The sequence below is a fragment of the Accipiter gentilis genome, chromosome 5, assembly GCF_929443795.1.
Source record: "Accipiter gentilis chromosome 5, bAccGen1.1, whole genome shotgun sequence".
NCBI classification, from domain to species: Eukaryota; Metazoa; Chordata; class Aves; order Accipitriformes; family Accipitridae; genus Astur; species Astur gentilis.
This window is the reverse complement of record NC_064884.1, coordinates 27,126,618-27,231,071: the sequence shown is the minus strand read 5'-3', so window position 1 is coordinate 27,231,071 and position 104,454 is coordinate 27,126,618. Positions and strand designations below refer to the sequence as shown.

Here is a 104,454-nt window from a genome sequence, read left to right as displayed (position 1 = left end):
AACATAACCCCTTTTTTTTAAAAAGGGAAAAAAGGAAGACCAGGGGAACTACAGGCCAGTCAGTCTCACCTCTGTGCCTGGCAAGGTCATAGAGCAGATCCTCCTGGAAATGATACTAAGGCATATGGAAAATAAGGAGGTGACTGGTGACAGCCAACCTGGCTTCACTAAGGACAAATCGTGCCTGACAAACTTGGTGGCCTTCTGTGACGGGGTTACAGCATTGGTGGATAAGGGAAGAGCAATGGACATCATCTACCTGGACTTGCACAAAGCATTTGATGCTGTCCAGCATGACATCCTTGTCTCTAAATTGGAGAGACATGGATTTGATGGATGGACCACTGGGTGGATAAGGAAGTGGCTGAATGGTCACACTCAAAGAGTTGCTGTAAACAGCTCGATGACCAAGTAGAGACCAGTGACGAGTGGCATTCCTCAGGGGTTGGTATTGGGACTGGTGCTGTTTAACATCTTTGTCGGTGACATGGACAGTTGGACTGACCGCACCCTCAGCAAGTTTGCCGATGACACCAAGCTGTGTGGTGCGGTCAACACACTGGAGGGATGGCATGACATCCAGAGGGACCTTGACAGGCTTGGGAGGTGGGCCCATGCAAACCTCATTAAGTTCAACAAGGCCAAGTGCAAGGTCCTGCACATGGGATGGGACACTCCCAAGCACAAATACAGGCTGGGCGATGAGTGGATTGAGAGCAGCCCTGAGGAGAAGGACTTGGGGGTGTTGGTTGATGAGAAGCTCACCATGACCCCACAATGTGCACTCACAGCCCGGAAAGCCAACCGTATCCTGGGCCACATCAAAAGTGTGACCAGCAGGTTGAGGGAGGTGATTCTGCCCCTCTACTCCGCTCTCGTGAGACCCCACCTGGAGCACTGCGTTCAGCTCCGGAGCCCCCAACATAAGAAGGACATGGACCTGTTGGATGGATTCCAGAGGAGGGCCACAAAGATGATCAGAGGGCTGGAGCACCTCTCCTATGAACACAGGCTGAGAGAGTTGGGGTCGTTCAGCCTGGAGAAGAGAAGGCTCCAGGGAGACCTTACAGCAGCCTTCCAGTACCTAAAGGGGCCTGACAAGAAAGCTGGAGAGGGACTTTTTACAAGGGCATGTAGTGATAGGACAAAGGGTGATGGCTTTATACTGAAAGAGGGTAGATTTACATCAGATGCAAGGAAGAAGTTCTTTACGGTGAGGGTGGTGAGGCACTGGCACAGGTTGCCCACAGAGGTTGTAGATGTCCCATCCCTGGCAGTGTTCAAGGCCAGGTTGGATGGGGCTTTGAGCAACCTGGTCTAGTGGAAGCTGGCCCTGCCCATGGCAGGGGGCTTGGAACTAGATGATCTTTAAGGCCCCTTCCAAGTGAATCCATTCTATGATTCTATAATAAGCAGAAAAAGATAGAAAGATGAAGAACACCCACAAAATTGTAGCAGTTACATAAAATGGAAGTAGAAAAGGAATGGAAGTGCAGCAGCTTCATTGCTACAAGCAACATCAGCCAGAGAGTAGGAAAACATTATCGTCTCTACCATCTTGCCCTCTAACCTTGGTCACAGGCAGTCTTGAGGACTGGAGGGAAAACAGGCCTTGAATTGGTTTATGTATTATTTATACAGGACCTGCACTGTCTGAGACCTAGTACTGTTTAGCATAGGAAATGTTAAGAAAGGAAAGCTCTAAAAAAGATTTAGGAACAAACAGCTGCCAATTGGTGATGCTCAGTAAGATGTAATTAGTGGCACTGGATCAGATGGGATGTGTTTAAATATTACACTTGCTTCTAAAAGCTATTGTGTATCCACAGAGAAAAGAATAAAACACATTTCCAAGTTTACCCAATTTCTAAGCATACCAAAATCGTTCTTCTGAAGAAGTTTCCCTGCCTTTTGCCGTGACTTAGTTCAGCAGTAAGGATGACATGAGAGAGCAAACTGGACTTGTATGTGCAGGTTGTGAGGAGTTACATATTTAGCTTGATGAATATTTGCTATTGCAAAAGATACCTGACCTTTTTTGGAGGAGCTCAGTTGCTACCTCTGTCTCGTAGCAAGCCTTTGCAAGTCTGGAGGGGAGTGGTGACAAGTGCGGCCCCTGCCTTCCATGGAGCTCCATTCAAGCTTGGACGACAAACAGCGTTTTTCAGGTTGCTGCAGTCCTTCTGCCATCTGCATTTGCACCACCAAGAACCTGCCAAAATAGAGCACGAGCCCTTCCGAAGCGGGAGGACAGAGTGTGCTACCAGGAACAACTCATACCTGGATCCAGAGTGAGACCCTGCTTACCCATCTTCCTCACAGAGGACTTGTATGTATAAATTCTTATTGATGTGGAGATAATGCTTATCAATATGTATATATGATTGTAAATACAGCACTTCAATAATATGCTCTAGACTGAGGTTAAACACTCCAGAATTATAAATTACACCTTCCACGGAGCCTTAATTTGGTTCCTTGTGTATATGCAATAGAAGATAACCTTTAATTAAATGTTGTTCTTTTTTTTTTTTTTTTTTTCACAGGGATCTTGTCATATGGTGAGAACAGCGATAAGATTGGGAATTAATGAGGCCCTTGCTTCATTTGCTCCACCATGCAGGAAATGGAACTTCTGCAAAGAGCAAAGGCAGGAGACTGCAGGAGAGAGCATGTCTTTTGGAATAAAGCAAGTGAATATTACAAAATAAAACTCAGTCATGTCCCTGCCACTGCTACAGACTTCCTCCCTGGCCATAACCACAGTTGTCTCTTCTGCTTCACGGACAGCGAATCGACAATTTCGACACAACAGGGTGGAAAAGAAGTGTGTGGGTCGATATAATGTGGGCCGACGTTAGAGTGCCTGGCAGCTTTGAAAATCAGAAAACGCCGAGTCTTTGTAAGAATAGGAAGGCACAGAAACAGGACATGACACCCAGTAGGATTAGATACCTATTAATATCCTAACTCTATGTGATGTGATATGATACAGTTCTTACATAACAGAAAATTTGCATTTGGCAAAATTCCCCTTGGGATAGTTTCTAAGCTCCATTCCAACATGTGAATCACCCGAGTTTCCTGAAAGACCAGTTACTCTACTTGAAAACAACAACAGAAAGTACTTCCCAATTTTTCTTCCTGTTACCACCAGTACGTTAAATGACTTCATTTCGGAGGTGAGCCAAGGAGTAGCTTAGCAGCTTGTTAGAAGGAATAAACTGAAGATTTGAAAGCATCCACATAGTGATCCTGACCAGGAAACCGCTGCGCATCAAGGAGTCCATCATCCACATCACAGCGAACCTGAGCAGTCCCAGGCCTGTGCTGTGCCGTGCCGCGCCGCACGTCCAGCATGGCCTTCAGCCTGTGTTGTGCTGCCCACATCCCTTGGCCATGGGACAAACTTGGCCACCTCGTTATAAGAGAGGAGCCCATGGGCAGCTCCTGCTTGGTACCAGGGATTATGTCACCCACCTGGCCTTGCCTTTACCTGCAAGCGCAGCAAGAAGTTTTCTTGCAAACATCCTCTATGAATAGAGTTGTTTTCTTGTAAGGAAATTATTTAACGGCTCTAAGGACCAAAAAGGAGGAACGTCTCCTCGGAGGGATCTCCCATGGGAAAATCCATCTGGACCCTCTCTGACGATATGCAAATGCAGGGTGCCCAGCATCTGAAGGGACATGAGAATTACTCGCTATCTGTGTTCCTCTCTTTATTCTATCCTATTAAAAGAGCTATTTTACTAATCTATTTGGTTCGGGGCTTTTCTTACTGAGATCCAGAAAGAGCCCTGTACCATCTTTCTCTCGCTCCATCTCTCTCTCACCTCACCACCATCCCTGGTGCAAAACAATGTCTTATATGGATGTTTTAAAAACTTTTTGCTGTATTTGTGGGAAACAAACTCTGACAAGAAAAAATTATTTGGAGAGCTACTAAATGTAAATTTAGATTATACTATCATTTGCACCATTACATCAGTAAAGCAGATGTTCCAGTCAAGACTAGGTCAGTGGTGCATAACATGCGTGGACAAATTCAAAGAAACAATACTTACTCTGGAGAGTTTCCACCAAAACCCCCTGGTGCTCTGGGAGAAGCCACAGGGATGGGCTCTGTGATCAGATACCTTTACAAGAGTTTCTCCTAGGATTTTTTTTCTAGGATGGGCTAAGACATCCCAAAAGGCTATTTTGTCTACCCGTTATGCAAAGACGGAGATATTTTGCAGTGTAACAGGAAGGGTTATGCTGCTTGGGCTTTAGGGGATAGAAAAGAGCAAGGAGGGATATAATTCTGTTTAATTTACATGTTTAACCTATATATATAAACTAAAACAAAAAAAGAGAGACCTGTGAAATGGACTGCTGTTGTTAGAGACACAAACTCACATTTTCTCCCACGAGGGCAGAGATACTCAGCCGTCTTGGATAGTCACCCAAAGAGCCACGTCTCAGAGGGGCGGGAGGTGGAGGCAGCATGCCCACCCCTCATAGCACGGACCACCGAGTGAGGAGGACCTGTGTGGGTGTTTCCCAGGCAGAGACAGCAGTGCCCCCGGCGTGGAGCCCCATCTCACAGGCAAGGGCAGGACTGGGCTGAGCACCCAGCGGGACCTCAGGCTCACTCAGGCGTTTCAGCCTGGGCTGCTTCCCCAGGATTGCTGCCTTCCCACAGCCGGGGGACCAGGTTCGCCCAGCAGCCTTCACAGCTGTACTACTCCAGTGAACCTTTAAACCGGAAACACATCTCATGCCAGGTATATTTTTTTAAACAGTAACGCTAATGGGTTAAAATGATAACATAAACCTCTCTCGTGAGACAAATGTATCTAGAATATGGTTGTATGTCCAAGCTGTGGCCTTGGTACCATCTAGTCAATGGGATGGTATCACTAACTACTGCAGTCATGAAGCCACAAGATCATGACGTTATGTCTGAATAGCTCACAAACTACCTGTGCTGGGGACGGGAACGTGCGTAGATAGTGAGTGCAGTGATGAGACGTGTGATTTTCACACCGATTGCCCCCTTGCTCCTATAGCCACAGCCGTATACATGGCTTGACCGTGTGTGAACTGCCCCACTGACTCCTAAGCATTTGCAAAAATAAAAGTCCTATGAAATGCAGAAACATTCTTAGAAATTTGATGAAAAAAAATGTATTTGTCTTGTGGCCTCACCTTAAGCATAGAATACCCTCAGATTTTAAATTTAATAAAAACCTTGCCCTTGTACTGGAGACAGTGGCTTGGAAATATGACCCATTCACAGCCAGAAAAAAAGGAAGGCAAAGAAAAAGCACCTCAAGCATTTTTTACAAAAGAACTTTCCAAAACCTCATCTTTACATCAGCCTCTCGATATTTTTGCAGCCTGACTCATAAAACGCTGAGTGTGTGTGGGAGAGGTAGAGTGGGAGTGAAGGGATGGCGCTGCCATTTTAAAAAAGATTATAAATAGATAAAATGCCAACCGTCTGCATTTTACCCTCAAGACGTCATTAACTGGCCAAGATTATTGCCATCATCTATAACTAATAATGCAAAGATGATTAGTTTGTTTCTTAAATTTGAAGAAGAGTGTCATAAGACTTGACAGCAACACATGCAGCTTACAAGGTACAGCTCAAGTCAGGATTTTTCTACACAGTTTCAGTCAGTCAAGTTTATTTTTTTGTTTAAAATGGAGATTATCAACATAGCAATTTAAAAGATGTGCTTGCATGATCACTAGCAGTCTGGATTGCAAGAAAACAAAAATTTGCAGTATCATTTACTTTGCACTATTTATACCACTTACTTCCTCTTGCTTCTGCCGAAGTGAATTGGTTTCGTTTTCCTTTCTGCAGAAGCCCAGGGCGCATTTCAGCCCTGGCTGTCACCCACCGCCACGTCCTGCCAGCGTTCGGGCTGGGGAAGGTTTGACTTCTACATCCAAATGCAAAGCTTGCTGTCTTTAAAGATGTAAGGGAAGCATGTTGGGCACAGGCCTAAACTTTGTGATGACAGTGGGACCGTGGTATTGCGGGGTTTTTTAACCGTTCATTTCCTGGGCCGTACGTTGTTACACTTTTAAGATGAGATGTGTTCAGTAATGTCAACAAAGCTGACAAGACCCTTACTAGGGTGCAGGTCTATGAATGGGGTCCCAAGCATGATTGGGAGCTCTTTTTCTCACTGTGCAAGGCATTTGAGAGGGAAAGAAGCTAACGTGCGCTACAAACTTATGGGTCCCTTCCAACCTGAGATATTCTATGATTCTACAAACTGCCAGATGTGTTTATACAGAAGAAAACAATTCTGAGAAGTCCCTCCATGGCAGTTCCCCGCCATCGGGCCAGCTGGCTGGGCTTGCTTGAATGTAATACAACACAAACGTAAGCAGGCAGAGGGGCATTGTTTCCCACAACACAGAGTAAGACACAGGTTAGGGACTCCCACTCTCGGCTCTGAGCAAACCATTCAGCCTCGGCGTTGCTAACGCAGAAGCGCAGACCAGCTTCCCAAGGAGCCCGAGGCACAGTGTTTTACACAGCGGTTTCTCTCCACCGGCTGACATGTTTTTCAGCACACCACGTGCCGTGCAGGGGGTAAGCACGCAGCGGCCAGCAGCACCCTGTGCCCACCCGCCACCGGTGCTCCCAACCCTTTCGAGCCAGAACCGTTCGCCGAGATAATGAAAGATCTCTTACTGGACCCTTAAGAAGAACATTACAAGACATTTCTGTACAGGGCTGAGGACTACTCAGTGTCCCTGCTTCTCAGCACAGGTCCTGGGGGAGTTTAGGCATGAGTGTGTGCTGATCCCCTGTGGACATAAGTCTGAGACACGCAATTTGGCGTTCAGTGCTGGCAATGACAAGCTGGCAATGCCTCTGGGTATACGAAGGCTTGCGTGATTTTAGGTTCCCAGCAAAGTTTTCCAGTCAAACCTTAGGTGCCTGGACTTGGAGCTATCGGAGTACCTTGCAAATATCACATACTCGAATTTAAGTAAGTACTCCAATGCCCCTGAAGGTATCTATAATGCAATTACTTCTGTGTTTGGATCTTGACTTCTGTGTCAGCTGCTACATAGTGCTGAACTGCTGAATGGTGGCCAGTGTCTTCAACTGCTGTTGCCTTTATGCCTTTTATTTCTTTCTAAGAAAACTGAAAGCAGATTTCCAAGAAAATCATACTGTGCTCCAAAATACAACTTTATAAAGGAAGCTTTTTAGAACATTAGCTGCAGAGACAGACCAAGGCTTCTTGACTAATAAAAACCTGGCAACAAATATGTCTTCTATCACCAAAGCTTCACAAAAGACCTAATTCTGCAAGATACAAACTCTCAATTATTCTAATGTGATCTTCTGTGGCGTTTAGCAGACTTAGCAAAGACCAGAAAACGCAGCTCACTATATTCCCATTCAAACATAATTGTCATTTACTGAGCGTTTCCCCACTGGGAAAAAATAGTCAGGTTTTGAGTACATGTTCTACCAATACATATGCATAACATGCATATACAAAGACATGGTACCTACTATTGTCCTCTCTGGAGAACAGCTTTAAGCATGGCACAGTGGCCACAAGAGTCTTAGTGTCACTCAGCTTGTAGTGGTTGTACAGGAATAAGCTCCAAAAAGGAGCAAGGTAATGGACATAATGCTGCTATATTTGTGAAAATGCTGTACTGGAAAATGCTTGGGTCTGACTCTAAGCATTTCTCTGAAAAGAGGTTTGATCGGGATCTGATCTGACAAGAGTCTAGAGCGTGTTTCTATATCACACTACTCCCTCCCCAGGTTACCAGCCTGGTATTTAACCTCCCCAAGTCGCTCAGGAGCTCTGGTGGAGATAAGCATAATCTGCAATGACATCTAGGCTACACCACAAGATAATGCATCTTCTATTCAAAATACCTGTCAGGAGACTCACTTCGGCTGCTTAAATATGCATCTACAGTGCATTTGTAGCTAAAGCTGTACTCAGAGTAGCAGAACTAAACTGAACTGCCACCCTCAGGAAAACTTTATTAGAACAACTTCACATTAAGCAGTTTACGTAACTAGATCTTAAATACACTGGCTTTCTAGAAACACTGTCAAGCACTTACACTTAACTAACCCGTTCAGTCTTTTTTTAAAAAAAAGGAGTACCTGGAAATATTGACCATAAAGATTCCTTGAAATCATTGGACTGGAGCAACTCTTCAACCTGCTATTGATTTTCTTTGAGAATGCCATTTCAGATCAAAACACTGAAGATACCTTACCACGAAAATCAAATCCTTCAGAGACTGAAGTTGGTATGGGTGCTGGACCTTTGAGCATAGGCAGACCATTGTTTTTTAGCCTCACCTGTAACATTAACAGTCTTGACTTGGATCCTGTCTGCATGTATTGGGGGGCACTAAGCAGTTCTTTTGTCCGTGTCATTTTCTCTGGAACATAATAAATGCACCAAAGGGGACATTTTGGGTCTTTTTCATAAGTTTAATGGACTGTTTCCAAAGTGAAAATTGACAGGTCTGTAGGGAAGCAGAAAGAAACCCAGAGTATTTTGGCATAAATCATCATCTTTTGGGTTGCAAAACAAAGTATGTCACACAGACTTTTGTCCTGAAAGGTATTCAGGCTTAAATATGTCACTGGGTCACCAAACTCATATTCTTCAACCTAGCCAGATCACCTGTTCCAAATCGCTGTCAGAGCACTGAAACATATTACTTGGTCCAAGGGTTCGTTTCCCTTCAAATTGCTTCGTTCATATTTAGTTCTACCCTTCATGGCTGGCTTTGGAATGAATTGCTTACAAATCAGAAAAAAAGATCCATTACAGACCAAACATCCCGTATTTGCTTGAGAAGGACATGAACAAGAACATGAATTGTGCAAAATTATTGACTTTGCCAGCTTCCAAAAGAAATGTACATTGGGCTTTTTTTCCTTTTCTAAGTCCTTGAAACCACAATTCCCATCATACAATTACCAGACAGAGGATTTTCAGGCAGTACCGAATACATGAGTTGTGCTGCAGGGTGTAGACCAAACCTTTAGGACTGTACTTTTGTACTAAGTGGAGGTGATACAAAGATATTAATGGTGAGTGTTTTGATACGGAACCATAAGGCCAGTCCTGCGGCATTCATTGGTTCACGCTGCGTCATCTTAGCAAAGGCTCTGCAACTACTTAAATACGCTTAATAGTCACTTTGTGCTGCTGGAGTAGAAGAGAATCTCAGCCTATTTATGAAACATCCAACTATTTTTAAATAAAACTGCTAAGTATCAGTGGCAATATAATCAGTTTTCAGCATGTAAGAACTTCCTGCTCTTACTCTTGTTCTTTCCTTCAAGTGTTTTTTGTGACAAAGAAACTAAGTAAAGAAAACCAACTTTATGAAGATATGAATGGCGAAAGCAACATTGCTGTCACTGACAGAAATCCCTTGAAGTGGAAAGAACACCTCCAGCAAAGCTTTGGAAGGGAGATGAGAAGCGAGAAAAACACAACATGCAGTTTCAAAATTCATTCCAACATAAGAGAGCCATGTAAAAGATAATATTGCATACATTTCAACCCTTCCTTTGCTCAAGTTTCCAGCAAAAACCTATGCTCACAAGAGAAACAGCTGTGAAGTTTAAGATGTTACCACCCCTCACCAGAGGTTACGCAAACCTGCACCTCAGCACCTCCACTGCTTAGTCAAAATCACTTTGAAAAGCACATTTATCTCCAGTCACTGGATTTTGCAAGGTAACAGCTGAAGTGAGGTGAGGTGAGTGTGTACACTCCACTCCATCAAGTTACTCTAACAATCCCTGCTGAAGACATAGTGGTAACATCTTAAATTGTACCAGCTAGATTTGCCCTGGAGCTCACCTAACTCTCTTCAAGGTTCTACCATGCTCTCGGATTTTATGCAGATGGAGACTGAATTTGCTAAGCTACTCTTTCACTAATTTCCCAGCATTATCACAGGCAGGTAACAACCCTGCTGACAATTCTTTTCTGCTGTTGTCAAAGATCTCTGTACCTTCCTACTTCCCAGCAGTCAGGAGAATGACTTGATATTTTGGAATCACTGGTGCTCCTGGCTGACCTGCAAACTTCCTTCAGACCCATCGCTGGCAAGGTCATGAACCCATCACAGGAGACTGCTGACTGTCCTACTGTTTACAAGAATAGGTAATGCCTTCCCCATAGTTAGCTCTTCTATTATTGTGTCTAGTGCTCCAGGAACTACATCTTGTGTCCAGGCCATGTGCTGCTGTAATTATTTCCTTAACAGAGGTGTGGTCCCACATATGTGAAGCAATGTTAGTATTTGATTTTCTCTGAAAAAAGTATTTAGAAATAAAGTCAACAGTGCTTGTATATAACCTGAAGTGAAGAAAGTCTACATGATTCTGGGCCAGTAGACACATTAAGCATTTCACTGAGGGCAAGCTCTTGGATATACATCCTTGTTCCTATTGTTCCTGTTCTGCTTTCAGAAACAGAGGGAAAACGAATCTCAACTCCCCTGGGCAGTCACATTCTCCTCTGGTTGTTACAAATTTGTTTTAGTGCCAAGTTTCTCTGTCTCTCTCTACACTGTGTTCCCAGAAGCCCTGAATACATTTGTTAGCATTGTTAAGAGAGTAAGTCCAAAACAAGACAGACATAAAGGTCTCTTCACAGTCCCATCTCAGCTCTAACTCAGCACTGAGCCTTAAATTTACCGGGTTTTTTTCTTTTTTTTTTTTTACTAAATTTTCAAGACTGAGGCCCCTTCAGTGCTTAAAACTGTCGTAACATGCACAGAGAACTACATCCTGGCTGGGGAAGGCTGGTGCTCTCCCATACCAAAACCGGCATCTCAGACCATCACAAAGCACTTGGTATCTGTCAGTGTACTCAGGCTATCCTGAGAACCCAGACAACGCCTCAGGCTTTTGACAAAATAGAGAGAGGGAAAAAACCCTGTGGTTATTGGTTAATGCAGACCTGTCTAGTCTCACCCTTAATGCAGAAGGCTTGGCCTTGGTCCTTCTTTCCACCTATGGGGTGCAGGGGGTGCAGGCACTTGTCAGCTCAGGTCTAGGATCAGAATAGCTGCAATGGAGTAAGAGGGCACTGGAGCCAGTAAGCTGTGCTGAGTTCCTGCTCTGCTTCTCTGCTCCAGCTGGCTTGGACCCAGACAGCTCAAGTTTCTTTGCATATCACTTCCCTGCTCTCCAGATTCTGGGGCCAGCACAGGCAGAGGCAGCCCAGATCTGTTTGCATACAGGATTTAAGTTGTTTTCCTGTTGTGCGAAGCAGAGCAAACAAAGATGAAAGGGGCAGCAGCTGGAATTACACAGCTTTGTAGAGATTCCATAACCATGTGTGCATTTCCTGTATCTGGAAATAAGGAGACACTTTTCAAGCTTTCTGCACTTGTAAAAAGCTGCTAAGTAAAGGGAAATTCACCCGTCCTGCAACTTTAAGAGCTGCAGCTGCAGAGTGGAAGCACATAGCAGTAAGCAGTTCGCTTACCCACTGCTGCTTTCCTCATGCAGCAACTCTTTCTCCCTACTGGAAGGAGCATTTTTACCTGCTAAGAAGAACTAGAGTAAGCTAGAACACAATCAAAAGGGCTTTTTTTTCCTCCCCTCCCACTTTCTGCCTGGAGTAATATAGAGAAAGTATGATTTCTGTAAGGAAAATAATCACAACCTGAAGCTGCTGTACTATCTTCTGGTTAACACTGCCTGAAAGCATTCAGGGATGTCCTCACCCACTTCCTTCAAAAGTCTAGATGACAAAAACAATGAAAGCATATTACGCTACCAGAGATGAATGAGGTACATCCATCATTCATGGTTTTTTGTGCACAATCTGGTCACTCCGAAGTACGGTCATTCTTCAATTGAATCATGCTGCAAAATTATTTCTGTCTCACTGTCATGCTTTCTGTACAGTTACTTAACTATGTTCCTTACAGGAATTCAGTTTGCTTTTATTTCAGACTGCAAATAAAAACAGAAACAGCAGCACTAAGAATTACATAAATTTAAGTATGTGCTTTTATTTTATACTTTCATGGCACATTTTGATTTGTAAACATTAAATTACCAGTCCCCTTCTTCATATGTTGAAAATAACCACCAGACATTCAAGGGCATTACCTGAGATTTAAAAAAAAAAAAAAAAAAAAGAAAGAAAAAAAAAAAGAGAGAGATCTGGCATCTTTTACCTTACTCACATACAGTACCATTTTAGGAAGAATTACAAAAGGGAATGTTTTCCAAAAAGGACAGTTTCATTTTGACTATAAAGATATAGAAAATACATCAAAACACCTTAGAATGATCAGCCTTATTCAGAGGATGTTGCAAGTCACTGTCTCAAATAATTCCATTAATGCATAGCTGAAATACTGCATCAGTCCTGCAGCAGCATGATATCAACATTGTCATGAACACCTTGTAGAAGTAGCTCCCCTTGATAAGTGACAATCTTCCGTCGTTTTGCAGCCTTAAGAGTTCCCACTAGGGCTTCAAAGAGGTTGGCACACTTCTCATCAGCAAAGAGCACACCAAATTTCACGCTCACTTGTCCATCAGCATCTAAATCAAAGATACAACATGAAAACACATGTAGATTTTCTTTCAGTTAGGAGATTACTGGGGAAACAAAGTGACACGCAGTCAGAACGTTGAAAGTAAACCCCATGGTGATTCCCAATTTATTGGGGGACATATAATGAATGCTGACAATAAATAGTAGGCAGAACTCCTGCCTGGTACGGATTTCCCTTTTTTCCAGAGACTCATATCAAGGACCACGTATCTGATATGTTTATTTTTACTGATGACCAGCACAGGCTATTGAACCTCTTCAAAGCACAAGGAGGAAATTAGTTTTAAATAATTAAAATGTTAAATTTTTTTTTTTCAAATAATTTCTTTTCACTTATTAAGGTTCACATTGAAAAAGCTGCAACATAAATTCATTTCTCACACAAAGCAAGAATTTTAAAATATATGTTAAGGTTAGCTAGCTTATTCCTAAAAGGCAGATGCAGTCATACAAAACTCAAGAAACACATATCCGTTTAGGTTTTGAAAAACAAATGGAACTGAATGGAATTGCATCAGAACTGAAGTATATGAGCAGGGAGCACATCCACAGATTGCACAAATATTTGTAACGAAAGAGGAGTTTTAACAATTAAAAACAATCTTAAGAGAAAAGGCTACCTTCTAAGTAAGTTTGGGACTACACCTACAACTCCTGGATTAGTTGTAGGCATACAGAACAATTCCTTCCAAATAATACTATGATGAATAGAATTGAAGTGTATGAATTCTGAAGTTCAGAAGTTACCTAGGAAGGAGGTGGAAGGAAAAAGTGCAACTTTCTTCTTTGATGGCTGTAGCAAGTATTGGAAGTCTAAAGAAAAGGGTTATTTTGCAGTTGATTTTAGTGGGAGCAGGATTTCAGGCCTACATTCTCTGTGCTGCACAGGCTTAAAGCTTTAACCTCATAACTACTTGAAAGGATGGGACACAGGGAGTACTATACAGTCCAACATTAAGTATATATGCAAATTTCAGGTTACCTGAGCTTGCTTAATTATATGTGCCAAGTTCATAGGTTGATATAACATGACTACATCTGTATGACTACATGTATGTATAACATGACTACATTTGTATGGTCAGAGGTATTACAATACTTACTTTTGGTTCCCAGCCGCCGAATCTCCTCAACTAAGAGGCTAATTTCATGTTCCACATTCATTGTGATCTAAAAAGTAAAATAAATTTTGACAAAGTTATTGGGAGACCTGTAAATCCTTTGCACGATCTTGGCCTGTTCTCAGTTCATCTCAGGAATGTCACAGCACTTTGTAAATCCCAGTAGCCTGGAGACACACGGCTCCAGGATAACCTGCAATTTCAGTCTTGAATGGATAAAGAGCCTCCACACCTCCACTTTTGAGAGGAAGTGAACAGAAACTACAACCTCAGTGCATTCTAAACACAAATATAAGGAGCTAATTTCAACATATGAAAAATGTGGGAACGTCAGGGCCAGGGGGTGGGGGCCAGGGGAGTTCTTTGTTTCAAAGAATGAGCCTAGGCTGCCACAGAATCGGAACATCCTGGTAACATGACAGGTCTTCAGGGGCTTTGCACTTTATATCAATGTCCTCAATAAAAATGGAACATCTTCCTTCAAATTCCTCTCTGGAATATGCAGTAGATTTGTTTTTTTAAACCACACCACAGCTTTCCACTTGTCCTGGCAAGATACCGCAGACATCCAGCTGGTTACAGGAGGTCTACGCACACAGAGCCTGACAGGACAGCAGCTACTGCATGCCTGCTACTGACCATGGAATTGAACCAGAGACAAACTATGCAAGTGTCCTAAGAAGGCCAACATTTATTTCCATTCATAGTGATCCCAAGGAACTACTACACTGCCAAACATATCCCTTGCGCCTCTTTGCTGTGAAATATGGCAATTTTCACCAATGCACACCAATGTCTTGCAACGGTTTAGCCATACGCAACTGAGTAGATGGCAACACTACAGTCACACAAAACACAATTTGGCTACAAAGTGTCTATGGTTAATAACTGCAGGCACTTCTGAAAGGTGTTTTGGGATCTATGCTCTGCAAAGCAGCATCAACACAATTAAACCTTTAGACATGGAAATCCTTAAGCAAAAACTGGCATCAAGGGAAGCACAAGAAACTGGGCCCCACAGACAAAGCGAAGCGTCAAATGCAGCTCCCATAGGTGCTAACAATGCAGTCTGGAACAAAAGCTACAGACAGAGCTTCTGGAGCTGAGCACTGTCCAAAAAGGGGCTCAGGGAGCTCTGAGACCCTCCCTGTTGTTCAAGAAACCAGGATTTCTGCACAGACAAATCGACATCTGGATGCATCACAAACTCTTCCTAGGAGAAAAGTTTCCCCTCCTTTCTTTTTTTTTATTGAATTAAAATGGGTGAGAGTTACATAGTTCCACCTCCTGACCCCTCATGATTTATCCAAGAGGCAAAAAAACTTTGTAACAGAGTCTGATTTTCAGATCCCAAATTCACTTGCAAAAATCTGTCTTTTCAACATGCAAAATCGAGCAAGCTTAGTATCAGCACAGTTTTCAGGCAAAGCCCCATCCAAACCACAGTTTCATCCCTAACGCGTGGTAACAACAAACACTCAAGTGGATATTAACAGACTAAGGCACAACATTGCAAAAGGATGCGCTGCGGTGGTAGCACCACTGCAAAGCTGCCTTAGAAGGGCATGGCAGCAGGGCTGCAGAATTTTAATTGCCTTAGGTGAACTCTGCAAACTTTCAGATTTTGTTCAACTGAGCACTAAATATATTGTTACCAGTCACCGAGGAAAATATGACCCATCTACCAAAAAGCTTACACTATCACCATCAATTCGTCAAACTGCCAGTTTTAATATTGGTCATTACAATGGCATAATTAGCTTCTTTGAACTTTAAAGACTTTTTTACTTCAACTCTTTAAATTCACGTTAATTTAAAATTCTTTTCCCTCACGCACGTACACTGCCAGTTTAAATAGCGACATTTAGAATTTTTTTAAAAAGTACATTTTTACGCAACACTTTTGAGACCAGAGAACCGCGGCTGTGTAAGGAGTGAGGAAGAAAGGATTCCAGGTGTTTTAAGCAGACTTAAATATTGACTTTATATTGTGAAATACTCGACACACCAGCTGTCAAAAGTGCACGCCAACTGTTAAACTCTTAGTATTTCCGAAGCCGATACACCGCGGAACGCCAGGATGATTTTTCAGTACGTAGTACGAAAACTAAACTTCTCTTTCTTTGCCGGAAATTCCCCCGACCGTCATTTAGCTCAAATACGCCTTTGTAACCAACCGCACCGAGCTCTCCCGCTGCAGATGCTGCAAATACCTGAGAAGATGGCTCCTCGGCGGGCCCGCGTTTGGAGGCAGCGCGCCGTCCCCTCCCCACCGAGGACACCCCCCGACCCGCGGCTCCCCGGCCTCTCCCGGCACGGCACGGCACGGCACGGCACGGCCGGGGCTCCCGCCGCCGCCGCCGCCGCCTGCGCAGGGCGCACCGGGAAACGGGCCCCGCCCGGGCCAGGGGCAGCCGTAGCCGCCCGCCGCGCCCGGCGGCTGCCCGGGCAGCGCCTCTCTGCCCCCGGCGCGGAGGGAGGGAAGGACGGCTCCTGCTCCCCGCCGCCGCCACTTACCCGCTGCCGTCGCCGGTCGCGCCGCGAGAAGCGGCGGGGGCGGCGGGCCAGGCGGCGGAAGGCGGGGACAGGGCGAGGGGCGGGCGGCGGTTACCCGGTGACTCCGCCGGGACCGCGCCTCGCCCCGCCCGGCCCGGCCGCGGCGGGGGGCCCGGGCCCCGCCCGGCGCCGCGATCCCCGCCGCCCCAGCGCGACGGCCTCGGCCATTTTGGGTTGAGGCGTTGCTCGCCGCAGCGGGGGGCCGCGCTGCCCTGCCGGGGTCCCTCTCCCCGCGGCCCGCGAGGGCTGCCGGGCGGCAGCGTCCCGCCGGCACCGCGCCTCAGGCGCCGGGCCCGGCTCTCCCTCGGCGCCTCGCAGGAGACGAGCGCGCAGGCCAAGCGCTGGCCCTGCCTTGGCAGCAGGAGGGCTGTGTCGTTCTCCCCGCCCTGAGGAGCTCGCTCCCTTCCACCTCAGTGACTCCCGGCTTTGTGCCGTCTACAGATGTCAGCAGCACACCTCGTTCTTCTCCCGACAAAGGTCTTGGTGCGTGTGTTCAGTAAAAGGCCTTCCAAGGCCAGCCCTTCAGTAACTCCCAGTAGGTCTGCTCTCAGCGTAATGCGTGGTGTTGCTTTGGTCACTTTCTGTCACCCTACCGTGCCTCGTACTCTCCATCTCCATTGGCCTCCCCAGCTGACATTATGCCACATTTCTTATGCCCCCCCCCACATTTGTTTTCTCCTGGAAAAAACGGGTCTCTTTCCAGTGAAAGGGAATGAGCTAGGTTAACACGGTTTACCTTCAGTAAAGTCATGTTGCGGTTTATCTAATTTCTCATTCAGCACCACGTCCTTGCACTGTACACCGTGGAGAGAATGCAATTTAATTTCTTCCATCTCGTACCTTGGTATTCGCTACTGCTCTTGTCTCTCTTGCTTCCTCTTCACCTCACAGAAATGCTTACATCTTCTCTCAAGGACACAGGCACTAAACCCGAGAGCTGCATTTAACTCCTACAAAGCAATGAGGCTGCCGCCAACCCACTAGTCAGAGGCAAGGCTCACACCAAATGTCTCCGGAAAATTCTCACCGGCACAGCTCAAGGCGTTGCTGTTCCTGGCTGTCTCTCCCACCTCCTTCTCGTGCGTGACTGCCCCTAAAGCAGTTGGTATGCAAAGCTATTTCCATCCCTTGCAATTCATGTTTTTATCCATTAGCTTCTGAGGGTGAGGCTAAGATACTTTCTCAGCCAGTGAGCTGTGCCAGTTAGGTCTGGTCCCTTACTATATTTTCCCGTCCCTGGTGCAAGGATGAATAAATAGCTTACGGCACCTTAAACACTACAGCAAGCTCTGCAAGGGCTCATTTGGCAGAACCTGCAGCTAGATAAATTGATTTGCGCAGTGGAAATGATGCCAAGAAGATCACATTTTTATCACTCCAGGGACGAAGAACTGGAGTCCAAGCCATTTCCTTTTCTGAGACGCTTTTTTGATGTTAGTGTTTTTATTAAAAGGTTAACTCTTCCTTAGAATAATCACTATTTATCAGTAACAGAATCTTTGGTTAGTCATAAAAAACCCATGCTGCTTTCTGCTCAAGGAGCTATCTCTTCAGCAGGTGATAGCACATAAAAACATTTTCCCAAACACATTAGCTGTATTTAACATTAGTAAGGGGCACTCTTTTCAAAAACCAAACCCTGATAGGTAGGAAAACAAGTTAAAATTTAAAGGGCTACCTTCCTAAGTTGACAAGGAAATTAATGACATTGAAATCTGTCTGAATTCAATCGAAAGACAGTGGAGAATTCTCAGAAAAGCGCAGTATCTGAAGAGCATTGATGCTCTGTGCATGTGTTGGCATATGTGCTTATATTAAGGCATACTGCTTTCCTAAGATCTTTGTTTTGTTGGCCAACAATGCTAAATACTACAGCAAAAAGGATAGACTTTTAAGGAAAATCTGAGATAAACCTTTTAAAAGATAATCTAATTAGTATGATAGCAAATATTCCAATTATTTAGCAGTATAGAATGAATGTGTTTACTTTCTGGTTTTATTGTTAAGAAGATGCTTGCAGTTGTATCATACATGTACTCTAGATTTCTTAATCATCGGAACACCATTACTTTTGCACAAATAATGTAGGCCTTTGCTCTGCATAATGTGATTGTTATTATGGATAATTTATGTTTGATCGAGTAATAGTTTGGGACTTTTCAGACCAAAGGTAGTATTATTATGATGAAATCTATGTTAGAAATTATTTTCTAAGTCTGTTTTGAATCATAATCCCTAATTTATAGGAAGCAGATCAACTATACATCTGAGAAAGATGAACAAAAATCTGTAATTCCTTATCTTATTTTCTTTTAACCCTTTTTCTGAGGAAGTACAATTTTTTTTATTATTTCTGTCTTTTGAAAAGAAAGTGTCATGCACCCAAGTATTGGTCCCCAGGAACACATCAGAAGGTTATCAAAATACAGTACGCTTTCATTTCTCTTTCTTTCATGGCACGTCCTTGTCACACAATGTTAAAATAATTCTAGGTAAATCAGTACTCAAACCCATCTGTTACCATGACAATTAAGGGAAGTGATGCTGTCAAAGTATGCAAATGAGCTGGGCAGCATCAGGACTAAGTGACTGAATATGTCCTTACAGGGGCAGCAGCAGAGAGCAGGGAATGTGAAAATTATGGAGATGGTGATATTTGGTCATTCTGCTTCCACAAAATGATACTAAAAAAAAAAAAAAAAAAAAAAAAAAGTGCAAATAGTCCTTTACAAGCACAGAGGATAGACATGGAAATATTGCTTATGCATATTTCCTATCACTGGTTAAGGTCATCATCGGACTCACAATTCATATTCTCCTTTCTGCATTTACTAAGAGTGCTCCCCAAAAGTCATGAGATTCTGCCTTAAAACAGACTATTCTAATTTGACCTTCCTTGCCATCTCCCTGTACTGTTACTGTCCCCACAGATGCACAGTTTTACATCAAGGCAGCCAAAGAGGAATTATGCAACACAAGAATTAAAAAACATAGCTTGAGAACACCACAGTAGATGTACTGGATCTGATCAAGCAATCAGTTTAACCCAACATTTTGCCTTCAGCAGTGACCAAAAGCAGGCATTTGGAAAACAGTATAATCAACGAAAACTATGGGTTGATCCCCTGGTTTCTCTCCTGGCTTCTGGCACTTATTGGAGCAAGTAATTATTCCATCTTCTCTTTCTCCATCACGTGCATGCCTGTAGCTCTCCCATTGCTCATCTTATTTTCAAGCTGAAGAGCCCTAGTTTTATTTAATTTCATGTAGAATGAATGCCTTTTCATGTGGCTGATCCTTCTTGTCATTCTTTACAATTTTTCAAATAATTCCACATTCTTTTTGGGGTGATTGAATTAGTAGAACTGTCAGCATTATTCAACACATGGGTATAGTATATACAATGACATAATAATGTTTTCTGTTTTGTTCTCACTCCTAATAATTCCCAACATTTTACTTCCCTTTCTGAAAAGTGCTGAGCACTATCCACACTGCTTTCAAAAACTATTTCCAAAGTGATAGTAATTAATTGTTCTGTTACAGATAATTAGGATTATATCCCCCCCAGTATATTACTTGGTATTTTTCAGTACTATTGGCTGTCTTACTGTGTGATTTGAAATAGGATCACACAAACTTTGTCCCCTCTTTTCCTGTGTCATCAATGACAGCTTTGAACAACACAGGTCCAAACAGAGATGGTACTAAGAGCACTCTAGTAACCTCTCTCCCTCATGGAAGTTGACCATCAGCTCTACCTCTTCGTGTCCTCCCACCTTTCAGCTCTTTATTGATCCTGAATGGAGCTTGTCTTCCTACCCCATGAGAAATTAGTTTTGTAAAAGTATTTAATGTTTACAGTAAACATGTTGTAAACATATCTGTTGTAACAGGTTTCTCCAGAGACAGGTGTGTAGCAGCACAGGCCAAGCCTGAAAAATGTAGGAGAAAGTTACAAGGTCATTTGCTAGGTAATGGCCATTTTTCTCTGTTTTCCAGCTTATATTAACTAAATATTCTCACTTTACTAGTATTTCTTGACAACCCATACCGTTCTTGTTTTGTACAATACCGTTCTCTTGAATTTTTGTTGCATTATATGTGCTTGTGAATAGGCAGACATATGCACCACATGTGCATACACACAGTTTTCTGTTGCGATACTCCCCAGCTAAAGACCATTAGAACTGCTAGAAGAGATCATCTTGTCCATCTTACACAGTCCGGGTCGTACTTTGTTCTTTCAAGACACTTTTGTTTGATTTGTTGATTTAGTAGAGACATGAGTTCCTGCCGCATGTGCCTGCGTCCCATCCCTTTGCTTTAACACCAGCAACTTCTAACTGTGCAAAGGGCCAGAGATTCTCCTTACTGTCTTCAAACTTGGACAGAAACTACAGTGCTGTGATTCAACCAGGAGTGTGTATATGTCTTGTCTTAGCCCAGCCCCATCATGTATCTGTGCTGTTGGCCTGCCGTGAGTCACTTCTCAACACGGGTGTGCCATATTATGCAACTCACTGTAGGGTTATGACTCAACACAAAGTTGTAAAGCTACTTCGGCCCAGGCTAAAACAGATCTTTAAAAATATGTCTTCGCATGATTTAAAGATTTCAAGTGGTAGAGGATCTACTACATTCCTTATTCCTGTGGACTTTGTGACACCACAGAAAAAGTAAGATATCTTTTCCTAGAACAAGACAGTGTCCTTGGCTGCAATGAGAAACTAAAAACCACAGCAAGTCAATGCTGTTATAGAAATCTGAAGGGAGTAAGCAATATGCAGAGAGTATGGTTGTTAGAGATAATCAGAAGAACAACTATATTGTTTGAGACAAGCCAATCGACCAGGAAAATAGCACTCTATTCTTTTATGAACTCCATAATCAAAGCATCTCCATCATTTTTGGTCCAATCATTAGTCTTACTTGGCCGCTCTCTCTGTGTGAAGTCAGCAGTTGTTTCAAGGGAGAAAATTATTTTACCAAAATGAAAAGCATAGTGATGTGCTGGAAAACTTTCCAAGAATTTTCCTGTAAAGCCTTGTTTTAAAACATTGATTGTATGGTTTCTTAGCTTTACTTTTCCTATAATGACCAAAAAAGTCCAAACAAAAACCAAAACAGAACAACAAAACCCCCTACTTTCTCTTTTTCCACTTTCAGTGAGTTGAAAAAGTAACCTAGCAAAACTTAAGCAGTTCTTTTAATGTAAAAGCAAGCATGACGGACCAGCCTCAGAACAAGAGAGACTATAAATAAAAACACAGTGATTGCTGACAGTCTTAGCACTGGAACAAGCACTTCCATTGAGGTAAATGGAATGATTCACTTGATGCTGTTATTCATTTGTGTCTGTCCAGGAGAGGGGACTTATTTCAGAAATGGCCTCAGGGCATTATACCCTTCTTGTTATCTACTAGGTGCCTCAAACAATGTAATGCTCCTTCTTCCTAAATCAAGCAGGTAAATCTTTACTACAGTTGAACAGAGGAGTACTTAAAATCTTGATGTAAATCACTGAAATTACTTGCTCTACTCCTAACCTAAGAGTAAACCTCTGTAGGGAATGACAGAAAGATGCTGTATCAGTACAGGCTAAAATACTGGGCCCGTAATGTCAGTTATATAGCACACGCTGTAAAAACAACTATGAGATGACCCTAATCATATGTCTGAGAGTTGTCACTTGAAAACTGTAAGATTGAATTCAAAACCTTCCTAAATATGCACAGTCAGAATTAGTAGGGGGTTTATTTTGAGCTTCAGTGATGCTTTTCTGCACAATAGGATGTGAAGTAAAGAGGATGTGCAGTAATGTCTTGAGGGAGCAGAGTATCAAAAAGTGTTTGGAGACAGTTTACAAAGAGAAAAATAAATATATAAATAGCTGATTGTATTTAATGTGTTTTATGGTGTTCTTTGCTATAACAGCTGAATATTTGAGAGAGAGGAACATGAAGACTAATTTATTTCTCAGATTGCTGGTATCAAAACATCTCTTGTAGCAAGGAAACAGCAGTACATCTCTGGATCTCCAGACAGCATGGTAACAGCTGAATCATCCAGTCCCTCTGTCCTCTTGTTTGGTATGCATCACGAAAATTAATACCTCCCCCTCTCCCTTTCCCTCTACACATACACATACACATACTGACATTCTGGGGACTCTTCCAGAAAACCAAAACTACTGGCTTTGCATAAAGATGTCAAATAATGGTAGCAGAAATGACAGTTACATTAATATAGAATTACTATTCACATCCACATCAAATACAGCTCTAGGTGTAATATCTTTATTTATTAGTTTCATATAAATTTCATTCCTAAAGCTCAGGCATTTATAGTGACTCACGACAGAAGTACATCAAATCTTTTCCTGAAGGAAATCTTATTGAAATGGAACTGTGGATTGACATTTGTCAGAATGCATTTACTTAACATATGAAATCTTGTCATGGCAAAAGTCATTACATGAATTATTTTTTTTTTGTGAAATGCCAAGACCTCCTGCTGGCCATGCAAGCGTGGTTCACAGAAGTTTATAGTTGGCTAAAGACGTGTAAGAAAACTTTATCACTGAGTTAATGACAGTTAATAAACACTTAATGCAAAAATCCTGTTTATAAGCATTTTTAGGGGTAGGTAAATCTGTAATTTTGCTATTCTACATTCCAGGTTCTTAGCTCAAAACCTGTACTTAAGGTGTACGTTGGATCATTTGAATCTGATAATCTTTGCAATTATACTGAATTTATACTATATTTTGAAGTCAAGTACAGGAGCACTTTATTAGTTCCTGCATATGGGGAAGTGTATTTTTAGGGTCAAATTTATATATAAACTGCCTTTTAAGAATTCTTTTCTCGTTTCAAGATACAGTGCCAGCTCTGAAATCCAAATGAGGATCAAATTCATAGCTGATCAAACTTTATTAATTTCACTGGCACTGCAGCCACAAGTCTTTTGATCCTAAATAATTTGATTTCATGCTGTTTGAAACTCCAAAACAGAACAACAATCAGACTCCCAATGCAGCTTCCCATAGAGCACTGCTAATGGTCTCACCTATTGACCTAATAGCCTAGGAGGAATTTCTGTCCCAGTGTAGAAGGTCAAACTGTATGCTGATTTCAAATAGTAGGCAAACATTTACCAGGGAAGTACTACAAGAATATCAAATTAATTTATGCTTTTAAACATACCACATGGCTTGATTACAAATGATGTGCCAGTTCTCTCCTTTATCTAACACTGAAGTTTTGTGAATTTTCACAAATTTTACATCTGCAAAGTTAATTGTAATTGTGAATCCCAAACTTCTGAGATAAGTCTTACCCTTTTTTGTTTTTCCTCAAGGAAATTTTTTCCAAGCATCTCTGATGTGTTGGAGAAACTTAGATTTAAAAACATAGTTAAGCAAATTAAGTGTAACCATCTTCTTGTTCGGTTCTAGTTATCCTATGTAATTGTGTTACATGTAAATAAACAATATTTGCTTCTCAAGGCATTGTGACATAATATTTTGAAGCAAATATTATTTGTTCTCTGTCACACGAATAGCACAAATGAATCTCACTTCCATTATGTTTACTGAAGGAAACAAAAGCTGTCTTGCACACAGACAAGCGTTCTCTTTGTGAACTGTTACAGAAACTTCCCAATGCACTTCTTCTGAATCTAAGTCTTCCTTATGTAAATTTAGACAAGCTTCAAGTTCCTTCCACTACTAGGAACCAGCACATTACTCCATTTTAAAAAGTTCATCTCCATTTTGAATTTAATGGAAGCTTATAAAACAATATTACATGACATGAAAGTATGCTTCTGATGGTCTGCAAATTTGGCAGAAACAATGGGTGGGGTGGGGCTTATGATTCCAGAATTTATATATGTATTTCTGCTCTAAAAACCATAAATAATTGTAATTACAGTGCTAACAGGAAACAGAAATGGGAGGGGTAGTTTTATTTTTTCTTTAGACAATCAGTTGCATCATAGACTAAGCAAAGTAAGTCAGTGTAGGATGAGGAACTTCCCAGCTACATAAACAAGGTATGCATGTCCATCAGAGGGAAAGGGTACATGTGGGCACAGGTACAGTATTAGGGATAAGTACATTCAGGAGAGATGGTATCTTAAAACGGAAATAAAAAACAGAACAGGGACTTATTCTCAGTTATTTTACAGAGCTACGTAGCTGGAGCTGTAAGAGGGCAGTTGACGAAAGTCCTCTGGGTGGAGAAAAACTGGAGAGACAGTCTCTAAAACAGAGGCAACTGATCATTAGGTCAATCAATGCATCAGTTCTGTCTAGTACTAAGGAGGCATGCAAAGCCAAAGACTCTAGCCAGCCAACTTTCCCCCTTTCCTCCTATTGAATTACTTCACTTGCGAGTGGAAGCAAAGGGGAAAAGAGATCTGATGGGAAAATGTAGTGAGAGACTAACCTCTTGGTTTTTCTTAAATGGGTGGGTTCTGGCCTTTCATGCTCTAATCCGTTAGAAGACTTCCCTTGACCTCAGCTGGCATTTTCTCAGTGCGCCTTTCAGAAAAAAGACTGACCATGATGCACACTGTTTAAAATGGCTGGTGTTGCACTAGGATGTACGTCAGCCATGGAAAACTGTTTATCTGCAGATGCTAGCAATGTAGGACTGCTGTGAACTGCATAGAGAACAATTAACAATCTCCCTGAAAAGTCAGCAGGCATTTAAGAAATCATTAGGTAAATGCAGTGGCTAAGATTTTGGTTAGGAGTTGAAAGATCCCTAATTTTCAGTCAGGCTTTTAAATTGTATTACCTATGCATATACCTTACATCAGTATTCATCTCACCAGACTTTCACCTACCTGAAAGTTAGGTGTCTGTTTTAAGTTACTTCACTAACTCTCTCCATGTTTATATAGTTATGTCTCTGTAGTAAAGAAGAGAGATAAATACCTTGCCTTCAAAAAAGCACCACTGTAGAGACAGCTTCAGTAAGTAGGTCAGAGATCAAACTTTTAGATGGCTAAAAACACATGGAACAAATAATAGTTCTTTGGTCACAGCTGTAGGCTAAGAGACATATAAAGTACCAAGGCTGTACTGTTGACCCCATTCTATCAATTAACCAAAGATTCTCTAAGCAAACACACAAATTATCCTTGGTATTAAAAGCTTCTCACAGTAGCAAATAGTCACCAATAAAGACTTGGTACATCGGTTAAGTGCTTACTACAGATCAGAATGTTTCCATCACAGAGGCAGACAGAAGATGGAAAGACTAGAATCTCACACCAGAAGAAATGCAGGCATTTTTTCATTCACTTACTTTCTAAGGAATACACATCCTTTATTTCATTACTGGGAAATAGAGTTTGTATGTGTTCCCAAGCTAAAAACTGACTGCAAGACTATTTTTCTCACAGGTCAGATGTGAGGAAACAGAGCCATTTCACTTCCTTCAAAATCTCTATATAAAGAGAAGAGGAAAATGGGACCAGACCTATTGTTCTTACAGTTTCCTGCCTCCTTTTTCACTATGCCTTATTCAAAAAAGCAAGGGTCTGCCACTTCAAGTGCATCATCTCTATTTAGTGTATTTGGATATCTAACAATATATAAATGGTTCTTGTAGCACACCGACAATATCAGAAAAGCCTTCATTGATAAAAAGGTTGTACATCAAAGGTAGCTGCTGCCTCTGTTTTTCCTTCACATAAAATATAGTAGCTCTTAATTCAAAGTGTTCTCTCTCTTCCAAGATAGTAAGATCAAATTATACAAATAAATAACCTGCCCACAAAATCTCACTAAACTATTTTTGGGTTTCTTTTTCTCAGCTGTTTTTCCTAAGTCTTCAGTCATTTGAATGGCTGGAGTATGATGATCAAATATAAACAGGAGAAAGGTTTGAGTTACGAAGTACATTTGGCCCAATCTTGGCTACCCTAGTCCCAGGCTTTTTGCCGGGGTTGCAACAGTTCTCATTGGAATGAAGTGGGAAGTGGTACAAGAAGTTTCTGCTCTCACTCGGTGATGAGCTGTAACTGGAGACCTGGGGACGCAAGCATGAGCCCACTGTAGGCTCCCAGCAAGCCCTGTGTTGCTGTCCGGTGCGATTTCTTCTCTCCGTGTGAGATCCTTCGCAAAGGAATTGCAGGGATCGTGCCTGAGGCTTGTCCTCTCTGCCTCTCAGCCATTTGTAAATACCTATAAAAACAAGCGCTACCCAGGCATCTCCCAAAGCTGGCCATGAAGAAACCTACTAGTACATCTCTTCCTGGGCCGAAAGAGGAAGATGAGATAGCCTGCTACTTCCCAGCACCTGTTCAGGCGAGGAGATCTAAGCTGCCACTTTAGCCAGGTAACAGCAGTGCTTGGATTCCTGCAAAGAATCAGCATTGCCTTTTATCATAACTGTAGTTTGATCTGTTGGGGAGTACAGAAGAGATACCAATTCGGGACACAACCTTTCAATCAGAGGGGTGACCATACATTCTAATCCCCTTGTAATGAAATTATCTTCTCTATAAAAGAGCCAAACTATTCTTAGCCTGAAAGAAAAGGCGCATGGGAAGAGTAATGATGCAAAGAGCTGCTTTTCTTCACCTTTTATTTCACCCTCCAGTAAAAGAGAGATATGCGCCTCACACCCTCAGAGTATTCTCTCTCCTGTCACAGACACAAATCCTGGCAAAGGACTTTGGTGGGAAGAACACACAGGGGCACACACAAGTTAACAGTTAACATGAAAAAATGTGTGGATAGCAGAAGATGCAACTGTCTCTCTGTATTTATGCACTTATATTCATTCCATCCTGACAGTTTCTAATATGCTCATTTTATGATTAATTTAAAGAACTGTAAGATCTGCACCTTTTTCTAGAAGGAACAGGGAGAAATAAAGCACTTGGCAATGATTCCACTTAAATTCAGAGAGCTGTAGCAGTATGTGGGCTTAGCCCCAATTCTACCAAATATAGTGCCTCTGAAATGACTGGAACAGAACATGATGTTTCAAAAATAAAGAAATGTGATTTCTTTAGAACATTTGAATGTGCGTTAATTAAGTATATTTCCACTCTGCTCGAATAATAGGTTTAGTTCAAATAACATTTATTGATTTTACATTACAGGACTGTCATTAGCATTTGCTAACTGAGTCAAGTTTAGCAGGAAGTTATGATGGTAAGAGCTTTGCTTCAGGAATTATTTATACACTAACAGGAAAACTACATCTTTCTTCTCTGACATCTTGAGTCTCTTAATGCGAATAGAAGATGTTTCAGTTCTGTGTATGTTGTATCTATCTTTCTGTCAAACTCAGAAAATGGGGTTTCTGTGAATAGGAATGGTAGTGCAATGAAAATGCTACTGTATTTCAAAATCAAATTCTGCTCCCAAGTACACTAGTGTAAATGCAAAGTTATACCCCTCAATGTGATGGAATTATTCTGGCTTTTACAACAATACAAGTAAGCTGGGGACATGGAGGTGAGGTCAATGGCCCCAAAGTAAGTGGGGGTTTGGCTGTGGGGGTCAGGGCCAGCTGCAAGCCAGCTGCCGGAGGGGCAGCCACAGCCAGGGCCGACCTCGTCCCATGGGAGCTGCCTTCATCTGCGGCTCTGCCACGGGGCCTGGCCAGAGCTGCGGCCCCACGGCATCGCAGCCCTGTCCCTGGCCACGGGCCGCTGGTCCAGACTTCCCGGCCCTGCCTGGTACCCTGGCTGGGGGTGGCGGGATGGGACTTCTGTCGGCAAAGATAGCCACTGCCTGTCTTGTCATTACGCTCAGCTCCTGGCTTCCCTTGCTAATCCCTGACAGTCAATGTGGATAAAGAGATGTATTTAGAAATAGATCTTCAAAATTAGTCAAGATGTTTGATAGACAAAAAAAAAAAAAAAATATAAGAAAGGGGACAGAAAAAAAATAACATAAAAATTAGAAAGTGTGAAGAAATGAGAGTCTGTGAAACATTAAAGCAAAGCTAGAGAGAGAGAGAGAGAGACCTTTAATTATTAGACTCCTTCCTACAGCCACCACAGATGGAGCATACAGCATTCTTAATATCCCTCCTATACCTGACTCAAACATCAGAGAAATTTCACAACAGTGTTGTTTTTAACAAAAGAAGCAGATTTGAAAGCACGCTGGGGTGTTTTTGATCTAGAGGACTTTAAGAAAAAGAAATAAACTAGATTATTGCTATCTTAAGCAAGTATAAGACACAGAGGGAGTTTTACATTTTACTTATCTTAACACATCAAGAGCAGCCCACATCACCATGGAGAAAAAGGAAGGGATTAAAATCCTTGGGAAACCGATCTTAATGGAACACAGCTAAAAGAACAGGCTGAGTCAAATTCTGACCAACAGGGGCAATCATACCATGAAATAACAAACTGGTGAATGCAGAATATAGAAGGTACCAAAGCACAAGGAAAAGGTGAGTTGGAGTACGAATCCCAAGACTATCAATATTGTGGAAGATTGTATTGCTAGTGTGAGGAAGAAATATGTAGAAAGAAAGGTTAAAGGGGGGAATTAAAATCCTTGAGTAACTGATTATAACTGAAAATTGTTAAGGAAAAAATAGTAAGATGGAAACTAAAATACAAGTGAATGGAAAAGGAAAGATACAATTACACATACAGCTAAAAGCAGAGAGTAGGAAAAGGAAGGAGGGGTGAGTATGTGTGTAATATGGGAAACAGAGAAGTGAAATTTTGCTTTCAGGACTTCTTCCCACCTCACAAGCAATTTCTGACAAATTCAGTAATGTGCCAGAGGTTTCCTGAAGTAGCCATTAACCCTCCCAGATGGAAATCATTATTCAGTGGAATAATGATCCATTAGGAAGGGATAACATCCTCTTCCATCAGCAAGTTACAGTGCACTTCCACATTCAGGGAGCAAGAGGAAAGGGTAAAGAGTACAAGAACAATGAGAACTGCTCAAGAATCCAGGGAGACAGGAGCTAAGTAAATAAAGGTAGTGAAGGAGGTATAAGACTGTTTTCAGACTAGCTGGGGCTTCAGTAATGTAAATGTTAGGGCTTCAAAACAGAAAGATATTGAGGGACTACAAAGATAACCCAAATCATTAAGAAAAAGTAATTTGAATATAACCTTATCATACTTCAGGGCAGTTGTTATCAATCTGTAAATAATTTTATGAAGAATTATGTATTTTAGTGCCCAAAAGTACATGGAAAATTTAAACTATTTTACCCCTCCTGACTCTACAAAATTATAGAGAATATATTTTTAAAAGAGGATGTAGACACTGTCATGAATAATCTGTAAATAAATAATGGCAGTAAGACCAGATGGATTTGCAGTTAAATGTTGAAAGGCTCCAAAAGGAGTTTTAATTTCTATAAGAAGAGGCTTATTTGATAGTATCATGGAAGCAGGAGACATCCTCTCCTTTTGGAAGAAACAAGGATAGTTTTAAAGAGTGGTAGGATTTGACCAACTGCTCAGGCTTTTGAGGTGCTGAGGTAAATATGAAAAGTCACTCTTCCTTCAATTCATTCTATAAAAGTATTCCTCTCTGGAACCTACCAAACACAGAGCTATGCTGGAGTGAGGGTAGGTGCCTCCCACTTTTTGAGATGCGGAGGTGAAATCTCCTGTAGAAATCTGCCAAAATCATAAAGGAGTAAAGGTTTGTCTTTTCCAGTATCTTCCACTTTGATTTTTTAATCAAAACTTTTCCTTTAGAGGCTTTCATTTGACTGCTTACTCCTTTCAATCAATTGTCGTATTTGGATGAAAGAGAAAAGGGGGCAGTTTTTGAAATATGTGCAACTTTTACAAGGCCCATGATAGATACATACAAATTAAAGGAAGAGACTGGGGAAAACTGAGCAGGCACAATGGTGAATGATACAGAAAAGGTATTATTCATTCTCCACTGAAGAAATTTACACAGAGAAATATTATTAAGTACTCCACAGATAGTAGATGTCTCCAGCTAGGTTCCCATACATATTTCAGTGGTGACACAACACGCTAGGGAGGCTGCTGAGAAAGAAATTATTCTTTTCCCTTACAGGATGTGCCTGCACAGAGGTGCAGGAGGGACCAGAATGACCACATTGTGGTGAGTAACGACATTGTTTTAGATCCACCGTTTGCTTGCTGAATGCTCCTTGCAAAGGCGCTCTCCTTGTACAGAAACAAAAAAAAATACCCCCCCCCCCCCCCCCCCCCCCCCCCCCCGTTGTTAATGCTTGCTACACATCTCTGTTTGGAAAGGATTTTTTCATCCACCGTGGAAAATCTCATAGCCTTAAATGTGGGACGCCCTTCTGATGGAGAAACAATCCCAGCAGGACTGGTAGAACAGAGGGTAGGTTCTTTGAAATATGGATGCCATTTTGTAGAAGGTAAAATCAGCAGCAGGTGAAACCTGACCATATTGACAAAACTGGTGTTTTTTGAAATTGGAAGAATGTAAACATCAAGGTTGGAAAGAGGTTGTAAACTGTAACACACGGAACATACATGCAGAAATTTACAAAAGTATGGGTACAAACATCTGTAAAGTGGCTATATTTGCATTAAAAGGTTGCTTCTATTACAAAGGAGATAAGGATGCTTTTAGAAAAAAGCAGAACAGCGATTTCTTTCATTTGGAAGCGTTAACACCATTCTAAAAATTTTCTTCTCTTGGGGAATAAAGTACCCTACCTCCAAAAGTATCTTCTTTTTTGAAAAGATCAGGCAGTAACAATAAAACAGCTCTGAAGTCTGAGACAGAAGGTTTTTTTAAACATCTCCCATTCGTTTCTAGCCTTACTCTACTTGTCTTTCCACTAAAGAATCAGGATAGAACCAGTTCCTCTAACTCCTCATGAGCTGCAAGTAAAGGAGTATACTGACAGAGATTGTAAAACCTGCTCCACAGCATTATGTATGCAGAAGAATTTAGAAAGGCAATGACAAATAACCTCAGGGCCATTTTTCTAAACTTGGGGAACAAGGCGCAAGATGGAAAGTGGACCCAAATACACACTTAATAAGGTTGAAAATTATTTGAAGGTGGTTTAATTAAAAAAAAAAATAATCCAAGCATATAGCTTACTTTAGTACAAATAAGGTAGTACGTAAGACCCACTAACTGTAATAAGAACTCAAAGATCCAGAGGCCCATCAAAAGCAGGTAGACCCTAGACATGGCACTCCCACTACACTTGATGAAGAATAGACCCTGCATATGTGTATAAGTTATGTTTATTTTTGGAAATGAGTCTCAGCATGTGTAAAAACTAGTTTTTAGAAACCAATAGTAATTTCACAGCTGATAAAAGATACTGAAACCTGAGCAGTGTTTTAACTGTCATGTCCCTTAAATGAATAAAACATTATTTTTCTTTTTTTTTTTTTTTTTTTTTTTTTTTTAGTAGCAATAGACATACATATTTCTGGTCACATATCAAATTGTAAAAGTGTTTTCTAAAAAAGTAATTTTTTATTGATGTATAATTTGGCTCTGATTCTAAGAGTTGTTATGGGCAGCAAAACAACCTTGCACTTCCTTCCATCTGGGTCGTTAGACTTGGCCTTACTATGACAATGATGATTTTCTCTGACTTTGATCTCGTAATAGGATCACTGCCTTGATATCAATATGTCATCTAAGAGTTCCTTCACAGAAAATAAAATACAGTAAAATTAGGCACCATGTGGAGAATAGCTTAACTCTTAGCTATTCAGAGCTCTGAATTCTAAGAAGATACGTTAAGAAGAGAGAATAAAATGTACAATACCTAAAAAGCCAAGAAAAGTTCCTCTTCTTGCTCTGTTTAAATCACAATTCAAGGCAGATAAATCAAGTTTTTCATGTACCAAAGGCCAAATCTACTATATAAAAAATGTATCACTAATGATACATTTTGGTGGGTATTTTGCCATAAACCACCTTCTTTGCGTATCTAATATGAGCTCTGGGAAATGCCATGATACAGATCTTTCCAAACCAAAAGAAATAAAAATAGAAATATGGTTTCATTGTTTGGGTCAGTTGCACTGAAAAGTGCAAATACGGAGAAGTTAATTTATCTTACAAACATGCAGGAATACTGTTTTCCTCAGTTCATCCTGTACCAAACAGCATATTCTCCAGCCAAACAAAATAAGTCCTCATTGAGAGTCCACTGAAAATGTTTGGGTTTTGGGTTTTTTTTTTCTTTATCTCAGTGAATGCTAAGTTTGGCCTGATGGGAACAGGTAATATTCTGAATAGCAGATCCCTCCTTGGCCCAGAGGTTTGCAAGGGGCCTGTTGGAGGGGAAGGGAGATCCTGTAGCCAAACGCAGAAACATTGTACTGGAACTCTCTGAGGCAAAGGTGCTTCTCCCACATGTAGATCTCGGGAATTAGAAATGCATTTGCTACACATCATGTCATTCCTATTCTTTCTGCTCAGTCTTTCAACTAGCACAAAGCAAGAAGGTAAGTTTATGGTACAGGAGTTGGAAATGAGACTCAATGACCTGTTTTCCAAAATAGATAACCTAAACCACTTCAGAGTGGTGCTATACACAGTGAAAAGCCCAGCATACTCCCCCAAAGCATACAACTCTTCAGTAAGCAATGACGTGAGATTTCCATATGACACATCACAGTTTTAGTGAAATATACAGTTATTAAACTTACTTCAGAATTGTTTGGCATTTGGACATGTGGGAATAGTCCCTTCTAGGGAACCTCTTCCCTGTATTATTCTTCGTGTTTTGCACAAACTGTTGCAGCCAAGTGATCCCCATTAATTTCAAAAGAGTGCACCCACTGCAAAAATGCAAAAAATAAAATAGCAACTCAAATAAAATAATAAGATGTTCAGATTACTTGTAGACGTAAAACCATTTTGACAATAAAAGTATTTGGGGGTCCTTACACTAATTTATGAAGAACATTATAGTTACAGGTATATACGTATATTAATCTTTCAAACTCCAGTGCCCGAACTAGCATACCATCACTGAACCTGGAAGAAGCAAAGGCACTTGAACCCAATCATCTGCTAGTAAGTGATTTAAAATCCTCTTCTACAAATGGCTTTGTATAACTAATAGAATTGTAGTATGCAATTTAGCTGTGGAGGAAAGGTTACATTTGTTTTACTTGAAGAGATACTGGTGTGACAATAGCTCCAATTAAGTGACCTATGATGCTAAGTTGGCCTTATCTAAGTCTGTAAAATCATAATAACTAGACATAATATTAAAAAGTTAATTATTTCTTCAGTATAGCCCATTTTGAGGAATTTTAACTAACTGAGTAATGCGATCAATCTGTGTGGTTTCATCATTACTATCATTTGGGGTTGAAAAACTTGATAATGGTACATTTCTGGGAAGCTCCTTTTGTCTATTATTTTAACTTTAAGCTAACGTATCAGTGGTTTCCAGAAACTTTAGTTAGCAGCAAAAGGATATACTGTATATTTCAGATGGCAAGGAAAATGAATCTCTGCTTTGAGTTCAGAACATGTGAAGAGGCAGAAAGGATGAGGTGCTTAAAGGAAGTAGAGCAGTTGGCAACAGCAATCTGGAAAAATTGGAAAGACTTGTGAAGGAAGGTGAAGTGGAAGAAGGGGAGAAGGATAGTTAAAAATGAGAGGATGCCTCTAAGTATGAGGTACTGGACTGCCACCTTAGCGGGATTTAACTCGGATCAGGTAGTCAAAAGGGTCTAGGGGGAGGAGACCGTGGCATTCTGCATAGGCCCTTTACTCTGTCAGGGATGACAGACTCCCTCCAGAAACCAAAGTAGCCTGGAGAGAACCTACTTTGTTGGCGTGCTGCAGCGAGAGCACGGAGTCACCCAGAGAAATGCACAAAATCCAAGAAAACACAGCCAAGGCATGTGCAGAGCGAGAGCTCTGGCTGCAGAGGTTAAGTGAGCTCTCGTCTGTTCTTCCTCGGCAGAACTCGGCCACTTCTCCTCGTGTGGTACGCGGTGTTGGTGCACGAGGTGCCGATGGTGGAGACAGACAGCGTACTGAGGAAAGTAATCGTTTACAGCACGATGGGTAACTCCTCACCAGTCACCGGGAGGATCGCCTGTACTCGGGATGGTCCTGGGTGCCCGAGCCCCTCGGGAGGCAGGCTCGGGAAGCCGCCCAACCCCGCCTCAGCGCCTCAGCCTGCTGCTGCTGAGGCCGGTGGCTTGCTCTCGCCTGCTTCCCAGGCTGCTCCGCAAGAGGCGAGCGCTGCGGAGCTTGCCAGCAAGGCCGGTGACCCGCAGAGCCCCGCGGGACCGGAGGGCTGGGCGGGCAGCGCTGCCGCGCAGCCCCGCCGCGCTCACCGGGCGGCTGCCCCGCGGGCCGCCCCGCACCGCCACACCCACAGGGGGCGCTGCCGCGCACGGCCGGGCCGCACCGCACCGCGCCGCGCCGCACATCCGGGCCCCGGGGGGGGCCCCCCCCCGCTCCCTCTCTCCCGGGGGGCGCTGCCGATGGCGCCGGCACCGCGACGCGGGGGAGGGGGCGGGCCCGCAGGCGGCGGAGGAAGGCCGTTGGCCCTCGTCGCTGCTGCCCCCGCCCCCCCCGGGCCTGGCGCTTCCGCCGCCGCTCGCGCGGTGGGGCCGGCGGCGCTGCGGCCGCTGGGCGCTCTGCCCCCGCCTCCCTTTCCGGGGCGCGCGCTGGCCGGGCGGTCGGCGCAGGCGCGGGGGAAGGCGCGCAGGCGCGCCGCCGTGTGGGCGGGCGGTGGGGGGAAGGTGTGAGCTCAGCCGCTCGCGCGCGGCGGTTGGCTGAGGCGCGCGGCGGCCGGCGGCGTCCCGCACACCCCCCACCCTAATCCCCCCCTTCCCCCTCCCTTCCTCCCCCCCCCCCCCCCCCGCGCCGGGCCGGGCGGCGACGGGCAGCCCCGCGCGCGCTCCGCCGACCCCCCCCTCCCGCCCTCTCCGCCGGCCGGGCCGCCGCCGTTGGATGCGGGGCGGCGGCGGCGGTGGCAGGAGCAGCGCCGCGCGGAGCCGGGGTGTAAGATGGAGGGCCTGACGCTGAGCGAGGCGGAGCAGCGCTACTACTGCGACCTCTTCTCCTACTGCGACACCGAGAGCACCAAGAAGGTGGCGTCCAACGGGCGGGTCCTGGAGCTCTTCCGCGCCGCGCAGCTGCCCAACGACGTGGTCATGCAGGTAGCCGTGGCGGGCCCCCCCCGGGGGGGCGACGGGGCGACGGGCTCGGGAGCCGCCCCGCCGTGACCATCCGCGGGCAGAGCAGCCCCGTCCGGCGCGGCCGCCCCTCCCCGCCGCCGCGCTCAGCTCGGCCCTCGCCCCCCCGTCGTGCCCTCCCGGCCGCCCTTTGGCGGGGGTCGTCCCGCCGGCGGTGGCGGCGGCGGCGGCGGCGGCGGGCCGGGGCGGGGAGGCCGTGGCGGCAGCCGCCGGGAGACTCGGGAGCTGTCGTCCGGGTCAGCAGCCGGCCACCTGAGCCCCGGCAGGAGGGAAAGGCTGAGCCTCTCCGGAGGAAAGGGAGGGGCGGGGGGCGCAGCGAGTTGCTGCGCCGAGCGTGCCTGCAGCAGGCCCCCGCTTGGGTACTCGTGGGGCCTCCGACTACGAGGCGGGGAAGGGGCTGCTGATCGTCTCTGCTGGCGACGTCCAGCAACTGGTAGGAGAGTGCCTGGTTTGCTTTGTGTCGGCAGAGGCCGTCCAAAGCGTGAGAACCCCAGAGCGTTTGGGGGATGCGGGGGAAGATTCATCCCACAGTCAGCTGACGAAGAGCGACACAGAAGGAAACCTGGGTTTGTATCGTCGGGCGCTGCTGACGCTGATCCACTTCGCCTAAGCCATGCAGTCTTTTTTGGACATCGGTTCCCGGCAGGTGTTACCTTACCGGTAGTCATCAAGACATTTCTAACAAAGAAAAACGCAGCGCTAGGAATGACACGGGCCCCTACGTGCAACATGTACGTGCCCGGTTTTAGCACTTGCTTCCTTGGCCAGGTTACGTCTCAAAAGGTGTAGCAGCATTGCAGAGCTACCGACAGGAAAAAAGGGAAGGTCTGCTCTGATGTGCCCTGTGTAATTATTTGAGGAAAGTATTCCCAGCGAACCATTCTTATGAACAGCTGTTTGTAATAATTTGCTGCTTCTGCAGTTCCCTCTGTCATTGTTCAGTGCTTTAAAGTTTATGTAGTTTTTGGAGCTGCTGTGGGTAGAACTGCATCTAAAAAGCCATGCTGCTTTTTCTGCAGTTTCATCCTCAGCCTAGTGAGATAAGCAGACCTTTTAACAAAGCATTAAAGCTGCTGCAGCTGGAAATACGGTACGCAATTTTCAGTGTTCTGCAATTTAGTACCAGATTTCAGGAGAATACTTAGGCTTAACTAGGGTTACTGTTGATGTGTTCTGGGCTCCTAAGAGCAATGTGGTTAGTTAAAATGAGTTTAAGATGCAAAAATGTGGAAGAGGGCTAAATAAGAAATGCTTCTTACTGCTAAAACTAGTAATCCCTTATTTGATGACTTGTTAGACTGGACTTAATGGTAAGAGAGTCTGCATGCTCAGTATTGTGAGTGAGGTGTCTCAAGGGCCACCTGCTGCTGCTTTTTGTGTCTGGCCAACCAATTTCAGAAAAATCATCCCAGGAAAGTGAATGTTTACATGTTTATTGTATTTAAAATCTATTTTCTGTAAAACTTGTCTGGACCACTGTATAGATAAAGTAGGCTTGTGCTAGAGATTTTGGTTCATGCAGGGATTTAGTGCAAGAACCTGGAAAGGCTTGGAAGTACTTGCAATTTGGAATACATGTGGTCACAGGTTATATCCTTGTCTGTTGCAGAGGAGGTTGGATGTTTTTTTGCAAAGTAGGTTGCGTCTGAAGAAGAGAAACTACTTGGGCATCATGCCATGGGCTCTGCGTAAATTAACTCAAGAAGTAGACCTGTCTTATCACTGTAATGATCTCAAGGAAAACCTTGTAGTTAAAATGGCAAACAAGTATTAGATTGCCTGAGGAATGAGACTGTAAATAATAGAAAGTCAAAATGCCCTTAGCAGTTTGACCTGTTACGAATGTCTTGTGCAATCACTGTTGGTCACCTGTAAAGTACCTTGTACTTGTGAGGGACAGAATCTAGTTGTCTAGTTATTTTGTGTTTTTCTTGAAGTATGGCTGTAGCTCAAATTATTTAACACAGGCATGAATACATGGGGTGGGGGTTCTTTGAAGGGAAATTGCATTTGATGCTTTGGAAGCTGTGACTATGTTACTAAAACCTCAAGGTGATATAGGTTAAGGAATAGGGAAACCCTGTGAAAGAGGTGGAATTTTCTTTTGACCACATGGTACTGTGTTCTTACCTGCTCATCTGAAGCACCTGATGCTTGTGGGGAAAGGAACTTGATTCAGTTACCCAATTCTTACGCAATCCTGCAATGCAAGTGTAGTACTAGTCACGTGAATGCTAAGTACCTTCATAGGTGTGCAAAACAGTACAAAATCACCGCTCTTCAAACTCACGGGGACCAAGTAGTCCTGAGGAATTACCTCAAAGTTTTTCCTCTTAAGTAGTGGAGGTCTGGAGATACTTTTGAATAATTCAGAATTGATTCGTTGGAAACGAAAATGTGTGTCAGTTACGTTTTTAGACCCATAACTTGTTTTGCTTGCAAATCTGTTGTTTAAAGTCTGGATATACATGCGAGCTTTCCTGCAAAGAGTTATGTTTGAGATACATCTTGCAGCAGGAAAAGTTAATGCATGTGGCCAATTGTTCCTAATCATTCTCATTTCTGCCTCTAAGGTACACTGTCAGCTGCCTATTAAATGGGAGTAAATGAACATATAGAAGACTGAAACAGTTATGGTTGTTGTATACAAATCACATGCTCACAAAGCAACAAACCCTGGAAAAGAAAAGCTGTATGTCCACTTAGTACATGTATGCAAAAGGACAGCCTTATTACCAGAACGAAAATACCACACCTAAGGTGTTACAACCTTAACTGCACATGTGAGAACACCAGCCTTTATTAACCCATATTTCTGCCTTTTTGTGCACATCCTTGAAATCAGCATTAAGGTAGAAGATTTGCATAAAACTGAATAAAAGTGTGTGTGTGTTGGGATAACAAGTCCAGCTACTTCCCAACAGTTACATGAGTCTTTAAATTGCTCTCAGGGTGTGGTTTCACATTGCAGCTAAAGCAATCTAAGGGTGAGTTGCCACTGAAAGAGGTGGTTCAGTCTTCCCCCTTCCCCCAGCCATGTGCTCCTGCCGCTGCTGCTTGCAAAGACGCTAGTGCCTGTTGGATGCTGTTATATGCTGGCATCAGGGGCTATGCAGGCAGAAAGTTAATTACAATTTTTTGTTGATTTTAACTCTGTATCAGCCAATTGGGTTGAATGAATGTCAGTGCTGGCACAAGGAAGGACGCAGGAAAACCATTTGCTGATGGAGGGGAAGAGGAGAACTTTCCTTTTTCTAGAGCAGTTGGGTTTTTCAGTTGTGACCTAGCATGGGTTTCATGGTATCTTAAACCACTAGGAGCTGGAGCTACCTGATGCTGGCACTGACATTCATTTGAACAGACAGTGAGCTGGTTCAGGGAGCTTATTCAGCCAAAAGTTAGGGGTTTTTTGTCAAGTTATTTTTCACTTGACTCAGCTGCCTGAGCTCGTGGCTCAGTTGCATTTGTATCGGTGATTGTATTAGCAAGTAGTATGACACAACACAAGTGCTGCTGAGGAGCTGCCATCCACCCTGTATACGTATTTCAGAAGCTTTCCTTTGATAAAGTGCTGGCCTGGTCCCGTAGACTGAGTGTTAGCTGGGATTCATTAGGTCAACTCCTAGAGTGTATCTCCTAGGTTAGCTTCATCCAAAAGAAATCTAGTTGTCTGTTCTGGAGCAGCTGCACAGTATGAACCAGAGCAGTGAGGGTGACCAGGAAGTTGGCTTCAAAACTACATTTCGCATCTGACCTAAAATGCTAATGTAGGTATGCTATTAAAGTCAGTTCTTGGTGCCTCTGGTGTTGGAGTTGCTTGTAAAAGCTGCAGTCATGCAAAAAATGTATTGTGAAGTTCATTACTTGTGCATGGGAATTCATATAATAGCTGTCCCATTTGTTCAATTTGTAGAGTTCTTATTTAGGGGATTTAATCACAATGTTTTATGAACTTACGCTCTTCTCTTTGATTATGAATTGTAGAAACTTCACAAGACAAGAAGGAAATCAACTGTGCATATGATAGTCATCTGAAATTAATGAGTCAAGGGATCTTGCTTTAAAATACAACATTACTATGAAACAACAAATATGCCAGTATTTACATGTACTTTCTCTAAAACGAGTAAATTGTCATCTTCAGTGTTGGCGTTGTATGGCAATGTTACCTGACTGCTAATTTGGTGTTAGAAAGTCTTTGAAATGACAGATGAATCATACAATTACACCCAGTTTCTTCAATTACAATATGATTGCATTAGCCTGTTAAAAACCTAGTGTAAAGCGTATTTTTGGCTCTTGTTAGCCAATTTCAAGCTTTTTGTTTTTTTCATTTCTAAGGAGTCTTTACAGACAGATTAGTTTTGATTGTTCTTGTCATTGATGGAAAAAATTACTGTCTCTGGTTGTCTACCTCAACTCTCTGTCAGAGTTTGCTGCCTTCACATCAGAAGTTGTAAGAAAGTGCATACCTGTGATGCAGCTGCTTCATTGCAAAGTCCAGAGTCTTAGCGTAAAGCCTCATTCATCAGCTACAATTTCGGCACTGTGCAGAAAAATAGGTAAGGTGCAGGCATATGCTGCCTTCTGTTGTTCTTGGGGTGATAGCTTTTGGCAAACACAGGGAACAGAGAACACGGAATGGTGGCCTCCTTAGATGCGAGAGCTCATCTGCTAGCATGTGGTGCCATTATAACTGGAATTATAAGCCATAGGCAAAACATGGGAAAACAAAATCGCAGATTCTTAGTTTAAAATGTTGGTCACTTTGTTGGAGAATGGATGTAGAGAGAAAGTGATCTAAGAAGAATAAAAACTTGTTCACAGTGATTTTATTGTTGCAGTTGGTGTTTCAGTGAATTTTCCTGCACGAAGACTACCTGTTTATCAAATCAGTAGAGTTTACTAAATGCTAACTGCAAATGGAAGCTGAGCCAGGGCATGCTTAGGGTTACCTGTGTGGTCGAGACATGCAGAAGACTCAACCTTGTTCTGGTTAATTTGCTGGATTTATTATCTCTTCAGAGCTGGTGGGGTAAGAAGTTAGAATTCCTTATATGCAGCAAATCCCATGCCTTCCTTTCAGCAATTTGGTTTTGGAGTAGACTTAAAAATACACAGAACTTTCAGATCTTTTTTTAAAAAAAAAAAAAGTATGCTGTGTAAAAAGCTTTGCTTTCCTAATACTGACCTTTACCGAATCTGCAAACAAGCCCAAATTTTAAAAAGAAATCACTTAATTGAATCCAACCCCTACATTTTGGGTTAATATTTTTTTATTTTAAAGCTTACAGCTTTTCTATGTGACATTTTAAAATAAAATTAGTTGAGATTTCTTCTGAGGCAATATTCACAACCGGTCATTATTAAGGCATTTTTTCCAGTGCAGAAGTGTATAACTGCAGCATTTTTATTTTCTAATATTTTGTTAGTCTGAGCACCATAAAGTTGATGAGTCTGTAGTCTTTTATGATTATAATCATACGCAATTTATATATAAAATTTATATATAATATTTAAAGGATGTTTGTACCTACATTATGCTGTATCTCAGTTCTCATTTAGGGAAGGAGTTGTTAGAATTTTGTTGTAAATACAAACAGTGCCTGGATCCGCAGCTTAGAGTATCCAGTTTGTGAATTATGGACGGTTTTTTCCCCTCAGATGTTAATGTAATAGAGTATTTTTCTTTCCTCTGAGCTGAGCAGTAGGTTAGTTTTGTTCCTCTGTAATGATGAGATGTATAAGCAGTCTACTTTCTGTTAGTGCCAGAAATGGTTCTTAGTCTGCTCTAACCTGTGAATTGTGCTTTGAGTTTTCTGGAGTATTCTGGTAAAAATGTTTACTTTAATGATGTTACCTTCACAGAGGCTATAGTGAGCTGCAAATTGTTTACAGTTTTTTAGTTTGAGTAGTCTCATGTCTCGGCAGAATTTAGTCAGAGAATAATCATTGGTTTTGAAGTGAAAGGAAGTTAATAGCAAAACTTTAGGAGTGTAGATTAAGTCTATTAGACTTACATTTGTTTTCAGCTGATTTCTCAGTGTAATTGTTTTTGAGCCTTTGAAATTGACTGGCATTCATACTGTATAGTCACTTATGTAGTAAATAATTCCTTCATAATTCTGAATGCCAGCACAGCACTCAGCTAATTTCAAGTATCACAGCTTAGCTTTGTTTGAAAACAGTATATTTTTTTTTCTTTTTAAATATGCTGTCAGATGACAGCAGGGATGATTAATAACCATTCTGGCATGGCTGGATAGAATTCTAAAATCTATTCAGAAATATCAGGGCCTTTGGCAAACACAGCTGTCTTAGAATCAAGTTAGCTGTACAAAATTATGGATTGTAAACTTGATCTCTTTCCTGTAAAGGTGATTCTTTTGTATTAGAAGTTTTGAGCACTTCACCCACTGTCTGTGAAAAATGGCAAGCGTGTCTTCATCTGAGTCTGATCTTCGATAAATATTACTGCAGATACTGTGAAATGATAGGACTTTGCTGGCAGTCTCTATGACTTTTCAATTATATTTGCTAGCTTTCAAAATATTAGTCCTTACAGACAACTTTCACGCCTTTTGGGTCATAAATATTTGCCATTTAGATCAGCCCTTCTCATAGAATTCCTAGACTTAAAATTGGAGTTCTGCTCTGTGCTTAAATGAGTTTGAAGTCAGAAGTGAGTGCAGGAGCAATATGTTGACTATCAAATTTTTCTCACTGGAGTTCCAGTAATGATTAGTGTAAGAATGTATTTCCCACTTATTCTTTTTCCTTTAGCATTTCTTTAGACCATAGGGCTATTATTAAGCCAGTGGTGTCATTCTTTCTGAACTAACTTACTGAGTTGGTGATGTTTGTGACTTGCTTGTTTTTCCAGTTGGGTTTGGTATCTAAAGAGTTAAATTATCCCCTGCACTTCTTATGCAAAAAAATACATTATGACTTAGGCGTGCCTGTCTGTGTATAGGAACTGTATTTTGATAGGTTAAAGGACTTGGAAAAGATGACAGTCTGACCTGAATTTCTGAAATGATTGACTTCTGACATCTAAAATGCTCTTGAAATATGGTAACAGCGATGAGTAGGCTCAGTTTCAAATATATTTTTCAACTTCAGTAATCCCAGAAAAGGGTGACCAGGACTGAGCTGTGTAAAATTTAGCATTAGGTGCTGACTTACTCTAGCTTCAGACTATTAGTTGTGAATTTTGTAGAAAAGTCTGTTCTTACCGCAATAGTGCGTACTACTTTGTTTTTTCTGAATTAAAATGTCTTAAATCATTTAAGACCTAGTGTTAGCAGCTCTATTCTGAGTCTCAAAAGTAGCTCCGTGAAGCTGCAGTTTTTAGAACTTTAAACTGAGGTGTGTTTAAACTTTGATAGACACATTGTTAAGACTTGTTAAAACAGATGGAGATGGGAAAGCAGCATAAAGTAATGGGCACAGTAGCTTCAGGTAAACTTGTACAGAAGTGCTCCGGAATAACAAGACCAGATCTGAGCAGTCCTATTTGGCCAGGCCACAGCACAACCACTAAATCTCAGATCAGAGAATGCCTTAATCTTCATTTTACATTAGCAAAAAGGCAGAAGCTTGTGTTCATTCTTTGAGGCTTTTCGGTCTTAGGTTTGTTCTGCTGTAGTGATGAAAGGTGATGTGTGGAGAAAATATTGAAATCAAAAAAGAAAATGAGTATTAACAAGGAACATCAATCACTGGAATGCTTCCATTAAAAAGGAGGTCTGAAAGGAATCAAAATGTCTATATAAATGCTGCTCTCTTCAGCATTTAGCACTTAAGTAGAAATTTTGCAGGAAAAATACTCAACTTAGTGCTGCATGGCAGGAGCATCCACAATTAGAATGTCCATGTGACCTCCCTCCCACTATTTGTTATTGGAGTAATAATTTGAAATACTAAATATATCCTTGCTGTAAGATACCTCTCCAATGCCTGCTGAAGCTAGATGCTGTCTTGGTGCTTATGTGTATACTTTGGCTGCTACTGGTTGTTCCAGAAGAGAAAATCACTTGAAAGTTATAGAATCATCCTGGAGTCTCAAATTGTCGCAGACTGACTCAGGCATTGAGAGTTCCTGCTAAAGTGTGTTTTTTCATCTCCTATTGCTTGAACTCTTCATGGCACTATTAGGAAAAAGGAGACACCCTTGTTTTTAGGGCAGTTCTTGGCAGCCTGGTATGTGAATATGTCTTTCCCTTCTAAGGAGGGTTTCTTTGGGCAAGGCAAAGAAGTTGGAGTTGCAAGTGCTCTTAATGCAACATTCTGTTCAGTTGCTCCATCTCTACCTTTTCTGCCTCTCTTAAATGCAAAGCATGCAACTTTCTTGAGGCTGCAGCCTTACAAGAACTTTAGAGTCAAATGAACAAACTATTGATATCAGCGACATATTCCCACATGCCTTGTAGCTGCTGAGGTGTTTGTTGGTTGTACAGTAGACAGATAAGAGTAGCACAGTAACTTTTTGCTGGCTTACTGAGTGGAGTAATCATACTGTGTGATCAGATAGATGAGCAACAAACAGTGCTCAGGAATGGGGAACTGTGCAGCTGAGAGCAGAGGAGGGAGGAGCTATTTAGGTTAAGTAGTAATGTGAAATTGCATAGGAAGAAGAGACAGGTATGTGGAATATCTCTTTCTTTTAAAAGAACCTCTCTTTGTGCATCAAGAATTAGAAATGGTTCTTGTAGGTCCCCAGGCTGTCTTTTGCTGCTTCAGATTTTTTTTTTTTATTTCCAGTTCTTCTTGCTGCTTTATTACCATTACTGCTTGTAAGGTACCTTTCTCATGAGCACCTTCTCTGCCAGAACAGCAGTAGAGAGACTCTTAATGCAAGCAAAGAGCAACTCTGCCTTGAGGTCTTCCAGCTATGACTTTTTAGTTGAGAGGATAGTAGTTGCTTTCTAAGTGAGTCTTCATCTGGCTGTTTGGATTTTCCTTTGTTGGTGCTATTGAACGTGTCAGAAAGGAATGTGCTTCTTATGCTGTCCTCTTTTTGAGAGTATTTGGCAATGACTTGTTTATGAGTTATAGTTAAGTAGGGCGGTCTGTGGCTCTAGATCTTTGGAGAAGTGGCTGCTTTAAATCAGTATCTTGAACTTTTTGTAGTTGCTGTGCAGCTGCCTCATCTTTGTGGATTGACTCATGGTGGTTACTATGTACTACCAAATCAAGAAGGGAACCACTGAGCTCTAGAGAGCTGTGGAGCTCTGCATAAGAGTCTCTGCAGGTAAGATTCATGTGTACGGCTTGTAACAGCTTTTGCAGGAGCTGTTAGCAAGACCACAGACTTTGATTGAAAATGGAAAAATCAAAGCTACTGCATTAGGAAGTGTCTTTGATAAGTGAGGCTAATCCACCATAAACATACATGCTAGCAGGAACAACAGGAGATGCTGCAGACTGCTTTTGGAATAGGTTGAAGTCAGGAATGACCTAAAATACAACTGGTTCAAAAAGTACTACAGTAGGTGAAAGTTCTACGTGTGGGGGTTTTTTGTGTGTGTGTGGTGTTCAACATATTCGCTTGTTAAGATACATATTTATTATGTGCATCTGTCATAAATAGGAGTTTGAAATTTTCAGTGCTTTTTGTTTGTTGCTTTTCTATTAACTGTGAAAGCATGACTCCAAATCTGCCAATCCCTGCAACTCAGGGAATGGACACTTGTAAAACATCCCCAAGTACAGGGGTAGAATGATTCCTCTGAGGCTTAAAATACTGGGTCATTTTTTTGAACAGCTAATTCTTTATTTCTGATGTGATTAATTCTGAAATTTCATTTGATTGAAACGTATGTTTGGACCTGAAATGATCTGTGGAATGGGAAAGTTTTGTTCTAAGTATCTATAGAGAATTAATTGTCAGAGCTGATGAGTAGCTTTTTCTTCCTGTTGGTGTTCTAGCAGTCTGCTTCCACTGTGGATACATGTGGTGTGAAAATCAAGGGCGGGGAAGTATTAGGAGAGGCTCAGACAGTAGGAGACTAAGTAGTTCATTGCCAGAGAGCGTGTGTCATCTTGGAAGTCCTCCAATACTATTGGTTTTATTTCTTTAAAGGCCTGTGTTCTCAAGCCAGATTTGTGGCATTGACTGAGATCCATCTTCATGGAACAGTCAGTAAGACTTAAAAGGAAGACCTTACTAGTTTTTATGCAACAAAGTACAACAATGTCCCAAATATACCCTGTGCCTGGGAATTCTTAGTATCAACTAATTAACTCTTATTTACTACTATGCTTCTTAACTACCTAGTAAGATAAATGTATGTATTAGAGGTAAGGTTATACTTGCTGTTCAGCACATACACATTTCCTACTTCACGCTTATTGAATTAAATATAGCAGTTCTTGATATCCTTCATAAATGCGTTTTGCAAATGATCTTCAGATAGGTGTAAGACTGTTTAAATATTTATCATGTACTGCTATTAATGCTGAAACAGAATTCAGAGCAATACTTGGACTGTTTCTTTTAGTGGTGTTCTTTTGTCCTGTCTCCAATTTTTTTTTTCTTATGTGCCACCATGTGCCAAGGTTGTGGAGCCTAGCAGAGAACTGGGTCAGTGACTTTACTTGGTTAAAAATAACTCATCAAAAGAAGTATCTTTGTCAGTTCTCCTGTCTTGTTCCTGCTACGCAGTGCTGTCAACAACTGTTGCATCTGAGAAGCTACATGTCAAGTGAGATTTTTCTGAAGAAAAGTTAAAAATTCTAGATGAATAACTAATCAGTATTGCTTTGTCCAATTGATGATGGGTGAAAGACTGTAGTTAGAAAACTGTGTCGGGCTGTGGTCTGCAATTAGTGAGACAGATTGAGATAAATGAAGTGACAGGAATTGATGCATTGAACAGTGGTTGCAGAATAACAAGATTACAGTCTAATGAATTGTGAGGAAAGAAAGTTATTCAACCTGGGAAAAAAGCACGAAGGAGTTTTTCATAGGTTTTTGGTATGTAGTGACGGTCAAGTTTTTCTTCTGCTACAATAGCAATGATTAGGAAATATTTTTTCTCAGCTTCCCTTATGCATCCTCAGGTTACACTGCATTGTAGAGATATGGTTAATTTTTGTTGTAGCTGAGGTGAGTGGATTACATGACTTCAGAAGAGTACCTTTGTAGGACAGCATATTCTAGTACACAATTTGAGGCTGTATTGCAATAAACTTTTAATTTGGAAAACATCCTGTTGTATCTGTTTAATGCTTAAGTTTGCAAAGGGCTTTAGAACTCTTATCAATGAATTGCTGCATATGAGATAGAGAAATAACATTTTTGACATGATAACGTTTTTCATTTTAAACTGTGAAACAAAATCAGTCTGTATTCAGTTACATTTTCATTAAATAACCTAAAACTGAATACAGGTTATTCTTTTTAAAATTTTAGCTTTTTTAAAATCTGAGGTAAAACATTAGTGGTTTTTTTAATGCATTGCTTGCTTTTCATTAAAAGGTTATTGTCAATATGCACAGTAAAACTCAAAATTCGTGTACTAAATACTAAAGCACAACTATATTCATATGTTCTGGTTTAACTCAAGCTTGTATCATATATTGTAAAATGAATGTGAAAACTAGTTTTGCACCTCTGGTGCATGGTTTATATTGTTCATGGGGATTGTTTCATTTAAACATAAGAGAAGGCTTTTGTACTGTAAGGGTGATCAAACACTGAAAGAGGTTGCTCAGAGAGGTTGTAGTCTCCTTCCTTGGATATACTCAAAATCCAACTGGACATGGTCCTAAGTAACCTGCTGTAGCTGAACCTGCTTTGAGCAGTGTCAGTGGAGTGGCTGATCTCCAGAGGACCTTTCCTAGCTCAATTATACTGTGATTCTACATAGGGTTTCTTTGTGTTTATTAATAAAAAAAAAAGTCTTACACCAACAATGCAAACGTAAAAATTCCTGCCAAGTCACAGTAGGACTACTAGAATACCTCAAATTAAGAATGTGTTAATAAAATCAGGACCAAAATGTATATTCTGAATCCCAGTTCTTCTTTCTTGCTTTGTATCAATATGTGTTTGGTTTTTGGCGTTTTTTTTGTGGGTAGGTCTGTGTTTATGTCCTAGTTTGGATGAGGTGATACAAAAGGTCCTCCTTTGAGCTTGTTCATTCCTCCCTCCTATCAGCATATACCATGTGTGTTGTAGCTTCCAGCCTTTGAAAGGTGCCTTGAAGTCTTGCCTCTTACCACCCTCTGGTATGGAACAGTAGGTACTTCAGTAAGTCTCTCCAAGTAGATGAAAATATTTTTATCTTTACTATGTAGGTGACACGCATGTTGCTTCATTTATTGTTTTACCATTGAAGTCATCCCTGTTTAAACACTGTTGTACTTTTGCATGAATAATGTTTACAGATAATGGGCTTGATTTGCCTTGTAGAAGAACCTGGGGGCAGGTGGACTGTGATATTCTGGAAGACTCTCTCAGAGAGGTTTTCTGAGTTCTGGAAAGTGTGTTTCATTTGAAACAGATGTGATTTGTTCCACTTCACCTGGAATTTTTAAAGGTTCTCAAGTCTTAGTTTGTTTTGTTCACAAATGTTTCCAAGTTCAAGGACCTCTTATTTGAGACCTGTAAGGGTTCTAGAAGGTATGTGCTTGAAACGGTGCCCTTTGTCAACATACTGCTTCCTGTGCATGTCCAATCTGCGCCAATTCCTGATATTGTTGATGCTGCTGTTACTTCTTTGCAGTATGATGACTGAGTGTGCAATTTCATAATTTACAGCTACCGCGCTGAGGTGGTTTTTTGTATCAACAGGTTCCAGCAGTTCTGGAGCTTCAAAAAGTTGTTGGCCTTAATCTGGTTAATTGCAGTAGTGTGACCTCAGGATCTTCATATTTAAGGAGATGAAAACAGTCATGGAGCATTTTGTCTTGAAGATGGCTCTGCATTCCTTGAAGAGTTTAAGGAATTCCTTATCCTTTCTTTTCCTAAGATGATGAAAGCCCTAACCATAAATCTTGGAAGCTATCCCTTGATTATTTTGTTATTATCCTCCCCCCCCCCCCCCCCCCCCCCGTCAGTATAGCTTATTACCTGTTGAATATTTAAATCCTCTTTCAAGGAGATTATAGCTAGGCTGTTTTGAGTGTGTTCAAGCATGCTGTCAGTCCACAGAGGAATTTCCACTAGAAGTTTGCATTTAATTATTTTACTCCACCTTCAGTCATGTTTCTGATTGGGTTATATTCTGTGTTTGAAATAAGAGGACTCTTTTAGCTATCTATGGGTGGATTTGACAGCTACTTGTTCAGCAGCATAAGGGCATTCTTTTCTGTTGGTTGTTTTGTGGTTGGTTTTTTTTGTATCCTTTTTCCTTTTTGTGATACACTAGATGTAAGTATTTTCTACATTTATATCTATTTACTTTGAATCCATGCTTGTCTTTCCTTTCTTATACTTACCTGCCGTGGTAGCTTAATTATTAATTCAGTTTTTAACTGAAACTTTTTTCAATCTGGCAGTACTGACTAGCTCCAAACAAGATAATTTCTAGTCCAGCACTGGCTTTGAAATTGCCCAAAGCCATTACTGCCTAATGATTCCATAGCTTCCAAATACCTGCATCATTGCTTCCTTTCATAAGAAGCTTTTCCAGAGTCTGCTCAGTTATTCATCTGTCAGTGCTAGGCCATTGGATCCACAAGCTTTTTCTGTGTTGGGTGTAGTCAAGTACATGGATGTTCATCAGTCTTCCAGGATACAGTGCTTTAAAAAAGGAATTGTTCTTGCTGTTGCACTGGTTTTGATTGCTACCTGTCTCTTGAATCTCCACTGCTTTAGTTCTGCCAGTTATTTAAACTTAGTGTAATTATTTTAGGCTGGCTACAGGCAATTTATTTTAGATGTTGATGCCTCAAAGTTTTTATTGTTTGAGTTGTCACCTGTCAATTTACACTGTCGCTTCTTTCCTCGTGGCACTTTCTGTAGTCCAACCAACCTATTGAAACTAATTTATTGTAGTCAACTGAACTGAATTATTTCCTTTTAGTTACTGAACTTTAGAAAATGCCCTGTTATCCCCTGACTTCTGTCCATACATCATGCTGCAGAAATACGATAATGGGAAAATACAAATGACACAGGTGCTGTAGGACAATGTGAGAAGTATAATGCAGACATAGTCAAGTGATTTAATGCAGCTAGCTTCTGTCCAGCAGGATCTGAGCTGCATGCACAAGACCTGCTGATCCTCTTGGGTCTTGCTGATCCTCTTGGGTCTTCTTTGGGACTAAGTGTTTGTCAACTTCCCACACCTTCCTGTGACAGGTTTTACAACAGCTTCTTTTCAAGAGGTCCTAGAATCCTGGTGCATGGTAAGGAAATACCCAAGCAGCTTTTTGGTGAGCCGTATCTAGCTCAGCTGTAGTTAATAAACCCATCCGTTTGATTGTACAGAGTTACCGAAGTCTGTTTCCTGTTTCAGCAGTGCTGAAGCACACAGACTAACTCTTTGTGGATCATGTAGTTCAGTTGCTGCTGTGTGAAAATGTAGCTGGCTTGGAACTTGCCTGCAAGCAGGGCTCCTCTGCCCTTCAGAACTGTGTCCTCTGAAAACTGGGAAATCTTTCAGGATGGCTTTCTCTAAGCCCAGTAACAGTCCATCCCAGTAATTAGAAAAATGAGCAGATGTGTCAAGAGCCTAGATTTGCCAAACAGGGAATTTATGACTGAGCTCTGGTGGGAATGGTGAGGAGAGAAATTAGTGCCCATGAATGTAGATGGAGTTGAGATTCTCAGTGCCTTCTCTGCATTGATCTTCACAGACAAGGTCTTACGGGCCTTTGTGCCTGGAGACGGGATTAAAGGAGGAGAGAAACTAGTCGTACTACAAGAAGATTGATGGATCTCTTGAGAAATCTCAAGTTCATGGGATTAGATGGGGTGCTTCTGAGGGTGCTGAGAGAGCTAGCTAATGTCATTGCAAGCTGGCTTTCTCTCTGAATAGTTGTGGAGATCAGGGGTGGGCCTCAATGACTGGAGAAAGACACGTTGCAGCCGTCTTCAGGAAGGGCAGGAAGGTTGATTTGGGGAACTGCCGGCTGGTCAGCTGCCCTTTGGTCCCTGAGAAATGGTGGAGCAGGTCTGCTTGGAAGCCGTTTCTGGGCATATGAAGGTGAAAACAGTAATTAGGATTAGCAAGCATGGATTTACCAAGAGTACTTGTCAACCACATCGTTTGCTGTGATGGAAAGACTAGAACTGTGGTTGAGGAGGGGAAAGCAGTGATGTCATCTACCTTGACTTCAACAAGGCTTTCACTATGGTGTCCAAGAGCATCCTTGTGTCTCATTTGGAACATTACAGTCTAGATGAGACTGCTAGATAGATAAAAAGTCTGGATCATGGAGCTCAGGGAGTCTGATTTAGGATGTCATGCTTCATATCTTACCAGTGACCTGGCACAAGCAGGAATGCACCCTCAAGTTTGCAGGTCTTCAGTGTGAAGGGGTGTGCAGTCAGTATGTTTGTATACATGGCTGCTGTCTGGAGGGACCAGAATTCATAACAAAAGACAAAACCACCTTTCTGTTATATAGAATACCAGGGGAAGAAAAGGAAATAAGATAACACCACTTCTTTGTTGTATTTCTTAAATGAAATGGCATCTGTTTGGCATTGTTTGAAGAACCTGAAGTTCTGCATTCTCCTTCAATGCTGAAATCCATGCATATGTGCGGATACTTCTTTGTGCTCTGAATGAATGCTTTATAGGTTTGTTTTATAAGTTAAAAGTTGAGCTATAGCAAGCCTGTATCAGAAAAGGCTGGAAGGTATTATTTGCTATTGTCTAGCTTTTTCCCTTTTTATAAATTCTAACCTCGTTACTGAAATTCTTCAGGGAGAAATCTGGGTGCAGACCATTCCTCTAACTTGATCAGTAACACACTATTCAATTTTGTCTGAGAATTATTTGAAAGTCTTCATTTTGTGTTTCTGGATTACATCTGAATATAGTACTAAAAATGTTGAATGCTATTCCTTTTCTGTTGGAGTTACTGAGGATGGACAATATAGCTGTTAATGGAATAGCTAATAATGACATAGGATGTTTCTTATGTTCTTTCTTGTTATTTGGGGGGGTGTTTGGTTGTTTTTTTTAAACAGGAACATGACCCCAATTACTCTCTCTTACTCTGTCTCACATCAACTCTGTAGAACCTCTAAAACCTGGGTGAAAGAAAAGGTCGATAATTGGGAAAAACTTAAGGTTTAGACTTGTTGCTTTTGCTGGTTGTGAGGAATCGCATACTCTGACTGATGTCACGTAATATTTAGAGATTGCACATGAAGTTGTTACTGAGAAGTTGTACATAGGAAGTTGTTACAAGCATTTAATGCAAGGCGTGCTGCTCTTAAATGTATGAAATTGCCTCTGTAGAGCAGTTTGCATTTTAAGTTTCTTTGTACAAGTAACTATGTGTTTTGTTTCAGATTATGGAGCTCTGTGGTGCAACAAGACTTGGCTATTTTGGAAGAAGTCAATTTTACATTGCTTTGAAACTTGTTGCTGTGGCCCAATCTGGTCTCCCTCTAAGAGTGGAAAGCTTAAATACAGGTAAATCGCAGGACTGAGGGGGTGGAATTGAGTTGTTAAGCGGAATTATTGTCCTTGGTTCACAGATTCTTGTAGAGTGACCTTGTAAATTAGTGTGGTATGTCTTTATACATGTTGCTAACTTAAAAAAAATGTGGAGAAACTGAGGGGGTGTATTCTTACTATGCAATAAATAGGAGGTGAAATACCTTACTCTTATTCAATAAGTATTGTGTTCATCACAGGGTAAATGAACAACTGCTGACTTGTGTAGGTTCAAGTTCATTCTATAGATTACTAATGTGAGAACTTGTGTGCTGTATCCTCTGAATAAAGTACTAATAGGACTAATGTGAATTGAAACAAAAAGAAGAATGCAACATTTGCGGTTTTTGTAATTGCTGAGTTTATGAAGCCTTGATTGCAACAAATGAAAGGTCATCTTTTCTAAAGTTATATTCCTTTGCATTTGGCTTGGCAGTTTTCTCCCTTAGCGCAAATATGAAGATTAGTGGTTTTAGGTTTTTCTAGTGAAAAACCTGACCTGTAAAAGATCTTTCAAGTCTGTTATCAGCCAAAACACCTGTTTATCCTACTTTTCAAAGGTCAGCTGTGGTGTGGGTAGTGAAATAGGAACAGGAGAAAGACTCTTTCTGGGAAGATGGTTCAGAACAGCAAACAGCAGAAAGAGTTTTGATATGAAGCTTTACTGTAGCCTTCTGAGTGACATAAGTGGATCCATGTCAGTGTTGCTCTGTAAGATGAAAAGAGACTAGGAAGATGAAGTAGTGAGTTTTAAGCCACTGTAGTCCTTTGCAGTGTAGTACACGACTTGCAACTTAAAAATATCTGGAGACAGCTTTGCATTAAGGTGACTTCCCTAGTAGATTTGATGTCTAAAATACATGTTATGATATAATATATATGCACTAGTAGTTAAAAGAAAGCTCTAGGAGTTTTTTGTGTCTAAATTATACAGATTAAACACAGTAGTTAAGAAGACTATATTAAAAACAATCTGATAGGTCTGAAGTATTTGACAAAGCTATAAAAAAGGAAGGAATCATCTTGTATACTTTTACAGTTATGTTTATTCTAGCCTCGTACAAACAGTATATACTGTTTTCATGGGGTTTTGTAGCTTTTTGGAAAAGTACATCGTTTCAGTTAACTTTTTGCTACTATACAAGGTCCTTTCTGCTCACAAGCCACCCTATGTTCATAAACCATTTCCCTAGTTTTCCTGATGAGTGTTCCCAAATCTAAAGCTTCAGCAAGAATGCCCTAGAATCAGAAAGTTGGAAAAGGGACCTTTGACTCTTAATATCTGATAGAACTGGAACTTGATGTAACAATTGTGGGATTTCTCATCATATGCCCGTTGAAGAAGGCAGAGACTAAAATCTGTGTATGTAGCTTTTTCCAGGGGTTTCATATGCTAGTTTTATTTTAATGCAAGATACCTTAACTGGAAGGAGCTTTTCTAATTAAAAAAAAAGTCAGAAGAAATTTGAAGGAAGGAACTGAAATGAAGGTACAGGATTCATTCCAAAATATCAAATGTTGCTGTAAAATTAGCAGCCATTGGAACTTCTATAATGGAGTACATCTCCTTGATTCATGACAATACTAGAGATACTTGTAATGGTTTCTGGACTTCTAGGAATAATTTTCTGTAACTGGCTCCAAACCTACTAAATACAACAAGTACAATTGACAGAACATTTATTTTTACCCTAACTGTTTTTAGCTTTGGTTGTCTGTTGCCTTGGTTGCAGTGGTTCCAGTCCTGTCTGTGAAGTTCCTGCTCCTAGGATGATTCAAGTGTTGTTGTAGCAGCTAACTAAACAGCTAAAATATAGCAGGCTGAAGACTTAAAAAATGATTCTGAGCTTGGGTTACCTTCCTTTGAAAACTGGGGTTTAGCAGCCTGGCCAGCTGTGTTCTGCCCACAGTCCATCTCCAAGAGGTCTTGAAAAGGAACTGTTAGAGCCATCCCTAACTAAGCAATATACTTTTTCTCTCTTCAAAGTAAAACATCTAAAATTAGTTAAAGCTTATATTTTCGGATGTCTACTTTTTAGTTCTGCATTCTATGCATGTTTTAATCAGTGACTTTTCTTAATGTTATTCACTCTTTTATAATGGTATTTTTCTCCCCCGCTGCTTGTTTCTTTTGTTCTTTTGTTCACTGTGTGTCTCTTCAGTAGACAGGAAGCTTGCTTTATGTGAGTTGTTGAGTGGAGACTACAGTCAAATTTTGAGTACTAAGTCCGTCCAACACGAGTGCAATCCAATTCATTCTTAGTTAACAACGTGCTTTTTTGATTACTCAGATGTCCAGTGTAGTAAAAATACTGGCTTTAGTTATTACACTACAAACCTCTAAATCTGTTCCTTTGCTTGTCCCAGAAAATTTTCCTTCCTGGAAGAAAAAAGTTGAGAAATTAATGAGCAGCATCTCTTTCAAAGTAATGTTTATTTTCTAAGTATGGAATACAGTTTTTGGTGAAGAAAATGCTAACAAGGATGTGGGCCTAAAAAGTACAGAGAACTTTCTGATTTATTCAGTATCAAGATTCAATTCCATTCAGAACAGCTATCACATTTATAATTGAGGGATTTCTGAATGGTAACAAATGTTGTAGTGTAGACAGACAGGACGGAGGTAAAAATGACAGATTTCAATTTTCCATGTAATAAATTAGTACAGCAAAACAAACCTATATTTATCTAGTCTTATTTTTAAAGAAGACAATAGAATATTTTGTGTTCCTTCTGAGCCCTCTATACTATTTTGTGAAATAGTGCTAGATATCTCATGCCAAAGCCTCGTGTTGGAACAACCGATTGCATAGACTTCCCCTCTATCAGTTGGCTGTTCTAGTGTCTGTGTTATCCCGTTTTGCAAGCATACAAATTTTCACTTGTATGCAGTGACTTTCTCACTTTTTGGCTGGCTGTAGTTCACTGTTTAGCTATGTGAAAACTTGCTAGTGCAACATGGGATACAATGCTAATGTGAAAATTGGCATCTAGGAGCAAGGAAGGCATCAGGAATTGCTTTAACAGTGTTTCCACATGATGGGTAACCACAAATTTAGCAAAGAGGCTGTGTTGCATGCTCTTTCCCTGTGATGAAAGCTGTTTGGCATGTTGAATTGTGCTCAGTGACAGAGGCTTAAATCAAGAATTTATGTTCTTAGTGGAGTGTTGTTGTTTAGTACTGGATACATAAAGATGTCTATGGATACATAGGTGTTGAATACTATGGATTCAAATGACACTCTTCAGATACAAATCAGTTTAATGTTTAATTTTTTATGTAATAAACTGTATGCAATTTCATCTCGTATTTTAATACAGTTGGTACTACCACTGACTCATTTTCAGTACCAAAAGGAATCGAAGTAAGCAGTCAGCAAGAGAAATTAGATTTGAGCCATACTTGTAAATTTGTTTTGTGTTGGAAAAATAATTTCCAAGTAAGCTGTACAGCAAATTTGCAATTTATTTTTATTCACAGTGGACCAGTAAGCAAGTTGTGGTTGGGATTCAGAAAAAATGTTAGAAATCTTTCAGTGAAAAACTGAAGACTTGCATAGCCTCATTTTTGTATCAGACTACTCTGAACCATGGTACATAAAGCTCAGGACTTCCTAGCATTTTGTAGAAACTTTGCTTTATAGGTGTTCGTAACAAAGGGAGGTGATATTTTCCCAGTTGTATCCCAGTAAAACAGCTAACTTACCTTCTATTTTAGAAAGATGTACACAACTGTGTTTAAGCAATAGTTGCAATTTTTGCAAGATGACTAGATTATATTATCTGTTGTAAATATAAACCTGACATCAGCTCACTAAAAGATGTTAAATATACTGCTGTATTGCAGTATTTGTTTTGCCGATGAACCATTCTGTATGAAGAATTTAACTTTATATATTTGCTAGAAATGGTAGATAAATTTTGAAAATGACACTTCAGTAATTAAATGTTGGCAAAATTAAAATTAAAAAGAGCTAAATCCAGATCATCTGATTGCTACTGCATTTAATGCAGAGTTGTAGTGCAAAACTGTTATGAAGCTCTGTGAAGTCCTCTTTGTATACCAAAAGCAGAACTTGGGTAGCAGAATTGTGAAGTATAATGCAGAAAGGGTATTTGCTTTTTTTTCCCAGCTGGCAGATGTTAGCTTGACTGTAGCAGCAATCTCAGTGTTTCAGTAATTGAGGAACGTGACATTTTAACTACAAAATAGAACTGCATTTTTATTTTTAAGCATCGTACTTCTGTATAGTAAATGGCCTGCTCAATTATTTTTTTTTAACAGTAAAGGACCTCCCTCTTCCCAGATTTGTTGTGTCAAAGAATGAACAAGAATCAAGACACACAGCCTTGTATTCTTCAGATGCTGATAACCCAGCTTCATATTCAGGTGTAATTCCTCCTCCACCTGGCAGGATACAAGTCAAAAAAGGCTCTGTGAGCCATGATGCAGTTCAGCAACGTACATCAACTGATCAACAGGTGAGTTAACTTAAAAGATTAAATGGAACTCTTAACAACTACTTTGCTGCATAAGTGTCAGTTTGATAGGACTTCTAAGCTTTGTTGCTTTCAATATAGTGTCTTTAAAAAAAAATAAATATTCTACATGAAGACCACATGCTTCTGAAATACTTGCATGTAGGATACTTTTTTTATGAAGTTTTATAATCTGTGTTTAAAATATTGATGGTAATGGACAATGAATTGAGACAGAAAAGAAATTCAATGTGTAAGACATGATAGCAAATACCAAGTTGTAATCATTATGATATTAATACCTTGTTTATTAGATAGTTCACATTGGCTTCCTGGTCATTGGAACAGTGGTACTGAATGCCATGGAAGACTGGATTTCTAGTCCTTCAACATGCTCCCATACCTTTAAATCTGAAATACTTTATTTAGAAAGCTTTTTCTTTAAATCTCACATTTACTTTTCTCTGCTTTACATTTTATTGTTCAGCTATTTAATTGTTAAGTAGAGACAAGAAGAACCAGAAATAATAGAAGTTTTCACATAGATTTTTATTGTGTTCTAACAATGAGAAAACCGATTTCTTTTTGCTCACTGGTTCTTTCATCTTCAGCTACAGGATATCTGAATAAATGAAAACTGTAAAGGCTTACAACTCTGTGCCTCCATAATTCCTTGTTTTTCATAGTCTTTACATTCTCTTTCCATGGGGAAGTCTTTTCTGATTATTTTTCTATAAGCAAGAACAGCGAGTAGAAATACTAAATTTTGCTGGGTGTATGCATGTCGGTGCATAACTGTTGAATGACCTGTTTTATTCCCCGTGGTATGCTCTTTTTTGGACATGTTTTGTAAGGAATCGAGGAACTTGCAGACATTCCTTAATCTCTCTGGGAATCAAGGAATCGCTCATAAACATTTATTAATCTCTCTGGGAATAGCCCAGCCTGATCCAATGTAAAGAAAAAGCAAATTAGCAGAGGCCATCCATAATCAATGTTTGGCTGCCACTTCCTTTCTCCCAAACTGAAGATGAGGACTGTAATGAAAGGAGGGCTGGCAGCAGATATGAAGATAGCCTGTCGTTGTCTAGTTTTGCGTAGGTGTGTTTGAGAGAGTCCTAAGTGCTTCATGACAAAATCAACAATTGCAGATCTCCTTAATCTGATGATGGGGTTTTAGTTTGGTTGAAATAGTGTTTTGTAGGCTTCCATCATGGTGTTGAGTTTATTTAGTGAACAGCTACAATCTGATACAGGAATCTGTACTGGTGTAACTTTAACAAAAAAAACCCTGGTGGTTGAGGTCTTCAAGTTCTGGATAAAGAAGCCACGTATTCACAAAGATGTATAAGCGTCCAAATTTCATTTCTTCATCTTGGCTGATAGAAGCAGCTTGGTATTCTCTCTTTTGCACAAGTCTGTGTGGGATCATCAGAATAAACTCTGTGCATAAGTCCTTTGAGAGATCTGGCCCAGAAAACAGACTTGGAGCAAATGCAACAGACAACACAGCAGTGAGTCCAGCAGTTTTAAGCTGTATTCATGGTCTAGGACATCAGGGAAGTACTGCCTGATTTTGCACCCTATTGTAAAATTGCATTTTCTGTGGCTGATTCTACATTTCTGACTCTACAGTGAATCCATTCAAGCAGCCTTCTTGTCGCAGTCTAATATTTATTGGTATGGACACCATGTTAAAAACAATTTGAGAAAGGGGCTTGAGCCCAGGTTTCTCACTTAACCACATAAATACTCTAATTAGGTTATTTTCCAAAAGGCAGATACAGCTTTTATCCATGTTTTTGTAGAAATTGCTGATCCAGTTGTCTTTACCTGGAGATATCACTCAGATTTATAAAACGTAGAAGGAGGTTCAGATTGTGAGTTCTCATTATGTGCCACCTCTTTTAGTGATGAGGATAAGAAGAGCTGAAGTCTGAGAAGTAAATTACAGCATGTCATTTTCCTAGGGATCATTGTTCTTTCTGGAGGAATTTAGGTGTCAAAGTTAAGCTTGGATATTTCACTCTTGGAGCCTGTCATGTAGCTGTTACCAAACTCACTAATGGAGTATCTGTTGGGTTTTTTGGGGGGGTTGGGGTTTTTTTGTTTTGTTTTGTTTTTTCTTAAACTGTTGACTGGCTTTGATAATATGCCTGGCACTTCAAAATACATTGATTTCATAAAATACTCTGGCTGAAATATCTTATGATTTCATACAATTAATATCTTAATTGTCATCTTTAAAAACTGGGTTCATTCCTGTGCAGCTTTCCTTATTGGTGAGATTTGTCATGCATAGGTTAATATCTTATAATTACAAATAATTTATGTGAAAGAATTTCACTTAGAGTATTGTCTACTGAAATGTCCTAGCTAAAACTATTTCTTTATCAACGCATTATTGTGGCACTTCCCCTCAATGAGCTTCACTTGGAGGCAGGGCATCAGGAAATGGCAATCAGGTTGTGTTTCCAAAGAGTAGCTGTAAATGAGGTCATCTTTTAAAGTAAGCTTGAGCTAAGTTCAGCAATACCCTTTTTCTATATCTAGCCATTTTTGTGGTTGCATTTTTAGTTTATAATGGCTAAGTGTTATGTAAATGCAGCATTGGCCAGAAATTTATATCTTTTTAATATTGTTAGTGTTAATAGAAGGTGACTGAAGTCACACCTAGCTGTCATGGAAGCTGCAGAACTGATTCTAGGAGTCAAGCCAAATAATAAAAGATGCCTTTACTCACTAGATGGCATGTTGACTGCACATCCTAGTAGAGATAAAACATTGGGGGGAAAATACTTTTTTTCTGCTGGCATAATTTCTTCTTCCTGAATAATAGAGGCCAAGCAGATTTGAACACTTCTGCTGATAATGTGACATATACAAGCACTTTTGTTGACATAGGTATGTTAACCACGGTGTATATACATACCTCGATATCTTGGTAGTAGCAGCTATGCTACCAAAAAATATTAATTTAGGCCAATCTTGAGAATCTAGCTTCTATTGTGTTCTTGTGCTTTTTTAAAAGAAATCCACCTAGTAGAATTAGGAGCTGTCATTATAGATGGAAGGTTTTTTAGCTTTACTTTTTTTTAAAGGAGTAAGACATGTACTGAAAACAACTTCTTAGAAGCAGCAGCAGTGTTGAGGTGAGGAAGTATTTTCTATCTTTGAAAGTAGCTTACAAGTAACTAAATGTTCTCAGTATCAGTCTGTTATATATTGCCTTTGGATGTTTTGTGTATTGTTGTTAAAGCCAAAAAGCAAATACTTTTTCCAGTGTCTTTAAGTGTGATCCAGGTATTGATCAGGTATTGCTTTATGATACTTCCACCTGGCTTGCCACCTTTTTCAGGAAGGAGGGGTAGCTAGATTCAGTAGATGTTGAGGATCTAACAGCTGAAAAACATGCATCTGGCAAATGCTCATAGGCTGAACCTTGCTATATCCAGGTGAAAATAAAGGATAAAACTGAAGGTACTTATCTACTTAGGTCTGCATTAAGCATAATACTGGCACTCTACATTATATTGATTTATTGCCATATCAGTGCAGCTTTAGGAGGGGACAGTTCAAATTTGGCACCTGTAGCAGTCAAAATTTGATCATTTCAACTTTTTTAACTATGTGAAAAGTTGTGTGACTTTCTCTTAAGATTTTGCCAGCAGTCCGTTTCTGTTTGCTTCTGTTTTGTAGATTGAACAGGTAATTCCAGGTAAAATATATCTGGTATTAAATTGTTTAGGAGCACAGAAAAGACCTCTTGTGTCATTGAGTCTAACCCTCTATTACCATGAGAAATTGTATTAGATAATGAGTTTTTAAAAAATAACCAGTGTTGTGTCTTGAAATCACAACCCTTTATCCACACTGGCCATGTTGGGGAAAACTATTCCAGAGCCTTCATAGGAATATAATGGAATATTTGTGGAAATATGGTGGGAATTCCCACTTAACTTTACTCAGATCAGGTAATACCTGTTCTTTTAACAGCTTTGTCCTTAGTATTTGCTGCAGAGCGCTGCAAGTATTTACTAGAAAACCATTGTATGCTCCCCTTAGCTTTGTTTTGCTTGACAAAACAATCAGTAGTCTCAGTTTCATCTCATGAAGTAGTTATCAGTAATCCTCATAAACCTTCTCTGCCTTTGATCCAGTTTGAATTTGTTTTTATTGAAAATATTTTTCTAGATTTGTATTTCTTCTTCCAACTGAGATCTCACCAATATTAATACTCTTTTGTAGTAGGGTACTCCCCTACTTCTGCTTGATATATCTCATCTCATATACTTTAGAAGCTGTGAATAAAGCAAATCTGTCATTTTATGTATTGTAGTGGTCTGATAGTTGACCTGTTCATCCAGTCTTCTGTTTTCAGCTGATTGGTTCTCATTATGCACTTCGGTATTAATTTCCACTATGCAAAAAACTGTATTTTATATTTTAAAACTTGATAGTGTACTGTTACCTATGTCCTGAAAGGAATCCATCCATCTGCCTCTTTACATTTGTTGTCAGAAATCATCACCATGCTATTTAGTTATCAAATTAGGTCATTGCCAAATCAGTCATTCCAGGAGCATTATTAGAAACTTCCCTTCAATCCCATAGTTCCCATTCTAATACAGTCCAGGTTTGCTCCTTCTGTAGCCCATTCTTTTGTACCTTAGATTCTGTTATTTTCCACATTGTTGGAAATATCTTGTATGGCACCCCAGTGAAGTATGCTGAGGTTCAGACTAAATGTAGTGTGGTTCCTTTGTTCAGAAAAATCACAGAAATAGTAACAGCCAACTTAAGTAAAATTTCCCATGCTGATTGACCCCTTTTCCATTTGTCTCTGGTTTTAATTATTATTTTCTTCGAAACCTAGTCTAAAACCTTTCAAACTGTTGAGGTTGGACTAACAAGTTTGTAATTGGCTAAACCACACACCCCCTCTCTAAAGTCTAGTGCTGCATGTGGAGAAGTTCCCCTTGAACCTTGAACTATTTTATTTTTCAGTATGAATGCTAGTTGATTACAAAAACATGGGTTCTGCAATGCAATTACCATCTCTAGTATAATCTTTCTTCATGATGGATCTGTTCCCTGACTCTTATGCAGGCTGTGTGGTATCAGGACCTGGATCACAACACCCTTAGAGCTACCCTTCGGATACCATGTCTGGCTTCATTGTCTCTGGAATTCTTCTTAGGAGGCTTTCTTCTGGCCTGAGGTGTGAGATCCAGGAAAAGGTTTATAATCTCATTTGACTCGTGTATGCTTGCAATGCCCTTTTGAGGTTGAGATCCCTCCAGGGTTGCTTTAGCACAGTATTGTGTTGCCTAACGCCAGTTTGTTTGACTTATCTTCACTAAGGTACTTCTTTTAGAGCCGTATATTATATCACCTCTTTTTTAATTAACATGCTATTTTTAGTAACTGCTTGCCAGTCCTGAAAACGTCCAAGTTCCGAGTCCTTCATAGTGTCTTGGTTTTGTAATTACAGTTTGACAAACATCATGCTTTTTTACAGCTTTTTTAATGTGATTTTTTTAAAAAAAAATTAAGGTAGATTACTTAATTTTTGCCTGTTAGCTATAACCTTTTTTATTAGTTATTGAGAATAATGTTCTCAACAGTTTGATTTAACATGAAAATGTTAGTTATTAACTATTTATGTCAATATGCTTTTATTTAGATCTGTTTTCTGGAATAATGTTAAGAAGAAAAATAAATGTCTTAAGATAGTAAAAACCAGAACACTGTAATTGCTATGATTTTTATTGAGGTTTGTTTGGAGAGAAGTTAAAAGCTAGCGTGTTAAATGTTTAAATATAATTACATTGAAAGTGCTAAAACAAAATAAGTTTGTAATAGTAGCTGATCTAATCAATGGTACATCAACTACAATATGCAGATGATGAGTAAAATTGTCAAAGCTCCCAAAGAGATTAGGTGGCTAAAGTCTGTTAAAATTGGTGAAATTCAAAATCGCTGTTTGGCTAATTGCCAGATTAGGCTAACTGTTGTAGTTGTTGCATGTTAAGATTTTGAAGAGCAGTTAAGTTAGGTTCTGTACCCTAATACTCTCAGAAAAATCTGAACCTGGATATTTCAGGCTTTCAAAATCAGTTTCTTTTATTAATAGATTGGACAGATGAAAGTGAACAACCCTACTTCCTCAGCTGCAACATACGCTCTCATAAACTCTTGAAACACTCTCAGTTTATGAGAGTATATGTTGTTGTTGAGAAACAGATGTGGTTCTAATGAATATACTGCCTCTGTTTACTAAAGGGTGAAGCTTAATGCAAAATTGAAGTGGAAATTTTGGACAACAAACCATGTTTTCTAGGCATGAGTACATGAAAATGACAACTTCTAACTCACTGCTAAGGCAGATACATGGTTGATGTTAACTTATCTATAAGGAGTAAATGAGCCTGTATGTAATTGCAGTTTCAGTAAATCCCTACTCACTGTGTTTTCCCATGACTACTTTTGTATGAGGGTCAATGTTTCTACAGTCCTGCCTCCTCCCTAGTCTTTCTGGCTTACATCTTCCTTCTTTACACTTGCAAAAAAAAAATCAGGGAGTTTAGCTCTCATAAGCTTCTAGTAAGCTAGATCAATGAATGCCACGAATGGTATATGGGAGTGACAGGGATTGCACAAGGGAAAGATGGTGCCACAGTAAAGCCATCTAAATTTGGTTTAAACTGTTTTGGGAATATGATTCTTGTAATGATAGTAAAGCTAAAGATGTGGCTTGTCCCTCTTTCAGAAGCTTTTTGACATCAGAGTTGGTGATGTGCTTTTGCTGTTTAATAATTTCAGAGTCTGTAAGCTGAAGCTCCAAATCAATTGTCGGAAGTCTGTAAATGTTCAGCATTCTGATATAACGCTGACTGAAACATTAAGAACAAAATTAGTTATTGTGCTTGTACTTCTGATGATCTGATTCCCATTATTACATGCTTTACAGAATCACATGAACCACATGCAAAGTAAACATTTGGAAGAATTGAAGTTGAGGATCATAATGACAATCTTTTCCTATACCTTGAGCATAAGGCCAAATGTTAGATGGAGGCTTACTGAATAGTTACAGTTGTCAGCTTCATTAGGGCAAGGCTGCTTCATGAGGACTATGTGTCAAGAGTTTTAATGTTCATATGCGGTTACTAGAAGTAGTGAGTGGTTTCCCTTAGGTAGTCTACTATACATTTGTCTGCCTCAGGTTTTCTTCTGTGTCTTTCTGGACCATCTGACTTACTAGAGTAAGAGTACTGGAGTAAATGAATAGTGTCTGTGACCAAGCATAGCTTTCCGTAGGTTTACTCATGGTATTTTGAACATCCTTCAAATCTTTTTTGATAAAAGATGACTTGCATAAAAGCCAATGGAAGAGGAAGCTTTTCATTGATTTCAGTGATGCATCATCATGGTTCTCCTGTTGCATTATGCTAAGCAGACTTAACCATTCAACCTCAGTTCTAGCTTCCAGCCTGCAAGTGGCACTCTGGATTCCCTGACTCTTTCCCCTCTTGCCCCCATGTACTTGTAAGGGTAAGAACGTATTGTTATCTAAAATAAATTTCTTGTCAAGTAAGATGCTAAGACAAGGAATCTTCAGGCAAATTTCAGAAAGGTCTGTAACTGCAACAAAAAAATCTTGAACTAGTGGAGGTACTGTGGAAAAACAGTGACTTTGACTGTGCAGTCAGCTGGTCCCTGAATTAAAACTTGAAGTGAATTGGTACTGCTCCCAGCCACTTTGTAATACTCTTTGCCAGTACATATGGGCATCGTTTAAATGCTTTGAATGGAAAGTTCAAAATCTTGTGGCCTAGGAACTTACTTAAGGAAATCTGACTCAATGGTCAGAACTTTCAGAAAACATCTCAGTTGCAGAATCAACCAGGCTGGCCCTCTATACTGGGAAGTAGGAAGTTCAGATTGGAAAAAAAGGTGGAAGTTTACATCAATACATTAAAAAGTAACCAGTCATGGTCATAAAACTTTCTTGTTGGGATGCATGTAGTTTTAGTATGTACCTTGCTTGGAGAAAAGCTTGTTTATGGCACTTCCTTACTGACTTTTAGAATTTTGCAGATATAATATTGATTAAAAGGCATAATGACCTTTGATATTTGGCAAAGTAAACCAGTTCAGTTTTGGGAATCACGTGGAAGCCTACAGTCAGTCTGGTAGTTGGTACTTGATAGTATGTTAAGTTGTTAACATAGAGTACCAAACTTCTGGGTTTTTTTGTCTATTGCTGAAACAGATTTTGAGATTTTTAGCTTTGTTTTTACTTTTCAGGAAACTCGGAGTTCAAGCTTTGCTTTCTTGTACTTGTTTTCACTAATACAATTTAGTTCAAATTGGGAGATCTGGCAAACAGGAATTTCAAAAGATATAGGGAGGAAATTACTTTCTACTGTATAAATACTTCACTTTGTACAGTATAAATTATTTTTCCTTTGTATTTTATTTGAAATGGAATGATTCTGGACATCTGAATGTCTCATGAGAACTGGTTCCAGGTGGAAATTGCATGTGTGATCCTCTGTTTTCCTACCTGTTCAGGGAGAACATAGTACAATATAGGATTAGAGAGAAGCTTGATCCTATACATCAGGGCAAAACTACCTTGTAATTTGTACAGCACAGAAGTATATTCTAGATGGCATCATTCTTTGAAAAAAAATTACATCTATGTTTTTGCATATTAAAAAAAAAGTGACCTGTCTAGTGATTTTTTTTCCCAATGTTGAATTCCGGTTTGTTTTTTTAAATGAAAGTAACTGATTGTGAATCACGTGATGAAAATTAGGTATGATAATAAGTTGTACAGTAAGTAATCTTTTCTTTTGAGACCTGGGTTCAAATGTAACTTTTATCACAAGTGAAAGTGAGTCTCATAATCTAGTTTCCTTTGTAGCTAAGTCGTTTAACTTGGCATTGTTGTTGTCCTAAGAATGCTGAGTTAAAAATATATTAGATGACGTTGTTTGAAGTGAATGTGTCCAGTCGCAGTCATACTGTATCTGAGTTCTCCTGTTCCCTCATTTTAATAAGTACTAAAATTTTCACTCTCTAAAATGAGACTTTAACTGCAGTGATGGTTGTTCCTAGAAATAATGGTTTTAGATAGGCTTTTGTGTATTTAGTCATTTAGTAAAAAACTTAAAAGGTTCCTTTGTTTTATTAGGAGTCCACATCTCCAGTTGTTTCACCACAGCAATCCCCACCAACCTCTCCACATACATGGAGGAAGCACAACCGCCATCCCAGCGGAGGGAATAATGAACGACCTCTTGCTGGACCTGGGCCTTTTTGGGCTCCATTTAGTGAAGCACAACCAGGTATAAATATCTTATGTTATGCTTCAGCTGTAATTCAAAGTTGTGGGATTCTTAAATATATTAAATGAGTTTAGGGTAGTTTATCTTTGTATTTTCCAGTCCTGGAAACTTTCTTGCGGATTCAAATGTTCATGTTGATGGCAGCACTGTGGAATCTGTGGTCTTGCATATGGCGGATCCATTTCTTAGTGTGGTATGGGAAATGCTTAGAGTTTGGAGGGAGGGAAAGAGTATGAAAGTTTCCCAGTGGAAGGTTTTCTAATAAAAAACTGACATCCTGTTGAAATTATGCAGGAACTGTCAGTATACCCAAAAATGTGGGGAGCTCAAGGGAAAGCAGCAGACAATATATTGTTTGTTTGAATTATGTTTCTGATAGATTAGATGAATTGTCAGAACAACTAATTCTCTTAACATCTTTTTTTGCTTTCTTTAAATTTTATATAAACATAACTGAAGCTACTGTATCTCCAGTCTGTCAAGGTAGAACCACCTGTTCCAGTAAAGCTTTTCATCCTTTATTGTTCTTCATTTAAAATGAAGACTCTCCCTGTTGTCGTATCGCTGTGCTCAGATTTAGAAAGCCAATGCCCTTAATATCTCGTATTTCAAAAAGTTCTGTTTTCTGATGTCTGATATACTTAAATTTGGGAACCGCAGAGCAATTCTAATTCAGGTTCTCTTTTTGATGATACTGCTAAACAATATGTTGCATTTTGTAGGCTGTAGTTTCAGATTGAACTGTGGTTGGTTTATTTCAGTTGTAATATTCCAAAATTGATCTGTTACCTTTCAATTTATTGTCATTCTGTAGTTGTAAGCATCCATGGTGGACCAGGGATTCTGTTGATAGAATTGGTTGGATAAGGAAATAAGGTTTATTTTAGAAGTGAAACGGGTTGTATGCAGAGGACTGTGCCAGTGTCCTGAATGTTGTTTGCTAGTAAGTCCCAGTCAGTTCAGAATAAAAAAATAAAGATTATTATTCTGCTCATTGTATATATAATCACTTCTAAGGGTTCAGTCCAGGCATTGTGATTTTTCACCAGTCAATTTCTTGACTTTTTCTTGCATAGTTTAGTTGATTTGCTTTTCTTGGAAGCTGAACTACAAGTTTGTCTGGTAGCTGATTTCTAACTTGTAAAGTTTTTCTAACTTAGGAAGTCAAGGACTGCAGGAAAGTATGCAAGCTGTTCCTACTGTCGAAGAGTTCAATATTGTCCTCTTAAAGTTGTAATACCATAATAATATTGTTAATATTTCAGTTTGGCAATGCTTTCCCAGTGATGTCCATGGATAAATTTTTCAGTAGTAGTCTGAAAATATTTCTGAACTAGCTCAATATTCACCAATTTTATGTTCCATACTGAAACGGATTCATAGTGTGTTTAAAGTAATTCGGAGATGCTGTTATAGAAGGATTGTCTGCTCTGCCAATGCTAAGAATAGAATGTTTTTTCGTATGTTAGTTTTACAAAAATTGTCATTCTGATTCACTGGGTGATTCTTTTGCACTGCAGATGATTAATTATTCCTTTGAATTTCAGCTGTTGTAGACAGTTTGTCATTCTTTTTCCCTCTCTTGATCCTACTTTTTAAGGACAGTATTTTGTAGAGGAATGATGTTCTACTGACGTTTAGGTAGAACCGGATAGACTGTTGGTTACCTTTCTTAAACTAAGCTCTGCAAGCTCATCTTGATTCCAATGCAAGATGTTTTTGAGAAATTTGCAAGTAATTTGCAAGTATGTGATACTATCTCAGTAGGATTTAAGGCAGGACTATGCCATTTCACTTGTGATCCAAGAAAAATAAGAACCCAGGTCTCTCTGCTTGTATTTCACATAATGTGAAACATTGTTTGAGGGTAATGGGGCTGTCAACTGAAAGCATGGAACCTCAACTGTAAAAATATTTCTGATGGGTCTAATAATAAACAGCATGTTGCCTTAAACCAGAAGGACAAAAATCAAACCATAATTTTTTTGTTTGGAGAAAGATGTGTTTAAACAAGAAGATTCTGACTTTATGCATAGTAAAGACACTCCATTGCATCATCATACTCCCACCATGAACAAAATTAAATAGTGCTTTCTGCATTGAACTGGGCTACAGGATGATTATTAGATGATGACTCAATTGTTTTTTGTAAAAAATCTTACACCTTTATCAGAAGTCTTAAGCATAATGTATAGCTGTAGTTCTCAATTTCTTGAGGAAGAAAACCTGTTGTCATCTCAACAAACCGAAAGAATTTGGATTTTACAAATTTTTTGTCACTGTGTTGTCCAGTAATTCAGTTAGAATAGTGTTAGTGATGCTTTGTAAGTGGCTGGACTCTGAGGGACTGTCATGACTAGCTTAATGTGCTTACACATATGAAATCAGAAGCCAAGTCTTCTTATCATCTTTCTTCAAGCCTTTTTGTAAAGGGAGACCCAAAGATTGCATGTATTTTACTTTAATATCAGGAACTAAAAGTTCAGTGACAGACATTGATCACCTGTGTAGAATGAAGTTTGTAGTTAGTTCAGGTCTCATCCTTAAATGTTGGAGTCAATTCTATTAAAATCTGAGTCTCTCAAGTCTTCCAGGTGTCCTTGATTTAGCAGCTTAAGATAAAGCTGTTCAAAAATCATGTTGTTATGTCCCAGTTCTGGTTTGCATCTCTGATCTGGATCAGTCTTCACAGAATAATACAGTGGATGACAGAACCCCTTGTAGGAAACAGAATTGTATATGAGATGAGAGCCTCCTGTTCTTACAGTTACAAGGGGGGGAGGGGGATCCTTCATACTTTTACCTTTTCAGCTGGTTTTGCACTATAGCTTCAGCTGCTAGAAGGATGCTGATGGTGACAAACTTGGGAGAAAGAACCCCTTCCCCACTTCAAATGATAGTTGAGTGGCATGTCAGAATAGGGTCTAGAAATTATTTTTTATTACCTTGTAGTCTATTTGGACTGGAAGCAAAGCAGTGCATTTATGTTGGTAGTATCCAAATAATGATTTCAAACTAGTAAAAAAAACCCTGAGGTCTTCTGTTCAGTCGTAGGACCTCTGTTAGCTTACTTTGGCATTACATCAAAGTTCTGTTTTGATGTCTGAATATGTATAAGAACTTGCAGCCCTAAGCCACACTTCTTTCTTTTCCTTGGGAGAGATTTTGCTGCAGTTCGTGAAATCAAGAACAGGAAAATTCATGGACAGAAGTGGAACGTGTCTACTGTGCTAACAGTTCGCTTGCATTTTTAGAGTCCTAAGATATTTACTGTGCTTGTAGGGGACTGAATAGTCCTTTATCTCCTACTTACTGCTTCAATAACTGTTGATGATTGGCCTTGTTACAAGTTAAGGATTATTCTTACCTGGACATGGTTATTCAGGGAGGAAAGAGCTCTACAGCATTTTATCTTATTGCCAAAATTCTACTCAACCTTCTGGTTTTGTTTCATTGCAAATTGGTGGTAAGGAAAGCTTTTGCTAGTTTACAAAGTTAGTTGAAAATTTAGTTCTCTGTGAGTAAACCCACATTTGTATAGTTATTGAAAAGTACAAGCTACTTGGATGTTATCTAGGTAAACCATGTCTTATATTTGTACCTTCAAGTGAGGGGGTAACTTTTCTCCCACAGGAAACGAGATCATTTTCCACAAGTTATCAATGTGTTGGTAAGATATTCAAGCTTGAGCAGAAGGATATAAACAGCCACAGGAATTCAAGTTAGGTCTTCATATTAAACATAGTGCATTAGACTTCACCAGCTAGTTCAAATTTGCTAATTGGTCTTAGGCCTACTCTCTATTCAGAGTGCTGTTAATGGTGTCTCCCTGATGAAAATGCACAGAGACCACTGAAGGTTGTTTCTTCATTGGGTTACAAATCATAAAATAAAAATACAATCATTGTTTCAAGTCTTCTCTGTGATCCAGTTTTGGGATCAGAAGAAAGTGAGGGGTGACTATTTCTAATTCAAATGTCAAATAGATGTAGTTATATTGATTGAGTTACTGGTTGGTGGCAGTCCGTGAGTTTGTGCGTAGATCCAGGTGTCCACAATAATCTTTCTCCAGTGTTCTTCAGCTTTCCCATCCTGTGTCCTAAAACATTGCATCGCAGAGTGACTAACGGGAACAGTAAAGCAAGGGTATTCTTGTTGGGATTATTTGAACAGGCGAGAAAGGAAACGGTTCTTGTAATACTTGTAAAGAACTTGGAAGGTATGACAATTTGGTGCTGCTGGCATCTCCATCACTGTCAAGCTACTTCTTTGGAAGAGGTGGTGTGCTAAGTGGGGTACAAATTGAACTGTACTAAGTTGTTGGGAGAAGTAAAGGTGGAGTAAACATGTGTAAGGTTAGTGATAATAATGTCAGTGTCTGAGGGGCAGAGCCATTGTATCAAAAGTAAAATTTGAGTGTCATATCCATAGGACAGATGGGAAGGACTTGTCTGAATCTGTACTGTACGTAAGAGTACAGCAAACAAACCAGTTGTAAGCATTTCTCTCATTACTTTCTCCTAGGAAAAAGGTCATTTATGGAATTAAAGAGTAATTGCATACAGCCAGATAGTAAACAGCAAATGCTAACAATGTTACTGTAACTTTAGATGTTAGCCCTCAGTGTGCCTCACTGATTCTCAGACTTCCTTCACTCCGTTTACTGCAGATTGTGTATTAGTAGTGTCACCAGTCTCCAAGAACCCCAAAATGTTGATATTTGTCTGTTTCATCAATGGATTACCTATATATGAATGGGCTTCTCATAGCAATATTTTTTAGTCAGCATCTTGACAATAAATTCTTGGGGTTTAGTGCTTCAATTTAGATCTTGGTGGCAGAATTAAAATTATGACAGTGATGTTGTATTTCTTGTTTGTGGGTTGTGTGGAGGGCTAACAGAAACTCACAAGTTGACCTGCCTTTTGAAAGGAAATCTGTTTCTACATATGGGGCAGAAATTCCTACCTAAGTATGACTTTAACGTATTTCAAGAGAAAGCATTTAGTTGTGCAAGAAGAATAGATTAATCATTTTCACAACTGCTGTTTAGATTTAAGGAGTTCAGCATTTTTTTTAGAAGGCAAAGAGTAGAATGGAGTCCTGGGATTCTTCTAGACTTGTTCTAGATGTTTTGTTTTCCCTCTGCTCCGAGTTTCTTAAATTTTTAATTTGCAAGTGCAATTTAAGAGAATTTTGAGAGTTTTGTACATAGAGCAGTGGGTGGCCAAATCTTTCTATAGTTGCTTCATCGTTATTTTAATATTAAGACATTGAACGTCGGCAGTACTTCAGAAATAGATTATAAAAAGGCACAGGGTGAATCTCAATTATTGTGTTCCAGATGGTTAATAAATAGATGTCAGCATTCTATATGGATGCCTTTTATTATTCTTGGCCTGTTTTTAAGTAAGTGAGTTAAGTTAGTCTAGAAATAACTCAGAAATATATTTGTGCCAAAAAGCCTGATTCTTAGGAGGAATTTCCAAGGCTTTGTTCTTTGAATGGCAAACTACAACCTAAAAAAAGAAAAAAGTTTAATAATAATGGTAATGAAGTTGCATACTAATATTGTATGCCACTCTTAAATAGCTGTTTGTCCATACAAGTGTTGCTCATTTCAATTAAGCGAAAGTGTGGAGTATTAACTCATTCAAGATCCTTTTAATGGGTAAAACCCTATTTACATTTTACACATGTTGCAATAAGCTAGTCCATCACATCTGTCTTTTTAGTGCAGATTTAAGCTGGCCTAACATAAAAATCTACAGGAGTTTTCAGGAGGTGAACTTTGTCACCTTGGTGCAATTTGGTTTTCTTTTTTTTCACCATTCGACAAGTGTGTATCTCCCTGACAGGACCATGTGTTTCAGGATTTTTAAAATTTTTATTTTTTTTTTACTGCTTTCCACATCCATAGTTCTTACTCAATTTTCAAGGTTGTCTTTTGAAAAGGAAATGTTTCTTCTACTTTCAGGCTCATCTACTTCTAGTGATCCCATATGGTCTGGCCATTCACCACCACCCCATCAAGAAAATTGGGTCAGTTTTGCAGATACCCCACCAACCAGTGCTCTTTTAGCCATGCATCCTGCTTCTGTCCAGGTGTGACACTTTATTGATATTTGATTTGCTTCATTCAGATTAATGTTGCAAGCCTTTTTTTTTTAAATAAATTTCATTGCAGATGTTTACTGTGTATCTGTGCTGTAGTCTTTTCAGTGCTATTTACCCAACAGATACTTGTTTCATTGGGTTGACTTCATTTGGAACGATTAACTGAAAGCTACTAATTTAAAAATGTCAACAATATGACTTTAAAACATTTGTGTTTAGCTTTTTTGCATATGTGCCATACTTTTTTTTTCTGCTTACATACCTGCAGTCATTCCTATCCATATGTATCAGTGTGCAAAAATACCCTGTCATTATCCTGTAGATGCAATCTGCTGATGGTTTCCTGCAGTTTTTAAACTACTGTGAGATTTAACTATGCTTTATTTTTTGAAGGGAAGAAGTTGAGAATTCATAGAAGCATTTTAGGTAGATAATACTGAGGAAAAATATTTCATTTCAGGACCAGACAACAGTACGAACTGTAGCATCAGCTACAACAACAAATGAAATTCGTAGGCAATCAAGTAGTTATGATGACCCCTGGAAAATAACTGATGAACAAAGGCAGTATTATGTTAATCAGTTTAAAACCATTCAACCTGATCTAAATGGATTTATACCAGGTAAGTTACTCTTTAAAAAATATAATTGTGGGTGCAGCAGTTCTGTTACAAAGACTTTGTTGTGTGCTTAGGTTTGCATACCATTTTCAAGAAAACTCTGCATTTTACCAATAATGTTCTAGTAAAATCCAGTATAATTTAAGAAAGGACTTGAAACTAATTTGCCTTTTTCCTTTGTTTAACTGTGGTAATTAGTGCCATTTTCCCCAAAAGCTTTGCTAAAGAGCTTATCTCCTTTACCGTAACTCTAAGTCTTCTAGTGATTTAACTTGCTTTATATATTAAAAATGGTTGTTGTAATTTTTTAGGATCTGCAGCTAAAGAATTTTTCACTAAGTCAAAACTACCTATTCTTGAACTTTCTCATATTTGGTAAGTGTGATGTGTCTGTATTCTGGATAGTTATTTAGAAAGATGACAGATATCTGGTGGTTATCTAACAATCTACTTACTAGGAGGTGTTACGAAGTGAAATTTCACTAGTAATCTAGTATGTTCAGTTCTACTCATATTTATGCCAATATTACTTTTGTGGGCTTTAATGGGTCTAGGCTGGTACTATTTACAAGGTATTTTGAGCTTTTGAAGAAATTTCAAACATTTCAGAGTAGAAGTAATTTATTTGAGGTTTTTATTGTTAAAAATGCATTTATATTTAAATAATTTCTTATCTATATCTATTTATTCAAGTCTAAGTTTAAATGAAATGTACAGAATCAAATATTTTTAAATGCACTTAGTGGGACTTGATGACAAATTTAGCTTTGACTTGGTGCAAAGCTTATATTTCATTGTATTCTGGAATTTGTACTGCATCACTGCATGCTATCATTGAATGGCTTACCTTGGCAGATTTGATCCTTCTTTCAGTGTAATGATTTCTAATTCAGGTATTATCCCATTTAAAATAAATCATATTGCCTCAGCACTTTTGCTTCTTTAGTATACTTTGCAAAAAATCTGAGGCCAATAATGTTGTGTAGTGCTATCTTAAACAAGTTAAAAACCTGGAGAGATAAAAGTGGGTTTAAGTGAGCTTTAAGCTCTAAGAAATTTTACTAATGAAGGCTCATCTTCTTTGAAAAGTAAAGCATGTAGCCCTCATATGAAGTGCTTAATAGGGTAAAACTATAAACTGCATTCTTTGATCTTCCAAGTAGCACAACAGAAGTATGTCTCTTGGAAATAAAATAACCTTAAGAAATTTTATTTATACTAAGTTTTCCTTTTTAGGGAACTGTCAGATTTTGATAAAGATGGTGCACTGACATTGGATGAGTTCTGTGCTGCATTTCATCTGGTAGTTGCTAGAAAGAACGGGTATGATTTGCCAGAAAAGTTACCTGAAAGTTTAATGCCCAAACTGATTGATTTGGAAGACTCAACGGGTAAGGCATGCTTCAACACAAATTTCACTGTTTTCAAATGATGGTATAGTTGTTACAGTATATCAGCAGATATTTACAGGTTTGTATGAGCATAACACATTAGTCATTGTGAAGTAAAGCAGTGTGCAATTTTTAGAAACTTAATCAGTGCTCAGAGCTAATCTGAACACATGTATTTCTGTACAGGGAGATGTTTAGGAACAATACACATATTGACTATTACATTTGGAAATACTGCCTGTGTCCTTTAAAGGTTAGGGAATACAAATTGTCACAATATGGATTTTATTCATGATCAGCTATTGTATTTCAAATTCCTAATCCAGCTATACTTCAAACTTGCTTTCAAATGAATATGCTTTCTGTTCACCCTCATTTCTGAAAATACGGCATGAGTTTCTAAGTCTTGAAGGCACTTAGAAAATACTCCCAGATTCACTGCTAGAGGTAGGACTGTGTATTTTAAAAGTACAGGATTAGTAGCACAGATTTTTTTTTTTTCTACTCCTGACTTGACAGCAGGATTTATCCTCCATTGCTTTGGCACGTAGTCTTTCTGTGCATAGTCCTTTACCTTTGGATGCTCCCAGATAAACCATTGAATGTATGAGTTCTGCTTGTTAATGTGTGCCAAAAACTCAGTCCCATAACTGAAAAGCAAAGTACTGTTCCTTGTAAAAGTGTCGTTTAAAAACAGGATCTTTGTGGCCATCTTACGTTTTTTTTATTTTGAAACAGATAAAGGAAACTGAATATTTTAAAACTTTAGATTTAGATTACTCTTTAACAAGCAGTCTTTGCTTGGAAAGTCAGGTTATACTGTGGGTGCACAGGTACTATGATTTCCTAGAATTTTATTTCTTTTTACTAAATACTTCAAAGGAGGTCTCTTCATACTGTGTTTGTAGGATGTCAAAGACTTTCTTCTGACAATTATTGATGGGTTCTTAAACTAGCTACTATGGCTTTTACTACCTCTGATTTAATAATTAAACCATTTTTTGTGGGAGTGGCTTGGCTCCTCAAAGAACATTTCCAAAAGCAGTCAGCCACAACTGAAGTGTTTTAAGTATGAGTGAGCATTTTTCTATGATGAAGACATTTGTAAGAAATAGCTACAATTAATCAGGCGAATACCTAGCAAGTGTCTAAAACCTACAATTAATCGGGCGAATACCTAGCAAGTGTCTAAAACCTACCCATTCTGTCTTTTTGTGGTAAGGTGGTGGCCAAGCAAAAATCTTGATAGGAAATGGAGTAACATTTATTTGTGTAAACCATTGTTATTTAAGAAAACCAACAACTACTTTTAAAAGTAGTTAAAAAACCCCAACATTTTTTCCCTCTGATATTACAGAGAAATTACCCTGTTTTAGTGAATGTTAAAAGGTTACCATGCTGTATAAGCTGTACTTAAAAAAAAACACCAAAAGTTCTGACTGACACTTGATTCTGCTGTTATTAGTAGCTACAGTGAAAACTGACAGTTCTTGCAAACTTGTTCAATTTTATCCTGTTAACTAGAATTTTATTTTTTTTTAATTTGGGCCACCAGTATTGGAAATGGCTAATCTTTTCTAGCACCTAACATGATTTATCGCCAAAATGTATGTGTTGAATCAAAGATTTTAGGAGAAGTTATTGACGTGGCTATAGTTTTACTTGTAGTTACAACAGTCCAAATCTCCAGTATACGTTTACTATTTTAAATTAAAAGACTCATTAGTCTGTGTATGTGCATGTTAAATTACATGGGTTCAACTTAAGGACTGTAAATCAGCCTAGAAAGATCAACCAGTTAAATTTCTGCAATATTTTTTTCTTTTTAGTTCCCATAAATGCTGTATTTCAGTAAAGCTTGCTTCCAGCAGCCTTCTCAGAAATAAGAACTGTAAAGTATGGCACCGGAGTGTCTTTCTGAGTGCACTTTTTCATGGCGTACAACTTTCTCAGAGAAAGAAATTATTAATGACCTGCTGACTGAAGCCTCAGTGTGAATAACATACTTTTAAACTGTTCAAGAAGGTGAATTACTTGAATGTCTTTTTAAACCAATGTGCAAGATGGTAAACTTTATTTCAGAAGTGTTAACGATACCATTATTAATTCTGTCCTTTTGTTAGAAACTTTCCACTTGACCTTCCATGCTTCTGCTCTGCGCTTGAAACTTGCAGTCGCTTTCCATTTTGACTTTTGAACGAGTGGCCAGCAGAAAGAAAAGTAACAGAGGGCCCTATGTCTCTGTTCAGACAGAGGGAGGGAAGATCTCTCGTGGTCTACTCTGGCAGCGTCTTCCTTATCAGTCCCTGTGAATCTGTTATGTGACCAACTGCAGGTGTCCCAAACCCGTTAATGTGTTGGTCTTCTCACATCTGATTTCATGACCAGGGATATATGTTTCTCTCACATGACGTAGACCTCGTGTAAAATAAAGCGTTTATATAGTTGGTCATTTTTGTGGTGTAGCACTATGCCTTTACAGAATTTTAATAGGAAAAAATTTTAAATGAGGTGCTAATGTCTTTCTGCTGACTAGAGAGAGAAATGAGGTGTTTTAAGTTCTTAGAATAATGTAGTAATTTTACAATACATTTGAATAGATTTAGTATTTTGAATTGGATCTTATACTGCAAAGAATTATTTGGATTGCAGCAGCTCTGCTTAAGATTTAACATTGTGTTGTGGTATTTGTAGACAGATAATGTCAGCTCTTCAGAATGAGCAAGATCTGTCTGTGTAAGAACAGCCTGTAGAAGAAAACTGCAGTGAATAAAAATGGGAGCATGAAGTCAGGCAGTTGTACAAATACTCCTCTAAGTGCTTATACATTTATTTTATGAATTGAATACTGTTGATAGCATCTGCATCTGTCTTGGCAGAATTTATGATCTGCAGCTGAAAAGACTACTCATCTTATTTCCTGTTATGTAAATAAATGTGAATATTTTCCTTTAAACTCAATTTTATCTCAGTTAGTAAAAGCTACCAACCCTTTACAAAACTCAAAGCAAGTTTTGCTTTTCTGTGATTTTGTTTTTTGTTTGGGCTGCTGCAACAATGCCATTTCTTTGTAGGAAAAAGAATCTGCCATGCTTTGTGTCTTACACAACTTCATGATTTTAACCCCTGAAGTTTTCCATAGGTGTCTTATGCATGTTTCGTGTAGATATTTGCAAAATTCCTTGAATTACAGGTAGCTGTGTGGTCTATCCACAGTGGTTTTCAACCTTGTCTTTTTGACCTTGTGTTTAACACTAGTAGTTAGTTATCTAGTGTACCACCATTGAAATGAGACTTTTGAGTGTTTTTTTTAACTCATTAGAATTTTTTATTCATATTACACTTCAGAGCAATTGATATGCAACATACATTCCCAAAACTTTACCGCTGGCATATTTTGAACTTAGTATATTATTTTGTGTGCAATGACCATAGCATGTCATCTTGACTACTTGGTGACATCATTGCGCCTGTAAATACCAGTTTGATGTAGCCTGGTTTTTATTGCCAGATGCTTTTTGCCTGAGGCAGGTATTAGGTGCAATTTCTGTCTGGAATCATTTGTAAAGGCATTTTCCTTAAAGGGCAGTAGTACAAAGTGCTAGGTGCTGGGCACAATTTTGGGAACATTGAGTCTCAACCTGATGTCCGGCTACTTGCAGGAAGTTTACAAGACCTTTGAAATTTTGGTGAGTTACTGTTTTGTGTGTGGCTTTTTTCATATCAGTAGCACCTCAGTCTCCCCTGGCCTCAAGATGGGACAATTAATTTCTTTCTGGACTTCAGTGTTCTGGCTGTTCTTTTTAGGTTATGCCTCTTGCTCTCCCCAGCAGCACGTGGAAGACAGTAATGGGTTGTTGTTGGTTTTCAAAAGTGCAGTTGGTCACCGTTGGCTATTGAAGTGTTTCCATTTCAATTTGACACTGCATTTGTTACAAGTTTCTTCAGATTCAAAGACAGCAGACAGAATATTGAGCTGTCATAGCAGAACAGCAGGCTGCAGAGTTCGGCACTTCAGGAGCCTGAAACCAATCGTTTTTATAAATTTTAATCAATTTTTGGTACAGTGTGTCACATTCTCGTGGCAGTCGTCTTCGATCACTTATCTATCAAGTAGTCCTTTTAAATGGTAATTTAATTAATCCATCTTTTGTGCACTATTTTGTCTTCAGAGTTTTAATTCTTTGGACTACAAACATCTTGTTAATATGTCTAGCTACTTATCAGTCACTCTTTCAACTGTTTCTATTGCTTACATTATACAGTTGTAATCTGACCCTCAGTTTTTTGAGGCTTTCAATGCGTTGCTTTAGCTTGTATTGAGGTATCTAGCAAAACAGAAGACACTGTAAGCAGGATTTTACTGTGTTACACAGAATGCTTAATCTGCTGTTCAGATTTACCCAATTCTCTTATAGTTTGAACAGAACACGAATAAGTGTGCTGCATCATGAAAATTTGTACAACTTTGAAGGAGTGTATCTGCAAGGGACTGTATTTGCTGAAAACTCACAGAAAACTGAAATAACAGTAACAATGTACAGTTGCAATGTGGCAGCTGCTAGGCTTGTTCAATTTGCAAAATGTAGTGAGGGGAAATACCATAGTTTTAGTAAGGAGGCTTAAAATTTAAAATATTATTTGGTGAATAATCAAAGGGAATGGTTTTCTTCCATCTCTGGCTTCATATTTTTGGTTTGTGTTTGCATTGATACACTGGTTTTGCTTTAACCTTTCATATAAGGAAGTATTCTGTAAGATAAACTTCTCAGTGCTGGATTTTGAGGTAATAAACATTAGCATGAAGTTATTTTCTTGTCATTTAAGAAAGAATTATATTTATTTCTACGTGTAATCAAACTCTAAAAACGCTATTTAAAAGCCAAAGTACAGGGAGATAGTATGGTACAGAGCAATCTTCAAAGCCAATTTTCAGAAAGATCCTCAAAATAAGAGTAACACCTGATAAATAGTATATTTGACTTGAGTGGGTTTTTTTGTCTGCTGCTAAGTATTTACTTGAAAAAGACGAAACTGAAGGGTACTTTGCACTTTCTGTGAGATGTGAGCAGCTCAAACTGAATGCAATTCATGATTTTGGTTTATAGTGATTCCTGTCATTTCAGAAGTTGGGGAACAGACTGGTGAGGTAGGTTACTCCAGCTCTCCAGCAGAAGCACCTCCAAGCAAGTCTCCATCAATGCCATCCCTAAACCAGACCTGGCCAGAATTGAATCAGAGCAGTGAGGTTAGCACTTTTATTTAAGAGTTATTTCGTTGCCAGTCAATAACTAAATTGTATATGCATCCGTAATTCATCATAAGTGGATTGTTGATCACAAATTGTGGAAAAAGTTAGCAGGACAATAGACACAGGAAGGTTCTACACATGTTAAATTGTAAAAAAGGTAATGTTTTCCTTCTGATTTTTCTGTCTCATTGTGAGATGACCTACTATTTAAAATGTTGTCATTAATGGTAATTAAGCTTTCTATTAATCACAAAATGATCTCATAGCATTTATTGGAAAAGTTGAATTAATTCCTGATTTTTTCATTTAGGGCAGGTTTTTTGTTGAGGTTTTTTGTTACCTTTGAAGGGCTTTTATAGCCAACACTTTTGCAAAACTTCAAAATAAATTTCTGACAGATCTGGACATTGAGACTTATTTCTGGAGGTGATTTTTACACTGAAATATATAATATCTCACCAGCAACGTAGAGAAGTCATAGCTCTGGGTTTGTTTCAGAAGCGAAGACTCGAAGTTGAATCTGAAGCCAACTGTTGGCCGAACTTATTTAAATATTAAATTTGTACTGTTGTGTATTGCTGCTATATATTTGCTATAAGCAGTCTTACACAGTAAAGCTGTATTTTGTCAGAATTTGAAACTGAAGTTAGCAAACAGTATTTTTATATGTGTTTTTTTGTTTTCTCCCACAAATGTCTATTGTTTAAAAATCCTGTAAGGGATTGATTTTTGGAGTTTTTCTTGTTGCTCTGTTTTAACATTTTTGCTTTTGACTTAGAATAGACCAAAGTTTTATTCTAAGAGCTACTTCAAGACTCAAGTGAGTTCCTGACTGCAACCATACTACAAAGATGATGTAGGCTTATTTTTCATAAGGGAAAGAAAAGGGAAAAGTATTGAAATTATTTTTTTGAAAGCTTTTTTAATAATCTGAGATTCTTGAGAATAGTCTAAAACTTGTTTTAACATCTAAGATAGTTCTGTCAGTAGCTGAGTATTATCTTACCTGCTTCTCTTATTGAAAGAGCTTTTGTGGCTTGCTTCTTTCTTTGTTAAACTTCAAGTGAATAGAAGATTGGCAGTAAAAGGTTTAGACAAACGAAAGGAGAGTCAGTATGAAACAGCAAATAAGCAAATTTTTAGGATTAAAGTCAGGAGCACAGGAAATCTTCTTCCTCTCTCAGGAGGAAGGACTTTGTAAAGTTTGCTGTTTCTCTTAAGGGCAAATGCTAGCCTCACAGTGATGTCCTTACCAAATGAAAAATATAGGAAATGATTTAGTGATTTTTAGTTGTTCTATTTGACAGAGTGACTCTTGGGTAGGAAGCTGTGTTTCAGGAGGGAGGTGAGCAGATACTCAGTTGCTAAAAAGCTGCAAATGTCTGCAGCTGTATCAAAATTTGCATTGATACATTCCCTCATGTTTGCAATAAAGATTTAATAAGCTAATCATTTGGTAAGCTGCATTGTAATTGAACAGATTCCTTCAGTGTCCAATGCAACTCAAACCAATTGAATAGGGTAATTGCACTAGTGGAACAAAGTTAATGAGAACCATCATCAGCCAAAATCTTGTCTTACAAAACTGACTTTGTCCATTCAGATAATGTGGTATTTTCTTTCTGAAAAATCTACTAAAACTTTAAGAGGTTTGCAGAAGTTCTCACACTAAATATACTACCAGATACTAACAATACTAAAATAAGTTGAACTTTTATTAAATGTTAAGAGTTTTTTGTCTTAACGCAAAGGAATTTCTGATTTTTCAGCTGTATTTCTGTGCATGCTTCTTGCTCCTCAGCATTTTCTTTTCAGCATGAGTCAGGTCAAAGTCCTCAAGGTTTTAATGCAGTGAAAAAATTTCTGGTATTACTGCAGGCACCAGTCTAATTGTTTCCACTTTGAACCTCTTACAACTGTCATCAACAAATGAATTGCTTGAGAAGACTATGCATCATCTCTGGATCATCTGCCTTTCCATGCAGTTTCATCCCTGTCAGTTTCAAAACTGTTGGTTACACTGTTCTTTCTAGCTCATAGTTGAGTTTTAGACTCCTGTTGCCAGGCTCAGTTACTGTAAGTTCGCAAGTATGGACCAAGGTATCAGTCTGAAACTTCAGGATAAAGGGCACCATAAAAATCCACCTAACTCTGGATACTACATGCTTCACATTCTCATCTCTTCACTGATTACTTCTTTTTCACTTCAGACATCTTTTCCATTAAGTGTCAAGGCTGAGCATGTAGTTCTGAGAGCTTAAAAAAAATTGAAAAGTCTACTAAATCTTTGTTGAAAACAGTCTAGTGTCATATGGTCATATTAGCCTTGACACAGATACGGAGATTTGCTTTTGAGTTCACAACTCTTATACCTTGTTTGAAATGTCTTGGTGTTCTTTTAGTAACGGTTCAGGTTGCTGCGAGTTTTAGTTCCTAGTAATTAACCTTTTGAAAGTATTTGTGAGACATTTTGGCAAGTGTGGAAGACTTGCAAAAAGTATCAGCTAGGAAGAGTTTTATCCTAGCAAATCAGTTGTATTGTCAGTGCTCTTAAACCTTGCACAGAGTTTGAGATGCAGTCCAGTAGATCCTTAATATATGTAGCTTTCTATTAACCAGGGAATTAGCAGTAACTAACTTCTGGCAGTATTTCAGGATGGAGCACAGTAGCATATTCCCCAGAGCAGTCAGGAGGTGTTGGTGTTTGTTTGTCTATGCCTGGCTAGGGAGCCTGAGGACAAGTAATAAATGTCCTGCATTTTGGCTTTAGAGGAGTAGAATAAGAGGTAAATTCAGCATCCATCGCTAAGAAATAATATTTTGACATTGATCTTAACTGTAACATAGATGCTATATGCCTTTATGGAAGTTTTGAAAAATTAAGAAACAATATTTCTGTAATCAAATGGTCTGTTTGCCAGTCTCACTGGTATCTTTGAAGCCACTATCCAAATCAAGTTTAAAAGAGTAGTGGTAGTCCTAAAATAAATATTAATGTATGTTTCATGAAAATGAGCAGCTGTGTAAATGCAAGAGGCCAAATCAGGAAAGGCTGGCAGAACTTGGCCATTAAGTTTCTGACTTAGTCGAAACCGGCTCACTCAACAGGTTTGTATAGCTCCAAACTATTTGCAGTGCTGCCTCTTCATAAAGGAGTGGAGTGACACAGCGGTGAACTGTTTAATACAATACAGGGAGAGGAACAGAGCAGTTAAGAAGGGAAACCTTGCATCCTTACTAAAAAGGTTTTGTTAGATTCTGTCCGTGAAGGGGGTAGTTTTGTGTGGTTAAAAAAAAAAGCAGCAATAAAACCCAAACAGCAACAAAACAACCAGAAAAAAACCCACCCACCCCCAAAAAACCTTATGAACAGTATTCCATAATCCTTGCTTTAAAATAAAGTTTGAAATGAGGAGATAAGGCTCTGTCTCTGCAAGGAGCAGCACCACACATGAAAGCACTTACAAATTTAGTTAATCTTTTTCTGAATTTAATTTCAGCTGATTAAAAACAGTTATTTAGGAATTTCCATAAAGAGTTATTTCTGAAATAACTGTTTTAAACTAGGTTCACATACAGGCCATTCACCGAATATAGTTCAGTGTAGAGGAGCACATGAGATTAGGTTACTAACACCATATAGTTTGTCCTGTATCTTCTGGCATAATTTACATACATCTGCCTATAGAGATAGGACAAGAATATTGATTTGTTTTCACAACTATACTAACATCATTTTTGTGAGATTTTTCTGAGCACTAAAAATTTTGTATTTGTAGTTTTTGTTGTAGTGTTTGAAACCTGGTTAATACTTACTTGTTAATTTACCAAAATATAACAAATTTAGCATTCCTATTGTGATTTGTACTCTGGGTTTTGGATCACAGACTAATTTTAGGTGCGTTTGGTACTTTGTTGGTCCAGTTGTGGCTGTAACTTGACTTACTAAGCATGAGGACTCTTGACAACCAATTATTGATACAGCATGCCTATGTCTTATAAAATTGTTCAGAGATTGACTTATTTGCTTTTAGCAATCAACAGTATGTTTGAATTTAAATCTTTGCCTTGTCAGTGATTTAGACTTGTAAAAATGCTCTTTTACAGCATAGAATCACTTCTCAGGGGTTGCACTGGCAAGCTGAACTGGTTTAATTGGAGTACTCTGCTCAGTGTTCATTTGTCTGGGATTTTGTAAGAAAATCAGCATTTACGAAATACATTTGAAACTTGGCAGCTACAAAGCCGAGGAACCTTTCTGTGGATTTTATAATTATAAATACACGCAAAGTGTCACTGATTTTATCTTTACAGTATTTGAATGGCTTAACCAGTTTTTTTACTTGTATGATTTTCACTGGCAAACATGAGCTCTGAAGGTACTTCCGTGTTGACTGAGTACCTGTATCTTCATTGTAAAATGTGAATGTAAAGATTAATATTGACAGATAACAAACTTGGTTGCACAACAATCTCAGACATAGAAATACTTAATGTGTATTAGTGTGCTTTCCAAGTCAAGTACTGTCCAGTGCAAATATCCAGTGCAACCTCTGAACTACTATGCTAAATCTCCTCAGTGATCTTTTACTCCCATCTTTCTCATCATGCTGACTTCTCTCCTCTGTCTGTTCAGCAGTGGGAGACATTTAGCGAACGCTCTTCAAGCTCACAAACTCTGACCCAATTTGATTCTAACATTGCACCAGCTGATCCTGTAAGTCAATCACTTAGCTTGCTTGTTTGAAATTAATTTTATTAACACTGAATTTCCATTCATTGTATTTAGCTGTTATGCATGATTCCGTGGACTGCTTTTTGGGGAATGGTGGCAGGCTTCTTAATTTTTTTGCCTATTTTAGGAATATAAATTTTCTAGCACTGCTCATATTTAATATCTGAGTGCAAAGAATGTTTTTTTCCCTTGATTTTGATGTAATACAACACTGCTATCAAAACCTGTATTACACAAAATACTTAAACAAAACGTTTTTTAAAAAAATATTTATAAGTCAATGCAAGGGCCACTCCCAGTGATAAACCAGTCCTGTTTTAGATTTTTGTCTTCAGTGTTGTTTTGGTTTTTTCAAGTTGCAGAGCTTGATTTGCACAAACTCTTTGGAGTTGACAATGCCAACTTCACTGAAAAAACTACTGGGCTTTCATGAGTGTAGTATTTCATATTCCTAATGTTTTCACCAAGTTACTTGTATTAATACAGCTTTTAGTATTTCTTCAGCTAAACCTGTGCTGTTCTAATGCTTTACTCAGTGAGGAGTGCTCTGAGGGATTATGTAGTTAAATTTCTTGCTAAGTTTGGGAGCCAGAAATTCACTACAGTGTTTCAAGTTCTGCTGGTTTTAAACTTCACAGCATGTGACATTGAAGCAGTTCTGAAACGCGTTAAAATTACCTAAGTATTTAGCTGCTGTTTTCATCCTGCTTTTCTTACAGATTTAATTACAACTGTTAGTGTCCCATTTTAATGAATTACGGTGTTAGCGTCCATTTGATTATATAACAAAACATAGTATAGGTACATAATACGCATTGAACTGCTTTTAATATTAAACAGGTCACTTCTGAAAAGATATAATACATAAATATACATATATTTTAAATACATAAGTGCTTGACTCTTAGAATTAACACTGATACTTGTGTGGAAATAGTATTTCTAGATGATGGAAGCTAGAATTCAAACTGCACTGTTCCCTGTACTCAGAATTGCCCTTAGTAAACATTCAAAATAAGTGAAAATGTCATACTCAAAGTGAAAACCAGCCCTTTTTCATCTAAGGGAGATTATTTTTAGTTAAAGGTACTGTATTTTTATGTTTTAATGAAGTAAACATGATCGAAATCAGTTTATAGTTGTTTCTTACTGTATATAATTGCTTGACAGTGAAGAGCTATCACTGTCTTGTTTCCACAAGACAGTATTTTTTTTACACATAATTAATAAATGACAAAAGTCAGAAGTTTGAAATTTTTTCCCATGTGTTGATAATCTAAAAAGTAGAACAGTGATGATACATGGAAAACTCATATGTAGCCATATATATGTCTGCGTGTATATGCATGGGTTTATACAAAGAAATTCAATAGAAATACAAAAGTACACTGGGAGATCACGTTCTTGAGTCACCTTCTTACAATCTTGTGGTTGAGAAAAATTTAGAGAATGGTGAGCATCTTTGATGCTTGCTAAGGTGACAGGCTTTAGGAATAGATACTTCAGAATCTTTATTTTCATAAGTAAGAACAAATGACAGCAAATTTTCAGTAGCAGTGTGCAGACTTCTTATTTTAGCAGTTTCAACGGTGATGCTTAGGACTGATTTATTGAACAACTGCTTTCCCAAAGGAGAGAATCAGCTTTCTTGAGCAGTTGTTAATAACTAACTAAAGAGTAAATTCGTAGACCAGTTCGCTTCTTGTTCTGTTGGAAAAGCAACTGCTTTGAAGGTAAAAGATTAAGTGGAAAGGGTAAACTAGTACATTCAACCCCCAGTATGGGAACATAATTTGCCTATTGTGAGTGAAAGTTGGTAACATGTTAAGTTGTTTTGTGTAAAATTAGATTAATGATCTGAATTAATACATTATATAAAAATCCATTTAACTTGTTGGAGACATGATTTTTGTAGTAGCTACTCATTGGATTATAGCAGAGAACCGAAGCAGCTACAGCAAGAGTGATCTTTGCATGATAAACCCATTCCAGGGGAAAAGGAAAAGCAATATATTTTAAAGTACTAACTATTCTTAAAAGCCTGGTGCAACAAGAGTGTTTGAGATGTGACTAGAAAGTGGTTTTAAAAGTTTGCAAGAGTACTGCAAGTCAGTTTAAACAGTTTTAGAAAATATTAATGTAAAAGTATTATGCTTGGTGAAATAGATCTCAAGTAGTCAGATTAAATTTCTGATGCAAAGGTAGTTTTGAAACTTCTTGTTATTTCCAGGGACAGAATATTGTCTTGAGATTTTTTTTGTTTTGTGCAGTCATTGTCCCACCCATTCATATATTCTGAATACAGATGACAGTAAAAAAAAACTCAGCCAGCTATGGCCATATTTTTAGGTTACTTATAAACAAACATAGAAGTCTTGAGACTTCTTAAGCTGTCTACACTCAGTCTCCAAACCAAATGGAAAGGGCTGTCTATGAAGTACATTAAAATGGAGTCCCTTGTATGAACTACAAAGAAAATGCCTAAGTGTAAGGTCAACACCTAAGTAGAGATATATTCCATAGGGTTTATTATCCTGAAGATTAGAAGATTTTACTAATTTAAAGATTCCTGAAACTATTTTTCTTAAACTACTATGAAGTACCTATTTTATAGAGAATTACTCATACTATTTAAAGAGGCCATAGCTTTCTGAGGCATTGCAAGTAAAGCCAAGGAGTGGGGTTTTGAAATTGTGGGGTTTGGTTTTGGGTTGTTGGGGTTTTTTTGTTGGAAGATGCACTTGAAGTAATAGATATCTGGTATGCCAAAAATGGTAGAAAGCTGGTAAAATTCAGGTCCCACTTACAACATGGTTATCTATAGAAACATTTCTAGTGCCCTTTTAAAGTAGTATGGTTGGTGACACCTCATAAATTGTTATAGAAACTTCAGCTTATCGAGCTTTGGTTTTATGGCTATATTCAATTCCCTGGAACTGTGTAAAAATAAATTTATGGTATTTTGTTTAGAAATTACATTTTGCATTGTGTCAGAGACTCTTAATAGAACAATTTAAAACTAGGTTATCATCACTTAACTCTGATCTCTTCCACAGGACACTGCAATTGTGCACCCAGTTCCCATAAGAATGACTCCAAGCAAAATCCACATGCAGGAAATGGAGCTTAAAAGAACTGGAAGTGGTAGGGTATTTTTCTTTTGCTAATGAGGGAAGTTTTGTACAATCAGAGTTGGCTCTGCTTCCTTAAAAGTGCTGACTCTTTTTTTCTTCTCCTTAAATGAACATATCTGGAGTTGTAACCAGCATAATTAATGAGATTCTCTGAGTTAAGAATTAAGAGTACTGTTCAGATAGGTGCAGAGTTTGAATTGGCCACTTGCTACAGTGAGGATTTCATCATTTATAGGAGATCATTGCTTGGAGTAGTTCAGGAGCATTATCATGATACAGATTTGATTTGGGCCTCCAGGAGCATGTCTGGGTTTCCTTATTAAATACTGAAGGAGACTAGGAAGATGGAGAACATAACCTGCATTGATAAAGCTTGTTCTACTGTGGTCATAAATACTGAGTTCATTATTATGAAACCTGAGAGCATTTGGGAGTATTGGCAGGCCTTTTGTTTTTTGTTTTGGGGGTTTTTTTGTATTTTTTTGTATTACTCTGGTCAATAATAAGTAAGGTGGTTTGATAATTTTCCTTGAGGAACAGTGGCGTCTCAGTTTATATATGTGTCCCAATATGCCAATATTTCCTGAAGTCATGTAACTTTTGCACAGTCTGCAGCATATGAGAATAAACAACTATACACAACACATTTCTTTTAAAATTTCCTTAGCCTTATAAAGAGATAAAGATTCCCGACTCTTTTAACAGTGAAAAATAGAAATAATATTATTACAATATCAAACTTCAAAGTTAAAATAATTCATACACCAAAAGTGTTAAAATACAATTTTAGTCTTGAGTGCAGCACTTCAGATAAGGGCAGAAAACTAATGTAAAGCTTTGGCATCAGAAGTAAAGGCTAGTTTGAATATATTTGTTTATTTAGACCTGTTTTTCCATCTAGATCATGCTAACCCTACTAGCCCACTACTTGTGAAACCACCTGATCTCCCAGAAGAAAACAAAATGAGTTCATCTGTAAAATTTACAGCTGGAAATACCGTTAGTAAGTATCAAAGTACTTTCTGATCTCATTTTTTACATTATGCAAAATGTAGATCTGATATATTCTTCAGGGAATGAAAACTTGCTAGACAGCAGAAGAACTAAATTGAGATAAACTTACCCTAAAAAGAGAGACATTTCTGATACAAAGTATATATTAGAAGTAGTAATTAAGAAAGTTCTGCTGAAGTCACTGGAGATGTTTTCCTGCCATATGTGTTCAAAAAAGTTCATTTTTGTTAGCCCTTTTCCATCTTCCTGTTTTCTCTTTTAATCTTAGGATGAGAAATTGAAATGTATGGAAAGTGGAATTGACTAAGTAGCATTTGATTGTACTTCCTCAGAGACATGTAACAACATGTTTTCTGAAGAGCGAAAGCCTGTTGACCACAAAATTTTCAGACAATTCTCATCTTGTTTAGCTACTAAGAAAATGTGATAGGCTTCTAGATTTTTCTTTTTGGGTACAGCTTTTCAACTGTTTGCTCCTAATAGCCTTTTTGATTTTCAGTATCTCCTGCGTCCAAAATATTTTGCATTATTTTGATTTGATTAGTCCACTTGTCTAATATTGAGACTGGTCCCAGATTGTATGTAGCCTGAATGAATTTCTAGAGTCTGTTTCTGAGACTTTTTTCTTCTTTAAGCTGGGAACTTTTCTTCAGTAAAAATAAGGTTTGAGGAACTCATTACTTCGAGTCTTTTGCATTATTAAGACAGAAGTATTTTGGTTGGTTTGTAATACAGGAGTAATTTAGAAAGTGCCTTTTTGCAACATGTCTTGCTTTCCTAGTGAACTCTGTTTCAGTGGCACTCTTTGTTCTGAGCAACATCTTGAGGCTGTCATGTCTTTTTCTTCTCAAGCAGAGTTCTGTTTTTACTAGGTAGTGTTCTGATGCAAAAAGAATGAGCAGACATGGTCTTCTAGTGGAGAAACAATAACTATATGCAGGGTCTAAGTTCTGAGAGCCCTTCTGTACTCCCTTTTCCTTATCCAAGTGTAGCTTAACCTTTGAGAGGAAAGATACAGTGAAATAAAACAAACCTCATTGCAGCATAACATAAAGCCATCCTGTAGTACCTCAAACTGTAGTTATCATGGGATGCCCATCCTTTTTCTGAAGAAATGGCTCTTGTCAATATTGCAAGTAATTTGGATGGTTAACACCTTTCAGGTGGGTCCTGAAGAAATAATTTAATATAAGCTAATTCTAGAAAAGGAATTTCTTATGCTTAAAAAAAACCACTATAAATCTAACTTTTTTTTTGTGCAGACTTGCGGTCTTGGTAATTACATTTCTTAATGTTCTTTACTGTCATACTTTAAATAGTCTTATCTGAGCACTTTCTATGCTAAATCAGTGACAATGTCTATAGTGCACTTCCTTGAGCTGTTGGGCTGGAGTAATTTTTCAGTGTTTGCTTTAGTTGCTTGGTTTTGTTTAGCTGTGCCAGAATTCATTTGAGAATAGAGAGTCTTAATCTTAGTTTAAGCAAGTCCTTTTCTAAGTGGGTTGTTTATTTAGCTTTTTTATATATTGCTGTTTGGGAAGTGTTGTTTCATAAATGGACATTCTTAAACCTTTCTTCTAGACTGTTTTGTTCATAGGTTCACATGCTTTTTTCTGCATTGTACAGAAGAGTACAGAATTCTTAGTGTTTTATTGATCAAAATTTAGATGCAGGTTAATTATTTTACTTCTCATAGTGTACTGTTCATGGATCAATATATTAAAATAGTATTTGAACTGAGAACCAATGGAGATTTATAAGCATCATCATGATGTTGAGAAATCAGCATTTTATCTTTGTTTTCCATGCTTTACAGCAACAGTAATTCAGCTTGGAAGTTATGAATTTGTTAAGTAGCAGCTCGGACCTAAGCCAGGAAGCAAGGACAAACTTTTCCGTTGCATGAGATAAGAAAGAAGTCAGTAGGCATAGGCACTACACAATTGTCTTTCTGTTCAAGCCGTGTGATTTGGAATGAAGGAGAGAGGATCTATAACCTCAGAAAGACATAACTGGAGATGTTCATCAATAATTCTTTGGATTGCTGGACACCCACAGTGTTGAAACTGTTATTATGCCAGTAAAAATAAAAGGAGCAAAAATAACTGCTGTTTTCCCAAATTGTAACTTTAAAGCAATGTACTACTTCAGTATGTCATTAAGGAAAATTTTGTGAATACATTATTTTAAACTCCTGCTAAATGATATAAACAAGATCATGAATACTGCAATCAGAACGGAAGGATAATCTAAATCATCTTCCTTGATAATGAATTGCAAAGCTGGAGATGTAACTTGTATTGTTAATGTTGAAAAGTAGAAACCTCCCTTGAGGACAAAAATAATGTTGCAAAAGTCTATATCCTTCATAATAGGAACTTCACCTATCATGCTTACATTACTGGAGATACTGAAAAGGAACCTATTAGATTCAAGATTGTGTTCAAACTCATGAGTTTGGATTAGACAATATTGGTGCAGTACGAAGATTACGTTTGCTAAGTGACCATCCTTTGCCTTATATAGCCATTACAATTGTTTACTATCCAAATGTTTTTGAAGTTGGCTTAGAAATTCTTCTTCTATTATCAGTGTAAAACCAGTAGTTTTGTACTGAAATGATGTAAAACTGTTTGGTCCAGAAGGGCTTACTTTTTCTTTTTAGAAGTGTGATTACATGAATTCTTGATCCTTGAAAACTTAAATGTCATCTCGTCGTAGACATTTCTGTTTATTTTTTTTAAGAATGTGTATACATACCGTCTTTTAATTCTTTGTAGTCCTCATTAGAGACACACCTGTAAACCTGCAAAGAATAACTTCTCATCTGAAATGAATTTGAAATAGGGTATTCCTCAGCTAATTGTGTATGGTAAAGGTTTCAAGCCAAGTTCACTAGATTAATGTACCTGCAGTTTTAAGGGGTGGGGGAGTTAACAGGTAAGAATGTGCCTTGCTGAACAGGAAAGTCATCTCTGCAGGTTTCTTGTTACTGAGTCCTCGTTGATGTGTCTTAACACTTTTGAAGACTTTAGTGTCCTAGGAGGTTAAAGTAATCCTTTGAGACTGGGTAATTCGGAAAAATCTTGATGTTCTTGAGTAGAATTTTCCTCTTTACTGATAACTAATCAGGTGAGTCTTATTGGTCCAGTGACTTTCCACCTTGGACTGTGCTTTACCACGTGCTCTGGAATCATCCCTTGTGATAAATTACTCTGATATCCATTTTTCTGTCTACATTCATTGCACAAAAATCTTGTGATTTTAGTGAGGCTCCTCATTTCTGGGGAAGAAACATCAAGCTTTGCACACCTTTTAAGGGTAAGGGTGTCCTTAAGGAAACTGTCTTATGTGATGCTGTAATAGCATCTCTCATTTTTATAGGTTGCCTTAACCAAAAGCGGAAAGGTTTTAAAAAGATTTAGTCCAAAACGGAGCTGAGTACTAGCCTTGAAGGTACAGAAGTTACAGTAGTAGCAAAGCTACTGAGTTCATCTGTATACTGTAGATATCTTTTCCTTTTTCTGACTTCTAGGGCTGGTGACAATACTTCAGGACTTCTAAAATCAAGCATGTCCTACTCCTTGCTTTTTTTTCTTTTTTTCTTGGATGTCCCTTACTCTTGTTGGCTAGATTGTTGAAGTGATAAAATGCCAAGTGTTTAAAAATTATTGCTTATGAAATTTGCATTTTGTATTTTAAATACAACACTATTGTCATTGTTTATTTTTAAGTACATCCCAGTAGTAATCAACAACTCATAGTACTGGGTGAGGGGAGTTGGTTTATATTGAATCCTTCAATTACTCAAACTCAAGGATTTTAAATCCTGCCCAGATGATCCCTTACAGGGAAGCAGTACAAGGACATAAACCTTTTTTAAAAATAAAATGTGATATGTGAAATTATATATCACCTATATCTGTTAGGGTATATTAATGTTGCAAAACACATATGAAACTTTGTACTTTCTTTTATCAGCAGATGGTTACAGTAGTTCTGACTCCTATGCTTCAGATCCAGAGCAAATTGGAAGTACTGTAACACGGCAACGGTAAGTAAAGTAGCAATTGAAGAAAATAAAAGGTGTTTAAAGCAGCCTGTTCTGAGATTCTGGTTTTTTGACAGCTATCTTGTAAAATGATGGCTAAGTAGAATCTTAACTTTAACACTTAGGAATCTGGAGGCAGTGTGTTTTCTAATGCGTTAACAATGTATGCTGGTCCTGTTAATGTGCAAAGTGAAAATTCAAAAAATAATGTAGTCTAAAAAATTTGGGATTGGCCAGTCAAATGAAACTCTACGTTCATTCTGAAATCCTGATAAAGACTTTCTCCTTAAACACAAGGGAATGTAAGCTTATAGGAGATCATGATGTTACTTGAAAACAATATTTTGTATTTTTAAACAAATCCATTAGGCATTAATGGAGAAGTACCTTGTGACTTTGTAGCATAAAAGAAGAATAAAACATAAATTAGAAATATCACAGCAGTAAAGCAATCTCTTTTAATAATGGGCTTTTATATAATGAAGGATAGTCATAGCCCCAGTGTAAATTAAGGCATTGGAGGAAACTATGCAAGCACATAACCAACAACTGCATTGTTTGACATAAGAGAATGTGCTGTACTAGCTGGTGCTAATTGTTCCCATTAAATGTGCCTGAATAGGATTAAACACCAGCTACACCATTAACCATCTTAGTCAGTTTCAGAGGTAAGTTTCAAACCAAAAATAATTATGGTGACTTCAACAGCAAAGAAAGATTTGCCGTTGCTGTTCAGTATAGCAGCTTGAAAACTTCTTTCCTCCATTGTTACTTAATGGCAAATTTGATTGTCTGTCCTGCTTCTATGTATGTTTTTGTACTATCAACATGATGGTTTCAACATTTTCTTTTCATCTTTTCATCTCTGATTTTGGATTGGGTTCTCTTGCTGAACTTGTGTGGATGTGTGAAGCTTTCTGATGAGTTTCCACTTTATGGCACAGGTAGCTTCTGTCCAGAGCTGGCAGTTCTGGCAGTGTCCATCCAGGAAATTTTTCTCCCACTTCCTCTTTTACTTCCTTCCACTGATAACCTCTTCTACCAATTGCAATCTTATCTATAGAGATTACATTGTCCTTAACCCTACCATCAGTCCAGAGTACTTTTTCTATTTTCAGAAAGCAAAAACTGACAAGACTATGTCAGATAATCATATTTCAGGAGTGTCCTTAAACCACTTTCTCCCTTTTTTAATCCTGCTTGTGCCTTTTATACTACACTAGCTAGAGGGATGACCCTAAGTGTTGGTGTAATTATATTTGTATTTCATTAGCTGGAGGGTTACACAGTGTTACAGAAGCATTGTCCTGGAGAGTATATTAAGAAAGCAAATTTTTCTATTGTGATAACTCAGTTTTCTGTCTGGACTTACACATTCAGGAATGTCAGGTTTTGTGTGAAATTTAGGTACTTCTTACCTCTCCTAGTTTTATATCTTATGATAGTTATAGAAGAATGTTACAGAAGTCAGTCGTAGAAAAGATTTTCTCACTTGTGAGTTGAATAAGAGTAGCTGTATTCACGTCAGTGATTCAGTAACTCTGTCTTGCTCAGATTGGACTAGTTAGGAAGTTTCTACAAGCTGTTTTTAAATGGAATTTGTACAAAAATTCTGTATGCAGTAAATCCCACTTAAATGGCACTTGGTGCAGTACTTCATCCTTCTATCCTTTCTGCATGTGTGGTCGATGAACTTACAACAGGTATCCGCTAGATGGTGATCCTACCTAAGACTGAGTTAAAATTTCTGAAGATGCTACCAAGCATATAGATTTGAAAAATTTCAGGTAGAGAATTAAATAGCTATCTCGTACACTGAGGTACTTCTTAAGCTCAATATACATGGAGGCAGGTCCAACAGAAACTTAATATTCTTCTTCAATGACATTGAACTTAAACCATTTAAAACCTAATCAGGATGTTTGACTACATCTTACATACTTTGCAAATTATAGTGACTACCATCTGGCTAGAATTACTGTATTTAGGATTCTCTGTTTCTGAACTGTCATTGTTCGGGATGTGTGTCAAGCTATTGGTTATCCAAAGGTAAATTACTTGTGGTAATATAAGAATAGTTTGGATGATGGTGATTTAAGTAAATAGAAATATAAAAACAACTGTGAAATCAAAGAATACCAGAAGTTTAAAACTGATTTTGCAATCTTCAAAATCAATGGCAGTCGGGCTCTTTTCCATCTGTCAGACTTTATTTTTTTAATTGCATACTTTGAAGAACTTTTGAATTTTAGTTCTGTTGTAGCTGCCTAAAATCTCTACAGAAGCTTATATGTTTTGCAGATCACATTCAGGAACATCTCCAGATAACACTGCGCCCCCACCACCCCCTCCAAGGCCTCATCCTTCTCATTCTCGATCATCATCTTTGGATATGAACAGATCCTTTTCAGTTACCCCAGGTAGATGCACTGTGTTCCTAGTGTATATTAGTTTTCAGTACATATATTCCTGAAGCAAACAATTTTTTTTTTTCCTCTGAAGAAAGATTTAGAGTGTGTTTTTTAAAACCCTGCTTCTGAATGAAAAAGCTGAAAATGTTGTCACTCTTTCTGTATTAAAATTTGTACTCCACTTTGCTTAAACAGATAATTTAGGAAGTAAATTTTCAGTGTTGGCATTGTAGTCATTTGGGTGAATGTGGGAAGCAAGGCCAGGAAATAGCATTTTGGTAGTGCACCCACATGCAATGAATTGCATCTGTCAGTAAATTTTCAAGAGGAGTTCTTTCATTATCAGATATATTAGATGGGTGTTAAGTATTTCACTTCTAGAGGAAATTACTGAAGGTCACTTCTGATGCTTTGCTGCTTAAAGGTTTTTATTGTACTTCTGGCTTGTCAGTATTATGCAATTCAGAATCATGAAGTGTGAGAAAATGTTAAGAGTGTATAATGAGGGTAAAAGAAAAAAAGGACTAAGTTCAGAAAAGTATGACCATGTCTGTACTTTGAGCTGGAACAAAGGACAAGATCCATGTTCTGATTCCTTGTTTTGTATGTTTAGAAATTTGAAAGGAGATGACATTACAATTATGTTCCTCAATATGACAGGTTGATATGTAGGCAAAATGCAGGACTTCTTTATGTTGACGAGTCAAAATTAGATAGCACTGTAATGTGAAGAGTAACAATCTCGGCCAAACACGATGCCTTTTTTACAGGACAGCAACAGGCTGGAGTTGTTGCCTATCCCCCTGCAGTGCCTCCAAGACCACAGCCTTCACAGGTGATGTTGCCACTTTTGAAAAATCATACTCTAACTTGGTGCATCATTTTTATCTAACTCTGAATTTTAACTTATCTCTAAAATGAGTAGCATTGCTTGGTATTTTTTGAAACCACCAGGATGTGAATGATGGCAAAACCTAGACTATAGCCAAATGTTAGCCTTTCCTGAGTAAATAATTGCTTCTGGTGGAACCATGGGAAGGGATTAAAGTAGAGATTGAGGAGGGAGGAGTGAATGGCTCTGGAGCTCTGAGTTGTAGGAAAGAGAGGAAAGTTATACTTTCACATTTCTTTATCTGGCCCTGTATAGCTAATAGTCCATAACACAGACTGTGAGAGCATTCTTTCAAAGTTTTGCAAAATAAGTGTTGTGGGTTTTTTTCCTTCTGTCTGGAACAGGGTATCGTTTTACATAACATGCCTGTTCTGAAAAGGAGTGATCCCACTTCTTCCTTTGTTATAGACTTGGTCATCTTTGCAGGCCTGGTCTGAGTCAGTTCAGTTAGCTGACTTGGTAGAAAACAAATACTGAAAAAGTTGGTTGTTTTCTTTGTCTCAACCAGCTGAATCTTTCAACTGCTGTGCAGATCTGACATGGGACAGATAAAATAGCTTTTCAGTTGTTTTTCAGCAGCAGCTACTTGTTAAGAATCTGAGTTACCAGCAGTTGAAGTCAGTCAATGGATTCAGAAATAATCTGCAAGGAAAGAGGGTACAATGACAGACATACTCCATACAGTGTGATCACATAAGTATGTTTCCCTGTGGAACTAGACTAAAAATCTGTATCAAGCCTGACGGAGCCAAGCTGGACTGTTAACAACAGAAACATCTACTGTCCAATGAGTCTAGCTAGTCCTACAGTGCATTTGTCTTTGGTCTTGTTCTCTGGATAATAGCACAGCTGATTGAACTTCCTTTTCTCTTAATATTTCTCTAAAAAGGCAAATAATCTTTAACGTTCTGTCACAAACTGTTGTTTGGCAAGATTCTTTGCATCAGGTAACTATGTTAAGAACAATGTCACTAAATATTTTTGTTGTTTTATTGCAGGGTGCAGGTCCTCATGTGCATCGCCCAGTAGATGCTGAAGGCCTAATAGCTCATACCAGTACCTCACCTCAGCAAATACCAGAACAGCCAAATTTTGCAGACTTCAGCCAGTTTGAGGCATTTGCTGTTTCAGGTGTAAACAAAGAGGAAGAAGATGAAATTGAAACACACTCAGAAGTCTTGCAGGTGAGCAGAAGTGAAGATCTTGTCAGTCACTTAACACCACCAACAGTTAGGAGACTGTTAAAACCTACTTCTGTTTGAACTCAGTGGTTTTTTTATGGCATCCCAACCCATTGCTAGAAATCAATTACATTACACACTTCTGTGCTTATGTAGTAATGGCTAAACACCTAGGCAGAAGAAATTCCTTTCTTCCCAGTTCTTGATTGTAATTCAAAAGACTTTCTACTTATTAGCATGTGTGTGCACAAACATAATTGTGTTGGTGCATTTAAGACTTAGTACAGGCAAAACTTTTCTTCTGCTCACTGTTGCCAGACTTCCAAAACTGGCAAGTTTTGAAGTAGCCCGTCTTAATAAACGAGATGACTGTCAAGTATTGTAAGCATCTGCTAGAATTCCATTAATTTGGTTTTGTTCAAAGCCATTGGACAGACAGCTAAAGTGAATAGAGCTCTGGCATCCTTCTATAATAGAGAGAGAGATGTTTACAAAACCTTGTTTCCTACTACAGACACTGGACTTAAACAGTTTGCAAGCCTCAGAGTTTATTCTTACTAATGTCATAATAGCTTACTGCTATTACATGAATTACTTCATGTTTTCCTTTCATAGTTTGTAGCCTTCATCCAGATTTTAAGTTCTCTGGGGCACTTCTGCATCCTCAGTTGCAAAAGTACCTGTGGTGCTTTAAAGTCCTCGCAACTATTAGCAACTTGTTCTTGCTTCCCTGAATCAGGAAGGTCAATGACGTAGAGGCATTTGAGCATTCTCCATTGTACCTCATTGCAAAATCAGCTATGTTAGCTTAAGCTGCCACTGAAAACTGCTTAAGTTAAGCCTGCTGATTGTTTTGCATTGAAGTGGATGGAGAACAGTCACATTGTGTTCCATTGGAGGGATTAACCTTTGGCAGTAATAAATAGATAATGGTGATAATGTAATAGCAGAAACAGCTGTAGCACTTTATCATCTGGCCATAGCCTCTTTTGTACTATACAGTGCCTCATAATATTGGGGATTTGACTTTATTCAGAGGTCTTCCAACATCCGGAGTAGAATGCTCAAGAGCAGAGTACTTTCAAGTAACTATTTAATCTTTTTTTCATAATTATTTTGGATTCTGTGTTGAATCTTAATTTCTGTATCAAAATACAGGTCTGACTATTGATTCTGGAAGTACAGCTTTTTACTTATATGCCTCTTCTGTAAGCTGCTCCCAGGCCAAAACAGTGTTTGTGACCAAGATAGTTGTAGGTGGTTTTACTCCAAAGTAGGTATTGCTGCTGTATTCCAGCTTGTGCTTCTAAAGACAACTTGAACTGGAATTTAGTTGTGAACTGTATTCATGTATCAGAAATGCAGCATACTTGTATTTATTCCAACTGTTGCCAAATGAAATACTTGGTAAGAAGTAGTTTTCTAAATGTAGTTTATATCCCTTTAGGTTGAAAAGCCCTCTGATTCTGCAAGTTCTCTTAGAGTTGCCAAAGCAGATGGAAGAGTTGAAGACAAAGCACCTGCTAATGTCCCCGCTAGCGCGGTATGCAAAGTACACTTGGAAGGAGAGCACAGTTGTCTGATATATATGAAATTATATGTTTGCTTTGATTTGCAACAGCAACTTCACATGCTTCCACTTGAACCCAGTTTTCTTAGGTCTTAGCTTGAAGTAGGCACAATTTTTGAAACAGAGCAAAACTTTCAGTGCAGAACTTGGTTAACAGTAGCACTTTTTTTTGTTAGACACATAATTACTGAGGTGAAAGCGTGCTCTGAGATGTTGTGTATTTGCAGTTGTCAGTTGTACCATGGTGTTTCTGCTTGCACAGTTCTTTGTCAGTGTGTAGCAACCTCCTGCCCTTTCACCAGGGGGGAGGATTTAGTACTTCAAGGTTTTTTCCAGACCATATGAGAAAGCAGCTAGATGTCCGTCAGAAAATATCTGATGGGGTTGTAAATTCAGTTAGCTCAGTAGCTGGTTTTGCAAATATGTAATACAAACAAGTTACCAGGTTATAATCCCAGTAAAATGGAGTTTATGAGAATTAATAGGCTGTGTTTTCCTCTTCAGGGTAAAGGCACTACCCCACTTGCTCCACCACCAAAGCCTATTCGCAGAAGATTAAAATCAGAAGATGAGCTAAGACCTGAAGCTGAGGAACATACACAGAAAACAGGTGTCATAGCTGCTGTTCTTGCTTCACAGCCATCTATTCCTAGGTAACCCAAGAAGTGTATCAATACATCTGTTACTGGAAAATTTACATTTAGACAGCATACACTCTTTCTATTCCAGGAGTTGTGAAAAATTTCAGTGTGCTTAAACTAAATTAATTTAACAGTTTAAAGGGTTTTGGTTTTTAAACAAGATCATCCCAAAGCCTCTACCACTTGGAGACCTTTTAGAGATCTTGAATTTTGGAGTGTGAACTCTTTTTTAAACTTCTGCAAGTATGTTGGAAATAAGTGGTGGTAGTATTAAGATGTAGTGTTTAATTTGAAATAATGGTTGCTATGAACAGTCTAAAATGTGCAGTCTTTGTGTCCTAGCATGGAAGTAGACTATTACATTAATAACTTTGAGGTAAATGACTGTGGTACGGTGTGTTGGGACTTAAGAAAATTGATTGTGACAAGTTTTTAAAATGTGCTGCTTGATGTTTCATTGAAACCAAGTATGTGTGGCTTCCATGCAAACAAACAAGGTTAATCAAGCCAGGCAGAAGAGGGAAAATTAACAGTGTAACAAGTTAAAAAAATTTGAAAAGAGGATTCTGCTCATTTAAAAAATAGGGACTGTAAATGAGATACTCAGCTAAGCAATGAAATGACTCATTACAATACTTCTAATATATTCTCAGATCAGTGGGGAAAGACAAGAAGGCAATTCAGGCATCAATCAGACGTAACAAGGAAACCAACACTGTTTTGGCCAGATTGAATAGTGAACTACAGCAGCAACTAAAGGTAATTCCGTAGTCTTTGTCTGTTCAAGAGAAGAGCCCGAGAGGGCAAGATGTTAGTGAGGCACAGTAACAGGCATCTCTGCAAACCAATGATATACATATTAGAGGATGTTGATACAAAATATTTAGTTGTTTTTGTAGATCATAGAGCATACCTAATTGTGACAAGCTTTGTGAAATTACAAAGGACACTTTTACTACTACAAAACATGTTTTTCGATGTATTGATTTGCTTTCAGCTACACTAAAAATAAAAATCAGAAATCTTAACTTAGTATTAATAACTAGAGGTAGCCGTTGTGGTCATCAGATACTTTAAAAGCAGTACTGAGAACAGCAGCTGAAGGGGTTTGCTTTCTTCTGAAGGAAAAAGCAAACCTTAAAGTCTTAATAAAATCATAAATATTTTTAAACACAATAATATGGAATGCAAAACTTGCAGCTTAATAAGAACAATAGTCATCTGTTTATTTAGGTCAGCTGTTACTGTTTTGGATTTATCTGTAGGCACCATCTTAACATCTTTCTCTTGGCATATTTCTTACCTTAAGATATCTACTTTAATTATCAAGTTAATATAAAAAAATCCAAAACTTAAATGTAAACATGAATTAATGTGATACTGTCTAGACTGGAAGATAGGCCATTTTAAAAACTTATCAAGCCTGAATTTCACTTGTTACTATTTATGAGAATCAAGGTGCATAAAATTCACGTAAGAGGAAAAACTGGGGAAAAAACCCTGAGCTTCCAATCTTTTAACAGAGATGAGAGCTTACCCCCTTAACATTTTAGACTTTATTTGAAAATATTATAGTTGGGTTTGCAGCTGGTTACAACTTTGTGGTTTGGAGTGATTTGAAAGAAATGAAAAAATACTAAATGGCTTCACCTTTAAACAAAGTATTGATTTTCATTTATGGGTAATTACTAGCTAGCCAATCTTCCATTCAGATTACCAGAAGAGTTCTAGAAAAGACGCTAGTTCTCAAAACTAAAGCTGACATTTAACAGTTTTGATCACATGAGGAAATTTTTAATATTCATTCTCTGTGGACAGTCAGTAGAAAAATCTTTCTTTTGTAGGATGTTCTTGAAGAGAGAATCTCCCTGGAAGTCCAACTGGAACAACTTCGACCCTTCTCTCACCTCTAAGCCTACTGCCGTTAACTGTGAATTTACTAATTTTGAAAGGGGTATTGGTTTCAAAGCCTATTTAAAGATCCATGCATCTAGCTCAGTGCACTCTATTCTACATTAATTGTTGTGGTTCTGTTTTGTCAATTTGTCCACTTTTGTATTTAAGTATTTTCATTTCAGAACAGAGAAAACAAAAACTTTTTCCTTGAATGTGACACTGCCTCTCATAATTTTCTGTGGGCATCCATGATCTTTGTTGGACTTGAGTTTGCAGAGTTTGTCACCAGAATTTCCAACTGGAATTTTTTAGTGGTTTCTTTTTTCCCGTTGAAACATCTTTGCAGAAGAGGATTGCTAATCAGTTGACTTTAAGCACATAAAATATTCTTTCGCTGTGGCATTTATTTTACTGTGCCAGAAAAGAGAAAAACTAGTAATCTGTCATCAGCCAATGTTACTTCCCAAGCTGCCTTTCACAATTGGAAAGTTGTTCACAATTCTAGAAAGCCTGCCTCTTTGCAATAAACCAGCTTATTCAGGTTGACAGAGTTTTTGCAGGCTGTTTGCCATATCAACTGGATTTGACTTTGTGTTTTTGTTGCATACATTATAGAGTATGTAACCACAGATTGCCAGGTGTTCACATTTTATCCATTCATGATCCCAATTCAGCTGCATGCATATAAAGATTTATGGTACAATTGGTAGTCTATCAAACAGACCTTTTTCAGTCCTCTCTTTTGTGAAAAGGGTTGGGTGTAAATCCCCAACATATTAATTACACATTATCTAAGCACCACCTGTAATTGCATGTTTCACACATTACCTTTTAATAACAGATCACATCCACCAGTCTTCACTGTAACAAATTGTATTGTCAACTAATGTGTCAATACCTCTATGAACTTCTAATTCCCAGAAAAAAAAAGGAAAAAAAAAAAAGGAAAAAAAAACCCAAACAAAAACCAGTTTGCTTCTTAGGAATTTTGGGGTACCTTCTGTCATCTTGTTTCCAGGCCTTATTTCTCTGGCATATAGACAGGCTTCACTATTAACAGAGTTCCCTGAGTGTATCCTGCTATTCAGGTTGATGTACTGTATTAGGATTTGTTGTATATTGTACGATACACACCTTTTGATCTCATATGTAAATTTGCATTAATTGCTGACTAACAGCAGATATTCTATTTAATGGCTTCTTCTGGCTGTGGGATCATAGATGTTTAACTGCATGGATGTATCTCTGCAGAATCAGAACTAGCAATTGTGTGATTTTTACACCAATAAAACAGCACAATATTTTAATTTTGTTGATTCATCTTTACCTGGGAATTGAAACTCATTCAGATGGGGGGAGGGTTTTATTACAGGTCTGCAGGGAATTTTTTGTAATTTTGTGGCATGTATGAGAAATAGTTGATCATAATCCCTTGACCATTTTCTTCCCTCATTGTTTAGCTGTTGGTCAGAAGTGATCAAATTCTCTTGGTAATCTGTGGCTATACTCCTTTTGTATCCTCCTATAAGCAAATTTAATACAATTGTAACTTCTAAAATGTAAACGCGAGTACTGACTTGGGTCGAAGAAATATATAGTTCTTTAGTCTTCATTTCTGGTTTGATTTCCTTGAGAATGCCTTTCAAAATTAAAACTAAATGGATCTCCTGTTAGCAGTCCTTATCCTCACAGTGTCACTTCTGTGCTTAGATGAAATTCTCTTAACATCTGCTACCTTTCCAAAAGGATAGCTCAAGACAGATTTTTCTGCTGGATATGCTGTTTGTTACAGTGAAAAAGAAGTATTTCTCTTTTTGGTTATCATATACAGACTGGATAATTATGGTTAATTTTTATTACTATAACTATTCCAACATTTTTTCAAATGTCATGGAAGTGTTGCAGTTGGCTTATGTATATAATCCAAAGCAAGATTCCCTGGTATGAAAGACACAAATGTCATACTTGCATGAAAGGTGGTACTTTGTATTTGCATGTAAAGGGATTGAGAAATGATAGCTAAATGGGCACAAAGGTTACATATGAATTGCATATCAACTATGTCTTGCCAATTAGTAGATAAAGTACAAGACTTTGACTTCAAAAAATAAGATATAACTATGGAAATTTTAAAAAAAACAAAACCAACAAAAAAACCCAAAAAACAACCAAACAAAAAAAAACCCAACCCCAAAACAAACCTAAAAACTTTAACGTAGATGGACTAATCACTTCTGTTATAACTGCCAAGTAGCAAGAACAGTGTTTAGAAAAGTGGGTCACTTACTGTAGTTAAAGAATGTTGATTTCAAACCAACTGGATCTTGTCCGTAGTTTATTTCAAATTTAAAAATACTTTTTAAAAATAGTACTATTTTCATATTAATATTTAAGTATTAAGCCTATGTTTATAGCAGCAGGATTCATAAATCAGAATTTAACATTTTAAGCTTAAATGTGAAAAGCCTTTTACATTCAAATGTGACATGTACATATGATTTTCTGTAACATCAATGTCTTTCTAGTAGAATGACAAGTTAGTGTCTCAAGTGAAGAACTTGAGCAATCTGAACATCTTTGTGTCTTGCCAACAAGTCTATTTTTAAGGATTTTTGTGGATTACTTTTAATGCATCATTCAGTATGTTTTAAACCAGTTTTTCATGATCAGAAGAGCTTCTAACTGAAAAATTACTTATGTCTTAAGAACATCACTGCCAATGATGTTCAGAAGTTACCTCACTTAATAACGTAACCCAACTTTAATCCCTTATAAAATTATTTCCCTGTCTTCGCCATTTGTTTGATCTTGATCCAGCTACTTGATACATTCTTTTTTATGAACTTAGATTGTAAGCTCTTTGGGGCAAGGAATTATGTACCATACAAGAGATGTTCTCTACATTGCAAGCATAAATGTAGACTACTAAATAGTATGGAGTGTGATTCATGTACCCAGCTAGGATGGATGGACAGCAGCATGCATTTCTGAAACACCTGCAAAATGTTTTTCTTTGGAATTTGTGATTGGAGTAGTGTCTCTCTTCTTGTTTGATTTGTGTTTCCTTTGTTTCTCCTACTAATGTGCCTCTTTCTTCATTCCACCTGCTTTGGAGTTGCTTTTTTTCTCCATTCATTGCCTATCTTTGGACTGCAGAGAAGATTTCCAAAATGCAAAGGTAAAAAGCTGAAAAGCCACTTTTTTTGAGCAGTATTTTAAGTCTACCCAATGTAAGCTAGTATTTTCAAGTTTTTTTGTACTTCACATGCCCCTCATTTTACTTGCAATTGTATAGTACATGAACTAGAGGATCTCTTATTACTGAAAATGTCTTATGTGGGATAAACAAAGTTGAGGTTATAAAAACTCAAAGCTAAAGAAAATAAATTTGCAGCATTGTTTCTTGTGTGAGGTGTCTCTGTCCCTTATGGATGGGGTGTGCTGTGTTTCTGCTCTACATTTAGGGCAAAGTTGAGTTACTCTCGTGGGTTCAGCTATGTACAGAGTTTGTCTCTAAATGCAACTTTATGGATGACCTAGTCTTAATCACTTTTTCCTAAAAGAAAAAAAAAATTAAAAGGAAAAAATAAACACACTGTCTCTTGACTCATTCTACTATTAGTTTCTAGTAG

The 104,454-nt window shown here is 38.7% G+C and overlaps 2 protein-coding genes across 15 annotated transcripts; one reads left to right on the top strand and one right to left on the bottom strand.

The window, feature by feature from the left end:
* Positions 1 to 12,023: 12,023 nt before the first annotated feature.
* ABRACL (ABRA C-terminal like) lies at positions 12,024 to 16,356 on the bottom strand. 4 transcript variants are annotated; one of them, XR_007506167.1, is made up of 4 exons: positions 16,241 to 16,356; positions 13,706 to 13,772; positions 12,323 to 12,589; positions 12,024 to 12,148 (listed from the first exon to the last, which is right to left on the bottom strand). XR_007506167.1 is itself a non-coding variant. In XM_049801605.1 (3 exons), exons 2-3 carry the CDS (start codon positions 13,764 to 13,766, stop codon positions 12,405 to 12,407), a joined length of 246 nt encoding a protein of 81 aa, XP_049657562.1. In that variant the 5' UTR covers positions 13,767 to 13,772; positions 16,241 to 16,356; the 3' UTR covers positions 12,024 to 12,404. The 4 variants fall into 4 exon arrangements, 3 of the variants coding, with proteins under 3 accessions (XP_049657562.1, XP_049657563.1, XP_049657564.1); XM_049801605.1 differs by having other exon boundaries at positions 12,024 to 12,589; XM_049801606.1 differs by lacking the exon at positions 16,241 to 16,356 and adding an exon at positions 15,937 to 16,213 and having other exon boundaries at positions 12,024 to 12,589.
* Positions 16,357 to 35,132: 18,776 nt separating this feature from the next.
* Positions 35,133 to 104,228, top strand: REPS1 (RALBP1 associated Eps domain containing 1). 11 transcript variants are annotated; one of them, XM_049801596.1, is made up of 20 exons: positions 35,133 to 35,419; positions 51,933 to 52,056; positions 56,366 to 56,562; positions 65,765 to 65,918; positions 71,896 to 72,023; positions 72,496 to 72,658; positions 72,967 to 73,030; positions 73,892 to 74,046; positions 79,176 to 79,294; positions 83,934 to 84,014; positions 87,089 to 87,176; positions 88,068 to 88,169; positions 92,162 to 92,234; positions 94,533 to 94,651; positions 95,413 to 95,477; positions 96,533 to 96,718; positions 98,163 to 98,258; positions 98,790 to 98,938; positions 99,580 to 99,685; positions 100,771 to 104,228. In XM_049801596.1, the coding sequence occupies exons 1-20, from the start codon at positions 35,267 to 35,269 to the stop codon at positions 100,837 to 100,839; spliced, it is 2,391 nt and encodes a 796-aa protein (XP_049657553.1). In that variant the 5' UTR covers positions 35,133 to 35,266; the 3' UTR covers positions 100,840 to 104,228. The 11 variants fall into 11 exon arrangements, with proteins under 11 accessions (XP_049657553.1, XP_049657551.1, XP_049657550.1 ...); XM_049801594.1 differs by having other exon boundaries at positions 79,173 to 79,294; positions 92,165 to 92,234; XM_049801593.1 differs by having other exon boundaries at positions 79,173 to 79,294.
* The last annotated feature ends 226 nt before the right edge of the window (positions 104,229 to 104,454 follow it).

What these genes read in the sequence shown, in the direction of transcription:
- ABRACL (XM_049801605.1), bottom strand. Translation starts at nt 13,766, where the DNA reads ATGAATGTGGAACATGAAATTAGCCTCTTAGTTGAGGAGATTCGGCGG. An exon ending in TCGGCGGCTGGGAACCAAAA is followed by an intron (nt 12,590 to 13,705) that starts GTAAGTATTGTA and finishes TCTTTGATTTAG; the next exon opens with ATGCTGATGGACAAGTGAGC.
- REPS1 (XM_049801590.1), top strand. Translation starts at nt 35,267, where the DNA reads ATGGAGGGCCTGACGCTGAGCGAGGCGGAGCAGCGCTACTACTGCGAC. An exon ending in AGTGGAAAGCTTAAATACAG is followed by an intron (nt 52,057 to 56,365) that starts GTAAATCGCAGG and finishes TTTTTTTAACAG; the next exon opens with TAAAGGACCTCCCTCTTCCC. An exon ending in TACAGCTGGAAATACCGTTA is followed by an intron (nt 88,170 to 92,161) that starts GTAAGTATCAAA and finishes TTCTTTTATCAG; the next exon opens with CAGATGGTTACAGTAGTTCT.